At 25.1% G+C, this 144,179-nt stretch overlaps 2 protein-coding genes across 4 annotated transcripts; one reads left to right on the plus strand and one right to left on the minus strand.

Annotated features, from left to right (window-relative positions):
* The first annotated feature begins 32,266 nt into the window (after positions 1–32,266).
* On the plus strand, positions 32,267–71,256 carry LOC145835477 (G protein-activated inward rectifier potassium channel 3-like). Of its 3 annotated transcripts, XM_082943089.1 has the most exons (12): positions 32,267–32,363; positions 33,057–33,135; positions 36,934–37,031; positions 49,119–49,270; positions 51,595–51,853; positions 51,914–52,059; positions 52,950–53,080; positions 56,661–56,807; positions 61,120–61,250; positions 69,773–69,869; positions 69,969–70,171; positions 70,730–71,256. In XM_082943089.1, the coding sequence occupies exons 3-12, from the start codon at positions 36,966–36,968 to the stop codon at positions 71,210–71,212; spliced, it is 1,815 nt and encodes a 604-aa protein (XP_082799215.1). In that variant the 5' UTR covers positions 32,267–32,363; positions 33,057–33,135; positions 36,934–36,965; the 3' UTR covers positions 71,213–71,256. The 3 variants fall into 3 exon arrangements, with proteins under 3 accessions (XP_082799215.1, XP_082799214.1, XP_082799213.1); XM_082943088.1 differs by lacking the exons at positions 32,267–32,363; positions 33,057–33,135 and adding an exon at positions 36,730–36,903; XM_082943087.1 differs by lacking the exons at positions 32,267–32,363; positions 33,057–33,135 and having other exon boundaries at positions 36,730–37,031.
* Positions 71,257–87,024: 15,768 nt separating this feature from the next.
* On the minus strand, positions 87,025–104,872 carry LOC145835995 (ubiquinol-cytochrome-c reductase complex assembly factor 1-like). Its single transcript, XM_082943771.1, has 5 exons — positions 104,595–104,872; positions 99,425–99,550; positions 92,606–92,724; positions 89,653–89,753; positions 87,025–87,818 (listed from the first exon to the last, which is right to left on the minus strand). Exons 1-5 carry the CDS (start codon positions 104,868–104,870, stop codon positions 87,679–87,681), a joined length of 762 nt encoding a protein of 253 aa, XP_082799897.1. The 5' UTR covers positions 104,871–104,872; the 3' UTR covers positions 87,025–87,678.
* Between the last annotated feature and the right edge of the window lie 39,307 nt (positions 104,873–144,179).

A 144,179-nucleotide genomic window follows, 5' to 3' on the forward strand; every position in this document is an offset into this window, starting at 1 on the left:
TTCTAAATGTTTCATAATTTTTAATAAGTTAATTATTGAAAATAGGCTTATAATTCAAACTTTTCAACTTAAAAGAAAAATAATCTGAAAAGTCTAAGTTTAATATTTTTTGAAATAAGTTTTGTAATAAGTTTCAACAAAATAATCGTTAAGATAAATGTTTTCAAGCATATAAATAAAAAGTCTAAAAAGTTAAAGATTTTGTTAAATTTTTTTATTTTCAAATCAGCAAAAAAAATCGTCGTTATAAGTATAAAGCTACAGTTCGTTTTTTCATTAAACCATAGACTTTTGAAATTTGAGGTTTAATTAGGCATAGAACTTTGCGACCCACTTTACCTTATTAAATTTATTCTAAAAAACCTTTAAAGTTTGTATGACAAAATAACAATTTAAACCATAGTTTACTGAGAATTATTATTTTTGCCTGTAAATTATTATAAAAGTGCTTAAAAGTTTTGTTTAGTAAAAAAGTAAGTCACAGGCTACATTAATTTGCTCAACCGTATATTGCCAACCCCTACCACACCAAATAAAATATAGTAAAGATGTTTTTAATCTTTAATTGTTTTTTAAGCAACAGTAGAGCTTATGAAAGTTTTTAAACAAGTCAATGTTTTATATTTACAAAAATAAGTTTGATAAACTATATTCACCTGCAAGCATGCAACAATGTATAGAACTAATAGTCGTTTGGATATCAGTTAACACCCCATCAAAACGTCATCTAGTTTTAAACAATAATATAAGTATTTAAATGTTTTAAAAAATATGTTAGTCGATTTTTTCTTGCTTAACATACTTAGCTACTAACGTTTGAAATAATTCTATTAGTATCAAACTATTTGGTTTTAAATAACAAGTTCCGTTACTTTTCAAGCTTGTTTATTATTTGAAATAAAAAAATTCTTAATTTTAATAAAGCATTAAAGTTAAACTTCACACAGTTTCTTTAGAAATAAATGGTTATTCATAATTGCATTTTGCTGTAAAATAAATTAATTTATTACAATAGTTATTTAAACTTATAGATAGACTACAACCACATTAGTCAGTAACTTTTAAAAGAGTTGTTACTCTTGGCTACTAAAAACGTTCTTAAATTAAAAAGGAAGCTTTTATAATAAATCTGCGTTTGTTTTACTTAAAGTAAAACTTTAATCAAAATAAAACATCTTTTACCTTATGTGACATTTCTAAAAAAAATAATTTTTAAAGTTTTCTTTATTTTTAGTTAAACACTACGCTTGAGTAGTACAAGGTTGTAAATATTGTTATAATCTGTTAATTACCAGTATAACAATAAATATAAATATAATATTACATATTTTGATTTTCAGAAAACAAACAAAGAGATCTCAACTACTAAAAGAGAAATAATAATTTTATTCTTTTAAGATTTTGTTTTTCAAACTAAGTTTCGGTCAAAGACCTCGTCAATGCTTAAATAAAAATCTAAAAAGATATGTAACAATCATGGAAAGTAGTATTTGAACAGTTAAATAAAAACAAATTTTACTTAAAAACAAAAGAAATCAAATTTTTATATTAAGATTGAATATATGGTAAAGTTTAAATTTTTAGTTAAGTTTTAAAATAAATATAACGACAAAAATAATAATAAGAAGCTATATGTAGCTCTCTTTTTTCTTCTAGTTAATTTTCAAAATAAGCATTGCTTAAATAAAAATGTAGTTAATAGTTGTAAGTGAGCTTTAAGTTGAGATAAATTTTAATGTAGCTAATTTATCTCAACTTAAAGCTCACTATTAACTATATTTTTATTTAAGCAATGTTTACTTTGATAATTAACTAGGAGAAAAAAGAAAACTACATAAAGCTTCTTATTATTATTTTTGTCGCTATATTTATTTTGAACCTTGACTAAAAATATAAACTTTACCATCAATTCAATCTTAATATAAAAATTAAATTTGTTTTGTTTTTAAGTAAAAATTTGTTTTTATTTAATTGTTTAAATACTTCTTTCCATAACTGTTACATATCTTTTTAGATGTTTTACTTAAGCACTGACGACGTCTTTGACCAAAAATTAGTTTGCAAAATGAAGTCTTAAAAGAATGAATTTATAAATATAGTATGATATAAAGACTTTGTATACACTGTGGATCTAACTTGCCAAATAAATTATAGTAGTAGGTTTGTTAAAAATGTCAATGTAGATTGTAGATAACTAAATAACTATCAATTTTTTAATTTTGTTTATAAAAAGACTCAAACTAATATGAAATATCAGATAAAAAATTAAAGCCGCTAAGTGTTTATTTTAAGTTATTTTATATTTTAGCTGTTATGAGAAAACAGCTTACAGCAATGCATAATATAATTTCGAAAAGCATTGCTGGTTTACCTTTAGCAGTATATATTTAATGCTTGCAGAAAAGTAAACATTTGATTACGTCTTGTTTGCATAAATTATATAAATGTACTTCAAAACATAGATCTTTTCTGATTAAAAAACACGATGGACTTTAAAAACGCAATACCTTTTTTTTGACAAAAATTACAAACTATTTAGAGTTACTGCTTTTGTTTGCTTACAAAAATTTATAAAAACAGTATAAAAAGACAATTATCTGTAGTGACTACATATAAAGAAAAACTTTAAAAGTTTAAAAACTAGCAATGCCAACGTATCAACTTTAAATAAAAAAACAAATTTATCAGTTCTAAATGCGTAATTTGTGTAAAAGTTAAATTAAAATTTTTGTAAGGTTTTTTATTTTTTTTAATTGGAATTAGTTATTTTAAACTAAGATTGCTAATTGTTTTTTACTCAACTTTTACTAGCTTTAAATTGGTTAATTTTAATACTGTTTGTTTAATCAAAATTTAACGAGTACGTTTATAATACTTCGAACTTTAAAACAATTTAAATAATACGCATTATATTATTCTATGCAAAAGTTTAATTTCGACTTTTAAATAATATTAGTTATAATTATCAACTATAAAAGTTAACTTAGAAAACCTGTTAAACAAAAGTATTTTTGCTCGAATATAGTAGGATTTTTTACGAGTATGAAATTAGCTTGGTAACGTTTATCAAGAATTTTAAAAATATCTAAACTTTATACCCAACTATTTTACTTATCTTAATAGCTAAATAAAAACTTTTTTTTTTTCATTTTAGAGAACGGTCCTTTATCTTTAATTTAAAGAAAAAAATTTATTGGATTGGGGTTTGACTTTTAGTGTAGGGCCCCTTGGAAAAAAATGAGTTTTTTTATCAATTTTTACTTAGCTTGAATTCAATACAAAAATTTTATAAGTTTTTTTTTTTTTTAATATTTATATTTATTTGTAAATAAATTTTACATAACATTTTTTTTTTCCAACTGTTAATATTTTGTACTATTTAGCCTTATTCCGGAATTAGGAATTCTAGAATAAGGCTAAATAGTACAAAATATTAACAGTTGTAAAAAAAAATGTTGTGTATAATTTATTTAGAAATAAATATAATTATCAAATAAATAAAAAAATAGTTTTTTTATATATTTGTTGTATTAAATTTAATCTAAGTAAAAACTGATGAAAAAATTCATTTTTTCCAAGGGGCCCTACACTAAAAGTCAAACCCTAATCCAATATTTTTTTTTCAAATTAAAGAAAAAGGACCGTTCTCTAAAATGAAAAAAAAAAGTTTTTATTTAGCTATTAAGTTAAGGAAAATAATTTGGTCTAAATTTTGGACATTTTTTAGAAATTCTTGAAAAACGTTACCAAGCTAACTTCACACTCGTGATTTTTTTTACTTCTTACAGCTGTATTAGTTTTGTGATGAAATTTAAATTGATACTGTAAAAAAAGATTCTTTTAGGTTTTAATAACGTCTCGTTTAAATAAGTAAATTTTTTAAAGTAAGAAAAAAACATCTTTGACTTTTTATTATTATATGTTTAAATACGCAAATTTATGTATTTTAAAAGTATTTTTAAATGACACTAGTTGAAAGTTAAACGATTTTAAACATGAATAATTTCTGATTATTACTATCATTATTTTATTTAATGATTAAAAACTAAATGTTTTTCTTTTGAAAAAAGTCCAAATATATAAAAATAAACAAATTTAATTAAACATTAATGTAGTCGAATTAAAGTTATGTTATATTTATTAAATACAACTCAAAATAACATCGGCTAAAGTCTAGCAGAGCCGATGTCTGGACTGTTGTTTGCCGTGAGATCTTGGTCTGATGATCTAAGTGGTATGATTTTAACTCTATTGCTAAAATACAAAACAATATAACATTAAATGTCACTGGCATCAACTAAAAAATAAAGCTCGTAACTTAGACTGGAAAGAATATGAGTGGCCAAAGTTCGACAATAACTGATTTTTAATGATACTTTTAAGTTTTAGCACCAAAAAACTGTAGTTATTGATGTAGTATATATTTAAACTATTCATGTAACTTGATTTTAATAAGTTAATTACAATAAGTATTAATGATACAAGCTTTTATAATCTTAAATTAAGCTTAGTCTATTTTGTAGTAATTCTTGAAAAAGAATAGATAAAATAGTAAAAACTAACTTGTTATCGGATGTCCTTACCATTAAATCATCCATTTCATACTCTAAACTCTTTTGTGACATATTTTTATATTCTTATATTCTAAAAATAAGCTATGAATTATTAAAAATAAAATAAAATTTGTTTAGCTCGGTAAAATAATGTTACAAAAACCTTTTTGAAACAATTAATCTAATTTTAATGATGCTTACAAGTTACAACATCGAACATGTTTATTAATTGTCCTTTTAGTTTAAAAGTTAATGTTTAACTGTAAGTTTTTTTCAAAATTAAATAAACTCTTTAAGTTTTACAATTTTTCAAATTACACTATTTTGTAAATTTGGGTTTAATTCCAAAAAAGGGTAAATCATGAATAAAAAGTTAAGAACCGCCGCTTTAAATTAAATACTAAACTTATTAAACAAAAGTAGAGCATTTTAACTTAGTGTTATAGGTGTGACATTTTCTTTTTGTGTTTTTAAGCTTAAGAAAACATTAAATAACTTTGGTTTATTAAACAACAAAAAAAAATCGCTCAAAATTATTAGTCCGAAGACCTGTGTACAAAAAACCTTTCGGTTATCCACTTAGATACAGTTTAATGCCATTGTCCAGGAATAAATAGTATAATAAACTGGTTAGTCGAATAATATTGGTTAACTTTATTTTGTTCTTACAATAACTATATACTTTTTAAGTTATAACTAGTATATACTATTATAATATTATATGAAGTGTTTGAACTTAAAAAAAATATATCTGAAAGTACAACGATAGCTATAATTTGATTAATTTAGCTAAAGCTTGAAAATCATTACTATTACTTCATCAAGCTTTTTTTTGGAACGCTTACAATTAAGCATTATAAAATTATGTCTATAATAAGTACATAATATGCATTAGTAAAAAAACATATAAAACTAATTAAAAAAGCGGTTTGTTTAGTAAGTAAGTATTATGCTTAAACTACAGAATAACCCGAAACAGTAAAATTAAATCAGCAAACTAAAATAAGTAAGTTTACATCATAATGATAAAATAGCGTTTGTAATTTTCAAAATAAAGTATGTTTATTATCTTTATTAAAATAAATATTCTCTATTTTTTTGTTTGTTTTTTTAGTCTCTGACTTCTTAAAAGTAAGTGGAGGTAATAACCTTAAAAACTGTAAATTCTAATGGCTCAGCTATGTTTACTAGAGGATGTTTAAAAATATCTTTAAGATTCATTTAAATTAATTTTAACATAAGAGTTTAAAGTTTTATTTCTAATACCAAAATTTTACATTGTATTTTACATTTAAACCTGTGGAAACTAAGTGTAAACTACAATTAGAATTTTTTTTAATTTTTACGTAATAAAATTTTTGTGAAATTTAAAACTCTTGAAACTAAAATAACTAACTAAAACACTTTTAAAATATAAAACTACCAATTAAAAATTTCATTTTAAGGAACATAGTTTTAGTAAAAAAATTTTTATTATTAATTGTTAAACTAGTTTTATAGAACGTTAAAAAATGTTAATTTTTAACTAAAGTCACGCGAAATAAAGCAAGCAGTGAGATTAGTTGTACATTTTCTCTTTTAGAGTTAAAGACAAATAGATAAACATATATCAATACAATATTAATAACAAAAAAAATAAATCCTAACTACTATGTCGCTTTTTTAAAATGCACAAATGTGATCTTAAAGAAATCATATATTTTTCTAAAATTTTTAGTACAAATGAATGGTTGAAATTTAACGATTTGCATAATGTAATTAAAAATAAATGATTTTTTTAAGTTATCAAAGTTTTATCTTATTATTTTTTATTTAAGCAAGTATACTAAAAATTGAAAAATAGTCTAATGAAATGATTATACTTGTTTATTTTAATTCTTAATTTTATTTTCTTAGTTTAGATTAATATTTTTTGTTGAAATTAAATAAACAAAATTTTATCTATTTTTAGTGCGAATAACATATTGAAAACTTTAAAAATTCTACATACAGGTAGGGTTTAAACAATGTTGATTAAAAGTCCAAAATTTATAAGTGTGAAGTATTGATATCTTACTTACAATAAACAAGTGGTTTTCAATTATATGCACATTGTAAACACCGACCTACTTGTAAGCTTACGATAGACTAGCCAATGTTAATGTATATATAAAACAAAAATATTTGTTTATAAATTAATTAAAAAAGAAGCATATATTCATGCAAAAATTTTGAAAAATATCTGTTTTTATTTTATACAAATTATTTTTCAGAAATTATCTATAAAAATATTTTATTAGTGTACTCTTTTTTCATGATAATAACCTTTATAATTAACAAAATTAAACATATAAAAGCTGTCACAACATCAAAATATGAGTTTAACTTGTCTTATTTAAAAACAAAACAAACCATTTTTGTATACAAAGGTTATAACGCAAAAACATTTTGAAGGTATAAAATACTTTTGTTAGTACAGAATAATATATATTTTACGCAATATTTACCAATTAGTTTATGATAAAAAAAGCTAATAAAAATTTGTATTTTTTGCTTGAAAATTTACTGAACATTTATTATTAAACTAGTTCATTGAAAAAAATACTAATTTAGATTTTGTACCTACATGCAAAAATTATTATTAGATGATAAAAAAAAAACATTTTGCCATATTAACTTTTGATCAAATTTTTAGATTAAAAAACCTTTTTATCTTTGTGGCTGTTTAATAAAGGTGTTAGACATCTAAATTTCATTATCAATTTTCTAAAACTTTACGAGTGTCATTTTATCATGATTTAAATTTATGCATGGTTGACTCTTACTTTAAATCCCCAGCTTTAGACTTAATTTACTCTATACCTATTACCTTTAATTTCTTGTATACAAGGCAAAATTTTGACCTAAATCCGTTTATCTACTTTTGTCTAATTCTTACCTTATATCCTTAAACATAAAAGTCTTTAGAAACCTAAATTAATTATTAAACTGATACTATAAATAAACGTACAGTTTTTGTAACTCCTTTTTTCGAATTTTCAGCTACGTACTTTTAGCTTTAAAAGCCAAAAATTGTGCTCTACTACACTTTAATACTATTTCTTATCACTTTAACCCTTTATTACTTTTAACCATATCAAATATCTACAATTATAAACAATTTATTAAAGCCTTTTAATTTAATATTCTAAATTTGAGTCTTTAAAAATAATACAGTAAGATGCCTTGAGAAAAATGACGTACTGTACAACTCAACGTTTATTGTACAAAAATTTTATCGGTATTAAAGTGACACCGCGTTTAAATGGGGTTATTTAGACAGTACTGAGTTTAAGTAGCAATTGACATACATAAACTATAATAGCTGTATACAGATATACTGCTACTGTTACTTGTTTTAAAGCTTTTGTTGCTTTAACGACAATATTTAAAAAAAAAACAATTTTACGACCATAGGTTTGTTTAAGATACTTAAAATAGTAAAAAATAGGATAATTATGCCTATAAAGCTAAATTACAAGAGTAAAACAATGAGATAAACAGTACCATAAGGATGGTCGGCAATTTAAAATGAATTTCATAATGGTATTTCGGATATTATATATCTGAGTTTCATCTATATATCATTCAAAAAAAATTCTAACGTTAACTAAAAGATAAATATAAATGTTTTAAATAAAGTTATTACTCTAAGTCGGTTTTGATTCTATTTAAAAAGCACTGTTTTTATACTTTTTTATACCATAATGTTAAAAACAAGTAAGAAACTGTTCAAAACTACAAAAAACTTATTTTTAGTAAACTAAATAATATTTTTTTATAAAAAAAATGGACCATCAAATTTTAAGTACTAACGTTGATAACACTTAGATAAAAACAAATATTTAGTTTTGAAATATTCTACTATAATTTATTTTGGTAAAATAATTACTTAATATTTAGCCTTTAAGTAAAGTAGAGTTAGTGATAAATAATAATAACCCACTACAAGCCAAGATACGTGGCGGGCCAACAGGATTTTACAATATATATATTGTTTGTTGAACGATAAAAGAGCGCTCAAAAAGTTTGGTCTAAGGACCTGGTGTACAAAGGAAACTTTGGTTATCGAGTCGTACACCACAAGATATACTTTACAATGCTGAATATATAGAAAATACAGTACACAGTAAATAATGAAAATTAAGTGCAAAATTTATTTAAACTTATAAGTTTTTTTCTAATTTTTTTTATATTACTTTTACATATTTCATTGATGATGGAAAAGCATCAGTTGTCGCAGTCATTACTTAGTTTCTTAAGTTTGACTATCTACATCTTAGCTACTCAGGTCGTGCTTGCAAGCATCCTTGAAACGTAATCATGTCCATCTAACGTTACTTTTGCTAACGGTTCATTAACTTAACTTCAGAGCCTTTGGGAAGCGCTCAAGGCTTGTTTTAAAGATATTGCCAAACCAGCCAAGCATTCATTGACGATCTACACACTTTTTAGAATTGATATATCCCAGCATCTTTTCCTAAACAGTCTTTTGTTGATCTAAAAAAATATTAAATTTGTTTTTTCATTACATCTAAGCTAAAACTTATTTCAATTTGTTGTTATGTATTCCTTAACACAATCTTTTTTTAATTTTTGCCAGAATTTTTCAAGTAAATTTATTATATTCAACACGTTTTATAACAAGTTGAGATTAATAAAAAAAAAGAATGTCCTTAAACAAAACGTAAAAAACTAATAAATAAGATAGTTCTTATAGCATTTTCAGATAAAACATCAAACTTATACTATATGAACGCAAACAAATACAAAAAGCTAATGAAGAATATCATAACGAGCAAATATTCAATTGACCATAAAAATATCATTAACGCTATTAACAGCGAGGCAGCCCAGATTCTAACCAAACAAAAAAGTTTAAACAAAATAGTACCAAAATACGAAATCAACGAAGCTTTCCTTTCTACAAAGATCACGAACCGAGCTTTCCACATGATGTTAGCTGTAGAAAAGTTGATTCATCGAAAACTCACTTAGGTATAATATCCAGAACCATTCTACAAAAACACATCGCAATCATAAGAAACAAGTCCAAGCTTAGGTAACGGAAAAACTCTGACGAAGTATTAGATTAATTCAAAAAAATCAGCGACAAAAACCACAAATGCTTCGTGAACTTCGACAAAAAAACTTCTACCCAACCACAAAAAGAAAAGATCTACTAGATGTCATCAACTTCTGTAATTCTTATTCAAAATTCACACAATTCAAGATAGATACAATTATGCTACATGTAAATCAGCTATGTTCTATGATAAGACTATGTGGAAAAAACCAACAGCAATAACAACTTCGACGTCCCAATGAGCTATAATTCCACGGCGCTGAAGTATGTGACCTCGTAGGTTTAATTGAAAATCAAAGAAGTAAGTAAAGGTTTCACCTGCGTTAATCGTGATATTGAATCGAATGTCTGATAACTTTCTTGTGATATATTTGGTTTTTATCTTGAAAATACTACATCTCTTGTTTACTTGATAATGGCAAGTCCATCATTTCTAAAGAGTCCAATAGACTCGGTATCTATTATCGTAGACAAATGGTTCAAGGGGTATTGAATAAACCTCTACTAATTTCTTGAATATTCAACTAAATCTTCTAACCGATAACTATTGTCCATACATCAAACCAAACGCAAAAACTATTTAGATTAACAAATACTCAAACCACATTAGAAAGACTAAGGAAAATGTTCAAAAAATAATCAAAAAAAGAATTTCCAAGCTTATAAAAACAAGGACTCATTTGATAATTAAACACGTTTACCAAAACGCTTTAAACAAAAGCAAATTCAATAATAAACTCGAATATAATCGAAAAAATGTTAACATAAAACCAAAAAAACAGAAAAAGAAAATGTATAATATTCTATAACCCACCTTTTTGCGAATCGGTAAAAACAAAATTTGGAAGTCTATTCCTAAAACTACTGAAAAAACATTTCCTAAAATCAACTGAGTTCTATAAAATCTTTAATAGAAATTACATTAAAATTTAATATAGTTGTTCCCCAAACATAAAAGCAATCATTAGCGAACAAAACAAAAAATTACTCGAAAAACCGCCAACAGAGTCAGAACTATGTAACTGTTAAAACAAAAGAAAATGTTTAGTCAAGAACAAGCATAAATCTGGAAATGTAATTTATGAAGCAGTTGTCGAAAAAGACGAAAAATACACAATAAAATGGAAAATAATTAGAAAAGTTAACAGAAAATTCAGACCGAACTTCATGTGCTCATTATGCAGCCTAGAAACACTATAAATAGCAAATACTAACAAAATAAAAATCCAAAGTAAGAGAAATGAACTAATTACAGAGTGTCCTCATTAGCCTAGGAAATATTTTTAGTTCATTTCAATGTGTTTTTTTTAAAACTTATCACATTTACTTAGTTTATTTTATTTATTATTTTGTAATATTTATTTTTGTATTGTGTATATGTTTTTGCATTGACTTACAACCTTTTCGTAAAAAACAATTAAAAAAAATCACTAAAAAATCCTAATATATAATATTTTTCAAAGCTTAGTATAAAACTTAATGGCTTAATTTTGTACATACTAACTTAATTTAGTTTTTCTTTATTATCGATATAGATTACATATAATTAAACCATATCTTGATATACAAGTAGCAATAAAAAACAACAAGATCATAACATCAACCTATATGAAACCAACAAGCACGGACGTGCTGATGAACTTTAACTCGTGTGTACCGCAGTCGTGGAAGAGAAACTTAGTTAAAAACCTGTATTACAGAAACAAAAATCTCGTCTCAGAAAATCTACAAAATAACGAGTGGTAAAAAGTTAAAGAAGTTTTGATAAAAAATCTTTCCCGACCAAGTTTATCGATGACCACATACAAAAGAAAAACAACCTTGAATCATAACTAATTGAAATTACAGATGATAACACACATTACATACAATACTATATGTCAAAAAGACGTCGTAGAAATTCTCCGAAAACATAAAAGCTATGTTCGAAGACAATAGAGTAAAAGTACGAATTGCATATAATACAGAAAAAGTAGGGAAATATTTCTCCCTAAAGGACTCAATAAGTCGTTTGTATCAAAGTTGCTAAGTATAAATTTACGTGTCCAGGTGATTTGAACAACCAATATATTGGTGAGACTGAAAAACAAATTTTTGTAAGAACTAAAAAGCATGTGACGCAAACTAATAGTGCGATATTTAAACATATCGAAAATTGTGCGTTTTGAACTAAATGTAACAGTATTTATAATAGTTTTGAAATCATTAAAACGTGCAGTTCTTATAATCATTTATTATCTACTGAAGCTTTACTAATTAAAAGACTTCAACCAAATCTAAATAACTAGCTTGGTCCTGATAAATGATCAAGAGTAACTATTAATATATTTAAGTAATCCATTTTGTTTTAAATTGTTTTTTGTTTAAAAAATTGTCGTTTTAATTAATTGTGTTTTTTACAAATGATTTAATTTGTGAGTGCTTATATTTTTGACAAAGAGTTTGTGATTTCCGAAAGCGCTTAAATTCTTAATAAAAGTTATAATGAAAAAAGTCTTGTGTTATGCAATAAAATGGTATTTAAATACATATAAAGGTCTAACTATATCTAAATTACAGATAATGTATAGTTAACAGAACACTAGTATTTGTACTTGCCTATGTTTAGTTTAATTTTTATCAAAAACATATTAATAGTTAGTCATATTTTAACTTTATTTTAGTTCATCGCTCTGTATTTTTGTTCTACAGCTTTTGTTTGTGTCTGATGAATTGCTCTGCAGGGAAAATGCGTAAGACAATAAAAGTTTAACAATAAATTAGTGTAAGTTATAATTTTATTTATATTTCATCAAATTAGATATCCATATAATAGAGAAAAAAGTCCTATTACTTTTGTAAAGATTAAAGCAAAACATTTTTTTTTAAATTAGGTCTCTGTTTTAAAATAGTTAATTAAGCAAAAATTAAAGTAAATGTTAACTAAAATTTTTAGAGGCAAGTATAGTTTAAAAGACCGTAAAAAATTTATTTTGTGTTTATATTAAGTAACTAAAAAAAAACGTAAAATTAAACATATTTACTAAGTAAGATACTTTTTATTACATCAAACTATAAAAAAACGTAAAACATTGAAGTAGGTTATTACTTCAAACTTGTAAACAAATTTATTAAATTACAGGTTTGCTAATGTTTTTTACTTTATTTTATTAATAAGAAACCTAGTAGCTATTTTGGTCTCAAATTATTACCGAAAATAGAAGACATTTGTTCCTATAACTCAAAATACCAAAAACATTTAAAATTAAGCAACTGAAATTTTTATTTATTTAAAAAATCGAACCTTTATAATCTTATCATATATATAACTTATTTGAAATGAGGTAAAAGTTTAAAAAAATTAGATAAGCTATTAAAGTACTTAAACGTACTCTTTTTTTACAATTTTTGATAGAAATTTTTACTTTACTTAGTTAATATATAACTTTTAAAAAAGTATAGAAATATTGCGTATGCTTAAAAAAAATAAGTGAAATTTTTTAAATCAACCCATATTAAGTAAGTTTACTAGCTTTTTACTTATATGTTAAGTCTTATATGATAAACTATTTATACTTATTTATTTAAAAAGTTAGTTATATTACAAGTTTGTACTATAAAAGTATTTCACAAACGTTACAAACAACGAAACTTAATACTTTCGAATTTTTAAACTCATCCAAAAGATAAAAAACACAAACTTATTTTAATACTAAGTTTTTATCTTTGTTATGAAAGTGTAAACATGACAATCTTTTAAACACTTAGAAAATTAAGAAAAATAAAAAATAAAAATATGATTTTAAAGAGCTATAAAAGTTATATTTTTTCCTACCAAATTTTTGCGGTTTTGTAAAATTCTTGTTTTTCCTAATGATTATCGATCCGAAGCATTTCTTAATGTAAATGATGATTAACTTTCTAACGACTTTTTCGGTATTAGTTTTTATGTTTGTTAAATAATTTTTACTATTTAATTTTTAGTTTGTTTTTTGCATGTCAGTATTATTTAGTCTATATAATACAAACTAGCAAAAGTATAAAAAAATCAACATCATTTACTTTATCTAAACACAATCAATATATTCTTAAGTTCTTTAAATGTAAAGCATCAATGTTTTGGTTGACTTTTTTTTACAGATTTCTCTTGGTTTTATTGGAGTATGAAAAGTTTTTTTGTAGATACTAACAATTAAACTTTTGTATAAATAATTTAGTACACTTGTCAGTTATTTAGAAATGATTTGAAAACAACTGTTAAAAAATTTCATTTTATGTTTAAAACTTTTTTACAAACTTTTAGTTTATGATACCCTTTACCCATCGATTAACTATGTAAAATGAAACTAGAAGTTAAAAATTATAAAGTTGAGTTTCTCATAGTTGTTGAAGAAAAATACTTTGTTTTTTCATTAAGTTTTTCGTTTAAAGTAATTAATTTCAAAAGGTTTATCTTTTAGGTATACAGACAGTTTTTATAAAATCAACAAAAAAAAAAGCTTTTTAAGAGTATCTTAGTTGTAAAATGAAACCCAAAGTTCTTAAAAAAAGGAGATTTATTACTTAAAAATAAGTTTTAGTTGTTATGTTTTACCTATATTTTACCAATAACATTATTGTTATTTATCTTTTATAGTTTTGTTATTATTTAAAAAAAATACTTTTACTACTATAACTATTCAGAAAAAAGTTTAAAAAAGATTGATTTAAGTAATTAGAAAATGCTGCAACAACAAAGGTGAAGTAGCATTTAACAAATTTTTATTATATGATTAAATTTATTTTAGGATAAATGTGATATACTAACTATGTAATTTTAAGTTATTGGTTTTTAGGCTGAACTTTTTGAGTAAAGTTTTCTAAAGTATGTTTTAAATTTAAGCAAAAATGTTCTACATAAACATTTAATTATCATTTTATAAAATAGAAAAGTTTTGTAGTAACTTTTCGTAAATTTAAAACAAGTTAGTTTTTGTATTTATTTTAGTTTGTAAATTTAAGAAACTCTTTTTTTTTGTTACTTTATATTTTAATCTAGTATAGCAGGGGGGTGTCTAGACTTTTTTCAAAGGGGGTTCACAATTTTTTTTTGTTCTTAACTTGCCGCTTAAGTACGCATTTGTTAGGTATGCACTGCAAGTTAAGTACGCAACATTTAGCCGAAAAACTCTGTGTTTAAAATCCCTTTTTTTCTGCTTAGAAATAAAAAAAACATATAAGTTGTAATAGAAAAGTATAATGATTTTTTATTTAACATACTGTATTAAATTTAGATAAATTGAAACGCAAAGAACCAGAAAAAATTTATGAACTTACAAATTCTATATATTAAAATTCAAATCTGTTATTGAAAACAAAAATATTACAAACTTAACTAACTTACTCTATAAAAAATAACTTTTTTATCAGAAAACAATGTTATAAAATAATTAAATCTAGAATAAATTATTTTAAAGAGAATTTCAATTTTGAATTATATGTTTGTATAGATGGAGTTCTTACAAATTTTTCTTTTTAATTTTAAACTTTTTACATCTATATATCTATTTATAATAAAAATTATTTTTTTCAAGTAATTTAATCTATAAAAATTGAAATTTCACTAAAAAAATGTTTAGACTTATACAATTAAATTAAAATATCTATATAAAAAATTATTCTAGTTTTAATTATTTTCTAATATTGTTTCCTGATAAAAAAGTTAATATTTTATAGAGTAAGTTGGTTATGTCTGTAATATTTTTGTTTTAAATAACATATTTGAATTTTGATATACAATTTGTAAGTTCATAACATTTGACTAAAACTTAAAGAGAATTTAGACTTCGATTTAAATATTAGTATAGATGGAGTTCTTACAAACTTTTTTTTTTAATTTTAAACTTTTTAAATTTGTATATCAATTTATAAAAAAAAAATTCAAGTATTTTAATCCATAAAGATAGAAATTTCACTAAAAAAATGTTTAGACTTATACAATTAAATCAGAATACCTTTAAATTTTATTTAAATGTTTGCCTGATGGTGCAGGGATTCTAATGATGGTTTTGAAATCTCTTTGAGTTAAAAGTTTCAAAAAAATCAAGAATCAACTTTGTGGCCAACAGATATACAAAAATAAAACAACTTAAATAAAAATATTAAAATACCTTTAAATGATAAAAGAATAAATTGCCAGGTGGTGTAGTTGTCTAAAGATGATTTTGAAAACTCTTTAAGTTTAACTGTTTAAGGTTTAAACCCAGTTGGTTGACACATAAAAAAACAATATAATGGCTTAAGTACAAACACAACATTATTATATAACAACATAACACAAAAGCTTCACATAACATTATTATATACAATAAACTAAGTAAAATAAAACTTTTGTGATTATATTGGACACTTTTTAAGTAAAATTGTACTTACTAGTTCAAAAACAATACTTTATCAAAAGTTATTTACACTAAGTAACAATTTATAATGGGAACTAAGAGCATCGTAGTAAAAAGTTTCTTAGAAAAAAAGTGCTACTTTTAACTATTATGACGTCACAATCAAAATTTTATCTAAAGTCTATTTCAGCTAGGCAAAAACGAGCATTTTTTGTTACTGAAACTTTTTAATCTTTCAGTGTTATAAACTCAACATTCATTATTAAAAGTTTATCAAACAACCAAAACAAAGTCAATAAGCAAAGTTTTTAGTGATATTCTAAGATTTTTTTTTCAGGGGATTCACAGGAAAGAGGAAAACAGTCAAAACACACCCCTTTAGTATAGTAAAAAGAAAATTTTATTGTTTGTTTTTGTGATACGTTAAACTCATAAAAGGTTTTTTATATTAAACCTATAATAAACTTAGTCAAAAATGTATAAAAAAGTTTTTGTTGTACAACTACCTATTAGTAAAAATTTCTTAGATTAACACAGTTTAATATTATAAATAAAATAAATACTTTAAAAATATATAAGTATCGAAAAAAAGTCTTATTTAAAAACAAAATGAATAAAAATATTATTCAACTTAAGCTGTAGTAACTAGAATACCATGTATATTCAAGTGGAAAAAATATGCTTAATGAATGCTGAATTTAAATAACTAAAATAAAAACGACGGTTTGATAAAAAACATAAAGTACAGTTTTGGATTAACTTTAGTATATTCTAAACACTATGAGTTGTTTTTAATTAAGTTTAATAAATATTTCTACTCTATGTATTTAGAAACCTTTAATATTTGATATAAATTAATATAAATAATAGTTTTTAAATACTAAGTTAAAGTTAGAAAATAGTAATCTAAAACATATCAATAAAATTTTTAACATATAGTCTGCTTTCAAATTTGAACATATTTATTTATTTATAAAACATTTTGGTAAAATAACGAGTTAATTGATTTTCATATTAAGCAAAGGCCAAAATATTATAAATTAAAATACAATTATTTTTTTATTCCGTAGTATATTGCATTAGCCAAATAATGACTTTTAGTTGAATTTATTTTTGTTCTAGATGCCTACAACTTTTATTTTTATAAATCTACTTATTTTTTATAACAATTTTTGCAGCTTTCTGAGCTTTTATAACAGGTTTTCAAGTTTTCTTTTTTTGTATGAATTAAATAACATCCGTCTTAAAACATAAACAGCCTGTTGTTATTGTTTTAAAAGATATGACTTGTTAAAATAATTCAACTGCTTTCTATTTATTGTGTTTTAATAAGTATATGTGCAATATTTTTAACGAAGTTAAGTTTAAAAAATATTTAAAATACCAAGTCAAATCGTAAACAAATTTAGCCAACAACTAGTCAAGTAAAGAATTTGTAAAAATATTGATTTTGACGTAGAACTTTAACCCTAAAAACTTTCAGTTTTGTTTTGAAAAATCAAAGTTTTGTTTTTACGAATTAAACTGAAACTTTTTTTAAACTAGTATTGTGAAGGATATGAACTAGGATAAGTTATATAAATATATTTATTTTTGAAACTAGTAATTTTGTCATCTAAACTATTTCATTATTACCGCTGCAACCACCTCAACTAAAAATGTTAATAAATGAAATAAGTTAAACAAAATGCACTTCCATAAAAACTAATTACTAGCTATATAATGTCTTCTATAGCTACTTATATTAACATTTAGTATCTACAAAAAAATAGTGATATCGGTCTAATAGAATAAAGTTTTTAGTGTTTTGTCATAATTTTTACAAACTAAAAAACATTGTTTAAATTAAATATCATATTTTTTTAAATAACTTAAAAAAAAAAACCTTACGAATTGAACTTATGTTTTAAATCAGATAAATTTGTTAGATTGCTGTAGTAGTTGAAAAACATATTTATTATTAGACTTTTTGTAGCCACAGGAAGTATTACTGTACATAAGCTTAAAATATACAGCTACATAACTAAATACTTTATCTACTGTCAGTGATTTTATCAAAATCAGTCCAACAGTAAATGATATATTTTGCTTGAAAGTAAAAACAATTAAATTAAAAAAAAAACATTAGAGACTTTTTTTGTGAAATGTAAGGCTAATGAAACAACTTAAATTTTAAAAATAATTCTTAACGTTTTAAATTGGTATAAATATATTATTTCAGAAGCAGTTTATCACTTATCATTTTTTGGTACTTAAGATTCCTTATGGTAAGAAAAACAGTATGATTTATTAAAAAATTCACAGTTTATTTGTCAAAATTTAGTTTTGAAAACAAACGATATATTAAAAAATAAACTATGTTTTGTAACACAATAAACTTTGAGAAAAATTTTTAACTAATAATACTAAGAATAACATAATTTTGTTTTTAAAGTTCACCTGATTATTTCAAGAGCTTTCTAAGTTACATGAGCTATAAAACATTACTTAAAATTATGTATTTTATACACATTTTTCAAAAAAAAAAGTTCTAGATTGATTTGAAATAGAATAACTGCTTTTAGGAGTAATACTTATAAATATAATCCATTCGACTGATTTTAGAAATGTATAAATTTAAATTTTCATTAAAAAATGTTGAACGGTTATTAAAAGTATACTTGAATTTATAGGTAGAGTAGAATTAAGCTTAATCTTTACTTGGAGTTGCTGTTTATTTAGTTATATATTTCAACAGTATTGCTACACATCGTTTATAAAGATTAAAAAAGTGATGTCATTATGCCTTCTGTCGGTTTGAGAAATCTACTAGTTATTTGTGCTTAACGTTCTTGAGTTCTGCTTTCTTGTGCGAATACGCTTTTGCTACCAGGGCTTCCTTTTTCTCTTCTCTGTGAAAATATTTTTTATCTTTCCTTTTGTTCTAAGTCTAAATTAATATCGAATGTTGTTTATGGTAATGATAAAAATCAATTTGTATCGTTTTTCGTATATATTATGTTTCTTTCAGAAAGTAAGAGAAATTGTCAAGATTATATATCTCAAACAAAATTTATGTTTTATTAGTTTTAAAAGGTTGCAGTAATATATATTTTCTTCATGACTTTATATAGAAAATGTGTTGAAAAGTGTATAAATAGAGTATATGTTTTTTTTTTCAAAAAATCTAAACGTATATTATTAAAATTATCGATTAATACAGAAACAATAGCTAATGTTATCAGTTAAGCTTTATCTTATTTTTTACATAAAAACTATTTATCTAAATAATTTATTTTATTTTTCCGACAATTAATACTAAGTACAGTATTTGTAAAATATTGAAATAAACGAGCTAAACCTTTAAAACTCAAATATAACTTATACGTATTTTTGTATAGTTTGGTTTTGGTACTGGTTTTAATTAAAAAGTTTAAACATAACTGACTCATATTCGAAAAAAGTTTATTGATTAATTTCGTTTAGCTCTCTTCGGAATAAAATTGCTAAAAACTATGAATATTATAGAGTAATTTTAATTATATATAATGTATTTGAAAAGTCTAACAAAAAATAGTTATGTCATAAAGTATAAAAGTCTGTTTAGAAAAAGTTTGAAAAATAGAATAGAGCTGTACTGAACTAAATTGATTTTTGTATTGACGTAAATAAATGTAAATGTTAAAATAATCAATTAAAAAAGAAACAAAAGTTTTTGTAGTATAATAATATATAAAATAGCAACACACACTGTAATATTTTGTTTTATTAAAGTTACAAAAAGTATTTAAAGGATATATCAAACAATTAAAAGCTGTTTTTAAAAGTAAATACCAAAAACTTAGATTTTGATTGCAGTTTTGCTTAGAAAAGGCAAATTAATTAGAATTTTTTTTTTTGTATAAGTTGAGTTTGAATTTTTTCTAAACAGAGCTGTTACCTTTGTTAGAATAAAATATTTTTTGTATAAAGTATACTTTAGCATAAACTATGACTCTATAGTTTAAGGTTATAAAAAAATTATATATAGCTTAATAAACTTTTTCAAAAGCTTTAGCTACGAACTTCAAGTTATATATTACGTGTAGGTTTTACTTGCGATTATCTAAGTTATTTTTCATTTATTTTGTAGAACTGTTAGTTAAAAATATTAAAAAAAAAACAAATAATTTTTCGAAATTGTATTTTAATAATCATTTAAGTTTTAAAACCCATTACTAATTAGTTACTATGAACCTTTTTACTTTTATTAGTTGTGTAAAAAAGGTATCAAAGAAAAGTTCTTCAACTTCATTACATTAAAATAAATTTTTTTGTTAAAAAACAAGAAGTTTATAATCATAAGTACTTATTAGTTTTCAAGTACTAGAATTATTAAAACTTACTTATTTAAACTAATCATATTATAATTCATCAGAAAATTTTTTCTAAATATAAGTATTTAAAAAAACAAAACGTTATATTAAAGCTTCAAAATGTTATGTTTTTAACTAGTTCTCTAAACGGGCTGACAAGTCAAAGTTTTAATTTTTTTATTTATTATAATTGTATTAAGTTAATTAAAAAAATACTTACTAAGTTAAGATCAGATATGTTTTAAATACAGTTTTTTAGTTATCTATTTCTATTTAAATAAATCAGATAAATTACTAAAACTTGAAAACATGAAACTTTCTAAAAAATGAAAACAAACATAAAATTGTCATGAAAACAATCAATGGAATATTTTATGTTGTTCTATAACATTGATTTTCAATTTTTTTTTGAAGCCCGGTGCCCTTTGAGAGACTTTTTGCTCTTACGCGTAAATTTAGTTTTATATAAAAGCTTACGCGATATGTCCTTAGTTTTTTTAGCCCATAACTACTTATTTGATTGCGCTTAGTTTTGTTTCAGGACAAAATTATTTCTATAGCTTTTAAAAAAATTTTGATTACTGAGTAAATGTTTAATGATTTAAGAGGCTATTTACATAATATGCTTAGTATGAAAAATAAGAGCACAAAAAAAGTCAAACAACGTTGTGTTCACATAAGTTAAATAAAAGCTTTCTTCAAACATTCTCTGTTGTGAACAAACTACACTAGACATTAAGCAAAAAGGTTTTAGTTCTGGAAACAAAACTCCGTTTATTCGATAACTTTTGTATACTTGTTGTATGAAAAATATTATGATTTTTTTTTGTTTTAAAGTTTTAATTTTCTCAAAAGAAGTTAAATTTTTAAAATAAGCTAAAATATAATACATAATTTCATATATATGTTGTGTTTCTCTAATCTAAAACAGGGGTCTTCAAACTGTGGTCTACGGGTTACATCCGGCTGGCCAAGCAAAAACTTCAGGTCCGCGATGTATATTTTAGCTTAAAACTAAATTTTTTGTACAAAAAAGATTTTTTTTTAATTTAATGTAAAACACATTGAAACATTTTTTTCTATTTCAACTTTGAGTAAACAGATAAGTGGTTATTTGGAGATTTTTTGATTGCGATTCAATATTTATGTATGTGATTTTTTGTTTAGTTTTTCTAAACCACATTCCTAACCATCAAGGATTTTGCCGGTCTATGTTCTAGAATTCAGTATTAAACTAGCTCTTTTCAAGTAACTTGTGTATCTTAAGAACTCAATTTCCTTATTTAATAGTAGTCATACCAATAAACTACTAGTTTCAAATTACTATATAGTTTAACACTTGAATCATAAAACAAAAACTTTAATGAAGTTAAATTCATCTTTAAAACTTTAAAATAGTTTACACTTTATGAATATCAACTGTATCAAAAAAGTAGAAATAGATGAAAACTATTCGTTAGTTTGAATAAAGGTATCTTGAAGTACTTTTAAGTATTTTAAAATTTATCGATCTAGATTCCTTTTGTTCATTTGGCTTTCAGTGTATTGAACTTTTAAGAAAATAAAGATAAATAAAACACTTTTTAATGCTAATCCAGTAATATATTTCTTTTGTACGATGTTTGGATTTAGATAGGATGTTTAGGTTTTTTTATAAATTTTTTTGTACTTTTGTTTTTGTGAAATTAAAAAATAAAGATTTTGTACAATAAGTTAAAAAAAATTTAGAAAAACTCAGTATTACAAAACATTAGTTGTTTGCCTTATACGTTAGAACATATGTTTTAAAATTTTTTAGTTAAAAAAATTACTTTTTATTTAAATAAGAATCACTTTTGTTGTAGTTACAACACAAAAAAAAAATTGGTTAAATTTATTATGTTTTGAGTCATTGAGTTTTATTTTTGTGATTTTATTATTAAGGTTTTTTGCAGCTTCTGAGTTTTACTTTTAAAGTTTTTATAAAAAACTTGTGTTCAATATTGAGTTGTTATTAAAGGTTTCATACTGCTAAACTAAGTTTAGCTGTTAAACAATCTTGAAATAAAAATGTAACAGATGAAACCAGCTTATAAGGTTCTGCTTTTTGTATAATGTACATTAATAACTGTTTATATATATTAATAATATATATAATACGTCAAAAACATTTTTTGTTTTTAGTTTAATCTTTTTTAATTAAGTGTTGTTTCAATTACGTTATTTTAAAATTTTATTAGATTTTAAAATTTTAAACCTTTATTAATTTTATATCTATAAAAAAGTTATTAGCATAAAATTCATTTGGTGTAAATTAACAAAAAAAACTTTACAATGTAGAAAGCATATGCATTTGATATTTAGTTAATTAAATAGAGCATTGTTTTTACAGTTAAACTAGAAATATTAAGACAATGTTTAATCTAACTTCAAAGAAATATAAATTTAAGGCTTAGATATTAAAATTAAAGTCGTACAGTTCTGACTTTTTCATAGGTTGCTTGTATTTTATGAAAAGATTAACATAGTTTATTCTTTAAAAAAAATCTCGGTTAGACCTTTTGATCCGAACTGTTGTTAAAATATAAGTTTAAAACTTATTGAGTTTGTTAATATGACGTAGTAAAAAAATTAATGAATCACACATAAGTATGCTAGTATTCAAATGTGCTGGTTTCTTTAATTTGAGTGTTACTAATTTTTGATACGTTACATATATTCTAAAAATCATTCTTATAAAATCAGTATAGAATAAAATTTTGCAAAGTTTATTTAACTTTTATATAGTTCGTTGTCTATTTGTAAGGCGATATAAATAAAAACACAAAGCTTTAAGAACAAACTGAACTTATATAAATTGTATAATTGTGAAAGAAAACTAAATGTTTTTGATATCAAAATAAGATAAAATATCTCATAAAAGCAAAACATGAGTTTTAAGTAAACAACCAACACAATAAAATTATCATGTGTTTTTATAAACTTTTTGGTAAAATTATCTAAAACTATTTTGAAGTCTAGCTATTATGTAAATTAAATTAAAGATTCATGACTTTATATTTAGACTAGTTTTTTTTTTGTGCGTTTCTAGAACTGTTTAAGAATTGTCAATATACTGATGATATTTTTGTTCTTGAACTTTGTCTTATACTTTTGCCTTTTATTTCAATTTTTATACGCATTTTGAAGCATTTTTCTTACAACACTTTTAATCTAGTTTTAGTTAGTTTAATGCAGTTTTTTATAAAGAAGTATAAAAAATAGTATGTTGATTAAATATTTACCATAACAAAAAAAAAGAGTAAATATGTTCCAACCTATTGTTTTCTGAAATTAAGTATTTAATTTTATACATTTTAATTTTTTTAATTCCATGGATTTTGTTATAGTTTATTGGACGACAAAAAAAGACGCCCAAAATATTTGGTCCTAGGACCTGGTGCGTAAAGAACCTTTCGGTTATCGAGTCGCACACCACGGATACTTTTTAACGTCTTGTCCAGGACTTCCTTAACAAATTGCTCTAATTAAAGTGCTGCATGAATTTTATTAGCACCAAATGGTATATATTATTTAATCATAAAAAAATTATTTTTCTGACTTTATTATCTTTATTTAATGCAAAAACAAATAAATAAAACACTCTCTCAAGTTTTCTGTGATAGTTTATACGTATTACACTACTTTTCGTCAGAACTTAACAGTAGAACAATTCTAAAACTATGAATAAGTTTTTAAACAAAAACACAAAAAGTTAAAACTAACAAAGTAATAAGCACAATAAATAATCAGTGTAAAGTAATAAATAATTAAACTTAAATACTACTAACGGATAAAAAATAGATAATTTAACTAAATAAAGACACTTTATAATCAAATTCCTTCTGTTTACACAGTTCTGGTTTCTCCAAAAATATAGAGATAGCCTCCAACTTCACGAGATCAAACACACTATTGCAATGATGGATTATTCTAAATCTGGATATGTCATATTTCCTAGCACAATCTCTATTATTTATTAAATGTTCTGCAACTGAAGATCTTTTTGCTGCGTTTTTTGTTGCTATTGTCTTTATTTCAGGTTCTTGTTCGATGAATTTCAATACACAAGCAGGTAGATGTTCTTTTATCCTGGTTTTTAAGTGCCTAGAGGTCTGCCCGATATAGCTCTTTTCGCAAGAGCAATTAAACTTGTATACTACACAACTTTTGTCTTGGTCTGGTATCGGGTCCTTCAACTACACTTTTAATAAAGATTTTGAAAGAAATATAACTCTTGGAAGCACTTGATTGTAAGATGTTTTTGTTAAGTCTTTTAGTTTGCTCTCAAATACTCGTGATTTTTCTCCAATATAAGGTAGTTTTAATATTGCTGGGAACTTCTCCGGTCCAAATAGTCTAGGTTGATTTATGTTATTGTGGTGTGATTTTATCACCTTCTTAATCAAATCTGGTGGGTAACCATTTTTTATTAAAATTTCTTTTATTCTCTCAACCTCTGAATGAAGTAACTCTTTCGAACAGATTCTGTATGCTCTATGGTACAGCGTTTTGATTAGGTTTACTTTTCGTTTCTTGCTACAAAACGATTGGTAGTGTAAGTATTGCCCAGTGAAAGTTGTTTTTCTATAAACATTCGTTAAGAAGCTTGTTTTATCTTTTATTATTAATATATCCAGAAATGGCAGCTGGTTGTTCTCTTCTACTTCTTTAGTAAAAGAAATCTTTTTATGTAAAGAGTTTAATTTTTGAAAAATATCTTCATTTTCACTTTCTGTTTTGGATATGACCAAACAATCGTCGACGTATCTTATGTAGACAACTTGTGAAGACAAGTTGTCTACATAAGATTTTGTCTACAAGTTGTCTTCACAAGTTGTCTACATAAGATACGTCGACGATTGTTTGGTCATATCCAAAACAGAAAGTGAAAATGAAGATATTTTTCAAAAAAATTAAACTCTTTACATAAAAAGATTTCTTTTACTAAAGAAGTAGAAGATAACAACCAGCTGCCATTTCTGGATATATTAATAATAAAAGATAAAACAAGCTTCTTAACGAATGTTTATAGAAAAACAACTTTCACTGGGCAATACTTACACTACCAATCGTTTTGTAGCAAGAAACGAAAAGTAAACCTAATCAAAACGCTGTACCATAGAGCATACAGAATCTGTTCGAAAGAATTACTTCATTCAGAGGTTGAGAGAATAAAAGAAATTTTAATAAAAAATGGTTACCCACCAGATTTGATTAAGAAGGTGATAAAATCACACCACAATAACATAAATCAACCTAGACTATTTGGACCGGAGAAGTTCCCAGCAATATTAAAACTACCTTATATTGGAGAAAAATCACGAGTATTTGAGAGCAAACTAAAAGACTTAACAAAAACATCTTACAATCAAGTGCTTCCAAGAGTTATATTTCTTTCAAAATCTTTATTAAAAGTGCAGTTGAAGGACCCGATACCAGACCAAGACAAAAGTTGTGTAGTATACAAGTTTAATTGCTCTTGCGAAAAGAGCTATATCGGGCAGACCTCTAGGCACTTAAAAACCAGGATAAAAGAACATCTACCTGCTTGTGTATTGAAATTCATCGAACAAGAACCTGAAATAAAGACAATAGCAACAAAAAACGCAGCAAAAAGATCTTCAGTTGCAGAACATTTAATAAATAATAGAGATTGTGCTAGGAAATATGACATATCCAGATTTAGAATAATCCATCATTGCAATAGTGTGTTTGATCTCGTGAAGTTGGAGGCTATCTCTATATTTTTGGAGAAACCAGAACTGTGTAAACAGAAGGAATTTGATTATAAAGTGTCTTTATTTAGTTAAATTATCTATTTTTTATCCGTTAGTAGTATTTAAGTTTAATTATTTATTACTTTACACTGATTATTTATTGTGCTTATTACTTTGTTAGTTTTAACTTTTTGTGTTTTTGTTTAAAAACTTATTCATAGTTTTAGAATTGTTCTACTGTTAAGTTCTGACGAAAAGTAGTGTAATACGTATAAACTATCACAGAAAACTTGAGAGAGTGTTTTATTTATTTGTTTTTGCATTAAATATGAATTAGCTGATAATGTTTGAAGTATCTTTATTTAGTTAAAAAAACGTAATATAATGAAATATTTGTTATTCGAGTTAAATCATTTTACACTTTTATCAAAACAAAAGAAAAAAAGTGCAGTGAGTTATCTAACTCAACTAATAAATTATTACGTTATAATACTTCTTTTTTGTTTAAATACTGATTTCATGTTTTAGTTTATAAAATTAATAATTTAAAGTAGTTTATTCCAATTTTAGACCTATTAAAGTATTTTAACAAATACAACTTTAATTTTTTATTATAATTAAATTAAACTTTTGCATTATCATTTAACATTAAAAAGAAATAAATGAAATACTAAAAAGGTTGTTTTGGACAATAAGCAGACAGGAAAATCAATTTGTTGATTTCACAAAAGGGGATTACAAATTAAAGAATATGGTCGATTATTCAAAGTTAGCATGCAAGTACTGCCAAGTTCATGAAAGTTTTATTTTCATTGATTTTTTTTTTAATCATCAAAATTTATTTCAATTATCAGGTTTACAGTTCTTTTAAACTTTACTACTTTTTATTAAAAAAAGAAGTTGTTTTTTTTTTGTGACATGTATAAAATGTTAGCTAGGTAAATGTAGCTGGTTGACAAAATCCAAAAAATACTCAACTACAATAAAATAGATAGCGATAGTATTAATTAACTCTTATAATCCTTTTTTGAATTTTAGGTCTTAATTTATTTAGACATCAAAATCAGTTTTCAACATGATGTACTGTAATTAAATGTAAAATGTGAGTATAAGTAAGGTAAAATTTGAAAAGAAACTTGTTTTAGAGGTTTAGTTTTATTTTTTCGTCACAAGAAAACTTAATTGTTTTACGTAACAAAGTGAGAAGACAGTTGAAAAAAAAAGTATAAAATGGATTTTTTTAAATATTATGAACCGGATTTAGATGAGTTGTGAATGACAAGATACTCGCCTTGCAGATGCTCTATAAAATTAAAATAATTCTTTAAAATACAACTTTAGCTTGTGTTTAGTTGAATAAAGTTTTACTTTAGTTTTTCTTGCATTTTAAAACAGTTTTTTTTATGGCAAATAATTATTACATTTAGTTTTTTTTTGAGACTTAGTAAGAATTTTATTACTTTTTTAAAATTTGTAATGGTAGCTTAGATCATTCAATTTTCATAGTTTTGAAAAAAAAAATTGCACAATTAAAAACTGATTAAAAAACTTTTAGAAGTAGGTTCTAATGAATAAATTTGTTTATAAGAAAACTAATACTTTATCGTTTGAAATATTAAAAAAAAATATTGTAACCTGACATAAAATAAGAAAAAAGCTGTTTTTAGTAAATAACTTAACGAATATGCAATTTTATTGTACAATACTAATTGTATTTTCTATTGTTTTCTGAAATATTATAAGTATAGTTATCATCTTTATGGGCACAACAAACCTTTTTAAAAGTTGCTGTGTATTTTGTTTTACAGAAGCAAGAATAATGACTTGTTATTATCAATGCAAACTTTTGCTACTAAAAAATTAATTTTTTTAATGAAACTTAACCAACTTAAGTGAAGTGTTACTTAAACGAAAGTTTGTTTACGGCACAACTAAAACGTTTCTAGCAGTTAAACCTTGATATATTATTCAAGAAAAAACCCAAGTAAATAGTTTCTAAACAACTTTAATGTATATTTTACAGAAAGGTAAAGTAGTTATACTAAAAAAAAATCAAAATATAACATCTATGAAAACTAGGCTATAGAGTTATGCAACAAAGTTTTATAGAAAAAAAAAAGATTTTAATTTGTGGTTGGAGTAACCATTTGTTTGTTGATCTAAAGTTAATTTATACATTTGACGATCTTTAAACATTTAAATGATTAGCAAGTATAAAAGATAAAAAAATTTTTTACAATAAATTGAATTAGCAAAACTTATTTTAATTTTCTACAGTTGTTTAAAAAGATTCAGGTATTCTCCCTAATTCTCCCTATTTTACTTTGTAGTTTATTAAAATTCTTAAGTTTCGATTTTATTGAAAATAAGTATTTAAAACTTAAGAAGATATTCATGTGAGTACTATAAAATATTTTTCATTGTTGAGTTTTATTTATGCAGTATGTTATGAAAATTTTATACAATCTAAGCGTTACGAAAATTTAGATATCTGGGTTTTAGTTGTAAAACAATTAGTTTATCATATATAAAATCAGTTATTACATAAAATACATTATCTATACGAATCTGTTATAAACTTATATGTTTTCTGAGTAGTAAAACACTAAAACTAAGACTTTCAGTTTTGGTAAAAAGGGTTATAAATTAAAGTAATGGTATCCCTAAATTTTAAAAGTTTATAAACATAATACAATTTAAATACTTAAATAAAAAGAAAAATTTGTTATAACAGTTTTAATTTTTATGTTTTGTTTTAAATCATTTTTAAAGAATAAATAACTTTGAATTAGATTAGTAACCACATAATTTTTTTAAATCAAATATTTTATTAGTTATTCTACTGTATCAATAAACTACGAAAAAACAAATATATACATTTTTTTTCTAATAAAATACTTAATGACTTTGTTTTGCTATTGTTAGTTCTTAAAAAACTAGCTAACTAAAATTACTTTAAGAATACTTTTAAAAAAAGTTTAACCTTTTTTTTAAAGTTCTGTTGGTAAACTATTAAAGAAATTAAAAAATATTGCTCAATAAAAATGCTTTACATTTAAAGTTAAAGTTTTATTTTTCGAATAAGTCTTATAAAACTTTTTTTGATTTATTAGTTCTATTACTTTAAATGTAATATTATTCATTTTTATGACATAATGTTTAGTCTTTATAGTTTGAATATAAAAAGACAAGATTTTTTAATTTTTATTGTTTTCCATGTTGAAAAAACAAATTAAATAAAAAATACTCAGCTGTAAAAGTCATGCTTAGCTGAAGGAAATCAATAATAAATTTGAATAAACTTAATAATGTTGCTCAACAACAACAGTAAAAGCATCTAAAATTCTTAAGTTTGAACAATTGTTGTACATAAATACTTATTAACTAAAAGTTATGAAGTTCATTATATATTTATAAAGTTTAAAACTATAGAAAAATTAATAAAAAAAGTTTTTTTTTTTCAAAAGTAATAAAATAAACAGAAGTAAATAAACAGGTTTTATAAAACTATTAGATTACAAATAAGTCTAAATGATTAAAATCAGCAAAATTATAAAGAATGATATATTGTTAGAACGAATAACAATTTTATTTTCTAGTACAAACTGTTAAATATAACACTTGTAAGTTTTTACCTTACCTATCAATAAAAACCTTTATATTTTTAATTAAAAAATATATTTAATATTTAAACTTTTAAATTTAAAATGAATTTTTAATGTCTAATAATTAGACTCTAATTGTTGTTAAAAGAAAACTGTTTTTTTTTAATTTACTTTCAATTTTTCAAAGTGTAAGACGTCTTTTCAAAGAAAATAAATTTATTTGCTTTGAAAAGACGCCTGAAAGTGTTGAAACAACTGTAAGCAAATTGAAAAATAGTTGTTAATTTAGAACTATGCAAATATCGTTCAAACAAATATATAATACTTTTAATATCTGTATGTATTGTGCCCTTAAAAGGTTTAGAAGACTCAGACGTTTTAATAATTTAGCTTTTAAGATTTACTAAAAAGGGTTAAGAAATTTTGCTAAAGTATCTTTACCTTTTGTTGCTATATTGTTTTAGCTAGCTAAGTATTAGTTTTGAAATTTAAATTTTTTGTTATTTTTTATTACTAAGAAATCAGAAACTTGGTACTGAAAAAAAAAATAAAAACGACTGTAACTTTTTTAATATGGAAAAACATGAGATTTTAAAATGGAATCCAATTCTTGCTTTAAATTTAAATAAAGAAATGTTTAATAGTTGTCACACTTTTCTGGATGCTATTAAAGGAAGGTTTTGAACTTTTATTACATACCTTGTAACATAAAAAGTTTTAATTTAGATTACGTTTTTCTTTTCTTTTTTCACAAACGTTTTCAAAATAAAACTAAATTTCTTTATCAAGTGATTAAAAGAATTTAAAATTATTTGATGAATTAAAAGTAAAAAAGGTATGTTGGAAGTATCATGAAGTTTAAATAAAAGAAATATAAAATCTTAACTTGTAAAAAACAAAAATTGAGTAAATATATGTTCATTAGTAAATTGTTGATGATTTTACTTAACCATTTGATTTTTTACTTGAGTGTTTAGCTTAGTCCTTCCTTCCTCGTTTGATATCAATTCCAGACTGTAGAGTTCACTCTTCTTACATCGTTTTTAAATTGTAATGTTTTGTGTGCAGTTAAATAGGTGGTCGAATAATGCGCTGTTTTTGTCTGTCCCACAGTGGTCTGCAATCCCTCGGGTAGCTTGTCCAATGTCTCTCTAATATTGGAGATGTTATGATCTACAGAGCAAGTGTATCTTTAAATGACATTCGTGTCAAATACCTCCGAGTATTTGCTTTCGTTGCTGAATTAGACAGACACTTGTTTGCTGGTGTAATCGAACCGACCTATAACAGCAAAAAAGTTTCTGACTACTTCATGCTTTTTATTGGGACAAGTTTTCTGATGACTGAGTTACCACTGTAGAACAGACAAAAACATCATATTACTTGACCACCTATTAACTGCACACACTGCCAAAACTTTTACATCGTACAAAATTTTAGAATTTTAAAACGATTTAAGGATAGTAAATTTATAGCCTGGAGTTAATATTTATCGAGAAAAAAAAGGCTAAACTAGTAGGGCTAGGCTTGCTTTTGTGGATATAAAAGATTTACATCTACTAGGATTTAATTTTAGGTTTCTTTTTTTAAACCATTTGTAAATATTATCATTTAATTTCGTCAATTAATTTACTAAAAATTTTCGCATCATCTTCAAACAAATTTATTTCACTTTGAATACTAACCTCTTTTGCGATGCCATTAATACGAATCATGAATATAAGTTTTCTGACTACCCCAACCTGTGGTACTCGACTAAAACCAGTTAAAGATTTGATAGTTTTTTGTTAACAAGTATTTGTGTTCTGTTTTTTAGGAACGCTTTAAACCAGTTAACGAAGCTTACATGCAGTTTATATTGATGAAGTTTTAATATATTTTCAGTTAATATACTTGAGTTACTTATTGTTTTAAAAAAAAATTAAAAAAAGAAACATTTACGAGCTCATTCAAAAAAAGTAACACAAGTAAACTGAAAGCTATAAATTTTTTAAGGAATTAATAAAAATATATATAGAAATATATAAATGCCAGTGTTGTTTTTAACTGTATACATGATTAGGTTTTTTGTAATTACTCTTCAATTTATTGTGCGGTAGCCTGCACCGAACAAGCATCTACAACATTTAGAGACATAAGGCAGACAAAATCACGATAAACAATAAGTAGACTAGTTTTTATTTAACGATAGCGTAAAACACATAATAGCTTTACTCAAGTACTCAATAACTGATAAAACTGCCGTAAACTAATTATATATTCACATTAAAACTGACAATATCTTAGACGTTGAGTTGTGAACGATTTAGTTGCGTCAAATTTTTGGATGTATTTACAAACGAACGCTTTAGTACCGAAGTACTTAAACGCGTTTAATTAACACGGCTCATAGTGACTGTATCTGCGTCATGAGTCATTAAAAGGCCAAAACCAAGTCGCAGAATGTCATGTGGATTGTTGTTGATGTTCGTTCGGTCTAATTTAGTACTTACTAAATGATGTCGTAAAAGAGTATTGTTTTTGCTGAAGAGTATAGCCAAAATAACTACTTGTTGATTTAATAAACTGGTTCTAACAGCACTTATAAATTTAAGTAAAAAATCTATTGAATCAAATTTTCACAGTGAAGAGAAGAAAGTTTTATTATATACTATTTTTGGCGTCGGATGCAAGGTAAGCAGAATTAAACAGTTCTAAAAAAACTTTATCAATAAAGTTTACCTGAAATTATAAAATTGTTTTCTGTAGTTTTAACTAATATATAGTACCTACTATTAAAATTTATTTAATTTTGAAAAGTATACAAAACAACATCAAACTAAAAGATAAAAGTTAAGTTTCTCAAAATATTTTCAGGTCTAAATTTTTAGGTTGTTTACAATTCAGCTTAATAAAGACTAAAAAAACATTGTTTATAAAATTTTTGAATTTTTTCTTTAAAGAACTGTATCTATACAATGTATTTTTAAGCTTTTTAAATGTTTTAAGCTAATAGCTCCATATTTTATACCACTTCTCCTAAACTTTCAATGACTTTTTCCTACACATTTAGCTAGCCATTTACAACTAAAAAAATGTATCGTTTTCCTAAGACGATATGAAACAAAAAAAAAGTGCATAGTTGTTTAAAGACTACTAGTCATTAAATAATTTAAAAGCTAAAAAGAAAATGCTTACTTACTTTTTCTTAGCTTTAAAAACTTAAAAGATTAACAACTTTAAAATAAGTAAACACCTTTTTTTTTGTTTCATAAAGGTCTTTGGAAAACATTATTTTTAGGAGAAGTTGTATAAAACCTAGTAGCTTGTAAAAATTAAAATTCTTAAAAAAACTAAAAAACTATGCTTTAAATAATATTTTGCCAGACTTAAAAAGAAGTCTTGTACTTTTTTGTACAAGATCAAAGAAATTTTTCGAATAGAATCTGCCGAAAAGGTTAAGAAAGTGAGTACTGTTTCTTATTTTAATTATGTTTGATTACTGACCTTTTTTTGATTTTGTTGTATATTACATTATTGAGTAACTAAAACAGTTTATAATTTAAACGCTGTTAGCTTTTCATAAATACAGTGTTTAGGTTGTTTAATCTTTTTTAAAATTTTAAACTTTTGCAGCTATTTTGAGGTTTTGTTTTTAATTAGAAGCTTTAAGGACGTTATATATTTTTTAAGCTGAATTTGTTCCAAAATATTTAAAAAATAAGTTAGTAATTTTTCTTATAACATCGAGAGCCTAAACCTTTTGCAAGGGGACATTTTTTGATTATTTGAATAACAACCAACAAATCGAGATGGGTCGTAATTAAAAATTATTAAAATTGGCTAAAATTATACAGCATATTTAATTATGATATTCTACAAATGTAGTTTTTTTAATAAAAGTTTAAAGGTTATGTCTTTTTTAAGTACTTAACTGTAGACAGGCACATGGGTACACACTTTGAGAAACACCAGTTTTGACAATGATTTAGAAAAACTTGGTCTTATAAATCTTAATAATTAAAGATAGTTTTAGTTTTAAAATACATGATATAAAAAAAAAAATTCATCAATAAACTTATTTTGTCCTAATAGAATAAATTAAAACAATGTTACTGTATCAAAAAGTTTTAATGTTACTTTTAAAGTTAAAAAAATAAGTAAATTATTAAGTTAAGATTCAGCTCATTACAAAGATTATAAATAATGTAACATTAAACAGCTTATCGTTGTTGTTTTAAGTCAAAAGAACTTAAATTTTGAACTTATTGATAACTTAGCAACCAAGTATATAGAAATTTATAAGTTTATTCGAAATGTTATCTTCTATAAAACTTGATATTTTATTCAAAACTAATTCACACGAAAATAAATAAACCTTAAAAGAATCTAAGCATTATCTTATCCACTATTTGGTGATCAAGAGTAGATTTACGATAATAACTTTTTATAGAAAACTACTCATTTTGCTGCATAATAAATTAAAAGTATGTCACTGTTATTACATATAGACAATTATTCTTCCTGTGAATTTTTTTATCAGAATTTTTTTAACAATTGATTTTACAGAAGTAAATTAAAATTTGACGCTTAACTATTTGTTTATATTCATAAAACAAGTATTTCTAGTTAGTTAGAGTTTATTAAAACAAATTTAAAAGTTTAACTAATATTTGCAAACTAGATTTACAAAAGAAGTAAATTGAAGATTTTACTTAAAGTAGTATTATTATAAAACTTATTTTTTATGTGTTGAATCGTGTAAAAATATTTTTTTATACATAGTTTTTTGCACCTTTATCCTTCGTCAGTATATTTATTTTTTTAGTATGATAAATGTTGCAAACATTTTTCTAAAGAAATATTTTGATTTTCAGATCAAACTTTATTAGTTTGAAAAGAATGAAAATATAGTAAAAACTTTCAATATTTCAAAGCTTCAGGCTTATTTAAGTAGTTCTATATTGTTTTCGAAATCTTGAAATATGCTTTAACGTAATGTACTAAATTAATAAAGATAAAGTACTCATTATTTGTTTATTATCCAAAACTAAAACTAAATGACCAAAATAAAGTATCAAATATTAAAAACATAATAATAGTTGGCTATTAAAGTTTAAACACCAACTTTTTTACAAATTGAATTAACAGTCTATTTTGCTTGGTTAATTCCCTCGTTGCTGTAACTTGAAAGAATAAAACTTGCTATATTAAATAATATTATTGATAGTCAAAACAAAAAAAAATATTTTACATACAAATGCTAAAGAAGTAGTGTAATTTATGTTTAAATTGATAAAAAGCATTCATGATTTCAACTTAGAAAAAATCATCAAGTATTAAAAAATGCTTATTAGGTTTAAATTAAAAAAATATATAAAAATCATTCTTTTCAGTAAAGGTAAAACAAACTAAGATTATTTTAAATTCAAAATAATTTTGTTAGCGCAAAAGTGCAAAGACTCTAAATTAGAAGAGGAAAACTTTCAAAAATCAATACTCAATGTAGCAAAAACTTTTTTCTAACTTCATCAAAGAATTTGATAAATTTTACAAATCAGCATATTTTAGATACTTTTACTATAGTTCATATATTTATAAGATATATCATGTTGCAAATATTCTATATAGCTTTGTTTTGTAGTAAACTTTTGTTAATAAATTTAGTATTTTCCAAATAAACTATAGCTTTCTTTTCTATAATGTGTGTTTTTTGCCCTTACATTTAATTTGTAAAGAAAAAAAGATTTCAAGTTAGTTCTAGTATAAAAAAAAATATTTTAAAAGTCAGTATTAGTATTCATATTGAAAATTTATAATTAAAATGTGCTAAATTTACATAACTTTTAAAAAAATACTTTATCGTCAATGATTAAGTACTCAACATTACTAAGGATGTGCACAAATTAGAAAAAAGATAATGGAATTTTTGATAAAAACTGTAAAACGTGCTTTTTTTAATTTAAGTATTTCTTTTTATTATCTAGACAGTATAAGCAATTAGAATCTAGTTTAAATTAAAATACATTTATTAAAATGTTTGTGATGACATCAACTACTAAAATAAGAAATACATAATAGCTCGATACACAACAATTAAGTTTATGTACTATTAGTTATTATTGTAATTTTATGTCAATATTGACTGAAATTATTTTACTTCTTATTTTCAGTACATTTTTATTTTGCTTTAATAATTTGTACTGCCATCGCGTTGTATTGACTACCTCATTACTTACCAAAAGAAAACATCAACAAATATCAATACTTTTAATCGTATCACAAATAAAAACTAGACAAGAGTTATATTTTTAATTATTAAGATTTAAAAACTACATTTCGAATTTTTTTTTTGCAGTTTGGTATACTTTGATTTCTTTAAACGTTTAATTTAAAAAGATACATAGTTTCTTTCTAAATAAACAAAAATACTGTAAAAACTTTTTAGTAAACTTTAAAAGTATTAATTTAATATGTTAGGCTAAAGTTATCTATTCTAAGTACTTATTATTAAATCAAAATTAAAAATTAAAATCTAGTAAAAACTAAACTACTCGCACAACAAAACTTTTGAAAGTGCTCTAGTAGTGTAAATTATATTTAGCAAATAAATACTTAATGTCTTTTTTTTAAACAAACTATTCTTAAAATGCCTTGTCTAAAATAAAAGAATATATATAGTTATACGTATTAGTAAACAATATTGGATAAAAAACTTTTTAACGAGTTTAAAAGTTCAGAATAGCTTGATTGCAGAGCTTTAAAACTTATATAAAAGTTTGATTTTGAAGCTAAACAAGCTAGATAAGTATTTTGGTAAAAATATTAACAAAGAATAATCTTAGTAAGATTGTAAATCTCTTATATGTTCTTGAATATTCTAATCAATAAGTTTTTTGCTATCAGAACAATAAATAACAATTTTAAAAAGGTTATTTCTTCACTGTTAACTTATTAGTTTAATGCGTTATGCAAAAAATCAAGATCATGATGTCGAATTAAAAACATCCGAATACTAATGTACTTTAGAAAATACGACTTTGGTATTAGCTAACAAACGGCTATAAAATGGAAAGCGACAAAAAACAGGCACCATGCCAAAATGGAAATAACCATGATCAAAACGAAAATAGGCTAGAAATTCCTATAAACAATAATTTGAACAATTTGCCGCGTAGAAGACGAGCTAGTAGTGCAAAAATAGCTGATCTTAGAGGAGAGAATTTTAGGGATGGTGAATTACCTAATCTAACTTCTATTACAGATATTTGTGAGGAACGAGGAATACAGAGAAAAATGTCATCTAGAAAGCCAAATACAGTAAGGTTCATGAGTAAAAATGGAAGATGCAATATTAGACAGGTTATTTGTGAAATTTTTGCTGCTTTGTTTTAGACAAAAAATGTTAGTTTTTAATAACTTTCATACTATTAAAAAAATTTATTAAAACTGTAATACTGTCTATTATTTGAAAAACTTTAGATATTTTCTAAAAAAACTAAGCATTAACTATTATCCCGTAAATAAATAAACATATATATTTATAATACAAACAAACAACTAACATTCGTATTGTTTACTAAAGTTTTAACGTTTAACACGTTTCATAAGAACAATACAAAGCACATAGCAAAAATTTTTAAAGAATCAAAAAAAAAAAAAGCATTATGATTTTTCAAGTAAAATTGAATAATTTTAGATAGCTTATCTTAAAAACAACTTATGTACAAGTTAACTTATGATTTGTTTTGCTTTGTTTGTTCATGTTTTTGATTTTATTTTGTTGCTATTATTTTTTAATTGATTAGCGTTTTTTGTTCTCAAAAAATAAATATTTTGGTTGTGAAGACAGGGTTGCTGTCTTTGTTTTGTTTTATTAAATGATAACTCTTTTCTAATTTTTTCGATTTCGTTTTTTTCTAGGCTACATAAATGGCATGTTTTGTTGTTTTTCGGTTTTGTTTTAGTTCTGCAGAGTATTTCCCATTTTAAATTATTGTTTATGTGTTTGCGTCTTTTAACTCCCATCTATAGTTCGATAATTTGGCATCGTGTATTTTTAGTTTGATGATACAGCTTACCTTAGGTTGCTATATCTGTTTTTAAATGTTGTGCTTGTTGAACCCACGTAAAATTTTGTCATAAAGTTTGTTTTTGTTGTAGGTCAGTAGATTATATTTTTGCTAGGCAGTTATTGTCTAAAGGGTTTTTTTCCTGCAGTTGCAGGTTTTTTTCTTATTGTTTGAGGTTTAGGTTGTTTAATATTTTGTTATTGTATTTAAGCATTTTTGTTTTGAAATTTTCCATGCAGCTATAAGAAATTTTAAGTGTTTTCCTGTTGAAAATTTTGTGGTATGGGTGGTTTGCGTCAAAGTGTATTTTTATTAAGTTTAAGAATACTTTGCCTATTTTAGTGGCTACAGTCAGGGAAAAAGGTGGGTTAAAAAAATATTTTTTTCTTTTTCGTTGCTTTTTTATTATTCTATTTGCTTTTTGGTATGTTAGATTGAATTCGTGGTTGGCGGAAAGTATGGAAAGAGAGGTTGTATTAGAAAAATATTTTGAAGTTCTCGTATGCGCGGCTTAGTTTTCCTTTGATTTAAAATTTTATTAGGTTTAATTTTGATAAAAAGTAATTTATGGTAATGAATGCGTATATTTTGTCTTTCGCTTTTCTTGTTTAGTGTTTTAGTCTTGTTTGACTTATCAATTTCGGTTTTTTCTAAGATACAAAGTCTGCAGCCGAATTTAGTATTGAATTTTGATTTTGTCTTCTTTAGTATTTCCCATTTAATTTTATAGTCTGTGTTTCACAAATTCTTAAACCAATAACAAAACTAAAAGCAGTGTGTTTATCAAACTTAACTTACTGTACAAAACCTTGGAACGGGTCGGAAAAACACGGGTGACACTTTAGCACAGAGTGACACTTTAGCACAGTGTGACAATTTAGCACGAAGTGACATTTAAGCACAGAATTTAAATTGCTTTTTTTTTTTTGTTTAAATCACATTAGGTACTGTATTGTTTAAAAATATAAAAACTAACTATGCAACATGTAAACTTTAGCACGGTGTGACAATTTAGCACGATGTGACACTTTAGCACGGAGTGACACTTTAGCTCGGAGTGTCATTTTAACATGGCGTCACTTTAGCACGGAGTGACATTTAAGCACATAATTTAAATTGCAATTTTTTTCTTTGTTTAAATCACATTAGGTACTGTATTGTTTAAAAATCTAAAAACGATCTATGCAAAATGTAAAAAAAAAGTTAACAAGCTTTAAATTAGTAACAAGTTTAAGCTTTATTTAAAACTAAAACTAAATTAAATTTAAAAACTTTATTAATTTGTTTTACTATTCAATTTTAGATGAAAATATTTTGATACTTTTACTTTAAAGTTTTGAACATAAAACTATTTTGATAAAGCTAGCAATAAATACAAGCTCTAGGATAATTAATTTTTTTTTTGAAAGCTTTAACTAAATTTAATAAGATTAAACTTTATGCGTAAGTTTTAAATAAAAAGTGAGATATATAAATATTATAAATTTTCATACTTAATTTTAAGCCAATAGTAAAAACTGTATTTATAATTTTTTTAAGACGATATTTTTAAACTGTTCGAACTACTTTTCACAATTATTTGTTTCTTAAGTTAATTATTTTACATAATTTAACATTATTTAAATGAACATTTTAAAAGATTTAAAGTATTACGTGCTAAAATGTCACTCCGTGCTAAAGTGATAGAAATATCTCATATATGAAAAAGCTGAAAAAACTATTGTTTATTGTATAATTAAACAAAAATTTAGCTCCAATTTAACTTGTCGAGCACTATTGACCGAAACTTTTAAAAAACTAAACATATATATTTATTTATAAGATGTAACGTTAAAAGGCGTTAAATCCTAGAGATCCTGATAAGCTAAGCTTATCGGAATATATACCACAAATGTTTTTGTGTCAAAACTTTATTCCGACTAACGGCGTTTCACTGCTCTCAAATAAATTTAAGAACAAATTTACGGAGTCTCAAAAATGCTCTAAGAATAAATTTTATAGAATCGTAGAATTACTCTATAGAATAGAATAATCTATTCTTAGAGCTTTTTTGAGACTCCGTAGATCTGTTCTTAAATTTATTTGAGAGCAGTGAAACGCCGTTAGCCGAGATAAAGTTTTGACACAAAAACATCTGTGGTATGTATTTATTTATTCATTCATAAAGAAAATTTTATTTGTAGATTATTAAAAACAACAGATGTTTCACTTCTATAGTAACCTGTAAGAAATCTTCAGTTATCGAATAAGTCTAATGTTTATTTTTAATAAGTAAATAGAAAATATTGTAAATCAAAATCAATAAACAAAAATGTAGCAAAACAGAATAAACAATATATAAATAGCTGAAAGACTTTTAGGATTAAAAACCAGTGTAAGATTTTATTTTAACTAATTTTAGGATACAAATTAAGTTTAAGAATTATATTGAAATATAGTTACTGGAAAATATAAAATATTAAAACTTAGGTTCTATAAAATTAAACTAAACAATATAACAGTGTCTTGAACTTTAGTTTTAAGTCGAACTTAGGCTAGCTATTTAAATTTATACATATAGAGTTTCTTAAATTTTCAAATCGACTTTTTTGATAAATTATATCTGTGTATATGTATTACAAATTATTATTACAAAGAAAAATTAATGATAATAAAAAACCGAACTCACATAAAGTACTGTTTTATGAAAAGTTTTTAAAAAAAATTGATAAAAGCTTGTAATTAATAAATTTTTTTCTTAGTGTATTAAAAATCAAAAACTTACAAATCAATTAATCTATTATTATGTTGTATTTAGTTTGTGGTATAAATAAGTATAATTTAGTATCAAAAAGAAATTTTTTATTTTGTTTGAACTTATAAGTTTTTGGTTAATTACCTAAGTGGAGACAGTTTTTATATTCTAAGTTTTAAGCTAAAATCATATCTATACTATAAAACGAGTTTTTAGATGTACACTTAACATTTTGACGCTAATTTTAAGCAATGAAAATTTCAGCTTTTTGTATATTCTTTATTTTTGAAAACCTTTTTTTATTTATTCCTCTATTTATTAATTTTTGTTACAATGTTTTCCATTTATTTCTTCAAAAAGTTTTTTCAGATTTTTTAACAAGAGAAGATCTCTTATAGGTTACTATAAGAGTGAAATATTGTATTGTTTTTAATAATCTGCAAAATAAAGTAATTTATCTTTCTTTATGTAAAATGTGGGTGGGTGTCAAATTTGTACGAGCGGACAAAACTACACGATGGCACTAAATTGCACGAAGACAAAAATGCACGAGCAGAAAATTTTGCACGGAGACATTTTTGCACGAGTTGAATTTTAATTTTTATTAATTTTAATTTATTTTCTTTTTTTTTTTACTAAGTTTTTTTTTTATTTTTACTATCACTGTTACCCCTAACCTTTACTCTCGATCATTAACTTTTTTTTTCCTTTTGTTTTTTTTTTATTCCTTTTGTTTTTTTTTAATTTATCGTTTAGTTGCTTTTTCTGTTTTTTATTTATTTTATTTTTCTGTTTTTTTTTTACTCTCGTGCAAAAATGACCCTCCATGCAAAATTGTAACTCGTGCAAAATTGACTCTTGGTGCAAAATTGTATTCGTGCAATTTTGTCTTCTTGCAATTTAGTCCCCTCGTGCAATTTTGACCAGTTCCCGTACAATGTCTGTAATGTAATTGTCCTGGACAAGACATTAAACTGTATCCGTGGTGTATGACTCGATAACCTAAAGATTTTTCGTATACTATGTCCTTAGACCAAATGTTTTGAGCGCATGTACATAGGTTGAACATTTTGTTGTTTAGTCTAAAGTAAATTAGGGTATTAAACTAAACATTTTATCTGTATTGCGATAATTTATTTACTGTATATTTTTGAATTAGTTTTTGTAAGCTAAAGGTATCAGTAAAAATACATTGAAATAGAGTTTTATATGCTGTTTTTCGAGTCTGTGTTAAAGAGTAAACAGCTCATATTGTTTAGAAAGTTGATTTAAGCTTAATTTTATATGAACAAATTAAAAGGTTTTAATATTATTTTGAAGTTAACAAAACTAAATATTTTCATTAAATTAGTGTTTATAAAAAATTTGAAAAAGTATCGCATAGCATTTTGTTGCTGTTTTAATAAGCATAATACATTGACAGCGTCGGAACAATGTTACCTTGTTAAACAATAAATCTTTTAAGACTAGTATAGATTTTCAGGGTTTGTTCTTTATTTTTTTTAACAAAAGGGTTGATTATACCAGTTCGATCATCAGACCACAAGCCTTCGGTAACTGAGACCGGGTTTGTCCTTATTAAGACTCATCAGTCAGTCAATACATATCAGTCAGTAATAAATAAAACAATTTTAGTATTATTCTTAAACTACATGAACTATAACCTGTATAAACTGGTAATTCATAATACGACCTTTATTGAAAAATATTAAATATTTTGAATATTTAACTTATTATTATACATTTTATGCATAGTTGCTATTCTATACATCTATTTCTTAAATTATATTTTTCAAATTGTTTCTCTACATTTATATTTTTATTTATTAAACACATATTTTCTCAATATATTTTATAGTTCTTGAAATACTTGGGTTTTTTAAGATTCCGTAGTACTGAGTTTATAAAAAAACAAAGATAAGCGACGGAAAAATAGTTTAATTATTTTTAATTTGTTGTCAACGTTTCGTTTGGGTCTTTTATTAGATTTGTCTGTATTAACTAACATTTAAAATTGTAATGGCTATAAGTAATATTTACGCTTTTTAGTAATCTAGTAGTTACTTAGTATTAACAACTTGAGTTTTGTTTACTAGATAAATAAATACAATAACTAATAAAACAGTTAAAAAACTTGAATAACTTTGAGAACGAAATAAATATATTGCAAATAAAGTTTAAACACACTTTTCTGATTACATGAATATTATGAATGATACAATTTACCTATTTTAAGGTAATGTTGATTAATTTTATTTTAAAACATAAATACCTATATCAATAAATTGTACCAAATAATTAGAACTATGCCTGAAATGTTATTAAAAAAACTAAGTACGATCAACAAAAATATCGGCCAAAGTCTGCAGAGCAGAAATCCGGACTTCCGTTTGCCGTGAGACCAGCTTAAGTTCAACAAAGGGCTGATCATGCCTATTCAATCATCAGAACATCAGGCAAAGGAAAGTCCGGGCTTCTGTTCTGCAGACTTTCGCCAATGTTCTTGTTGATTGTACTTAATACGAGCGTACCAGGTGTCTTGTCTAGTGAACAATGTCTTAAACGTTGCACGGCAAAAAGACAATGCTGACGTCACTGATCATTGCCAGCAAATGGTTGTTTTACGTGAAAGCATTATAAACCGTTTGTAGAATGACGACTTCAAGTATTTCGGTTGTGACTGATTGTTGAGTCCTAATAAGGACAAAACCGGTCTCAGTCTACCGAAAGCTTGTGGTCTGATGATTGAATTGGCATGATCAACCCTTTGTTAATATAAATAAGTTGTACTTTAAACTCTAATATTAGAAACAAATATGAGATACTCAAATCTACTTATTTATTTCTGTTAGAGTAAACAAACTAATAAAGTATATAAAAACAACTATCAACATATGTTTCTGTGTGTTAACTAATCAACACACTTCAACTGGGTTCTGTAAAAAAATAATTACTGTAATGAGAGAATAGAAGCATAGAATAAAGTAGGTGTATACATGTTTTCTTTAAAATAAGATATTTTCTACAGATAATAGTTAATAATAGGTAAAATACTTAATATTAAATCCGATTGTTTTAAAACTATATAATATTTAAAATTATTAAGTCTAAAATAAGTAAAGTAAGCTAAATTACACAACAAAACAACAAATCATAATATAAACAAACAACTCACCTTAATGGGAAAGATAATTGACTCAAATTTTATCGTTATTAACTAATGAAACAAATACTTTCATTACAACTATTAATTACGTCACAATATAAATGAGGTTATTTAAACTATTTAATTTGTGTTGCAAATTATGTTAGTTTAGTTTTTATGTAATCTATTTTGAACAAAAATAAAACATTAACCATTAGTTAGTGTATTCGTAAAATTTGATAAAACTTAACAACGGTGAAGGCAATCAAAGTCACAGAAACCCGATGTAACATGTATATTATATATTGAATGTTTGTAATGATGAATCAAAGTTATATACAATTAGGAAGCAGATTTAGTTCAAATGTAAAAATCAAAAGTGAAAAAATTAAACTTTAAGAAAACAAGACACACTTTTTTTTTTATTAAGCTTATAATGTACTGACCGATAATTAATTTACAGCGACATACATGAAATCACAATAACTTAAATTAAATACATATTGTATTTAATAATTATTAAAATAATCAATTGGTAAAGTAGCAGCCGGCTGTTTAATTTAAATATCCCATACAGATATTTTAAATATTTAATAAGTAAATTGTGTTATATATGAAAGTTAAAATGTATAACAACAAGGTAGTAATATGCTAAATATAAACCTGCAGTAAAAAACCTACTAGCTCTCTTGGGCGTAGTAGGTAAAAAAGCACGGTTTATCTGTGATTTGAATACAGGCTTCCAATTAAACTTGGAACTTAACATATAAAGGTGTGAAGAATTATAGTCGGAGGGTAAAGTGAATATGTGAAATTTCGGAGAATAGAAAGTGACTTGTGTGAAATAGATGTAAATAATAAATAAATAAAACTATATTTTACTTAGAATATATAATTATATTAATATATGTTAAGTGAATGTGTATGTGGAAGGTGAATGAAAAATATGAAAGGTGAGAATGCGCTAAAGTGTTATTTGAAGAAAAACCGTCAGTTGTGTGCACAGTTGTTTGAAATATCACGTCTTTTATTTAGTAATTGATTACTATCTTCTGCTAAAATTGCAATTCGTTCAAGGTTGCATATTTAGCAGATCTTGCTCGCGCTACTGATGTTATTGTTGGCGTGGTGAAGGATGCCCCATTCAATTACATGGTAACTGCTTAATTAAAAATGTTGTGTATAAGGTGCGTGTTAAATGTAAGCTTAGTGAAGATAATTACAAAAGAAATAATAATGTTAATTAAAATAATAAGGATAAAGTGTATATTGGTTCGACAGGAGGTCACTTTGAAGATAGGTACACCGGGTATAAGTATACTTTTAAGCATGTAAATAAAAATAATGGCATAAAATTGTCAGATTTCGTTTGGCAGTATTTTGATAGGTATGAAACCAAACCAGAAATGGAATGGAGCATCCTTCACCATTATAATAAACTGTAACTTACTGACGATCACATGAAATTTTACATTTCAATGTGTGAAGCAGCTGTTTAAATTGCAGTTTTTATATAAGTAGATAAATATTAATATAATTATATATCCTAAGTAACATATAGTTTTATTCATTTATTATTTACATCTATTTCACACAAGTCACTTTCTATTCTCCGAAATTTCACATATTCACTTTACCCTCCGACTATAATTCTTCACACCTTTATATGTTAAGTTCCAAGTTTAATTGGAAGCCTGTATTCAAATCACAGATAAACCGTGCTTTTTTACCTACTACGCCCAAGAGAGCTAGTAGGTTTTTTACTGCAGGTTTATACTTAGCATATTACTACCTTGTTGTTTTACATTTTAACTTTCATATATAACACAATTTACTTATTAAATATTTAAAATATCTGTATGGGATATTTAAATTAAACAGCCGGCTGCTACTTTAACAATTAATTATTTTAATAATCATTAAATACAATATATATTTAATTTAAGTCATTGTGATTTCATGTATGTCGCTGTAAATTAATTATCGTTCAGTACATTATAAGCTTAATCAAAAAAAACATTGTGTCTTGTTTTCTTAAAGTTTAATTTTTTCACTTTTGACCTTTACATTTGAACTAAATCTGCTTCCTAATTGTATATAACTTTAATTCAATCATTACAAATATTCAATATATAATATACATGTTACATCGAGTTTCTGTGAATTTGATTGCCTTCACCGTTGTTAAGTTTCATCAAATTTTACGAATACACTAACTAATGGTTAATGTTTTATTTTTGTTCAAAATAGACTACATAAAAACTAAAATAACATAAATTGCAATACAAATTAAATAGTTTGAATAACCTCATTTATATTGTGACGTAATTAATAGTTGTAATGAAAGTATTTGTTTCATTAGTTAACAATGATAAAATTTGAATCAGTTATATTTCCCATTAACGTGAGTTGTTTGTTTATATTATGATTTGTTGTTTTATTGTGTAATTAGCTTACTTTACTTATTTTAGACTTAATAATTTTAAATATTATATAGTTTTATAACAGTCGGATTTAATATTAAGTATTTTACCTATTATTAACTATTATCTGTAAAAAATATCTTATTTTAATGAAAACATGTATACACCTACTTTATTCTATGCTTCTATTCTCTCATTACTGTAATTATTTTTTTACAGAACCCAGTTGAAGTGTGTTGATTAGTTAACACACAGAAACATATGTTGGTACAATAAAGGAAGGTTACTGTATAATTTGTTTTTATTTACATTCCAGTGAAGTTACCTCACTAGAATCTTTTGTTAACAAACGATTAAACCTATATTTTTGAACAGACGAAAAGAATTATTTTAATAACTTTTTAAAACTTTACAAATTTTATTATTAAGCTTTTATTAATACAGATAATTTGTTGTATTTTTAGTTACCACATTTGAAATACTATTATTTTATATAAGTTATTTAATAAAGTTATTTATAAATTTTTATGTTTGCAGTAGTAAGACACTCTGTTTCTTTTAATCATAAATGTAATTATATATTCTTCATACTCCATAAAACTCTGCTATTAATTTCTAATGGTATAATGTCGTTAGATTTAATAAACTGTGCTATAGTATTAAAAGATTAAACTAACTTAAAAGATGTAAAACTATACTTAAAGTAAACAACAGGTCATAGGATCAGTTATTTTGAGCAATTATTTGTGGTTCAATGAGCTATAAATTTAAGCAAACCTTCTTTATAATTAAACAAAAAAGGATTTAACAATTTTAATTAAAAAAGTCTAAGTTAGTAATATATAATTAGTGAAGGTTAAAAATTCCTTACATTTTTATGCTTGATTAAAAATGTAGATGATCCTTAAAAAGTCCTGATGTTACAACAAATAGAATTTGAGTCATAGATTTATGTATAAGCCAGTTGTTTATTTTAAACTGTATCTATATTTTATTACCATACAAGGTTTATTCTTACAGTCAAATGTTAATATCTTTTTTTGATGCCAAAATGTTAAGCAGTATAGCTATTTAATAAATAAAAAATTCAACCATTTTTAGTCTTTCGCTTTTGAATTAAAATTAATTTAACTAGTTTTTCTTTGTTTATCTTAATGATACCTAACAGTAAACTTTACTACACATACAACTAGTCAATTAGTAGTCAATTTTTTTTTTCCAAATTAAATTGTTTGCAAACTCTACTATTTAACTTTATATATTTCTTAATCTATGTATATAATTCAAAAAAAAAGTTGTATTCAACCAATAAAAAGGTTATTTGATTTTCACATTTAAAGCTATTGTTAAAAAAACTGAGTAGATTAGACCTTGAGGAACTTAGAAGCAAAAAAATAAGAACATTTACTAAAAAGTTTTCGGAATTATTTTATTAATCAGCCATGACCTGTAACCACTGCAAACTTAAATTCAAGTACAGTAACCTCTCGTCGCATCTTTACGTACTCGTGACGTTACGCACTCTCGTTTAGTTACGCATTTTAGAATTCTAAAAAATTCAAAAAATATTTTTTTTTTTTAGTATTGCACTAGTTAGGTTTGTTGTATATTTTTAATTCAAAATATGTTGTTAAATGCTATCTCACCTCTCTATATCTTTAGAATTAGTAAACTTATGTTCCTAGACTAGTTGATAAACATTTAGATTAATTATGTTAGCAATAAGAGATTAAATATAAATTCTGATAGAAATATGACTGTGTTAAATAATGAAAGTATAATGAAATTATGAGAGTTAAAAACACAAAAAAATAATACAGCACTCTTGCACTATATATGAATAAAGCAACACAAATTTTAATATAGATACCACACCATTTTTTAACTGTAACCAAATGCTTTATTATAAATTGAATTTGCTAAGTAGAATAGAATATGAATGTTAAGCATCAAATAAGTGACATTTAAATATAGATAGAGACAAAATCTACTTATTACTTTAGATATATTTTTATCTTATTTTTTAGTATATGTATAGTTTTATCTTTTGTTTTCATATTTATAAATAAAGTAAACAAATTGTTAAAACTGGGAAAGTTCCCAGTCTGCTTTTAACTAGAAGCAATATCAAAAAACAGCCATTATAGTAAGTATATTTGGTACCTCTCGTATCTTTACGATCTCTCGCATCTTTACGCACTTTTTCTCACCTCTCTCGCATCTTTTGACACAATGTGCGTAAATAATCGAGAGGTTACTGTAATAGATTATATTAAGCTTAATATTATTAAATTTAATTACCCAACCAGTATGTGCAAAGAACTATAGTGAATCAAGTTTTAGTATATTAATAAAATATACTATTGTTTTTAATCTATTAAACAATAATTTCTGATTATTTTTACAAGCCTAGTTAAGCAAGCAATGATATCTAGATTATACTGTTTATTATTTATTCAAGTCAATTTTTATTATTTTTTTTATTTAGAATTTCAAGTTTGTTTTATTGTTTAGTTGTTACACTTGTCTTTACAACAATTATCAATTTGGATTTTATTAAAAAGCCAAATAGGTATAAATTGGTTTGTATAAAAATACAATTAAACACTCATTGGTAAAAACTGTAGAAGTATATTTGTGCTAACACGGTTGTTTAAAATGTCTTATAGTTAAATCTTTATATTTAAACATTCTTTAAACATCATTTTCTTAAAGAATGTATAATTAAAAACATACATCAATTTAATTAATATTTATAACAGTTTTTATATTTTAATGAATTTGTGTACCAAAGCTTACAGTCTAATAAAAACAACCATTCGTTTTGTATTGGTATTGAAAACAGAATACTACTTACATAAACTAAATTAGTTTGAGTTCTTCAGAAATGTTTAATAATTTAAGAAAAACCATCACTAATTCAAAACATTGTCGATGTTGATTAATAAATAACCAGTTTAACTTTATAAATGACATTTAAATAAAACTACTTAGTTGTTAACACTTAAACATTTACTTAAACAAATTACACGAAGACTTTAATACTCGGAGTCGTAACAGTTTTGACTGATACAGAACGCAGAAGAAAAAAGGCAAAGATATATTAATGACATTTTTAATACTCTTATTGATATGTCGTGGAGAAACAACTTGTTGTTTTTTGTTTCAACTTATATTATAACATGGTCATTATGTGGATTCTTATGGTGGGTCATAGCTTTAGTCAGGTATGTTTAATAAAACAAAAATAACCAAATTACATTAAATTTTATACAATAGTTGAACTCTATTAGTTTATAAATAATATAAAACAATTTCTTGTTAAGCTAAAAAAGATACAACTATACAAACTACTACTAGTTAAAAAATTTAAAAAACGACAAAAATTTACATTAAATTATAAAGGAAGTTTGCATTTATTTAAGTTAATACTTTAATTAAATATTTAACTTTTTTGGTCATAACAGTCACATAGTTCTGTTATAGATGTTATTCTTTTTATTTGAACCTTTGGTAAACTTTTTCTTGGGAGTTTTGATTAATTTTTTAAAATTATAAGATTTTTTTTCTAAATTCAGGTTTTAACTTTGTTGTGGTTTTTAAAATTACGTACAACTTTTAAATTCTAAAAACATAAACTAGTTATACTTACTGTTTCTTATGCCGTTTAAAAAATATTAGTGCTTGACAAAGAAAAACAGATTAAACGTAATTTGTTTTAACTTGATAAATATTTTTTTAAACAACAAATTAAGCAGAAAGGGGAAATAGTTACTAATTTTGTAGAATGAAAATATAAGAGCTTTAGTTTTAAAGTAATTCTAACTCAGATTTTGAAGACTTTTTAAATGACATATAAAAACATTAAAAGGTACTAAAAATAAATAACTAAGAAGCCAAAGTAAATCATGTTAGCAAAATGTATTTCACCCTTTTTTTTTAGTTCAACTAACATGTTTTTAAACTTTCATGTTTTTAGGTTAACTGTTTTCTAGTTTTATTTTAGTTTCCGGTACAATAACAAGAATCCATTTTTCGCTCATTTAGGATTTAAAAACTAGAATACTACACCTAATCTGTCTGTTGACTCTAAATTAAATTGAATTAATATTTTATTTTGAAATTAAATAAAATAAAAATTAGATAATTTATAAAAATTGTTTCATTTTTGTGTTGTTTTGATAATGATTAAAAGTAATGAAATGACAAGAAAAGTTGTTGACTGTTTTGTACAGGGTGAGAAGATTTTTTAAAGCAACAGACCAATTTTCACAAAAAAAAAATTCTTGAGGTTCATAGATACTGTATAAAAAAGCCTTCCTCGGGCCAAAGTTTTTTAAACAAATTTTTATTAATGAAAAGAAAATAGTGTGTCAAATCGAGTAAATCAAAAAAAAATCAAAAAACTCTTAATGAAGCATTAGCATGCATGGTTGCTATATTTTAAGAACTATCAATTGTAACAACAAGTACTATTAGGCTTAATACTTTTGACCATTATAAAAACTATGCTAGGAGGTACTAGTTATTAAATTAGTTGTATTATATACTTTATTTTGTTAATTTTTTATAAACTATTTTTAGCTTAAAAGTACATCGCGAGCCGCAGTTTGCTGATTTCTGTTGTAGTATATGTATCATAAAACTAAGAGTTTGTTTTTAATTTAAAGATGCCAAATTTGTATATAGATGACAAATTTCATTAAATAAAGTATTGAAACAATTAACTTTTTTTATATAAAAGTAATGTAAACCTTTACAATCCTGTTTGATAAATGTAACACATTATAACACAAGATGTACTATAAGTGTATATAAAGATATTAAAATTCAAAATATGTATACGTTTTATAGTAATCAGTCATACTACTCAAGAAGTCATAAAAAAAAGTGATGCTATCTTTTTTTTGTATTTATTGAACTAAAAGACTACTTAATTTGTTAATCAGAAGAAGAAGAAATTATTTCGGTTAAAGTTTTAAACTTTTCGTAACGCTCGTATATTGGCAACACAAAGTAAATGACCCAACGTGTGCAAAAAAGTTTAAACTAAATATATTCAATATTATTAAAAGTTGTATTAACATTTTCGATTTAATTAAACTAGAAGCTAATTGTTTTTTATTAAGGATTCTATATTTTTTAAGCAAAATAGTTTTGATTAAAATCTTTCTTAATTCTTTCTACGTTAGATTTTATAAGTTTTGTTATTTTTATTTTACTGACATGACTTTTAAGTTATAGGTTAGTTAGTTGTAATTAAATTTAGTTTGTAACTAAGAAAGTTCTATTAATAATTACTATTTGTTTTATAACTCTTTTTTACTCTCTTAGTTACTTTATGATACCTTTGTTACTATATAAGTTTTAAAACGTTATCTCATTATAGCTCTGAATTTTCACAATATCATTTTGATTAAGTTTATTAAGAGAAAAATATATTACTTATCAACAATTCATCAGTAAATTGTTTGGTTAATTCTGTTCAATTTTTTAAATCAAAAATAAATGATGATATCTCGTTTTTTTATTTATAACTAAACAACAACAGAGGCGACCTTTCTAATATAGAGTCTCCTTTTGGGTTCGGAAAGCGGGTAGCCAGTGATACAAACCCGAATATAAGTGAAAGTATTAATGCTACGATGAGTAATATGACGATTGAGCAGGACGACACTAAGTGTGCAAACAACGTGCATTCTTATTGGTCAGCATTCTTATTTTTTGTGGAAACTGAAACTTCAGTTGGATACGGAAAACGGGCTGTAACAGATAAGTGTCCTGAAGCAGTATTACTCTTTGTAGTTCAGGTTTTTATTAAATATGCTTTTTGTAACTATTTTATATGAACTACCTCTTTTTATTTACAGGCATTGCTTGGTAGCATATTGGACTCGTTTATGGTTGGATGCATCTATATAAAGATTGCCCAACCGAAAAACAGGGCAGAAACTCTTGTGTTTAGTGAAACTTGTACCATTTCACCAAGAGATGGAAAGTTTTGTCTTATGTTCAGGTGCTTTTATATAATAGTTATACACTTTGAGCTTTAAACGTACACTGTTTTTTTCTATAAACTTTTGCCCGTTTTGATGATTAAATAAATAAAAAAAAATTACAAGATACAACTTTGTTTTTCTCGATGAAAATAACTTTTTGTGGTTTTAGATGTAAGAATCTAAAATGTTTATTATTGACAACTTTTAATTTTTATTTTAATGTTATAGATGAAATAAGTCAGCTTTGAAATAATAAAATTTAGTTAGTATGACAAGATACAACTCATTAATACGTAAATTGAGTGAATTGTATTAAACGCATTTGTAAAACATAAATAAAACTTGTTTGGTAAAACTTAAATACATATTAAGCTTTTATAGTCATACGTTTTATGTTAGTAGTTTATAAGGGATATATTTTGTATAGTAGATACTATTTTTTTTTTAATAAAACAGTTTCATTTCTGTAAAACAAACATTAAGTATTCAATGCACAAATACTTTCCAGTTTTGTTTTTAAGTAAATACTAAAATTATAAAATACCAACAAATAAAATCTAAAAATAAAAAAATCTAGTTTAGGGATGGGCAACGTTTGACTCGCAAGGTAGTTTTTATTTTTCCATTTTAATACACATTAGTGCTTGTTAAAGAATTACTTCATTGCAGTTTTACTTTAAAAAAGACATTTTAAGTTTTGTAGTACATTTTTTTCAAAAATACGAAGTTTTTACCAAAAATAGGAACTTTTCTGGTAAATCTGGTCCGGCGATTAGAATGTTGCCAATCCGTATATCCTAAGACCTAGATGAATAAATATTATTATTAAAGTTTTATTTAAAAACTAATTAAAAATCCGTATATTCACAAAAATAAAATCACGGTTTTTTAACTTTTCTTAAAACAGGGTAGCAAACTTGCGAAATTCTTTAATAGTACAGTCAAGAATTCGAGCAAAATTTGTTAAATCTCGAGAAACTCTTGAGGGTGAGTTTATTGGCCTTCATCAAGATGACATAAATGTAGGATTTGATACAGGTTATTTTTAACGTAAAATTTTTAAAACTACTCTTCTAATTATTTAAATACGTTTCTAAAATTAAATATAACTTTAAGTTAGTACCTAAAATTATAGTTTTAAAAGTATCATGTTGTAAAACTTTTTGAATTGTGTTTAATACATTTGTAAATTTTACCAGTTATTTCAAGAGTCGGCGAAAAATCCGCAAGCCGAATCCGACCACAAATTTATTTTAAAGTTAGAATTAGGTCAAAATACTTAAAACCACTAATAATAAAAAAAATTTTAAATTATGTAATAAACAAAATGTTTTTGTACTAACACTTTGGTTAACTTTTTAAAAGGTACATTTTCTACTTAAATTACATTAATAAAAATAATGTATTTAATTATCTAAGTATATAAATTTCTGCTTAAATATGTTGAAATGAACATTTGTAGAAAAAAAATAAAAACAATTTTAGACTATGTAAAGCTTATTTACTGATTGCATGTTAATTTCGTAAAAGTTACGTTATTGTTTTTTTTTTATAGATTTTATTTTCAATATTATTCAAGATGTTTTTTATTTTGAAATTTCTCTGAAGAAGATACTTTATGTTTTTGTTAGATGTTTATAAACTAAAATATAGCATATAATAAACAAAGCCTTTATAGAGATGACGGTCTCGCCATCATAAATAGAAAAAACAGCCGATAGGAAAGATTTAAATAGAACACGATAACTTTTAATGAAATCGGATTTGAAAAACGATTGAGATAGGCGCAACTAAATGTATTTTTTAGATATATCCCTAGATACTTCCGATAATATACTTAAACTATACCAAAAAGAAAATTAAAGCATCAATTATATTAACAATTACTCAAACTACCTATCTATTACCAGAAAACCTCCGAAAAATTACCGAAAAAAGGCTCATTAGGCTATCAAAAAACAATGAAATTTTCAAAGACTCAATAACCGGGTACAAAAACGTATTAATTAAGTTCAATTTCAAATACAATGTTAAATACTGAAATCATCAAGACAACGAAAACAAAAAGAAATCAGTACAAACAATAAAAATGATTTATTTTAACCCGCCCTACTGCCAATCAGTAAAAACCAATATAGGTAAAGCTTTTTTACCACTAATAGACAAAAATTTTTAAAAAGGTCAAAAAAGAAGTAATTGTAAAGTATTTTACAGGTGCATGTTAATATTAAAAAAATAATCGAAAAAAATAACCGAAAATTCTTTAAAAACAAAACAATAAATAATATAAAACGCATTGCAATGGTCGAATATAAAATAAATTTACTTTTAATATCAAATGCTTGGTCGAAAACAATATATATAAAGCAAGAATCAGCTAAACAAACGAATCAAAAAGTTATCTAGGTTGAACAGGTGGCACATTAAAAAACAGGTGGTATAACCATACCAGTGACTTCAAAACTTACAAATAAAACGGTACAGAACTGTCATAATACACCTGAAAACTTAAAAATAAGAATATTATCTTAAATATAAACTAGGAAATAAAATTTTTGATAGCCACTTTCTGATTGAAAAAACTACATTACAATATTTTTCAGCATAGATAAGTTTTTATAAAGTACTATTTATTTATAAAACTTCCAAGAATCTGCAGAAAAAAGGAACATATATTTTTTTACTATTATGTTTTGTTTTATTTTAAATTTCTCTGGCTATTAGTTACTAAGTTTCAACATAATCAAAATTTAAGTTCGCAAAACCACACTATAGCATTAAACTTGTATCAGACTTTTTAGATTTTTATTTTTTTCAGTTAAACAGCTCTTAATCTTTAAACAAACAGTTTAAAGTGAAATGTCTAAACCTCAGGTATAAATGTTTATCAAGAATTAATTATCTTACATTCCTAGTTTTACTAAAAGTTAACATTCCACGGTTCCTTAGTAAACTAGTAACTTAACTTTAACCTTAAGATAGTAATTTGAATTGATTTTGTTTTTAAGTTGAAAGTGTGTTTTGGTTTAAGTTATACTTATGTTTACATACCAGTATTTTTACTAATTCCATTTTCCATGCCTTTCAAATATTTTTTTCAAAATTTTAGTTTACTGATGAGCTCTATGAGTGAAACATTGTTTGCGTGAAAATAAACAGTTTTAACTAGAGTATGACAGTTTTTTTGTATGAATTTGTATTTTATGCCTTTACACAACGGATAGGTGTCAGAAATGCACTGAGGGACACTTTTGCACAAAAAGAGTTTAGAACGGGTTAAAATTCTATTATTATTTTTTTAAATCTATTTAATTCTTTTTTACTTTTTGTACACTTTTTTACCTTTAATTTTATAATTCAAAGAACAACTTAACTCGTATTTAAAAAATAAAATGTGGAATAAAACTATATTCAATTTTTTCAATTTTTTTTCAATTTTTCTTTATTCTTACTATCAATGTTACCCCTAACCGTTAATTTAGCCGGTACCTATTATTATTATTATTACTATTATTATTATTATTATTATTATTATTATTATTATTATTATTATTATTATTATTATTATTATTATCATTATTGTCATTATCATAATACTTATGTATTTAATTTTTTTTTACTATCACTGTTACCCCTAACCGTGACTCTTGGTCAGTAGTTTTCTTATATTATTATTAGTTTTTAGTTTATTATTTTCGTGCAAAATAGATCATTTCTGCAAAATTGATCTTTCGTACGAAAGCAACTTCGTGCAAAGGTGTCTTCCCGCAAAGGGACCCTTATTGCAAAAGTGTCTTTGTGTAAAACTGACCTGTCTTGTTTTACATTAAATAACTAGCTTATTAGTTCAACTTTTAATGCTTTCTACATATTTAAATTTTTTTAAGAGGACTAACGAATGAGTCTTAAATATATAATAAAATTAAATTAAGGATTTTTTTTAAATTTTGTATAAAATAGATTTATAGAATTAGATATACCGGTAAAGGTTATAAACGCATCTAAACGTTCATCTATTTCAGAACATTTAGTTAATAATCCAACTTGTCCAAACAATTATAATATAGATAGATTTAAAATTATTAGTATTTGTAGTAATGTTTTCGATTTGATTAAATTAGAAGCCATTTGTATTTTGTTAAGGAAACCTGTTTTATGTAAGCAAAAAGATGTTGACTATACTGTTTCTTTATTTTTGTAACATTTTATAAGGAATGTTTTCATTTTAGTTTTACTGTTGATCAATTATAACGTAAATGGACTTATTTGACTTTAACTGTTACTAATTGCTTTTGTCTTTGATTAATCTCTTGATTACTTTAAAATTACTTGATAACTTGGTTACTATATAAGTGTGTAAAATCTTGTTATTTGTTAGCATTGTACTCTACTGAAGAGAATTGCACGATATAAATTTAGTGTTTTTGAAATTGTTTGTCTTGTGTAACGTATTGTATATTTACTGGTCACTTGTGTTCCAATATCTAAATTAGATTTAAAAATAAAAACTAATTAAATATTCAAAGCTCTAAGTAATTTAATTCTTATCAAATTTAAGATATATATACCAAAACTTAAGTTTTTTATAAAACTAAAATGAGCAACAATACATTTTCAGGAGCGGATAATTTGTTTTTAGTGACACCTCTTATTATAAGTCATGAAATAAATTCCAAATCTCCATTCTACGATATGGATGCTGAATATATTAAAAACGAACCGTTTGAAATAATTGTTATACTAGAAGGTCTACAAGAAAGTACAGGTAGTTTAAAACTTTTATTTCTTTAGTCTATACATCAAAAATGTTTTTTTAGAGTTTTTGTTATGTATACCTTTGTAAATTTTCTGTAACTAATATTTTATATGTTTAACTTGGTATTTAACTTTTTTTTGCTGAATAGTTTATATCGTTGTTATAAATTGATGAATTTTAATGTAGATTTTTTTAATAAAATAATTTCTACAGTTTTTCAAAGTATATACTTTAAAACTTTTTAGATATTGAGTATTTAAAAAAAAGTATTTGTATACAAGAAACAATTGAAATTTAAGTAGTTGTTTTAGTTTATCTAAGCTTCGTCCTCAGTAATAGGTACTAGTAATTTTTACTACACATTACTTTTTTAACTGAAATAAATATTTAAATAATTTTATACCTTACATTTAAGTATAAGCAATAATTAAACACTATTTATCGCACTTGAATAAGAAAGTTTACGTTTATAAACCATAAAACTACTTTTTTCTAACTGTTTCTTGGATTTCATCAAACAACTATTGAGAATCGCTTCTGTCAGAAGCAGTTTAAGTACAAATAATTAGCGAGTTTCCTAGTAGTCACTAAAAAGACCTTTTTGGCTTCACGTAGTCTGTTTAAACCTGTTGTACTTAGGTGACTTTGAAAATCAATATTAACTTGTTTTTTTTAATTTTTATGAGGTAGAAACTAGTGATCTATCTGGTCCAAATTTTGTTTTAAAACTAGGACCCGCTCGAATCCTATGTAGTTTTCGAAACTTTTCTATAATATCTAGTGTAAGTTTAACACTCACCACAAATACTTCTAAGACATTTTTTTTGCTTTTCAAAATAAATTCCATAATGTCTAGTGTTATTTTCAAGTTTTCCTTTAATATCTAGGTTAAATTTCTACATTTACCGTAATACATAGTATAAGTTTTAGTATTTAATCGTAGTATTTAGTCTATTTGTTTTATATTTATATACTATAGTAATATCTAGTGTAAATTTCAACACTACCCTAAAATATGCTTACGAGCTTTTTATTTTTGATCTTCATCATGAACTCTAGAATATCTGGTGAAAGTTTGAAAATTTCCGATAATATCTAGTCAAATTTTTAAAACTTCCTTCAAGTATTGCTAAAACCTTTTTTATTTCAAGCAGAGACTCTAGAGTTTTCTAAGCAACATAGTAACAACTGGAATAAGCTGAAACGATTAAAGTAAATTCAGTGATCTACCAGATCAATAACATTAAGATCTTTTTTTTTTAACTAGTACGGAAGCTGAATTTGTTATATACTAGTAGCAACATACCAATATCTTCTTAAAATCAGTCTTTGTTGGCATGTGTCTCTATTCCGAAGAACTTAAAATAAATTATTACACATTTTCTTGAACGCTTTGCCAAGAAGTAGAAGCAAAAGTGTCAAAGAGTACTATGATAGATTTTAGTAAGTTTGAGAATATCTTAAGTCAATCCGTATCATGCACATTAGTCAATCGTTATTTTAAACGCTTTTAACTAGTGCTTTTTTAGATAATAACTTTACAGCAATCTAGCGAAGGATCACACACAATTTTTGTGCATAAAAAGGCTATACATACGTCGACCATTTGAATTCATTTACCATACCTAAAGTTTTCCAGACAAAAAGTACAAGGATCATGATCCGGTCCAACCCTCGTATTAAAGTCACCCAGAGTACATGAGGAGTTTGCTAATTATAGTATTTAAGTTATTCATCAAAGCACCTTTTATATGATCATTAGCATACAGCTTGTAAGCCGAGTACATACACTAAGGAGGCTTACTGTACGTTTTTTAGTGTATAAACGAAGAGTACGTTTGTTGCTATCAGATTAGGTTTTCACCAATACTGTAAGATGTAAAATTGACAGCAATGCCTAAACCATCTTTCTTATGTTTATTAGCTATCCTACCATACCAAAAGAACATATAGTCCTTTTTTATAAAGCATGGAGAGTAAGGCTATAATATCTTCTTTAGAGGTGTAAAATCAATCTTTAGATGAAGAAGTTTGTTGTTAATAATGACAGTTTTTCTTGCATAACTAGTATTAAAAATATATTTAGTGTCATTGTACGGATGTTGCAAACAAGACCGTATGGCTTTGAGATGCTCTGGATAAAGTAGACGGTGATTATTCATTGTAGTAAGAAGATTTATCCTACCAACAAAATCAATCCTTTGCGTCCATTCTTCCTTAAAATAGGACTATAATTGTAAACAGTAGCTGTTGTTTATCATATTGTGTATTTTCGAAAGAAAAACTGCGAGGTAGATTTACCTCTCCAAAGAGCATTTTTTTTTCAACAAATAAATAAACCTAGTAAAAACATATCTTTAACTAAATAAAATCAACGAAAACATTGGCGAAAGTCTACAGAGCCTAAGCTTGGACTTTTTTTATGCCGTGAGACAAGCTCAAGCTAACATAAGGTTTGACGAAAGGAAAATAAAATATGTATATAAAAATTAGTAATAAAGTAGTTTAAGTTTGTTATGAACTTACAGAAAACAAATTTAATTTATAAGAAACTAATTGACAATTTTTATTATAAAGACTTAAACTAACTTATAACTAATTGAAGTAAAGTGTTGTACGGTAAAAAGTTAACTAACATTGATATGATAATTGGTAAACGAACAACTTTTTATTCTTAAAATTAGTGATGATTTAAGGAATACAAAAGTCACTAAATAATTTTTGATAATTTTGTTATTTAAGCAGCTGTATCTTTTTCTTTCGCATTGAAAAATTATCTGTTTAGTTTAAAGATTGTTTTTTTTTTATTAATTAGAATAACAGCTTTATTTTTCATTTGAATATTTTTAACATAATTTTTAAATTGATTTTTTTTTCTTAATTATGGCATTTAATCTGTTCACTAACGCAAAAAAGAGTTTAAAACAATATGTTAATAGCTTGTAAGTAGTGATGTACCGGACCCGGATCCGGACTTTTTTTTTTCAAATTAGAATCTGGCCGGAATCGGATCCGGACTTTTTTTTTTCAAATTAGAATCCGGCCGGATCCGGATATCAGACAAAAATAGCAATATCCGGCCGAACCCGGATAGTGAGTCCGGTACATCACTACTTGTAAGTACATAACAAAAAATGTATAACATTTTATATGAATGATTTATATGACACAGTTTTATTTTTAAATAAAAAAACATATTTTAAAGTTTTTTTTTATTTTAAGTCTACATCTAAAGTTAGTGGAACGTGTCAGATATGCCGCTAGTGACATTTTTAAACGAGGTCATTTTTATGCATTTTGGTAAATGGCAGGAGTAATTATACTAAAAATTTAGTTTAGTTACATGTATGCTTTATTGTACTTTAATGTATTTAATATGTTTAACTGTATATTTATTTATGTAGTTACTGTCATCGTTTACCCAAACGTGTAAAACTTATATCGTGCATAAGTTTTACCACTGCAAAAAATAGTTATTTGAAGACTTCCTAAGTCTACTAGAATCTTCTTATTTATGTTTTTATACTTATATTGAAATATTGATAGCGTTTTATTTTGAAAAACAAAAACTTTAGCTTAAGCTATCATTAAGTATAAAGTAGTATAAGCTTAATAATAAGTTTGTTATACAGAACAAACAAAGTAAATGCTTTCCAACCGAAAACATAAAATAAAAATTATGTTTTTTTAATAGTTATATAAAAGCTAATAACTATAATTTTATAAGTGGATAAACAAATTTTTAAACACTTAAATAAGTTTTATTTACGAACTCCATAATATTTGAAAGCTTAGGATCGTTTACGACAATAATAAGTTTGTTTTTAACTTTTTTAAGTTTTTAAGATTTTTCAGCAAAATTATGATACTTTTCACCGAACTTAAACTTTTTATAAGGTTATATTTTTTCAGTAAAAATTTTAAGTTTAATAAAAGTCGTTTAAGATTTTTTTTTTCTATTTCAACTAACACTTAAATATAAAATGAAGTAACATTACGATAAACAAAAATTAGTAAAGTGTATTGTATACGTTTTGGTCTATTTCAAATTAAAAAAATATGTTTAATAATAGTTTTTTAGATTTTAAGTTAAAAAAAATTCACAATTAAGTTTGTTTTTGTAATTTTTATCAATAAATAAGGTTTCAAAAATTATTTACTTTAATATTACACTATTTTTATAAGTTTGTTTTATTCTTTTAAGAAGTTAAAATTTTTGAAAATTTTTGAATTTTTTTTGATAAAATTAATCTCAATAACTGTTAAAACCAGTTCGCAAATAAGGTTTAATAAAACCTGCAAACGAATTTATATTTGATAGGTATGATTTGTCAAGCAAGGACATCTTACTTGTCAAGTGAAGTCCTTTGGGGCCACAGGTTTGTTCCTGTTCTGAGTTATGATGTGAGCCATTTTAGAGTTGATCATGCAGAGTTCCATAAAACTTATGAGGTTTGTAACTGTACAGTTTAGATGTGAAAAATTTTCTTTTATGAAAAGTTATATAAATATAAAAGTTAGTAATGCAAAACTTAACTGCATTTGAACCTTAAGAGTTATTGAAAATTTAACTAAGTCTCAAATTTTTCATGGTAATATGTTGTGTATTTAAAAACTTAGTCTATAAAACAATTATTGAATAGTTGTAAATCAGAACACAAAAAAAAACTCGTACTTTTTTATAGGCTTCTAAAAATTTTCTATCGATTTTTTGATCTTTTAAAATCAAAAATTATAGAACTAAAATACACAAAATGAACTTTTGCTTGGGACAGCTGTTTCTGCGTTTAACACATATATATATATATATATATAATAATATATAATAGTATAATAATATATATATATATATATATATAAGATATAACGTTAAAAGTCGTTAAATCCTGGAGATCCTGATAAGCTAAGCTTATCGGATATATACCACAGATGTTCTTGTGTTAAAACTTTTTTTCAAACTACGGCTTGTGGCTTTCATTTGTAGATCTAAAGTCTCATCTAGGAAGTCTGTTACAAACAGATTGGCTTCAATGGTAACATCAAAGCCAATGTTTTTAAAAACTTTTCTTAGCTGTTTAGCTTTTTTCTCCATATCTGGTCCCGGTAGAATGTCCACCACTGCTATACCATCGTCACGGTATATGCCAAAGTTACCATCACTAAAGATTTTTTCCTTCTTCAATATATCTAAGATATATAAACCAACCAGTTCGCAAATTTCTGCGCCAAGGAAGCTTCCCATTGGTACATCAAAGCTGTTTTTGTTATGTTTTTTTCGACCATGGTTCACCTTCGTGGAACAGTACTAGTTTGCAGCAATGTCTGATTAACTCTTTTTCTTTTTCCGTGATTTAAGTTAGGCCTGCAGCAAAATTAAAGGAATTTTCCAAAAATTTTGCTGAGATATCTAGATAAAAGCTAACTATATCGAACTTAATAAACCTTGAAGTTGATTTATTACTTAAGTTATTGAACTAGTTCAATACCTCATATGTATTTTTCCATTGTCTTAGATTACTATTTAATCTTATAAAATTGTTGATCTTATCTAAATTTGTTTAAGCAGGTTTACCAATAAAAGTTTTTGCCGGATTAGTTATTCTACAGCTTATTTTGTTTGGCAAGTTTGGTTTATGATCTTTTGTAGTAATGTAACACTGTTGTTGAAATAGTTTTAAAATTTTACTTTTTATATTGTTTTTCGTAACTATTTTCTTTGCTTCATTATTAGTTTTTTCGATGAGACTATTTTATATATATATCGATTATTTCAAGATGCAAAAACTTGCGGAACTCGAGTTTCGTACCTATGCACTCCTCAACTGCAAAGCTCAAAATAAAGCACAAAACAAAACACTCATATAAAAGTTTAAAATTTAAGTATAACTAGATTACGACGTAATTTTGAAACTGTCAAAAATCATGCAAAACGGCTTGTGCAAAAACTAACTACCAATTGACAATTAACTGGCACAAATTCATAAAATTTCAGTGAGTGACTACATATCTAAACAGAAAATTGAATTGTATAAAATAAGATAAACATAAGGCAAACAACCAAAATATTTTTAATCAAAACTCAGGAATTCGGAGTCAATGTGGTTGCGCTGGTAGCTGTAAATATAATTTGAAAGGGGGCAATTGCCGTTCGGAGAATATCGTTTACAGGACCACAGTGAACTCTGGCGTTGAGACGAGGTTCTACGTCGGCTTGTGCTCGATTCAGTTAAGATTCAGGTATGCCAATCATAAAAAATCTTTTAAAGGTGGCATATATGAAAATGAAACTGAGCTATCAAAGTATGTTTGTGGCTCAAAGCGCAGCGGCATTGACTTTGAAATATCCTGGGAAGTTATAAAAGAGCACAGCCTATAGCTGACGGTAATAGCCCGATATGTAGGCTGTGTCTCAAAGAAGCAACAGCCGTTGTATATGCACTGAAAGATAAGAGGTGCTTAAAAAGGAGAGAGTTTTTATCGTTTTGTAGACATATAAAAAGTCGCTTTTGAAGTTAAATAAGCTTTAATTTCATCTTATATGAATTTAAATTTCTTTTTTTATTTATCTTTTTATCTTAGTTTTATATAATTCAATTTTCTGTTCAAATATGTAGTTTTTCACTGAAGTTTTATGAATTTGTGCCAGTTAATTGTCGATTGGTAATTTAATTTTTGCACAAGCCGTTTTGCATGATTTTTGACAGTTTCAAAATTACGTCATAATCTAGTTATGCTTAAATTTTAAACTTTTATATGAGTGATTTGTTTTGTGCTTTATTCTGAGCTTTGCAGTTGAGGAGTGCATAGGCACGAAACTCGAGTCCTGCAAGTTTATGCATCTTGAAATAAACTTTTTTTATTAAAAAACCCTTAAGGTGGGCTCAATGTTGAAAAATTTAATTTATTAAGTTGATCAACTTATTCCTGTACATATATATATATATATGTATATTATACGACAAAAAAGACGCTCAAAGTATTTGGTCATAGGATCTGGTGAACGAAGAACTTTTTGGTTATCGTTTCCTACACCACGGATACATTTTATCGTCTTGTCCAGGACATAATGTTTTCTTTTTTTTTTGTAACAATCATGTTAAACATTTTCAAGATTATTCTTAATGATATCTACGTAAAAGTATAGACTTGTATTATAAAATGCTATAGCATACATTAAATTTTCATTATTATTTTTTTATTATACCGAAATAACAATCAAAGCAGTAAATTTTTACCTCTATAACTAATTAACGACTTTACCTGTATGGGAATGGGTCAAAATTGCATGGAGACAAAATTGTACGAAGACAATTTTGCATGGAGGGTCATTTTTGCAGAAGAGAAAAACAAAAACAAAAAAAAATATAAATAAAAATACACAAAAAATAATTAAAACATAAATTTATAAAAAGATAAAGATTAAAACAAATTACCGACAGAGGGTAAGGGTTAGGGGTAAAAATAAAAGTAAAAATAAAACAAAATTAATAAAAATTACTGTTAAGAAAAACAAGAAAAATAACTAAAAATAAATTAATAAAAAAAGAAAAAAAAAAAGCTACCGACCGAGGGTAAGAGTTAGGGGTAACAGTGATAGTAAAACTAAAAAAAACAAATAATAACTAATAAAAAAGAAAAATAGAAAAATAGAAAAAATTAACTAATAAAAAAATAAAAAGAAAGTAATTATTTACCGAAGGAGGGTAAGGGTTAGCGGTAACTATGACAGTAAAAACAAAAATTCTAAATTAATAAAAAATAATTATAATAGAATAATAAAATTACTAAAAAAAAAAAACCGTGCAAAAATTTCTTCGTGCAAGATTGACCCTCCGCGTAAAAGTGTCATCGTGCAATTTTATCTTTGTGCAATTTGTGCCCTCGTGCAATTTTATCTTTGTGCAATTTTGTTCCCTCGTGCAGTTTTGTCCCTTGGTGCAATTTTGTACGCTCGTGCAAATTTGACACCTACCCACCTGTATACCTTAGTAGAACTTATACTAGAATTTTATGGTAGATAATCGACAAATACTTTTTTCGTATAAGACATTTGGACACTTTTATTTTAGGTAATTGAAAATGTATTTAAAGTTATAAAGAACTTTTAAATAAAAAGGGTTGTTACACGAAGCTGTAAAAGCCATAAGTGTATTTTTTGTAGTATTTTAGAATATTTAAATCAACTGAGTATCTCCTTTGAATTATTTTGAACGAGTGAAACATTGTTTTGACAATAAAACTTTAAAAGCTTGTATTGAGTAAAAAACGATAAAATTATTTTAAGTCTAAAATTTAAATTAAAAGTATGCTAAAAATTTATAAAAACAATATTTTAATTATGTTTAGTAGTCTTCACACATGATAATAATAAGTGGTACTTCAACTGTTTAGGTAAAAGAATTTTAGTATATTTTAATTTCTTTAGTACCACCTTTTAATTTTAATAGTTTTAAATATTTTTGGTATAAAACATAGTCTTTTTGAATTTATTTACTCTCTTTTGTACAAGATTATATCAGAGGGTATCTTGTTCTCTATAATTGTTCATCGGTTTAAAAAGTATTTTTGAGTTGACGGCTGATAAAGTAATAATTCAGTTACATATGTTCATTAAATTTTTTTAACAATTTTTTTTTAGAATATCTGAATAACTACATAGATTTAATTTTGTAAGTATCGTTTTGAAAAAAAAAAAAGATTCTTTAACCGTTTTTGATAAAAGCTTTTAGTACTATGTAAGAAATATTCTAACTTTTAATTGTTTTAAGTATTGAAAGGAGTATCTTTTTTAATTTATACTAACGCATATTTTACGGTCCTAAAAATATTTAGTTGACAATTATTTTATTAGGATATTTAAGCTTTATTTACAGAATATTCAAAGTATAAATTAATAAATATCTAATTTTGTCTTGCATTACAGTAACCTCTTGCATCTTTACGCACTCGTGAAGTTACGCATTCTCGTTTAGTTACGCATTTTAGAGTTTTATAAAATTCAAACAATAAAAATGTTATATCCTTGAAATGCTATTTATCACGGTATCCGACATCTGAAAAGCACTGTCTTTTATGATCTTTCTATTGCTCAAAATATATCTTATTGATCCCTTAGTTAAATCATACCTTCTTGCTAGGCTTCTTTATACCTTCTTGCAGTTTAATACAATGCAAGACAAATTTATCCTTATGTGGGCAAAAGTCAAATTAAAAAAAAGTTGTAGTAACATAAACAATTATTTTAAAACTTTTTTCTTATATTTTATATATTTCTGATCAAAAGCAGGAATCCGTTACAGCACCAAATGCATATTTTTGTAAAAGACTTTAGAAAAAAAATTTACTATAGACAGCACACCATTTCTTAATTGTAAACAAATGCTTAGTTTTTTAAATGAATTTGCTAAGTAGAATAGGATATAAATGTCAAGTATCTAATAAATCACATATAAATCACTTATTTTTAAAATTAGTAAAATTTTTCTACAAGTATTATTATTTTATAAAAATTTAAAACCTTTTTTTTCTAATATGTATAGTTTTATCTTTTGTTTTCATATTTATAAGTAAAGTAAACAAATTGTTAAAAGTGCAAGGTTCCCAGTCTGCTTTTAACTAGAAGCAATATCGAAAAACAGTCATTATAGTAAGTATATTTGGTACCTCTCGTATCTTTACGACATCTCGTATCTTTACGCATTTTTTCTGTGGACACAATGTGCGTAAATAAGCGAGAGGTTACTGTTCTTATAGATTAAATCTTATCCAATATTAATTTTTCCAAGTTCCCTTTACATACACGTTTTAGGTCCATTTTAATCAAAGTTTAAGCAAATAAAAATGGCAAAATGCTTATACAAACTATAGTTATTTTTGATCTTTTACGATCAAAGTTTTTAGTTCATTAAAGCACTTACTATACCAAATGTCAGCTATAAACAGTGTTTTGATAGAAATATTGATTTGCAGTTATTTTTCTTTTTTGTTGAAATTAAGCAGTTTTCCAAATGTTTGGTTATAAAACAACTTCTGTTTTGGATGTAATCTAGTACAAATATTATTTAGTAACATGAAAAAAATTAAAAAGTATTATCAAAATCGGGTATTAAAACTTTTCCATTTTGTGTTAACTATTCGTAGGTTCACCAACATATTATTATTTTGTATTCATTTGCTTTATAGTTTTCTCTATTAGTGCTGACCTTCCATTGATATTGAAAAAGTAAACATTTTATATTCTAAATTTTCTTATATGTTTTGAGTGCTTAAAAAAAACAATTTTTACTGTTTATTAATTATTTTATTGAAACTTTTTTAGTCTAAGCTATTTTAACTTCAAAAAACTAACGAGATAAATTTTTATGCTTGAATGATACCTCAGATAACTAATTTTAATTAATTGTTTTCTTTTTCAATCGTTGACTTTATTAAGTCGTACATGTTTTTTTTTTAATTTATAATTACTTTTATTTAAAAAAATTTCTTTTAGTGTTTTTGAAAAACATATATGACTAGAGGGGTAGCTGTCAAATTTAAACGAGCGTACAAAATTGCACGAGAGGACAAAATTGCACGAGTGATCAAAACTGCACGAAGATATTTTTGCACGTAGGGTCACTTTGCAAAAACAGACAATTTTGCACGGTGAAGTTTTTGCACGCAATAAATTTTTATTTATTTATTTTTGTACTTTTTTACTGTTTTTAATTTTTTTTTTCAATTTAGGTTAGTTTTTTTTTTCTATCACTGTTACCCCTAACACCTTACCCTCGGTCGGTAAAATTTACTTTATTTTTTTTTATTTTATTTTTTACTATCACTGTTACCCTTAACCCTCACCTTCGGTCGGTAGCTTTTTTTTATGACATTTTTTCTTTTAATTTAATAAAACTTATTAGTTACTTTTCAATTTTATGTTTACTATCACTGTTACCCCTAACCCTTACCCTCGGTCAGTAACTTTATTTTTATTATTTATTTTTTCTGTATTTTTTACTCTCGTGCAAAAATGTAACTCGTGCAAAATTGTCTTCGTGCATTTTAGTTACCTCGTGCAATTTTGTGCCCTCGTGCAAATTTGGCTTCGTGCAAATTTGGCTTTGTGCATTTGTGTGCACTCGTGCAATTTAGTAACTTCGTGCAATTTTGTCTTCGTGCAATTTAGACCCGTTTCCGGCTAGAGAAATATAAAAATTTGAAGTATGGAATATTCAATTGAATTTCATTTGTATTTTTAATAAAAAATTATTTAGTTGTGTACTGTTAATCTTGTGTACCAAAGGATAAAGTTAGTTATATCTTCATAAACTGTAAAAAAAATAACTGTCATAGTAACTATTTTAAAAGTTTTTTTATTATTATAGTTTATGGTAAATATCTTGCGAATGCTAAAAAAGATTATACAGATAAATTTTTGTATGCTTATTTATATTCGTCTTGTTTTTTGTTCTAATTATTTAAAAGTTTATTTACTGTAGTCAATATTTTGTATAGACTAATGCTACCTTTTACAGATAACTTTTTTTATTAAACATTAAACACTTAATTTCAAACATATCAAATTGTTTTATCTTTAATGCACTTGATTTAATTTTTTTATATACTTCTTATTTTAGTCTAGTAAATTGAATTTTAATTACTTTTTATACCAGCATTGGACTTTTATTCCCATATAATTAAATTCATAAAACACAGCTATTGTTTTATGTACTAGTTTAACTAATTTTAGAAAATTAAATAAAAAGCTGTTCAAACAGTATTCTGCATTGATACTTATGTCAGCTAATTTTTAATTAAAATAGGTATCGACTCTCTTTACTTCAGACACTAGTAATTTAAGCCTATAACTTTAGACATCAGAAATAGATAAGCATCAATTTTGCACGAACCGACACTTATGCACCTTAGTTTAATCAAAACAGTCCCATTTTAAAACAAATTAGCAATTTTTTTTATTAGAAATCAATATTATAAAGAAAAATGTTTAAAACTATAATTTATTTTGATTAGCAAAGTTCAAGCTCAAGCAAAAATAAGACTCGTGCGAAAGTGACGCTCGTGTATTTGGGGTAGCTGTCAAGTTTGCATGAGCGTACAAAATTGCACGAGGGGACAAAATTGCACGAAGATACTTTTGCACGAAGGCTCACTTTTGCACGAAGACACTTTTGCACAAGCAGAAATTTTTGCACGGGTTGAATTTTTTTCAATAATTTTTACTAATTTTATTTTTATTTTTTATTATCACTGTTACCCCTAACCCTTACCCCCGGTAAGTATTTTTTTTTCTTTTTGTTTTTAACTCTCGTGCAAAATTGATCCTTGGTGCAAAATTGTCTTCGTGCAATTTTAGGCTCTCGGGTAAATTTGTCTTCGTCAAAAGTATCTTCGTGCAATTTTGTCCTTTCGTACAATTTTGTTCTCGTGCAATTTAGTTCCCTCATGCAATTTTGTAACCTCGTGCAATTTTGTCTTCGTGCAATTTGACCTGTTCCCGTGTTTTGTGACCCGTTTCCATATTTTTTGTGCGTGTTTTAGTGTGTTTATGACACTATTGCATAAATTTTTCTACTGTTCTAAGCCTAAACAGTAAACAACCTTATTTACTTATTTAGAGAACTGAATAAACTTTACTTGATTGTCACTTTATACTATTTAAAATTTATTCGGAAGAAAAACAACGAGAAAAATTAGCAAACATCAATATTACCGTCCCTAAAAGTTTTTAACTTTAATACATTTAAACAACAAAATGAATTCTTTAACTTTAAATAATTATTTTAATGAAAATTCGTAAGCCTAGTAAACTTTTTTATAGTTTAATTATGTTATCATTTTGCAACTACTTCCTTTGTTTTAGTTTTCCTTTACATTTTATAAGTTTAGGTTACAAGAAAGTTATTCTTAAAAAGTTATAATTTTCTTTAATTAATGACTACTTCATCATTGTATAATTATTTAAACTGTCTTATCAGGTTTCAATGCCAAAAATATCCATGCATGACTACGAGTTAATGGGAACTAGACATGTCCAAGCTTCTTCATCAGTTCTTAGTGTTAGGAGTCTAGCCGGTAATTTTTATTTAAACTATAACAATTATTTTTTTTTTCTGAAGTAAAACTTTGGTTTAATTTATCGTAATTAATTTTACTTATAAAACTAAAAAACAGTTCCAGGTAAGCTTGGTAATGGACACCACCACAATAACCATGGTAACAGAAAGAAAGAGTCTGTAAAAACGCACTCCTCAGTCGGATTAGGCCACCAAAATGTTACTGAAGTTCTCCATAATAAATTCTCACTTCCAAATTCAAACTCCGTTCCAGCTACTCATATTTCACCAACGGTTATAAATTTCGTAAATGAAAACAAAGTTAGTGAGTAAAACATACAATGAAAAGTACATTTAGCTATTGCACTTAGTTTTAGTACTTTTTAGCAAAGTTTCTGTACGCAACTAAAACTTTACTTATAATACTAGAGTTTGTACAATACGAACGTTTTTATGACGTTTAATTAGAAATAAAAATCGTCTTTTTGTTATAAACAAAATAGTTTTGTTGTAACTTCAATTTATTTTCTTACAAAGAACTCTGTTTAATTTCTTCTATAATCAATATGTATCAAAATTAAAACATATTAGTGTAATTATATGTGACAATATGAATTTATACAAAACGAAGTTTATTAATGAGAAATAGATAATAACTTTAGTAGGTTTTGAGTAAAACAAAATAAAATTGTAATTCACTAACAAAGCATTCAAGATTTTAGATTTTTATTGGTAACAAATTTATTATTTAGGTTATTTTTGTAATTTTTTAAGCTGCTATGCTGCATTATTCTTTATAGTGAATATAGTTAAGCTGTAATTTGCAAATCGATTTTTTATAATATGAAAAATTTTTGATCGTATCTTTTTGTTTTCTAGATTCCATCAAAACTATTAGAAAAGTGCGAGCTTGGAACTGGATCAGAGGTTTGGCCAGATACTTCTCTTATAGTAAAAAAACAAAATGATGACATTGGTCACAATAAATACGACGAAAATATTGTGAGCAAAGAAAACTTATTGCTTGAAATTACTCAAGAAGCACATAAAAATAAATTAAGATCAGTCTCGTCCAACTATACTAGATCTAAGATACCTCAGTCAAGGTCTGCGTCTAATCTTTCACTTGCTTCCTCACAAAATTACCTTGAAAACTGTGTTGATGCTGACTCCAGGTTAATGAGAAGAACTGTAAGCGGTGGAAGCTTAAGTAACAAGATAAATTTTCAAAATTCTGCGTTTAGAATGTCTATCCAAGATACAAAATCACATGTTGAAATTCCCTTTTCGCTCCGTCAACCAGACAACGATGACTTAAATACAGCTGTAAAAAAAATCGAAGACGTTGCTTTAGTTTTATAGTTTAGTGACTTTAAAATAATCTAAATGAATGAAACATGTTATTAAAGGAGTCTTTTAAACAATGCAGAGTAAAAGAAAATTTAAAATATTTTATTTAGTTTTTAATTTTTCGTAAACTAACTGCATCAAAAATATATATACAAACTTTCTTTTCATCAAGTGTTTTGACAGAGCTTATTAATTTAGTTTATATAATATTTTACTTAACTTAGTGGTTTTCGTTATTTTCAATCCGAAACCACGTTTTGTCTTCATTAAAAAATGTTATTTAGACGCTCGTTTTTCTTAAGTCATATACTTATTTTTTAACTGAATTGAAATTTTTTCTATTAATTTAACAACTTGCTTATTTAAAATTTTGTAAAACTTTAATTTTTTACATGTTTAGTTTAAAATATTTTAACTTTCAGGTATTTTATGTATTTTTTATAGTTCTTTTTTTACGATTATGTTTTCAGTTAATAGAACGTTAAAAAATTAAATAAAAACTATTTAACAGTAAATGCTTTAAATTTGAAAATTAAACACTTATTTAAATTCTCCATAAATCACAATCCTGAACTTTGAAAAACCATTTGCTAATTAACAATAATAGAACAATGTAATTTTAATGTTGGTCAAAAAATAATCATTTGTATTAAAAAACAAAAACTATATAATTTGTAATGTTGCATCAAAAAAAAACATAAAAATGGTTTTAAAAAATTTTTAAATGCAAAACAAATAATAAAATCAAGTTTCTTTTTTGGTATTAGATCACTCACAAGCCAAATTAAAAATTTTTAAGTAAATACTGACTGCATAATTTATAAAGCTTCTAGCGGACAAATTTAACGTAGTACTATAGTATACGTTTGTTTCGTACTGTTATTATAATATTTTAAACATTTTTCTACTAATAGTTGTAACTTTATTCAACATTCGTAGCTTTTGCAGATTTTTTGTAATGCTGCACATAATTTAACTGCTGAACACGACAAATAAGTGGTTTTGTTTGAAAGTAAATGTAATAAAAGATTTATGATATTATGATTTATTATTAAATTAAACAATGAGAGGCTCTCAACTTATACTTATAGGAGGAGACAAGTCATCAAGATTTACTCAACATATTATCAAAAACTATACAATGTTTCACTTTAAGTGTTCTTGATATCTTGGTTTTTTAGTTAAATCTAAAAAAAGGGTTTAACAATTAAATGAAAGATTTTGCAAAAAAAAATTAATAAAAGTTAAAATATTAAATATAAGATAGAAATTTTTAATATCGTAGTTGAAACCAAATTTAAAAATAAACCTGAATTTGTTTGAATTAACAATCTGTTTTTTTTTTTTTATAAAATGAGTTTTTTAAACTTAAAATATATGAAAAAATTATATACAAATTATACATACTTTATAGTATACACACACATAAAAATAAAACAAAAATATAAAGATAGACTAAAAATCTTATTGGCTTAAATAAAGAGGTTGAAATATTTTAAAATATAACACTAAGTATATAGATTAAAATCTAAGATTTTTATATAAAGACATTATACTGTTTTGGGTATTTTTTTAGAATTTTGTTTAAGTTTAGTTTCATAAATTTAGTTTTTATAAAGCCTAAATGTGCGTGAATATTTTGTAGTAACTATCATTACGACAATAATATCCATTTCTGATGACACTTTTAATCTTAATCTTTAGTTAATGTTTCAGGTATTAGATTTTTATACTTCTCTAAGGATCTCTGGAATGCCTAGAGTGAAACACTGTATTGATTTTGGCAATATGTTGAATAAAATATTGATAAACGATTTTTATCCATAATAAGCATTTGTAGTAACAAAACTAAAAAAAACAAATCATGTGCAATAAAAGTCTAAAACCGTTTCAATATTATTTGAAATTTAAAACTAATAAATTTTCAATAAAGCTTACAACAAGCTGTTATTATTTTTAGTCCTAAGAAAAATGGAAATTTACAAATCATTTTTATGAATAATTTCACTTGGTAAAAAACTTTATAAGTAAATATCAAATTTGTTTTTAAAATATTTTGAAAGTACGATATTCTTAAACAGGATACATAGTTTTAAAATATCATTTTGAAACAACTATTTTCTGTCATAAACTTAATAACAAAACTAATGCAAACATTTAGATAACATAAAGTTTTTGTCGATATATAAACTAATTAAAATATTTTGCAATGCTGTTTTACCTAGGCTAATGGTAGATACATGAAAAAAATTAGCGTTTTGCGCTTTAAAATATTCATAAAAAAATAAGGTACAAAGCAAATGAGGTCAAAACAAAGAGTTTAAAGTAGAAACTATTTTTCTTGGTCTAAAATTTATAGAGCCGTTAAAACTTTTTTTAATTGTTCTATAAAGAGTATAAATATTTAAATAGATTAAGTTACATTTTCAAATGTTTTAATACTCCGAAGGCAAATGCTTCTAGTTAATATGTAATAACTCTACATAAAACTACTTTGCCTTTTCTGATTTAAAAAAGCTATGTCTTATATATTTGCAAAAAAAAAACACAATCTGCAAACTTAAAATCATTAAAAAAAATTATTGCGAAAACTATAACCTTTAGATTTCTAACTATAAAAATACATAACAAAGTTTTAGTTTATAGTGTTATTTTTGTTGTTATCAAATAGTAAAGTACAACTTAACTTTTAATAATAAATCGTTATAATGGGACTTGGAATTTTTTTTAGTCGACGAGCCAGATTTATTATAAAATATCTTTTGCAAGCTGAATTGTTTTTAAACTCTGAGTTGGCCACGTAATTTTAAAATATATAGCATAAAAAATAAAACATTTGTTTTTAACTAAAACATAATGAAACAGTCATTTAATTTGCACTACTATTTACTATAAATTAAATTCAGATCACATTTTAACTATTCAGTATTAAAAAGCTCGATTTAATTTGGTTTGAACAAGACGTTTCAAAGGTTAAAAATACGTCGCAGGCCATATAATGCGTACTCCTAAGTTACAAAAAATTATACTATTAAATTTTAAAAACTTGTAAAATTATGAATTACACAAGGTTTCCTACTTTTTGAAACCTGGTTTACCAAAAAAGACATTTTTAATACATTAAGCTTATTTATAACTTAAATATTCTGCGTTTTAAAATCTTTTAGTTTTAATAATAAAAAACCTAACCATAATAAGGCTATTTCTTTATGCTAACTTCTGTTTTTTTGTCCCTATGCAATTATATTTTTATGAAAACAAAATAGTTTTTAGACGTTTAAAAGATTTTTGATAAAGTTGATAAACCAAAATAGTTTACGATCTTTTTTAATTAAATTAAATATTTTTTGTTTAGTTATTTATATTACATCAACTATGCATTAATAAAAGTTGGACTACTTAAACATAGTTCTAGTAATCTCTGTTATCTCAGGGTGAAGCGTATTATGCAGTTAGATAAAAATAAACCTTTAAATAGGCGATAAGAGTAATTTAGCTAAACAAGTTTGAACACTATGGTATAAAGAGAAAAATGTACTTGTAGTTGGAATCATATCAAGAACTAAAAAAAGTTGGTTTAAATAATTTTGTAATAAATTTGTATCTTAGTGTCAATATTAAATTTAAACTTAAAGTAATTTAAAACTGATTAACTGTTTATCAAATAAAATGAAATAGTAATCAAACAAAAGAGATGCTTTTTCATTCAGTAGAAAAAGAAAATATAAACCTTTTAGAAAGATAGGTAGGACAAATATGAAAAAAATTAAATAGTTATACGTACTTTAGTAGTCTTTAAGTGTCAAAATAGATAGTAATCATTTTTTTACAGAACATGTAGAAACACTAAATACTAGATTATCAAAAACTTTTGGTGTTTTATATAATAATAGGCCGGTATAAGCTGAAATCAGATATGAGTGTTGTGCTTAAAAAGTTAGTTATGTAGAGAATTCAGAACAATAAAAAAAAGTTATAAATACAATAACACATTAAAACGATACATACAATAAAAAAAAATTAACTTGATTCTTATTTCTTCGTCAGGTTCATTTTCTTAAAGTATTTTTTTCTCTCACTTTATCTTTTGTGGTTTCATAACTACTCAAACCACGACAACTCGAAGTCTGGCAATATAAGCTCGTACAAAAAATTAAAAGGGTCACATCTCAAATAGTAGATTAAATTCGAAAAAATAAAAAAAACTTGTAGAGGTCTTAATAAGAATATTTTAATGGTTATTTTTTTGAATAAAATTATTATTAAAAGGTAAAGTTAGGTTAGTAATATAGGAAAACTAGATTAAATTTTAAAACTTCATTTTATCATAGCTAAAAAACTTTTTAAGTTTAACAAAACAAAAATGCTCATGTAAGTATAACTGTTAAGGTATAATACTACAAAAAAAGTAATAAAAAACATAATTCACAATATCTAAGAGCTATTATAGTTGAATTGTCAGTATTTGAATTGTCAGAACTTAAAGTCCGTTCACACATCTTTTATATTTAGAATACAGTAACCTCTCGCATCTTTACGCACTCGTGACGTTACGCACTCACGTTTAGTTACGCATTTTAGAATTCTAAAAAATTCAAAAAATATTTTTTTTTTTTTAGTATTGCACTAGTTAGGTTTGTTGTATATTTTTAATTCAAAATATGTTGTTAAATGCTATCTCACCTCTCTATATCTGTAGAATTAGTAAACTTATGTTCCTTGACTAATTGATAAACATTTAGATTAATTATGTTAGCAATAAGAGATTAAATATAAATTCTGATAGAAATATGACTGTGTTAAATAATGAAAGTATAATGAAATTATGAGAGTTAAAAACACAAAAAAAAATAATACAGCACTCTTGCACTATATATGAATAAAGCAACACAAATTTTAATATAGACACCACACCATTTTTTAACTGTAACCAAATGCTTTATTATAAATTGAATTTGCTAAGTAGAATAGAATATGAATGTTAAGCATCAAATAAGTGACATTTAAATATAGATAGAGACAAAATCTACTTATTATTTTAGACATATTTTTATCTTATTTTTTAGTATATGTATAGTTTTATCTTTTGTTTTCATATTTATAAATAAAGTAAACAAATTGTTAAAACTGGGAAAGTTCCCAGTCTGCTTTTAACTAGAAGCAATATCAAAAAACAGCCATTATAGTAAGTATATTTGGTACCTCTCGTATCTTTACGATCTCTCGCATCTTTACGCACTTTTTCTGTGGACACAATGTGCGTAAATAATCGAGAGGTTACTGTATAGCCATTTGTCGCAGTCATTAGCAATCTCCTCCCCTTCATTAATTCTGACATCCATATTCTGTAGGTCGCGCTTGCAGACATCCTTAAAACGTTATCTTAAACGAAGGCAGTTGCGTTTTCCAACGACCAACTTTCGGTAAAACAGAGGCTTGGTATTCGTTCGTCACCCGTCTATATTAGATGACGATGACAGCAAAGCCTAAGCTGGCTGAGGACAAAGTACATAGTGGTAAGACCAGTATGTCACAGCACTTCATCGTTAGTATTCTTTTGTTGTTATCCAACTCTAAGATACGACGGAGGTGTCGTAGGTTAAAGGTGTTAGTTTTCATTTCTTAAGTTTTAAGAAGGTCAATATTTTGCTACCGTATAGCAGAGTACTGCATACAAAACTACAATAAACGTTAAACTTTGTGTAAGTTCTTAACCTCTGGTTACCTCAAACTCTTGCATTCATACGAGCAAATATGCTTGACGTTTTACCAATTCGACTACTGATTTTCGTCAAATGATGCGTTTGACGCATCTTTCGGGCAAGGGTTTTTTTTTTTTGATATCCTTGCCATCGATCTTTATTGATGGTGGAATATCTGTGTTTGGCTTATGATTTTAGTTTTTTAACAACTAATGTTAAGGCCGAAATCTGAGAATGCTGACGATAACTAACTAAGGAATTTTGAAGATTTTGGTGAGTTTCGAGTGCAGCATCATCAGTAAAGAAAAGATCACGTATTTCAATATTCTTCAGTTTTTCATTTTATCTCACACATGTAACATTGAAAAAGCAACCATCAGTTCTTGTATGGATCTTAACCTCTGTAATGATGAGCCAAAATCGCTCATTAAAAATAATTTGAAAAAAGATTTTGTATAGAGTTGTAGCAAGAACGCTTTCTTGATTTACTCCACTTTTGACTTAAAGTGAATCAGCAACACTGCCATCATATTAGAATTTATATGGTTGCCCTTAAGTTTGTGTTGAAACACTTGACAATATTTAAGAGACTTGGAGTGCATTCAACTTTAAGAATATAACAAACAGTCCTTCCCTACTTACTAAATTAAAAGTTTTAGTAAGGCCAATTAAAACAATACACCAATGAACTTTATGTTCATAGCATTTCTCTTGTAACTGTCGTACAGAGAAAATCACATCAGTTTTTAGACTTAAATCCACACTGCAACTAAGTATATACTCTTTTGGCTAGCTTCTGAAACCAAGTAAAACTACAAAAGCAAAACCTTTACCAGCGACTCCAAGAAAAAAATGTCCCGTTGGTTGAGGGTGTTGGTTGTTGGAATCTGACATAAAATCCTTGTCTTTATATAATGTCATAATTTAGCAACATGTATGTCTTGTGGCAATATATCTTCCCTATAAACTTCAGATAGATAGGGTAATAATCAGGACTTTTAATGACTGAGCAAGTCAGCTGATATACCTTCACTGCCTAGTGCTTTCTAAGGAGCCATCTCAGTAATGGTTTTAACAGTTTTCTTTAATTGTAGATTTTCTGTCTTGATCATACATCGTTGGCATATTGTCAATATTGTCCATAGTAGAATTTGTAACACTACACTGTCTAGAGTAAAGAAGAAAAAAACTGTTTAACCAATATATCTAACTGTTAAACCTACTGTGTAATATTTCTCCAGTTTTTGACAGCAAAAATGATGAAACATATTTTTTTGAATTCAACTACTTTCCTGGTTTCTATAAACTGATTTGGTGTCACCTCTATCAGCAGCAGCTTAAAATCGAGCACTATTCTTTAAATAAAATTTGTTAGTACATTTTGTTGCTGTCCTTCGAAAAGTCGTTTTACTAGGGTTATGTTTAATGGCGTTTTTAAATTGCTATCCCTTGAAAAACGAAGAAAAAAGAATATTTTATGAAATAACGAGAACATTTTTACATAATAAATTTTACATTGTTTAGTATACTTGCTTGTGTTTCTTACTAAATATTTAAATGTTTAATACAAGATATAGATAGCCAAATATCATAAAAACTTGTATACATATGAAAATTTTACATTTGTGCTTTGGTGCGTTACTTTGAAACAGCTTGAAGTAGTTTAAAAATTTTAATTAGTTAAATTTTTCATGATACCTTAATAGTTTATAATTTTAGAGAGCCTGTTTATAAAAAGTGAACTCTTAATTACAGGGGCAAATTTAAAAGTTTTTGTATTAGGGAATAAAATAAATTTGTGCACTTTTTTTATTTATAGCAATTGAAAAATGAATTAATTTAAAGCTGATTCTCGGATGTCTTTTAGCTTAATATATTTTATTAAATATTAGTTTTTTTGCAATTTTTGATTTTAATAGTTTTTTAAAAACTGATCATGTCATTTCAACTATTCGACCAGAACATCGATATAGTGGAGTTTTTACATTTACAACTTCTTTTAGTTAGCAATGAAGTCAATTTTTTTTCGTTACTTCATATTTTAAAAATACTTAAATAATGCTAATGCTAAAACATTAATTTTTCGATATTGACTTTTCAGTTTTAACAGTTTTTTTTTTTACTGAACAATTCAAGTTTCTAAATTTTATCCAAAAAGTAATTGTATATCATTTTTTTTTTCTTGTTTCAAACTTATAACTTGCTTTTACTTTAAGGTTTTAACAACAGTTAATTTCTATTAACACTTTTTGAGATTTTAAAAATACAAGTGGTTTAGTTATTTATTAAAACTCTTTAATACAATTCTCTAAGATCTGATGTGTTATATTTGGGAGCCGATCATTTCTAACTCACAATCATTTCAAACTTCATTATTTTAAACTTTTACTTTTCTAACTCGATAATTTTAAACTTGATCGTATTAAACTCGATCATATTAAACTTGATCATATAAATTCAATCATATAAACTCAATCATATCAAACTTGACCATTTCATACATGATCATATTGAATTCGATTATAATAAACTAATTAAAACTCTAAACTTTTTTTAAGTCGATCAAATTAAACTAAAACTTTGTAATTTTTTGAATTTTAATTATTATCTCAATCAAAACTATTCAGATACAAAAATATTTGCTTCTACTTTTTTACTAACTTTTGAGATTTTAACATTTAAAATTTCAAGATACAAACGAGTAGATTTTTTTGTTTTAGATTTACATAAAAAAGATGTAATTAAAAAGTGGTTATAAAACATTTAGTAACAGAAACAATTAAAGCTGAAGATTCTTATACTGATATATATTTATTACAAATATAGACAGTTTATAAGTTTCACCGCTGAACAGATAATTAAAATGAGTTTCTGTTATAAAAAATTATTAAAATCACCAACTACAGTGCTTATTCACTTATCCTGACACGCTGGGCAAGATTTTTCTGTAAACATGTCCGGATAACCAAAAGTTCGGATAAGTACTAAAAATCAATTTTTCATATAACAAAATTGTCGCTAACGGGGTTCTACTTATACAATGTTAGGGGCCTAATTTATAACGCAACGTGCGCTTTAACTTGTGTAAAAGATGTCCCCAATATAACTAGTAAACTATAATTGATTTAAATAAACTAATATGACTTACTTACTTACTAAAGGTTTAATAAATAAGTTACTTATACTAATTTAAACGTAGTTCGAGTCTGTGGTAATGATTATATTTACAATGAAATTGCGAAACAAAAAGGTGATAAAAATACTATACAACATAAAGCCCATGAATTGAGTTATTAATTATTTTAAAAGACTAAAATACATGAATAAAAGAAACTGAAAACTAAGTTTTTGTTTAAATTAACTCATAAAGCAATCTAAAAGCGAACTATACTTCAATAAACAAGATCGAAACCATTCATAAGTTAAGTGCAGCGAAAAGTCGCAATGACTTAAAGTTGGCTGCTACGCATCCAAAACTTAAATCCGATTTTACACGCGATTTTTCAATTTATACTCCGCTTGAGAGAAAAGAAGAAAATAAATAAGAGACAATTACCGCGAGAGCAGCACTAAATAATTGCTGCATATAATGCAATGCATAATAAAAGTGTTTTGGTAAAAACAAATACATAGTAACTGTGAGTAATTTAAAAAACAATTATAAATAATAAAAGCTAAAATTAAGGTTAATTAATAAGTAAGAAAAAAGGTAGAAAAATATCAGACTTATTAACCCTCTGCAACTGTATACGTTTTTTGAGGGTCAAGCAAGTAAAATTCATCATTTGCAATTCCACCTGCCCTAACTATTAATTTAAAAAAAAAGATTATTTTTTGTTTCAGAGGATATATAAATCAAACTTATCTTTATAAAATAACAATGTAAACGTATCTCTTAAACAAAAAAAAAACTTTTAAACAAAAAAACAGACATAAAGAAAAACGAGAAACTTTGACTAAGTTTAAAGTCATTTTAATGGAAACATATCACTCCTAACAAAATAGTTTTTATTGGAAGTTTTACTAAAATAAGAAAGAGTTGACGTTTGTTTTATAGGTTTTTCACGTTTTCAGCAGAAAGATTATTGAATTTAAAAAGTTGTGAAATTTTTTGAATGATTGTGTTTACTATTGAAATTTTTTTAATTTTTTTCTGACCGAAACTGTCCGGATAAGTGAAGTCCGAATAAGTGAATAGGCACTGTATTAACAAAATTTATAAAAATACTACTTAATATTATGAAAAAAAATTATAAAAAATACGTTATATAATTTTCAAATACTGTAAAAATTTTAATTAGGTTATTGTACATTACTAATATTATAAGAAAACAATAAGTAAAGTTAAATTAATTTTTTTTTAATTAAACAAGTAAAGCAAAGTTTGTTATATGTTTTTTTACAAATTAAGTTGTTGCGGTTAAGCTTATAATTATATTACTATGCAGTATAAAATGCCTACAAATAAAAAAGGCTTAATTCAAAAACTATAGTGTTATATTAAACATAAGCATATGACTTTGAGTAAATTTAATGTATAGAAAATTAAAACACTAGAAATTCATTATGAACTATTATTAATAAAACAACAAAAAAAATCTAGAGATAATAAAAAATTGATACAGAATTAAAATATTTAAATACTGAAGATGGATACAACTCAACTTTAATTTAGAGAAGTAAATATGATTGTAAAATGTGAACCTATAAAAATAATGAGGACATTAGTTAGTGAGTTCATTTCTTTTATCTTATAGAACAATACTAAGCATTTTCAGGTCGCATAAGGTACACATACTAATACGGTAAGTGTTGTTTTTCGCAGTCTCAATACTACTCCAATCTAATAATACGTCCTAGACAAGACGCTAAAAAGTATCCAAGTGGTGTATGACTCGATAACCGAAAGGTTTTTACGTGCACCAGGTTCTACGAATAAATGTTTTGAGCGCTTTTTTTGTCGTACAATGAACAATAATATTTATCTTTTTTTTTGTTTAAGTTCCACAAGTGGTTTGTTATTTGCGTACAGTTTTTGGGCTTATTTTTATCAGCTCTAGGGAAAGAAACTTTTTGCTCATAGTATCTTGCTTTTAAATTTATTTTGTTTGATTCTAAATATGATTTATAATCAGTTTAAAATGTATAAACTTTTGCTTGTTAGAATAGTAACACTTTTTGCTGATCGGGCAGTTTTTTTTTTTTTTTTGAATTTGTAATTAAACAAACTTTTATCTTATTTTTCATTTTTATATTTTTATTTTGATAATGAGATTTTATTTTTCTGTTTATTATGACTATTAAATCTTATATGCAATAATATAATATCTTTACACAATATCTGTTAATTATTTTTCGATATATGCTGTCTTTATTAAAATGTAAGTATTTTTTTTTTAAACTGCTTTAAACTAATTCAGAAAATAGAAGTTGCAGTATTTTTTTTTCTATGTTTATTATTAATCCTATTATAAAATAATTAAACACTTAAGTTATAATTAAAATCACTCTAGTTTATTGAATTTCGGTACAAACTCTATATGTTCTTAAATACATTTAACATTTTTATAGTTTGCCTAGTCTTTTTTTCATTATTTTTGGTATATTATTACGTATGTTTTTTCAGGTTTTTTGGCAACCCTGCAAAGTCTATATGCAGATGGTGTTTTAACCATACTTTGATCTTTTATTTGATTAGTTGTTATTTTTAACAAAATGGTTATATTACAATATCAGTTAAGCATGAAAAATATATTTTTGACCGCGTTGCAATAAATATCTTAAGTCTAAAGTAAAGCAAAATCAAAGCTAAATAGCATCAGATAGATCTGTTTAAAGACTAATCTCCGATAATTTAGAAAAAAAAGGTAAGGTTTCATAAGATTTTAAAAAGAATATATTCCCTGAACAATACATTTAAAGGTATCCGTGGTGTGCTACTCGATAACCGAAAAGTTTTTATGTGCGCCAGGTACTAAGACCAAATATTTTGAAAGTCGTTTTTTGTCGTTCAACAAACTATAATAATATATAGCTTCATCAGAATATAATATATAAAAAAGCTTATAGTTAGTCTTCAACATGACGTCACCACTAGTTTAATTTATTTAATGACTAATTTTAATATCTTTACTATAGAACTGTTCAAAAAGTTAGCCGAGTTTGTAGGAATGCTTGATATGCATACTTTTTTTTTCCAGTACGCTTAAATACTTTTTGGTATGCCTGTTAGAGTTAGACTGTGGGTTAGGGTTAGAGTACGCACTCGGGTAAGGATTAAAAAAATAGTAAATAATTAAATTACAATAAATGATAACAAATATAAAATGACTCAAAAACATAGTTAACAAATGCATGTATTTTAAGCAATTCTACAAATTAGGCCAACTATTTAATACATCTGGTGGGATTGGGTCACTTTAGCACGAGCGTCACTTTTGCACGAGTGGCCAATTTTGCACGGCGACTCTTTTGCACACTTTTTCAATATTAACGTAATTAGGTTTAAGTTAAGCAGACGCTTTTATTTAATAAGTTCTAGTTTTTAACTGTAAGAAAAACAAATTAAGTGCTTAATTAAAATGGAAAAAGTTACCATAACTTTAATTATTATATATATTTTTTTAAAGATACTACATTAATATCTATGATCTTTTTTTCTAATATCTGTAAAAAAATAATAATGATAAAAATAATATTAATACTTATATAACTTTGTCGTATTTAAAGCAAGTTAAAACTTAAAAAATACACTTTTACCGGTTTTTAATACATTAAAAATTTAAATATAGTAAATCAGTTTTTTTTAATTTTTTTTTTAACATATATTTACTGTCGCCGTTCAAATAAAACGGCGTGCAAAAGTGAACCTTCGTGCAAAATATACGTTTTGCAAAAGTGTTCCCTTGTGCTAAATAGATGCTCGTGCAAAAAAGTCATTCGTGCAAAAGTGTCTCCTCGTTTAAAAAATGACACTCACTCACATCTTGCATGTACTGTTATGCTAAGTACAGTAACCTGCCACTTAGGTACGGACTTGAACACTGCCCAAAAGTGCGTACCTATAAAACTTTTGTCATTAATTACCTACATTAAGCCTTATACAAACATGTTAAAAGTTACTAAAGTTTAAAAACGACTATCAAAGCTAAATCCGCAAATACAAAAACGTATTTGTTGAAATTATATTAGAAGAAGAAATTTTTAATGTATGTATTTGTATGTATGTTTATATTCAACCCATAAAATTTTTTTAATTTATTTTGTATTTCCTTGTACCTTTAAAATATACATAATACAAAAAATTAATTGCTAATATTTAAAGATTAAAGATTTATTACAACGTCGATCATATTTTATAAAAATGTCTGACCCAACTTATATTAAATTGTATAATCATTAAATAAAGAAGAGAATATTACGTCAATTAAGAATGAGCCAACGGATTTTTGTTTATAGTGCCAAAGATATCAGGCGGATAATAATACTTGATAAAACTTACACAAAGTCTGTCTTTCTAGAAGGAGAGCTGTCTCCAACAGAAACGAAAGTAGCTGCTGATTAACACTCTGGAAAGCTACAATTAACTTTTTTTCCGAAAATAACTAGCGAGCAACAAAAAGTGTCTGCTAAACCCAAACGACAAGCTACACTAACAGACATGTTTTCAAAAGCATCTAGTTCTAAACAAATCTCAATAGCAATTTTTTTTATTTTCATTCATATCGCTTTTTAAAGTTGTATTTCTAATGGTATGTAAGTGTCAATTGCAATGTTCTCTATTTTCGTTAACTTCGCTTTTATATTTACGTTACAATCACGGGGTATGTAAAAATAAATTGCACTGTACATTATTTTTGTTTATCTAAATTTAGTTTTAGATTTTCATACCTTTTTAAAATTTATGTTTCAGGCGTTGGGTATATAAATGTTAATTGCACTGTTAATTATTTTCGTTTAACAAAATTTATTTTTAGTTCCTTTATTTTAATTATTGTGTATGTAAATTTAAATTGCAGTGTTCGTTGTTTTCCTTAAACAAATAAGCTGTAATATATTTGTTTTAAACATTTAATTTAATATACAACTTGTAAGCTTATATCTTATTTTCTGATTCCTTTAGGTTTTAATTTACTTAATACAGTATAACTTTTTTAATGTAATACTTTTGTATCACTAATTTTAGCAGGGTTGCCACTATTTAAGTCAAGAAAACTGTTTTAATTTTTTTTAATTCATAAAAAGATTTTTGCCTCTGGGGCAAACTACTTATACCTCACGTTCATTTTTTTCTTAATAATTACAGGAAAGGTTGATGTGTATGCTTCTAGATTAGATGTTATTCCACAAAAAGTACCTACTTGCATGAACAAACTTAAATACTAATTTCATGTTTGAAACATAAACTACTATGTTATTTATTAGTACAGTGAAGAACTAGCCACAAGGTTAAAAATTTTTGAATAAGCATTTTAAAATCAATAAAAATCATGTTATTGAACAAAATTGGTTACAAAAAGTAACAAAATATTGAAAATATATCAACTAAATTTCAATTTAGATCTAGAAAAAATCTGTCCTGAGATTTTTTTTTAATCTTAAAACTATACGGAGATTTTTATAAAAAATCAAAACTGCCTAAGTAATCCTGAGTTTAAAAAAAGTCTAAATGTCCTGAGTTTCCCTGAGTGTGTGGTAATCCTGGTTGAAGTTTTTTATTTCAAAGGCAAAAAAAAAACACTTTGAACTTAATTTTATTTAATAAAAAGTGTGTTCTAAACCGGCAGTTCGTACCTATAAAGTGCGTAACTAGTTGGCAGGTTACTGTATATGCAAAATGTTTCAATAAACACGCTATTAAAAAATTATAAAACAATGATTAAAAATTAAACTTGTTTTATAATTTTAATTTTTAAATTGTTGTCTTACCTAACTTAGTGTTGCCACTCAACCTAAGCTAGTTCGAAGCTTCTTAAAAACTCCTCATTTAAGCTAGTTTGTACATTCTTGGTTTTTTTTTAAATCAAGCTATTTTAACTTTCTTTGTCAAACTTATACTGAATTTTTTTTTTTTTGGCTAGTTTAAATTCTACTACTTAGTTTTTAATATTTGTTAAGTTATGAAGAATAAATATGGGAAGGCTTCTATGTGTTTGCTGAATTAGTAGCACTGCTAAATATAAATGCAGTTTTTTACCGATATGTTTGATACAGGGTTCGTGCGCGAATTTTTTTTCATTTAGCCTGACTGAGACCAATTTAGCCTGACATTTTTTCAAAGTAAGGAAAATCCCATTTAGAAGTCATTGTAGGTATTGGGAGGTCTTGATTAGTACTATTGTAGTCTCCGACTTCAACCAGCTTTATCTCAAAAATATTTCAACCAACTAAGCTCTGAAAAACATAGCTAATGTAAACAAATTCAAACAAACAGCTAAGTTTTTGAACTAAACTGTAATGTTTAAACTGTACTTTTTATGAATTTTCATATTTATGACGTATATAATCTACTCAAAACAAAATAGTGAAGATTCTTAAATCTTTTTTAAAGATTCAACAAAAGGTTTTAAGCATATATTATTTACAAATACTGACTGATTTTGTCTTCAATAACTAAATCTTTATTTAGAAATAAATTCACATCTCAATTTGATGTTAAAAAGATTTCTCAATTTTTTTAATCAAAAATTTTCAAGCATTTGAACTGAGAAAAGCTGAGATTCTCAAATTTTTAAATAAAAAAACTGATTTAGCCTGACGATTTTCAACTTTTTTCAAAAAAACTGATTTAACCTGACTTAGCCTGACGTGCACGAACCCTGTTCAATGATTTTTAGGTAACTTTTTTTAATTAAGATTTAGGGTTAGAATACGAGTTTAGTTAAGGGACAAAAAATATAAAATTACCAAAAATAATTTGATTTATTCAACGTATCGGCAAAAAAAGCTGAATGTATATAAGGCAGCGCTACGACCAACACTTAGAAGTCTCCCAAATTATGAACTAAAGGTTTTACTTTATAAACAACTATTTTGTAAATATTTTGTAAATAAAAAAAAGGCTAGTTTTGCTTCAAAAATACCTATATTAAAGATACTTTTACGATTAAACTTACAACATAATGATAGAGTTAAACTTTTATTGAAAGAAAATACTTGTAACAAAGGAATATATATTTTTTAAATTAAATTAACAATACAAAATTACAAACAAAAATAAAGCGTTAATAAGACTAACATCATAGAAATGTTGGCTTAAGAGTATATGGTTTTAAGTGTCTGTCTCAGAAAAATTAATGTTTTGCAGTTTATTGAATAGAAGTAGTGTTTAATCAGTTTTTAAAATCAACTTATACCTTAACGGAGTTACTTTTAAATATTAAAATCATTCAAGTTATAAAATTATGCTACGAAAAAAAACAAAATACGAAAATAGTTTGGGCTATTAAAAAATATCTATTCACTAACATAATCTTATACATTAACTTTTATCTACTATTAAGTGTGTTTACTAAAACTATTCAGTAATATTCAGCAAATACATAAAATCAATACACTTGTGTTATATCTTTTACTTTCAATAAATAAGCATCAAAAATAAGCATTTCAACTAGTTTTTTAAAATTTATAGAATTGTTCTTTTTTTTTTATTGAGTTTTAAACTCCAGATTATTAAGTTATTCAAAGACTTTCTTTAAGAAGTGTACAAAACTAACAATATTATAAAATAAAAACTATAAGCAGCTGTTGTTATTTTAGATTCATAAAACTCGCATTTCAATCTAAATCATGATTTGGAAATTGAAAACTTATTAAACTAGGATTTTTTAAAATTTCATCAAAATCAAGTCTATCAAGTGTATAGGTAGTGCATCGTATGTAGTGAACCAACATTTCTAAATGCCAAGCTTTTATATCTGAAAAATTATGAAATACTAAACATAAGACAAACGACAAATTGTATTTTATTCCAACTTAATGCTTACAAAAAATATTCAGATTCTTATAACACCCCTTATTTATAACTAATCATTATAAATGAATATTGCTTTATTATTCTATGACATATAGAAAAAATATTTAAAGTTACTTTACTAAAAACTTATTATTTTATACATATGATTAGAGTTTTTACGTCTTTAACTATAATCAAAATAATTTACTTTTTTATTTTTAAACAGCAAATCCTTTAGCGGAAGTTTTTGGTAGAAAAAGACTTTACTAATTTTTATTTAAGTGGTCAGCTAATTTTAGAATTTCCAGTTATTTTAAATAATATAATAAGATTATATTAAAACCGAACTTTATTTTAATAGAAATAAATAAAAAGTTTCAGAGTATAATAAGTTATTGGTTATAATAATCTACGTGAATAATATTAGTTATGTCAAATAGTAGAAATAAAACATGAGCAAAAATTCTAATAACATTCAATTTTAATACTAACATTTTTATAAAAATAACTAATAGTTTTAAGGTCTTGGTATAATTAAGCTAACGTATAAATAGCCTTTTTTTTATTATAGCACAAACAAATATTATAAATTCTTTGAATCAAAATTTTTATTAATTTATTATTATTATACATCAAACTTTACAATCTGAACTATTTAATAAGTTGTTATCATTTTACTTATAACAACTTTAATATTTTTAATTACCTAAAAACATATTAGAGTAAAAATTATTTTGGTTAATTAAAGGGTTCAAAAATTCTTTACGATTTCTAGTTTCTGTCTACCTTAGACTTTATAAATTTAAAGTTTTGATGTTTCACGTACATTTGTATTAGATTTTATAAAATATTATTTAATATAAACTGTACAATATATATTAAGCAGCATTAAAGTGTAAATAAACAGTAATAATTGTGCATTTTTTTCGTAAAAATATGAAAATAAGTATTCTAAAAAAATAAATTCTCATGTTGAAACTTTGGGACACTTTAATTTACCACATTTATATCTATACAATCTAAACAACATTTTATAAATTTTTTGTGCTTTGTTTTTTTTTATTTATCTCTATATATATACATAAATAAAACTGTATATAAATATATACAGTATATATATATATACATATAATTTATTCAAATGGCGATTTTAAAAATTCTGGAACATATGTTTCACAAAGCTTTAATTTTTCATAAAGCTTTGATCATCAGCCAGTTAAATTCAGATTTTGAATTCTATTCAAAATTTCTATTCTTAGAGCTTTTTGAGACTCCGTAGATCTGTTCTTAAATTTATTTGAGAGCAGTGAAACGCCGTTAGTTGAAATAAAGTTTTAGCACAAGAACATCTGTGATATACATTCCGATAAGCTTAGCTTATCAGGATCTCCAGGATTTAACGCCTTATAACGTTACATCTTATATATGTATATATATATAAAATAAAGTGGTTTAGTTGTTCTGAAGAGAGGCCTTTAAGCGTTGAAATAGGTGAAAGCAAGTTGAAAAATAGTCGTTTTTTTAATAAAAATATTTTTATTTATATCTGCAGTTTGCATAGAGAACTTTGAAAATAGTTGATTAAAAAAAATTCCTAATATACTGTTTATAAATATTGTTTATTTCAGTTAGTAATGATAATAATAGTCTAGACTTATTCGTAATCATGTTATTCCAGATAAAACATGATTATAAAGTTTGTCAATAAACACAAAAGTTATATATAAAAGTGGGTCAACATAAATTTAAATAATAATGTTTAATGCCATTTGTTTATTGTTTTGTTTAAAACAAACCTTGATCTTTAAACTTGAGTATGGTCCATAGAGAGTTTGCTAGTTCAGAATCACTTCCTAGTAATCCCTCGTCTAGAAGATGAAAGTTCAAATTCACTTCTCTGTTTGGAGATCAGAGTTTAATTTAAAACTAGCTTTAAAGACACAACTGAGATTATTAATACTTTTATTTATCGTTAGTAGTGTTCTACGAGCTCAGGGTTGCCACAGATTGATCTGAAAAAAAATCCTGAATTTGCCTGACTTTTTAATCAAATTCTTAATAAAAACCGATTCAAAAACAAATAAACAAAGACTTAAAATTATGTAAAGTTTTCAATCCTAATTTTATACAGGCTGAAATTTAAACAACAGTTTTTTTGCTGGATTCAATCATATAACTTCCATTGCACCATTTGATCCATCTGTGTATGATTGATGAATATGCAATAAAAAGCTCTTGTTGAGCATTAAAATACTTTTATCTCTACCACATGATCATTAAAATACTTGTATCTCTACCACATAGTAAATATACACGTGAGATCATAAAATATTTTAATTTATTTCAAAAATTCAATTAGAACCTGATAAAAAAGATGAGTTGCAAAAGAAAAAACTTTTAATAATAACATTAGCGAAAAGCAGCTTTTAGTAAAGATAAACCACGTTTTTATTAAATTTCCTGACTTTTTTTCCAACCCCTATTTTTCCTGACTTATGTCTTTTTCTTTTTTTTTCGACTTTTTCTGACTTTCCTGACAACCCTGCAAGCCTCCCTTAAAGGGTATAAAACATATTGTATTTTACAAGTTGTTTTACTTTTGTTCTATTTTGGCTATTAGACACTTTTTATTGCATAAAAAATTTAAAGTAACTTTTGAGATATAAGCAATCTAAATCGGCAAGTTTCTATGGAGGACCCAAGTCGAAATAGGCTATTATAACAGCCTAGGGGTATAACATTTTTTGTTACAAAAATTAACAATGGCTATTATTTTAAACCTTAGAGAATATACTATGACTATGACATACTTTTTATAGAATAATAAAATTTCAATTTATTATTTAGACATAATCAGTAATTAAAAAAAAACGATATTTATAAACTCAGAATTTTTAAAATTTCACTAAATATCTATCTCCTCCTTTATTTACAAAGCAATTTACTTGAAATTTTCAGGAAATGCTCTTTTCAACATTATAAACAACTTGTAGGAAGCAGATTTTGGAAAAAAATATTACATAGAAAAAAATTTTGTCCGAAATTAAAAAAATATATTTCATGTTTTTTTTGTTTATTATAATTTTTTTTTAATTCAAGTATTTTTTCCAACAAGTTGTTAAAAATTTACTAAAGATTAATCTCAATAATTCTTATAACTATTGCTCAAAAACTGAAAGATGAGATAGATTTTTAGTAAAATTGTCTGTTTTTGTTTTTTTAGTTTGTGCTTTCCATAAAGAACCTAATAAACTATCTAACTTTGATTGCTTATATCTTAAAAGTTACAATGAATTTAAGAAGCGATAAAAAGTAACTGGTAGTTTAATTAACTATCTAAAAAATAAGACTTAAATTTTTAAAAGTGTTCAATTAAATTAATCAAGATGAAGCATAAGTCAATGTCAACTACATAATATGCTGGGTCGTTTCAAATTTTTGAAATTCAAAAACTCCAATCTCCTGAAGTAAAGTATTTAAAAATGTAATATATTTTTGTCAAAGACAGTAATAAAAATTTGAATTTGGTAAACTTGAATTTATTCATAAATATTAGAGTATAGTTTATTAAGGTTTAAAATAGTTTTATAAGATAGACATAAATTAATTATAAAACCTAATCATAAAAATTATAACTAGAAGAGTATAAATTTTCTAAACTTTTTTAATGAAAAAGTTTTGCAGAATGTACCACTTTTAAAACATTAAAACAAAATATTCTCTTTTAAGTTAATAGAATTTTAAAATCACAAGTTCACTCGATTATATTAAGAATTTGATAACAATTCTTTGATATATTATCAATACCTTAGAAACTTATGTGTAACATTCAAATTAAGGTCATAAGGGAGTCCAACACTTTTTTTATAAAAAATTAACTTTGGCTTTTATATAAAAGCTTCAAGTACAAACTACGAGCCAGTTTTTATAGAATTCAAAAATATCACTTAACTTATGAGATACTTTATTTTTTGTAAAAAGATTCCTATACAAACGCATCGATCGCAAATTTTTCAGGGTCAATTTTCTTGGAAATTTAAAAAATCACTAAAAATATATCTCCTCATTCATTTTTCAAGCAATCTTCTACAAATTTTCAGGAAATATTCCTTAAATTAAAATAAAAAATATTACTTATGAATTTTAATTATTTGAAAAAATATAAATTTCACCACAAAAATTAAAAAAAAAAATTTACTTCAGAAAAAAGTTTTTTTACTTACAATAAAGTCCAAAGTAATGTTTTTTTTTTGTTATTGTATAACGATTAGACTGAAAGTTTGAAGAAGATTGCTTGAAAATGTAGAAGGAGATAGATTTTGAATAAAATATTATTTTTTCGCTGTTTTAGTTTTCCCTTCCCATAGTGAACCTATTATGCGGCCCGACTTTGACTGGTCATATCTCAAAAAATAACTTAAATTTTTTGAAACGATAAAAGCATCTTGAAGCTTAGGAAAAACTCTATAAAGATCAACTTGTAAAAAACAAGGCTTACCCCCCCTATGGCCTTAAACTGATAATATTTAAGTACAGGTTAAAATTAGTGATCTACTGGATCCATTAATTAGGATTAGGCCGGATCCAGATCTTTTTTTAATAAAGATCCGGCCGGATTCAAGCCAAAAACGGCCAGATTTGAATCTAGATGTGGACTACTAGTTGAAAGAAATTGAAAGTTACAACTATAAAACTACTTTATAAACTTATTATCTCTATGAAAAATAAATAAACCATAGTCTTGTAAACCTGTAATACTTTTTCAATCTTTTTTTAACTTCAAAATTTCTTTTAAGGAGACCTTCAAATTTTTTTAATCTTTCTTCCACATCTTCCCACAACATTGCCAGCATAGACTCAAATAAAATCTAAATTTATACTTTATTTTAATTTTTAAGTATTTTTTTTCTTTGTTTCTAGTATAAAATTTTCATTTTACAAAATAGTAGTATAGCCACAATCGTTTCTTTAAATAATACCAAGCGTTTGAGTCTACATTTAATTAAATAAATTTAAGACAAAATATATACAGTTTAATATTTAAAAATACATATAAAGGTTTAATTTAATGATTCTAAACTATTAATAAATTTGATAAAAACTAACTGTAAACAATTTAAGAAAACTGCTCAAAAATTATAGTAAACGTATATTTTTTCAATAGATTGTTTTGTCTTCTTAGCTTGCACCTTTAATAATATGCTCACCAACTTTGATGTCAAACAACATAAAGTTTATCTAAACAGTAAAAACGTTCTTATAGCTAAAATAAAAATCTACAAGTTATGATCAACTTGTACAAAGCAAGGTGGAAATCTATATCTATAAACATCTGTTAAGTTTTTAGCTCTTTTCTTAAGTCTATATAGTAGATTGGTAACCACCAATTTTAGAAACGAAAGTATAAATTTAGCAGCTAAAATTTAAGATTATTATCTCTTTTTAAGATTTATTTTTTTTTTTTTTCCAAACTGTTATACTCATAGCAGGGTTGCCACTGGTTTTTGGAAAATTTTCTCCAGGTTTTAAAAATTTTCTTCCAGGTTTTTGAAATTACATCTTTACTTGACCATTTTTAGTAGTAAATTAATCTTAAGGTAAAAAAGTTTTTTTTTATAAATTTAAACTACTTAAACGAAGAACGGGACAAATATGCATGAAGGAACATTTTTGCACAAAGATACTTTTGTCAAAAGGGTCATTTTTGCACGAGAGTTAAAAAAATAATAATTTAATATGAAAAAAATATAAATAAAAAGAAATAAGTTCAAATTATATAAATTTAAAACAATAATGAAGATAAAAGTTACCGACCGAAATTAAGGGTTATGGGTAACAGTGATGGTAAAAATAAACAAAATGATTTAAAAAAAAATTAAAAAATATAAAATAGTAAATAAAACAAACAATGTTTAAAGTTAATGAAAAAAAACTTTACCGACCAAGGGTAAGTATTAGGGGTATCAGTAATAATAAAAATAAATAAATAAAAAAGTAAATAACATACAAATATTAATAATTAAAATAAACAAGAAAAAATATAAGTAAATCTGATTAAATCTTTAAAAAAAATAGAAGAAAAAAAGTTTCTTGAAATACCCTAATGCGGTTAGCAGTATAGTGTCGTCATCTTTCATTCTCTTCTCTCGAATTATTTCATGTTTATAAGCACTCGGTTCGTTTGAACGAGGTTGCTGTTGCTTTTGCTTTAACTTATTTTGTTTTTTATGAGCAACCATGCATATTTGTTAAACATTTTTACTAGCGTAACAATGTCGATTGTTTTTAACTTAGGCTGTTAACCCGGAGTATCTTATTTTTATTATTTTTCTAGTACAGCTTGTTGTATTTTTTAGCACATTTATTCATTGTCGAATACATTCTCAACTTACAGACTCAATTTCAGTAACATAAGTAGTATAAGTAATCAACACTTTATAAACCTACTATACTAATTGGCTAAGTCAGACTAAACCAGGGTTTCCCAAAGTGGGCGATATCGCCTACCTGGGAGCGATTTTAGTAAGTCGGGGGGCGATAACTAGTAAAGGGGTGAAAGGGTGGGCGATAACTGATAAAGAGGCGAAAAGGGGGACGATTTTAAATTTTGTGCAATAATAACTTTTTTATCTTTTAGCTTGCTATTTTACTAATTTTAGCTTGCTATTAAATATTTGACCCTGAGGTAAAACTTAAACAAAAAAGTCCGTTTTGTTTATGTAAAATATAGAAAAAAACAGTGCTTAGGGCTCCTATTTTCAAATAAATCACATATCTTTATTCATATCTTTTCTCATTTACATAGGTCATAGAGTATGTTATGTATGAGTATTTACGAATGGAATCCCTCTCACCATTTCATAACCTGACATATATGCTATTTGGGATCATAAAAAGTTTGTAAAAATCTATTTAATCTATTATAAACTATCACCTAATGATATTTCCAATAGTTTTTTGAAAAGTCACTTAGTTAGACTAAAAATTAAACTATACTAAAGTCAATTTTTCGGTAAATAAAAAAATTGTTGTAATTAATTAAAATATATTTTGTAAGTTATGTTTTGAAATCAATATATTGTTTTTGAACTTGCACTGCTAAATAAATAAAAGTAACTTTTGAATATCATGTACTCACATATCTGTTATTCATATTTGATAATGCATACAGAAGTGAGATGGTTATCAAAAAGAAACTGTTTAAAAAGCTTTTTGGCTATTTTTAATTCAGGTATTGATTTTTTTTTCTGAAAAGGATAAGGTATTGGCAGACAATCTTGTTAAAAGAAAAATAGACAATGCTTATATGTCAGAATTATATTTTAACCAATTGAACAAAACTTTGCGAGGTAAAACCTTCAACCTTGTGAAAGTCAAAAGTAAGATAACCAGTTTCAGAAACCAACTTGAACTGTATGGAAGAAATTCTAAAAATAATCAGTTTTCACAGTTTGCAAGTTTGGAAAACTTAAAACTTCAAATAATGAAAGTGAAGTATAAGTGTTTTCATCTCATCTGGAACAGCTTAAAGAGTATATTGGTAAACAGTTTAATGACATTTTTCAATTAAACGTCCCGAAAAGGATTATGGATTACTTTGAAGCAGATCTTTTTGAAGTAAACGTTGACTTACAGGAAACCTTCTCAGACTTACAAACTGACCTTGAACTAAAAGTAAATTCTTCTAAAGAACGATATAAAAGCTTTTGGACTCAATTAAAACTAAGGCAAAAGTTTCCCATCATTTAGGAGAAAGTTAGATTGTGGTTTATAGCTTTTCCTTCTAGCTATGTTGTTGAGAAAGCTTTCAGTTCAGTTATCAACATCTTGAGCAAAAGATCTAATCTAGATATTTGTAAAGGAGGTGATTTGAGGCTTTATTTGACTGATTTAGAACCAGATATATAAAAACTTGCAAGTAGTCATGAAGCTCATCCTTAACATTAGATTAGACTTCAGTAGCAGACATTATTTTCTGTAAGTTTTTCTATTTTATTTGATTTTTTTTAATATTTTATATTTAACCTAGTTTGTATTGTATTTAAGTAGTCTTTTTATAATAAAAAAATTATTAAGTTATTTATTCTACAACAGGTTTGCTTAATGCCTAATGAATATTAATTACTGTAGAATTCCTCTTGAGTTCGAACTTTTTACCCAAAAAAAATGTGCAAATTTATATTTTCTTAAATTTAACTTAAATAAAGTCTGTAAATAAATAAGTATTAATAAAACAACTTTTTTTTTAATATTTAATAGCTTATATAGGTCTATTGTTTTTAATGAATGTTAATTTTATTTTTTAGTAGATTTTTTGTTTATTCTTAACATTATTGCATTATAACATATTGAAATTTGCCATTTTGTAAAAAAAATGATCATGATTTCTTGAGTTCGCACTTTTTGGTTATGTTCAAAGTGTGAACTCAAGCGGAAGTCTACTGTACTTATTAAGTGGTTTATATTTTAAAGTTAATAACAGTTTTGTTTTGACCTGGTTAATTTTGTAGTTTATGTTTGTCGTTTTACATTATACAAAAAGTTTTTATAAGATAGTGATTAAAATATTTGTTTGAAATATTTTTAATTAACAGAATTTTTATTACTTGTTTAATCTGTATATATAAAAAAGTATTGATAACCATTATTTTTTTTATTTCAAAAAAGATTATAAAGGCTTTAAAAGAGTATAGATTTGAGGTCTCTATTTGAAAAGACTTCAAATTTTTCACTTAAAAGATTTTAAAGTTATTTTTTTTAAGCTGAATTATTATTGTTAAAAAGTATATTTATTAAGGTAATTTAAACTATTACTACAACTGTTTTTTTGTTTTATTATAATTGAAAATATTTTGAAAATTTAAATGTGTTGTTTATTTTAATAGTTTAACCCTAGATTTCAATTTTTCACTATTTTCCTCTGTTAAATTATTATAGGCTGATAGCTAGATTAAAAATTCGTTTTTGAACAGAATTAAATAAGCTATCAAAAAGACTGCTACAATTACAAAACAAAATTTTAACTTAATTAAAAGTTTTTTTTGAATTGATTACTTTCTATTCACAAAATTAACTGTAAAACCTATTTTTTTAATTTTTTTTAGTTTAAATAAAGAAATAAAAATGTTGTTAGAATTAAGGTTTATTTTTTAAAGGTTATTCCAAATAAAACACTATTTCATGGTATTCTACTACGAAACATATAATTTAAAAAGTTTAAAATTAAATTTTAATTTTAAAACTAACTTGCTTATAATATCTCTTAGCATCGAAGTTAATAATTTTACTGCATTAACAGAAGCTATTGATAAAACCAGTTTTTATGTGAGATAATCAACCAGTCGGTCAATCTTCTTCAAACTAGATCAGTAATGATGTTTTAATATTTATTCCATTATGTGTAAAATAAACTGTTAATTCTTTTGTAGTTTTTTTTAACCTCTGGTATAGTAATTTTAGAATATGCCTATTTATATAACAATTTAAGTATATTGTGCGGATTAAATATGTTACTTAAATTTCCGAAATTTGTTATATGAGAGATTATTATAATGTCAGGTTTTACTTAACATTTTAGATGGGTAACGTACGGTCCAGATCCAGTCAAATTTCGGCCCGCTAAGTAACTTCAAAACCACTTGTGCGAAACAAATAAAATTTAGTTTTTTGATACTTAATATTTTGAAACACGCTTTCAACTTGGTTTTAAGTTTACAATAGTACTTCCTAGATTACAATAACACTAAATCATTTTATTACAACTTTGCTAAGGTTTTTTAATTTTCTTTTATCTTAATTTTTTAAATTACGCAGCACGCAGGTACATATTTTTAACAAGTCGACACTAGAAAGGACTTTTAGTAAATATGACTTACTGACTACAAAAGTTGTCCACCACTAACCTAAGGGTTCATTAGTTTCAAAACAATTCATATTTAAACAGAATTCATTACAGAATACATAAGGCTTTTTAATAATTAAGTATTTTAATACACTTTACTCGGCTTATAAGAAAATAACTGTAAATTATTTTATCAATCCCTGTAAATTACTTTGAACACAGCCCAAAAGTGCGTGCATAAGAAGTACCAGACTAAATTACATTTCGAACACAACTTTTTTGACTAAAATGTGCGTACCATGAGAAAAATTACTTTATAAATTCCTGAAGAGCGATTTTTTTTTTCTGAAAAGGGGGCGATTTAGTAAATGTTTTTGGGAAACCCTGATCTAAACACTAGCTTAGGATATCACGTTATATTAGCGTGTTATTGTCAGTTAACCACCAGGCCCGCATTATATGTATAACAAAGCACATATCTTAATTTGTTTATACCAACCGAGGTTAAGGGCCAGGGGTAACAGTGATAGTTTAAATAAAAAAGAAAAAAATTATAATTAATGAAAAAAAATAAAAATTTCAATCTGTGCAAAAGTGTCTTCGTGCAAAAGTGACCCTTCGTGCAAAAGTGTCCCTTTGTGCAAAAGTATCCCCTTGTGCATATTTAACACTTAAAACAATACATTATTACTTAGATATTATTTAATTTTTGTGTTATTCCTTTGCAACCTTTACCATTATTTTGAATCTATTTTTTTAAAGCTCTTCTCATACATTTAATCAAAAGCGTTTATGTTGATATATAACTTTAAAATCCATACTCATATTAGAATACTCAATTTAAAAAAAACTTAATCTAAATCCAAACTATTTACCATAATTAAAAAAATATTAAATATAATTAAATAACGCTTATTATACTTATAACTTATACCAAAGGTCTTAAAAATGCGCACCAATATACACAAAATTTATTTTGGGGTGCATGAATCGTAACTTGAAAAATATCTCAAATTTTGAAATTTACACTAGGTATTCTAGAGTTGATGATGAAGAGCAAAAATAAATAAGAAAAAAAAAGGGTCTCTCAGGCGGTTTATGGTCGTTTTTAGAGAAATCTTTGGGAAGCCGTGCACTAGATATTGCAGGAATTTGAAACTTATACTAGATATTCGCACATTAGGGTACACGGAATTTTAAATTTGAAATTTAGGGTGCACAGATTTTGATTAGCTTAAAGACCACTGATTAATTCTATGAAATAAAGATTTATTTTGGTTGCTATAAATACATTGGGCATATAACATTGCATCAGACATTTTCATTTGGCTCTGCTGTTATTTTGCTCTTGCTCTTAGTTTCCTCTTAATCTAAAGCTAAACTCTATCAAATTGCTTCAGTCAGAAATAGGTTCTTGTTGACTGACTTTACATTAAATTCACAACAATGGAAAAAGAAGTTAAAAAAAAGATTCATTAATTAAAGTAATATTTTAACTAACAATTTATCAATTACTAATTAAATACTAGTAGTTTACATTTTTTGTCTAAAAATAATAAAGTTTACAATTTTTATACACAAAATTGTTAAAAAACTAAAAATAAAACTAATTTTAAGTTTTTTCACAACTTTTGTACAAAATTCCAGGTTTTTTTTTTGCCTAAATTTTCAAACTCCAGGTTTTTCCAGGTTTTGTGACCACCCTATAATATGTCTTTAGAAGTAACCTTTCCATCATTTCCTTCCCGACCAATTCTTACACCAACCATCCAAACATGGATAGTAACCATACTAAACCATATGACAAAACTGTCTTCAAGTCCACAATGCTCACGTAATTCTTTTTGTGGAGCCTAAAAATAAAAAATGCTTTTGGGTTATCATATAAAAAACTAAAGAATATATAAGCATTTATGATATACCCAATTAACTATTACTTTAAAAATATTATTTAATTAGCAGGGGACAGTAAATAACAAAAGTGAAATAGCTATGATAAAAACATACTGTAGCATGTATATATGCATTGATTCAAAATAAAAAACCGAATATATGAATTATCATAAAGTGTGATTCTGCTTTTTAATGGTGTATTTTTGTTAAACAAAAGAATTTTTTTTTAACTAAAACTGCATTTAAACAAAAAAAGTTATATTTGTATATCAATAAAACACAACAATATAAAAACAAAAATTATGTTTTATAAAAGCGTTGTTTGCTTACAAGTCACACTGCAAAGCAGATCTTAAAAGCATTAAACTGTATTCAAAAAGCAGCAAATAACGTTTTTGTAAAGAACCTTGTAATGTATATTTGTATACTCTTATAAATTAATACACTTGCTGACTCTGCTTAGTAAAAAAATAAAATAAAAACAAATTATACTATAAATAATACTACTTATCAAATTAAAACTTTAAATTACTCTTTTGAGAGGCTAATTTTGTAACAATTCATGTACTCTAAAAAGATTTATTACTCTATTTTTTTCTTTAATTGTTGTCAAAATTATTTTTGGCAAAACTTAAGTTGTAAAGTATGACTTCATTAACTTAAGTTAATTATTTTTCAAATAATAATTAAGTACATACCATAACAATAATTTAAGGTTTCAAATACAATTAAATAAGTAATATGTTTTGTAAAAGTTATTTCATGTACCTACAGTTATACTACATGTACCTACAGTTATACTCTATATAGTTATAACATTTGGGGGAAAACATTTTGATCTTTAAACATTTGATGGTCTGCTTGTAATTGTTTTTAAACTTAAAAGCAAAATTTATTTATAATCACTGTAAAAGTTCTTATTATTTAATATTTAAAACAAAAAAGTTCTAACAAGGACAATTTGTAAACAAGACTACCAAAAGCATAAAACTTTATGCAAATATTAATGGGAACGGGTCAAAATTGCACAACGTTACTAAATTGCACAAAGACAAATTTGCACGAGGGGACAAAATTGCACAAAGACAATTTTTTCCCAAGGGTCAATTTTGAACGAGTAACAACTTTGCAAGGAGGGTGATTTTTGCACAAGAGTAAAAAAACAGAAAAAAAAACTAAATGATAAATTAAAAAAAACAAAAAGAAAAAAGAAGTTACTGACCAAGGGTAAGGGGTAACAGTGATTGTAAAGAAAAAAAATTATAAAAATAAAAATAAGTTATCGATTGAGGGTAAGGGTTAGGGGTAACAGTGATAGTAAAAAAAAGAGAGAAATAAACCCATGCAAACAAGTCATTGTGCAAAATTGTCTGCTAGTGAAAAAGTGTCTTCGTAAAAAATTGACCCTTTGTGCAAAAGTGTCTTTGTGTGATTTTATCTCCTTATTTAAAAGTGTCTTTGTGCAATTTTGTGCCCTTGTGCAATTTGTTTCTCATGCAATTTTGTACGCTTGTGCAATTTTGACAGCTAGCCAATATTAATATATAAAAGTATGTTTCCACATACTATGCTGAACTAAATGACTTCCAGTACTTTTTATCTGATGCATCCTTCAACTCTTTTTTTATTACGGTCATAGGAGAGTCCAACATTTTTTTTTATAAAAAATAACATAGGCTCTTATACTAAAACTTTCAGTATAAACTACAAGCCAGTTTTTATAAAACAAAAAAAAATAAACTTTTTGAGATACTAAAATTTTTGTAAAATGACCCACAATTTATTAAGAATTGATTTTTTTTTAATAACTAAAAATCTATCTTCTTCCTCATTTTTTGAACTAGAGACTTCTAACTTTAATAAAACTTTTTATAGCTTAAAAGACTTTTTATTTTGAGATTTAAAAAATATTAAAATAATAATTTTAGATTAAAAAAAACAAAAAAAGTAGATTTCAAAAACAATTAGATTTCAAATTAAAAATTTACTAATTTTTAACCAATTGATTTAAATATTAGTAATAGCAGGGTTTGTGCGCTAAATATTTTTCATTTAGCCTGACTGAGACCAATTTAGCCTGACATTTTTTCAAAGTAAGGAAAATCTCTTTTAAAATTCATTTTAGGTATTGGGGGGTCTTGATTAGTACTATTGTAGTCTCCGACTTCAACCAGCTTTATCTCAGCTTTAATTTTGAGCTTTAGAAATCTGCATAAAGCAACTCATAGCTTAGTTACAACTTAATAAAATAAGACTATATTGTGAACAAGGTGATTGACCCCCCTTCCCCCCCTATGCCCTTAACAAAACAAATTCAATGATAAGTTTTAAACATAAGTCTTATATCTAATCTATTACTAGTGTAAAAGTTCTATATATATTACTAAACACAATTGTTCAATTTAATTAAGCATTAAGTATATACATTATAACCAGAAGATTTATGATAAAATGACTGCATTGTCGTGTTTTATTAAAATTTAAAATGAAACGCTCACACGAGTATAAAAATAAGTAAAAAATGTTTATTATAGTATTTTGACTAATACTTTAATTTGATAAACAATTATAAATCCTAAACTCTAAATAAAAACAGTGATTGTTGATGTCATATCAGAATTAAAAAGCTTACACTTAAATTAAAAAAAAACCTTTTATATTTTGTTCTTGAAAAGAATAATTAATTGTCCCTAAAATTTGTACTCCCACAAAACTTAGAGCTTATATTTTAAAGCTAAGTTTTAGTGTTGTGAATATCTGTAATAACTTTAAACAAACAGTAAAATCTAAAAAGTACTTGGTATAAAGCCTTTAAATTAGAAACTAAAACAGTTCAACCAACTAAGCTCTGAAAAACATTGCTGATGTAAACAAATTCAAACAAACAGCTAAGTTCAGGGTTCGTGCGCAAAATTTTTTACATTTAGCCTGACTGAGAACAATTTAGCCTGACATTTTTTCAAAGTAAGGAAAAACCCCTTTAGAAGTCAAATTAGGTATTGGGGGTCCTTGATTAGTACTATTGTAGTCTCTGACTTCAACCAGCTTTATCTCAAAATCATTTAATCTGCAAAAAGCAACTCATAGTTTAGTTACAACTCAATAAAGTAAGACTAAATTGTGGAAAAGGTGATTGACATTCACCTATGACTTTAATATAAGAAATTCAGTGATAAGTTTTAAAATAAGTGTTGTATTTAATATATTACTAGTGAACAAACTTTATATATTTTACTAAACACAATTGTTCAATTTAATTAAGCACTAAGTAAAAACATTATAACCAGAAGATTTATAATAATTGACGTGCATTGTCGTGTTTTATTAAAATTTAAAATGAAACGCTTACACGAGTATTAAGTATTAAAATAAGCAAAAATGTTTGACTAATACTTAAATTTGAAACATAATTATAAATCCTAAACTCTAAATAAATACAGTGATTGTTGACGTTGTATCAGATTTAAAAAGCTTACATTTAAATAGAAAAAAACCTTAAATGTTTTGTTCTTGTAAAGAAAAATGAATTGTAACTAAAATTTGTACTCCCACAAAACTTAGTACTTATATCTTAAAGCTAAGTTTTAGTGTTGTGAATATCTCTAATAACTTTAAACAAACAGTAAAATATATGAATAAACTGCTAAGAGTTTTAATCTAAAAAGTATTTGGTATAAAGCCTTTAAATTAGAAAATAAAACAGTTCAACTAACTAAGCTCTGAAAAACATAGCTGATGTAAACAAATTCAAACAAACAGCTAAGTTGTTGAACTAAACTGTAATGTTTAAACTGTATTTTTTTATGAAGTTTTATAATTATGACGTATATAATCTACTCAAAACAAAATAATGAAAATTCTTAAATTTTTCTTAGAGATTCAACAAAAGGTCTTAAGCATTTATATTTACAAATACTGACTGATTTTGTCTTTAATAACTAAATCTTTATTTAGAAATAAATTCACATTTCAATTTGATCTTAAAAATATTTCTCAATTTTTTTTTTATCAAAAACTTTCAAGCATTTGAACTGAGAAAAACTGAAATTCTCAAACTTTTAAATAAAAAACTGATTTAGCCTGACTTAGCCTGATTTAGCCTGACGCGCACGAACCCTGTAAGTTGTTGAAATAAACTGTAATTTTTAAACTGTATTTTTTTATGAATTTTCAAAATCATGACGTAAATAATCTACTTAAAACAAAATAATGAAGATTATCAAAAAAATTTAGAAATTAAAGAAAAGATTTTGAACATTTATTTTTACAAATACTGACTGATTTTGTCTTTAACAACTAAATTTTATTAATAAATAAATTCACATCTCAATTTAATCTTAAAAATATTTCTCAATTTTTTTTTAATCAAAAATTTTCAAGCATTTGATCTGAGAAAAACTGAAAATCTCAAATTTTTAAATATAAAAACTGATTTAGCCTGACGTTTTTCAACTTTTTTCAAAAAAACTAATTTAGCCTGATTTAGTCTGACGCGCACGAACCATGAATAGACTTTCTGTGAAAATTTAAAGAATATTGGTTGAAAACAAAGGAGTAGATAGATTTTTAAGAAATATTCTTTTTTTGCGTTTCTAGTCTGTGCCTTCCATTAGGAACTGGAGCTCACTGACTTTGATCACTTATATCTCAAAGTTTCTCTGAACTTTTTCAATTGGTTAAAAATTTATGATAGCTCAGATAAAACTCTAGAAAATAAGATCAACTTGTAAAAATCAAGAAGGTCCCCCTGTGTCTTTAATAACAACTTCTAGAAGATTTAGTCTCAATTTCATTTTTTTAAGACAAAATAAAGAAACTCAAACAGTTGAAAATCTAAAAAAAATTAAGTAAATTTTATGTTCAAAAAATTAAAATTGTTAAAATTTGTAAATACTTTTTAACATATGTTAATTACTTTTTATAGGAATATTTTAAAAACATGATTTTAACCCAAAAAGATTTTTTATTTATGAAAAAAATATTTTAGTATATCATAAAATATACCTTCATGTAGATCTCATTTAATGTACTTAAAGCAGCTAAGTTTAATTCAGATCGATTTTTTCCTTTTCTAAAAATTCCAAAAAAAGTAGTTTTTTCAGCATAGTTTCTTATAGATTGTACAGTATTACTTCCATATTTTTTTTGGCTTGAATTAGTTTGTTTATAATGTACAAACTTTAATGAGTTTACATTTTGTAGACTTGCAAACAGTTTTAATGACTTGGTATAATTATTAAAATTCTTTAAACTAAGTGTTCTATTTGCAAACAAAGCCATCATAATCTAAAAAATATATATATTTATTTCATTTTAATAATTTTGTATATCTAATTTCTCATATAATTATTAAGTGGTAATTTTAATTAATTAAAAATTATAAATAATAGCTATACTTTTAACAAAAAAATTATCTATAACAATAAAGTTATTAAAACTTAATAAGCAATCCATTTAAACGATTTAGTGCTCAATGAAATATTTTTATACTTAAATTAGAAAAACAACACTGATAAAAAATTTAAAAAGTACCTTAACATAAGTTTTTTGATTATTTTTCAGAGTTCAAAAGATATTAAAAAGTTTTAATTACAAGGCTAGTTAATAGCTAAACCCTTTTTAATTGCAACCAAATTTCAAATAAAATTGTACTTTTAGCACTATTCATTTGCAAGATTTAGTTAAAAATTCTAAAATTTAAATCTTAGCAACATAATTTAGTCAAAAGAACCTTGAAAACTTTATTCTATTTATTGTTGTTACTGATGTATTATTATTATTAACCACAAACAGTACAAATTTCACAATTAATATGTGTTTACAAGAAAATAAGCATGAGTTAAATCTAACTCTATCTTATGTTGAAAACATCTATGTTTTAAAAATAGAATGTTTCTAAAATACTTAAAAAGCTACTCTTTATCTGATAACTATTGCTATTCAAGTAGAAAATTCTAATATTATATAAATTACTTTTTTTGACTACTGAACCTTAAATTCTTTCTAATACAGTGTGGCTAATGGTTTTTGGCAAATTTTCTTCCAGGTTTTTGAATGTAGAATTTTTTTTGACTATTTTGAGTAGCAAATAAATCTTAAGTTAAGGCCATAGGGAACTTAACACCTTTTTTTACAAAAATTAACTACCACTTTAATGTGAAAGCTTTAAGTATACAAAGCTACAAACCAGTTTTTATAGAATTCAAAAATAGCACTTAACTTAAGAGATACTTTATTTTTTGTAAAAAGTTTCCAATACAAACGTATCGATTGCAAATTTTTTGGGGTCAATTTTCTTGGAAATTTTAAAAATCACTAAAAATATATCTCCTCCTTCATTTTTCAAGCAATCTTCTTCAACTTTTAAGGAAAAGTTTCTTATATTAAAATAAAAATAATTACTAATGAATTTAAATATCTTGAAAAATAAAATTTTTATCATAAAAATTAATAAAAACAGTCTATTATTTAAAAATTTTAAAGTTCTAAGTAACGATTTTTTGTTATTGTATAAAAATTAGACTGTGAAAGTTTGAAGAAGATTGCTTGAAAAATGTAGGAGGAGATAGATTTTGAATAAAATATTCTTTTTTTGCTGTTTTTGTTTTCCCTTCCCATAGTGAACCTATTATGCGGCTCGACTTTGACTGGTCATATCTCAAAAAAAATTTGAATTTTTTTAAATGATAAAAATCATCATGAAGCTTAGAAAAAACTCTGTAAAATAAGATCAACTTGAAAAAACATGGCTTACTCCTCCTATGGCCTTAAAAAGGGTGCTTTTTGATATACGGATAGGGAGTACTTGGGTGAAGTTTGCTGGACATATGAATCGGATGTATTTAAGATTCATTAAGAAGAATTAATTTAAAAAGACAAAACTTTGCCTCAAAAATTGTTGCCCAAAAATCACATATTTTCATGAGTTTTAACGGGTGCACGACTATTCAAGTTCTGACAATTAAAATTCCGACAATTCAAATTTGGACAATTCAAATTCAGACAACTCAAATTCCGACAATTAAAATTCCGACAATTCAAACTACGACAATTCAAACTCGGAGAATTAAATTTGGACAATTTAAATTCGGACAATTCAAATTCCAACAACTCAAATTCGGACAATTCAAAATATGACAACTCGAATTTGGACAACACAAACTACGACGATTGAACTATTTAAATAAAACGACTAAAATATACACATATGTTACAATAAATTATGTACTGAGAATTATAAATCTTATCAAATGTTGCTTTTTAGATTTGATATTTTAAAGTTTTTATAGAATTATTATTTTACTCATTAAAAAAAATTTAAGTTTTACTAAAAAATAAATAAACAAATTATTAGATATAAAATTATGCAATAGAAATAAACAACTATATAGATAATATTTAAAAAATTTTGAATAATTTTAGACACAAAAATTAAGTAATTTTAAAAAATATGTATAGTTTTTTTTGTAAGTAAATAAATTATCATTATTAATTGTGCATTTAATGACTAATTTAGCAAACATGTGCTTAATTCAATGATAGATTACACCCTCTATAAAAAAGTAAAAATTTAAAACGCTGAAATACTTAAACGTTTAATTTTATCAGTACTTTGTGCTAAAAGTGTAATTTTTATTTTACTTAATAATTTTACTTAACGATAAAAAAAAGCTTTACATTTTAATAGATAATTAAACTATTGTATAGTTTTATAATAATTTTAAAGAAGTAAATTCTACCATAACTAAACTTAACTTTTATAAATAAAAATATATAGAAAACTACAGTAAAATTTTAGCTTTTGATAAGCATAAATAATAAATAAAAACAATAATAACGTTAACAACATTAGCATAAACCGATTACAAAAACATTAACAAGTTTTTATGTAATAACATAAAGTAAATGTACTATTTGTAAAGAGTAGTTCTATTAACTAATTTATTTAGATTAGATATAATTAAAAGAGAAATTGGTTATCACTGTTTTATAATAAGCTAATTTTTTTAAATTATATTGAAATCATAAAAACATTATTTAACAAGAAACTGCTTAACAAAACTTCTTTTCAAATACATATATAATATAAATAAGAAACAAACTTTATTTTATATACCTACTCTATTATTTAAGTAGTTTAATCTAAAAAGTAGCGTAGAACTACCTAAGGATATCATTTTAATAGCGCGTTATAGTCAGTAACCGCCAGGACCAAGTATTCATAAGCAAGCATGTCTCTTAGATTGGTTTAATATAAGAAAAGATATTACCTCTGTATTTGAACTAAACAAAATATTACGACGAAAAAGGTGTTTTTATCACTATCATAAAATAAAATTCAATTTTTAAAATATGTTTGTCTCAAGTCAAATTCTTAGTTTTTTTTTTTTGTGTAAAACTATGATACAAAGTGTAATAAAAAACTTGTAATATTGACTTTAGTGGGCCGGTCAGCGGGCCATACGTTGCCAAACCCTACTATGTAAGAAAAGAAGATTAAAGGCCAACATAACATCTTGAAGACTTAAAAACAAAACTTAACAAATTTAAAAACACATCAATTAAAAATTAAAAACGACAAGTATGGAGATATACAATCAAAAGTTAAGATAAAAATAAATTCTTATTGTTAAACTTTTTATAAAATATAATTTTACTTTGATTATCTTTTGTATTTATTTTAAAATTAGAATTTATTATTTAAAATAATAATAAATTAAACAATCAATGCTGTCAATGCTTAAATAGCAAAAACTGAAACGAGGTTACTTGCTATAAAAATAAATAATTCTTGAAACTTCATTTTATGCTGTTGGTTTTATTTATTGGAGTTTTAGTTGACAGCATTTGAATTGTCAAAATTAAAATTGTCAGGTTTGAAATGTCGGAGTTTAAGTTGCTGGAATTTAAATTGTTTGCATTTTAATTGTTCGAATTTTAATTGTCCAAATTTAAGTTATCAAAATATAAATTGCCACAATTTGAGTTTAAAATTTGAAATGTTAGAGTTTAGATGGTAAGAATTCGAATTATCAGAATTTAAGTTGTCCGAATTTGAGTTGTTGTAGTTTGAATTGTCCAAGTTTGAGTTGTGACAGTTTGAATTGTCCAAGTTTGAGTTGTCGTAGTTTGAATTGTCCAAATTTGAGTTGTCGGAATTTGAATTGTCCAAATTTGAGTTGTCGGAATTTGAATAGTCCAAATTTAAATTGTCCGAATTTGAATTGTCCAAATTTAAATTGTCCGAATTTTAATTGTCCAAATTTGAATTGTTGTAGTTTGAATTGTTGGAATTTGAGTTGTCAGAATTTAAATTGTCCAAATTTGAGTTGTTGGAGTTTGAATTGTCAAAATTTGAGTTGTTGGAATTTGAATTGTCCCAATTCGAATTGTCCCAATTTGAATTGTCCAAATTTGAATTGTCCGAATTTGAATTGTCAGAATTTGAATAGTCATGTAACCATTTTTAACTTAAGTAGTAATAAAGTCACTTATACATATTCGAGACTTATAATCTATATCTTAAATGAAAGCTTATTATTATGGGCATATTTATAGATATTTTAACTGCTTTTGATGTTTTTTTACGTCATTATTACACAAAATATGCAAACTTTGTTTCTACAATTGTACTTTTTTTGTATTATAAAAAGCAAATTCTTCTGCTGTTTTTATTTTTAGTTTCTTTGATTTTGAATGTTAAATGTGTAAGGTCAGTTAGCCAGAAAGATATTACTAATGTAATGTAAAGTCATTTCTATTATTACTAAAATTAATATTACTAATGTAATGTCAATATCAGAAAGATATTACTAATGTAATGTCACCTGACTAAGGGTAAAAGAATTAGACCTGTATATCATAAAAACAAGTTTATCAAACTTAATTTATTCTATGGTCTAAATATAAAGAGTTTATATTTAATTAAACAGTAATTACTGATTTGCATTAAGTTTTTTTGTGTAAGCTTTAAGCATGTTACTGTTTTCACATTACTATTAAGGTTTTTAAAGTATTTGTTTTACTTTGATTTTTGATAATACTGTTATATAATACAGGGTTGCCACTCGTTTTTTTTTTTTTTCCAGGTTTTTCAAATTTCTTCCATGTTTTTGAAAGTACACATTTTTGGGTCTATTTTTAGTTTCAAGTTAATTTCTAATTAAGAAACTGTGTTAAATCGTGTAAAAATATTGAAAAAATACTGTTAAGTTACTTTAATTATGTTTTTTGCTAAAAAAAATTTTTGATGATGACAAAATATCTTAATTATATGATAGATTTTTTGTGCAGAATCAAAATTTTACAATTGAAAATGTTAAAATTATTCAAAATTAGAGGTTTTTCTAGGTTTTTTAATCAAAATTGCAGGTTTTTCCAGTTTTTTTTCCTAAAATTTCTTAAATTCTAGGTTTTTCCAGGTTATTTTAGCCTAAATTGTCAAATTCCAGGTTTTTCAAGGTTTTTCCAGGTTTCCAGGTAAAGTAGCAACCCTGATAATATTATAACATATCCTTCACCAAATGCTTTGGTTCAATGTAAATTCAGGGCTTCTGAATATGCAGAAACACAGTCTTACATCTTTTTCTATTTTGGCTTACAACAAGTCTAAAGATACTAATAGCAAAGTGGACATAAGCATTTGGTGAAGGATATGTTCTATCAAAAACCAAAGTAAAACAAAACTTGTTAGTAGTAGTAAATGATTATACTCTAGTTCAGCAACATAGCTTGGTACGTTTCTGCAAATCTACAGAAACGCATACTTATGTGCGAAAAAACTTCTTTATTTCATCTTGAAAAGACTCTGCTTCCTTGCTTATAGTTAACATTTATATTTAGTTATGCACTCCTGAGAGATAATTTTGACATATATGTACTTCCTTAGCACTTTTAGTGTTGTAAAAATTAAACAAATTAAATACATCCAAATTGTAACATTTAGCGTGTTAAATCTTTAATTTGTCAAAAAGCTGCATTGCAAAATTGATTCTAATGGGAAGCTGTAGCTTCAATAATCAAAACCATACAACTTTATGTTACAAAAATTTGCATAACTTGTTGTTACTATTGACTAAGTTAAATGTTTGATATTGAAAACAATATAAATGTTTTCGAGTTAAATTTTGATTTTTTAATGAATGGTTTCTGGGTTTACACATCTGGCATGACATAAAGAGTCATAGGGGGTGTGGAGCAAAATAAATTGCCTCGTATTAGGGGGGTTTGTTATTTTTGATTTTTTTGAGTACAACTTTGGTTACCTCCTAAAACGGTTCCAAATTGTGTTTAAAGCTCACAAAAAAAATTTAGTTGGGTTGCCTCACTACAAAAGCTAGTCACCAAAGATTTTGGATTGAAGAATTGTCAAAAATTTTTGGGTCAAAATTTTCTGAGTCAGCAAAACTTTTTTTTTATTATATTTTTAGGTAAGGTGGGTTAAGGATAAGGGCACACATAAAAAAAATTTTTATGTTTTTCTATTATCTTTTTTAAATTTTGCTGAATCAGCACTTAAGAGGTTTATTTGCAGATTTTCCAAGCTACCCCGAATACCAGCTGTAGTAACTGTATTTTATTTCCATTCTTCAAAGAATTTTCGAATGGAAAACTTACTCTTTGTATTGTAAATTGTGTTTAAAAGTCACAAAAAAAAGTTTGGTTAGGTTGACTTACTTCAAAAGCTAGCAACCAGGGGTCCTTTATTGGGCAAAAAATGTCTGAAGTGCGCAATATATACAGAAAATTGAGGTAACAAATTAACAATAATAAAGGTTTTTTAAATGTTTATGTTAATGTCTATATTCTTTTTTTTTTTCAAATGCTGTGTTTAAGCTTGTAATGGTTTCATTATTTATACAGCATTTTTTTCAACTAGAACAAAAGTATGAAACATCAATGCTTTCAATAATGATCTGATACTTGTCTATCAGTATTTTAATAACCTCAGACATTTCAGGATATATCCAAAATTACCTTATTTACTGTGATTAATCTTTTTTAAATATGATAGTAGAAAGGTGTCACTACCGCAAATTTCTATCACATTAGCTAAATACCAATCATACTTATCTATCAATACAAAATACAGCAACATAACCACCTGGCCTGAAACACGTTCAATTTGTTTGCATTTTAGATAAATTTTCCTAATTTAATACTGTAAGAACTTTTTGTAAGTCTGTAATTGTAATTGATATTTTTGAATGTAAGTTATCTAAGTCTGAGATTAGGTTTGTATGAAACTCATCAGATGTCAAGTTTCTTCCTGTGCTTTTAACCCTGAAAATTGAAGAGCTTGGTTTTTATGTTAGAATGCTTTATGGGCAGTACTATCAGTCATTACAGAATTAACCTTTTCAACTATGACTTTTGCGAAATATTTGTAGCCTGTGGCAGTTGATAATATTTTTATTTTTGATTTCTCAAACTCAGCTAAGCTTTCACAAGACTCTGTAAAAAATCTCATGGTTAGTAAAGTTTGTTGCTTTCCATTAATTGTGACAGATTGAGTTACATAATTGCCAACTCCACTCATTCCAAATCTATCATTGAAGTATACAATAGTTGAGTTCTTACTTATAATCATTTGTTTAGTAATTGAGCAAATAACTATTACTTCTACATATGAATCTAGTCTCTTAGTATTACAAGATTCTGGCAAAGTGTTCATATCATATGGTTTTGTAGATTTTTAAACTTTCCTTTTCTTTTGATATTTTCCATTTTCTATGAACAAATAATGAGCAATATTTGTGGAAACTGACATTTTTTTTTAAATTATAAGTCTTCATCAACCATTTTTACACCCTACAGGTTTCCCAAGTATTTCACATTAACTATGACGCCAAAAAGAGTATGCACTGATTCTCAAAAAACATTCAGGTATTATATATTTCAACTCTTTTCTTGTAAGAAAACTTTACGAATGCTCTGTAGGACTCACAAATAGATTCAAGTTTTATCTTTACTGAATTTAATGACTTTGTGTACACAGAGCAAAACACCCAATGAAAAACTAAGTTATTAACTGCAATGTTTTTCCAGACTATTGGTATTGACTAACCTCTTTTTGCTTAATATTCACTTAAAATAACAGTTGAAACATATCATTACAGAAAATAAGTTTTATATTAGAAATTTCTTTAAAGAATAGAAACAAAATACAATTACTATAATGGGTATTAGGGGTAGCTTGAAAAACCTGCAAGAAAAGTTTTGCAGCCAACTTGCAAAATGCTGAGTTTGCAAAGTTTAAAAAAAAACAAAAATCATTATTTTTAAGTTTTTTGAAATCTACACCCGTATCCCTATCCCTTACCCAAAAGTATAACAAAAAATAAGTTTTAGTGTTAAAAGTCAAAAAAAACATAAAAAAATCATTAAAAAATTTGCTGACTCAGCAAATTTTGGCCCAAAAATTTTTGACAATTCTCTAATGCAAAATTTTTGGTGGCTAGCTTTTGGAGCGAGACAACTCAACCAAAAAATTTTTGTGAGGTTTAACACAATTTGGAACTGTTTTAGAAGTTGATGAAAAAAAATCAAAAATAACATACCCCCCCCCCCTACTTGTATACAGTTATCACTTGTACTTCAACATCCATTTTTGATGTATTAACATAACTGCAAATTTTCAGATTAATTTCAATAACATTAGAGGTTGTTTAAATTGCTGTGTTCCCGCTAGAACGTGTTATTTCAGATGTTTTATTTTTGTAGATTCATAACTTTTTTCAGCTAGCTACGTCCCTACTCTAGTTTAATATTTTATTCTGCTTGAAGAGGTCGCAATTTTTTGCCACCAAAACCGGTTGTAAATAAAATATTTAATTTGCACAAATCTATTTAATCAATTAAAGTAATAATTTTATTAATAGTTTAACATTTACTAATTTTTATACAGTTTTTTTAAATCAAAAAAGTATAAAATTTACTGTTCATATTATATAAAAACTTTTAAAAAAAATAAAAACTAAAAAAATTTAAGGTCTTCCAGTTTTTTTTTTTTGCCCAATTTGTCAAATTCCAGGTTTTTCAAGGTTTCCAGGTTTTGTGGCCACCAAGGTAATATTTTTAAATGTTAATTTTCTATAAAAAAATTTATTTTTAAATTCCCTACTTTTAGTTTGATGCCACTTGGGTCTACTTTGCTACAAGATACGTTTATACCTAAACAGAAATTTTAGCAATATAAGCAATCAAAGTTACTGATACCAACAGGTTCTGTATGGAAAGTGGAAATTAAAATAGGTCTGCAAACTGCAGCCAACAAGCATATTTTTAATAAAAATACTATGTGACCCACAAAATAAATTGTGGACCTCTAAAGAAACTTTCAAATTTTACACAAAAAATAAAATGTGGACCTCTAAAGAAACTTTCAAATTTTACACAAAAAATTTTGGAGTTTAAACTAAGAGTTAGAATATGTCTTAGGTTATACCTAACAGTAGATTTAAAATTTATTCTAGTGACTAGATTTTCTGGGGCTGAACTTATAAAAATTTACACTTGATATTCTGGAGCTGTTATGAAAAGCCACATTGTAACCAGAACTAAGACTGCAGCCAACAAAGATTTTTATTTTCACATTTTTTTCCTACAGCAATCAAACTATTACCTGCTGGACAAGTAAGTTAAAAGGTATATGTATGTGCAACCCAATAATCAAAAGGTTCTTTGTGCACCAGGCTCTAGGACCAAATATTTGAAGCGTCTTTTTTTGTAGTACAATAAACTTTAATAATGCTGACTCGGCTATTAAGGTAGTAAATTTTTTTTTCTTGTTAAGGCCTTTAGGGGTTTTTTACAATATGATCTTAATTTATAGTTTCAAGGGCATAGGTTATAGGGGGGGGTGGTAAACACCTTTTTTTGGTTTTTGATCTTATTTTATATAGCTTTTACTAAGCTACAAGATGCTTTTTATAGATTTAAAAAATTCAAAACAATTTTTGAGATATAGCCGGTCAAAGTCAGAGGCAACAATAGGATCCTTATGGGAGGCGCAAACTAGGACAGCAAATAACTAGAAATCACAAAAATCTATCTCCTCCTACGTTTTTTGAGATAACTACCTCAAATTTTCAGGAAATGTTCCTTGATATATTTGAAAATTTATTTTGGAAAGAGTTTTAAAAAAATTAAAATTCTATATAAAAAATAAACAAAAAAAACAGTTTTTTATTTTTCAATTCTTTAAAAATTCTTTCTGACAGAATTTTTTAAATATATAAGGAACATTTCCTGAAAATTTGAGGTAGTTATCTCAAACAACGTAGGAGAAGATAGATTTTTAGTGATTTCTAGTTACAGTAACCTCTTGCTTATTTACGCACATTGTGTCCACAGAAAAAGTGTGTAAAGATACAAGAGATTGTAAAGATACAAGAGATCGTAAAGATACGAGAGGTACCAAATATACTCACTATAATGGCCGTTTTTTGATATTGCTTCTAGTTAAAAGCAGACTGAGATCTTTCCCACTTTTAATAATTTGTTTACTTAGTTTTTAAATATGTAAACAAAAGATAAAACTTTACATAAAAAAAAGAAGGATTTAATTTTATAAAAAATAATAATATTTGTGGAAAAATTTCAATAATTTTTATAATAAGTAGATGTTATCTTTACTTATATCTGACTTATTTGATACTTAACATTTATATTCTATTCCACTTAGCAAATTGCTGTGTAAAGCAAGACTTACAGAAGAAGAACTTAAACTAAAAAAAACATCAAATGAAAATTAGTGATATGTTTACTAAAATAACAATTGAGATTTGTTTTAAGTGTGAGCTTTAAATTTATTAAGTATCACTGCTACTTTTTGCTAGGATGTTTCATTAAATTTATTTTTTAGATGTTTATTCATATATAGGGTAAGAGTACTGTATTATTTATTTGTGTTACAAACTCTCATTATTTCATCATACTTTCATTATTTAACACAATCATATTTCTTTCAGAATTTTAATCTAATCTCTTATTGCTAACAAAATTTCTGATAAACTGAGGTATAACTAAATGTTTATTAATTAGTCAAGGAACATAAGTTTACAAAGTATAAAGATATAGAGAGGTGAGTTAGTATTTAACAACATATTTTATATTAAAATTCTACAATAAACCTAATTTGTGCATTCAAAAAAAATAAAATTTTCATTGTTTGAATTTTTAAGAATTCTAAAATGCGTAACTAAACAAGAGTGCGTAGCGTCACAAGTGCGTAAAGATGCGAGAGGTTACTGTATTTGCCGTTTTAGTTTGCAACTCCCATAAGGATCCTATTGTTGCCTCTGACTTTGACTGGCTATATCTCAAAAATTATTTTGAATTTTTAAATCTGTAAAAATCATTTTGTAGCTTAGTAAAACTTCATAAAATAAGATCAAAAACCAAAAAGGGGTGTTTACCCTTCCCTATTCCCTTAACTGAGCAAATAATTACTTTTCACAGCTTTTAAATATGTTATTCTAACTATTTTAAGATATATAGCTTATTAAAGTGAAGAGTAGAATAGTTTTTTTGTTTTAGAAAACTTAAAATGTAAATAAATATAAATCAGAAAAATCTAAATTCTCCTATGTATTTTGTCCTGTCCTGGACAAGACGTTAAAAGGTATCCGTGGTGTGCAACTCGATGACCAAAAGTTTATAGTGCACCATGTCCTAAGACCAAATATTTTGAGCTTTTTTTGTTGCTCAATAAACTATATATATAAAGATTTTTTTTTTTTTGAGGTAAACACCTCGAATTTCCAGGAAAAAACTTTAAGAAAAATATATATTAAAAAAAATTTTAACTTTCAAAAATAAAATATTATTTTTGTTAATAAAACTTTTAGGTAATTACCTAGGATGATGTCACACCAATACCGAGCTGACATTATATTATATATTTAATGTCATTTAAAACCATTATATTGGGCTAAAAATTTATTATAAACTAATAAAACTAAAACATTTAATTGCTTCTATTTAATAATATAAAATAACTATTTCAAATAATAACTCATGTTGATTATATTATTGTAAAATCAAATTAAATAAATATTTTAGTTCATATTAATTAAATTTAATTCTTTCTATGTGTTTATAAAGCTATTTTAAAACAAAGTATCATATTAGACTAAACATATTAAGCTTAAAACATTAATTTTAAGCCTAAATTGTTGTTAAAATAGATCAAATATAATATAATTTTAGCTTAATGTTAGTGCGACATCATCCTGGGTAATTACCAACTTTTATTCATATATATCTCTTAATTTTTTACATAAAACTTTTTTAAATTATGCTAGAAACACTTCTTAAAAACTTGAAATATTTCAAAAACATAGGAGATAAATTTATAAAGATATGTGATGCTAAATTCTAAAGTATTTATAGTTACTAGTTAATTTAAATGAGTTTCAAAATAGTATTTTTGTTATTTAAATAAGTTTTCAATAAGTATTGCAACTACTAAGTTGTAATGTAAGATGTGAGGTACTTTCACGTTCTACTGAGTACAAAAAAGACTACTTTAAAAAGGGAAGGATTTCAAACCTCTAAACAATTTTTAGTTTTGTTCCTTGTTTTATCTATAACAAAAATGTAAACAATATAGTTGTAAATAAGCTAAATGAACCTAGATTAAATAATTTTTAAAACTGTAATAGAAACTATTTATTATTTTTGATATTATTTTTGTAAAAACAGTTTTTTCCATTGTATGTTTAAACTCGGTAAGCTAAGAGTGAGAAATGTGGTGTACGACTCAATAACAGAAAGGTTCATTCACCAGGTCCTTAGAACAAACTTTTTGAGCGCTGTAATTTTATCGTTCAATAAATAATAGATATATACATTTATTTAAATATGTATATTTACGATAATAAAACAATGAAAAAAAATTGTTTTGTTTTAAACGTGGCAAATTACTTAGTAAACAAACTATTTAGAATTTTTTGCAATTACATTGCTTTTAGAGAAAATAATGAATGTAAAACTGGTAAATTGTACTGTACTGAGATCTAGAATCTAGATTCTATATCCATCCTTGTTAATGTTCTAATTTTGTTGAAACTATTTATTTGTGCTATTTTATTAAATTTTACTTAAATAGTATTTTAATAGTTTATTTTATACTAATATTTAAGTATAGTATCGGCAAATTATATACTTTAATTAGACATAAAAAAAATTCAAAAAATAACGTTTATACCATTAGTTATAAAAACTTCTTTAGTTTAAATAATTAATATCAAATAACTAAAAAAAGATGGTTTCAATTTATATAAAATATAAAACATTTTTCTTGTATGTATTTGATTCTTGTAGTAAACACATAGTTAGAAAAAAAACAAAAGATATAAATAAGTCATAAATCAGGTGAAAAACAGTTATAAAAACTCACAATAATCAATCTACTAAAACTTTGAATAAGTTTATGCAAGGCTTGACAAAAATTAAATTTTTATAAACTTATCTGTTTAAGAGATTGATTTATACTTGTCTTAAAAAATTGGTAGCCCTCGTATATAAGTTAAAGAAAATTATGTAAAAGATTAAAGCAATCAAAAATTAAAAAAAAAATTACAAACTATTTGCTTTATAATAACCAAGTTTCTTTGTGATAAACTTGTGACGCAGTTCTACGGAAAGGAGTTCTGAATAACATAACTATTTCAAATTTTTATTCTAAATAATAGAATATAAAGTAGTAGATGAATGTATTTATTAGCTAAACATAAATCATAAGTTTAAGCAAACAAAATAATAACTACTAACAAATATAATTTTTATTACATAATGGTAACACAATAATTAAACCTCTGTTTGATTGTTAAAACTCAAAAAAAAAAATTTATAAGTAACCAAATTTCAAAATATAACTAATTTTTTGTAAAATCTAAAAATCCTTATTAAGGTCTAAATCAGGTATTAGCAAATTATGGCTCGAGGGTCAAATGCAGCTCTCAAAGCCAAAATCTGCGGCCCGCTAAAAATGTACTTTTTATAAACAGTAGAAAAAGTTTTTGTGGTGAAAACTTACAACTAGGCTCTAGTTGAAGTAAAAACTCATTACTAGTTCTCTTTTAAAGCTTATTTTGTCAAATTTTTGGATTAAATGATTAATTTTGTGCTAAATATTACAATAATTTTGTAAAAACTACGGCCAACAAGCAATTTTTTATAAGAAAACTTGCCTGCAATTTAAAAAAAACTGCCGATCACTGGTTTAATTTAATAAATAAAATTTTCATGTTAAAAAAAGAAAGAAATAATTTACTAAAAATGAGAGTTTAAAATTACTCGGGTGCTTATAAAGCGAACCGCTCACTTCGAACCCGCATAACTCCGACCCGATCAAATACGAGAACCGCTAACCGACCAAAGGTAGGGCCGTAGGGGTAACAGTGATAGTAAAAAATAGATTAAAAATATATTTAAAAAATATTAAAAAAAGACAAAATAATTAAAAAATAAAGAAGTAAATAATAAAAATTAAATGTAGGTTGGTAGTTGTGCGCGGTTGGGAATTGATCACGGGTTGGAATCGTAAGTATACCCTTATAAATACGGCGACCTTTGAGTTTTCAGCTGAAAACTTTTTATACTGAGCAAATATTACAAAAACAACCTTGCAAAATTTTAGATGGTTTGAAGAAAATTTTCCTTTGACGGAATTCGATTTTCTGATAACCGCCCTAATGCAAACTGTATGGGGTAAATGACAACTCAAATTTTGACAATTCATATTCCAACAATTCAAACTCTTAAAAAAAAATCTAAAAAACCATTTCTTAAATAGTTATATGTTTTTAAAGAAAATAAAAAATACTTATATAGGTTTTATTAATATCTACAAGATTTTTTTTGTCTTTTAACAAATAAAAAAAAAATTTCAGACAATTTAAGATCAGAAAAAATAACCGTATTCTAAAACTTACTTTGGCCATATCTTAAAAAAACTTTTTTAAGTTTTGTAAAAAATACAAAAAAGGCTTGCAGATACAAATGACCTAACAAATGTATTTTTAATAAATATACATTACTTTTTGATTTGTGGCCCCTTAAACATTTTTTCAGAATTTTTTCAGTTTATTTTTTGAATTTGAATTGTCATAAATTGGATAGTCGTGCACCCAACTGTATGGGACCCGAAAAATGCAAACTTAAAGTTTTTACCTGGATTTTTTTTTACATATGGTAATTATTAAATAAACACATTGTGCATAAGTAATTTAAAACGATTTAAAGAAAGTTTTATGGAGGCATTTTAATTTTATTAAAAGAAAATCTGGAAATTTAAGGAAGTTTCCAAATATCGACATAAGGTCAAAAATTTCTTATTAGTCTGATTACAGACATTAAGATGATAAATAAATACTTGGATTTTTTATTATTAGAATATATAATTTAAAACTTTTTAAATGTACCATTATAGAAAAGTTTTTAAACGTAGTTATGTACCATTTGTAAATAAGTATGTAGAGATTACTCATTTTTATCTTTATTTATTACACGATCGTTTCAAAAATTATAATATTTTCATTTTCAAGTATAAAGTGCTGAAAAAACTGAAAATATTTCGTTAGTAAAACTTTTTTTAAACAAGCTTAAATTATGACGATAAATCAAATTATTGAGTAAGAACGGCCTAAGTTAAATATACAAATAGCAACAAACAGAAAAGAAAAACTATTAACAATTTATTAATTAACACACCTTAACTTAAGTTTTACTTGCAAAACTCTAAAATTTGTATTTGTTTAAATTTAATCATACGTCATAATTTAAATTTATTTTTAAACTTTTTTACTAACTAAATATTTTCATTTTAATTTAAGTTTTGTCACTTGAAAACGAAACTAGTACAGTTTTGAAAACGTTCATGTAACAAATAAAAAAAAAATCAGTAATCTCTAAATACTTAGTTTGAAATTGAACATAAAACAGTTTAAAGTTATTATATTTTGAATTAGAGGAGTTTTAATTGTTAGAACGTTAATAATCGTACATTAAATACAAACAGTATTAATTTAGTATTATTAATTCATAGCTAATACAGATTTTACGGTTGTAGTGTGACATCTGTAGCTTTAAGAAATAGTTTTAACGTTCCACATAAAAAACTTCACTCTACGGCAGGATTTCTTAAACTTTTTTCATAAAGCCCACTTTGAAAGAAATTAAGAAGCTATCCCCCCTCCAGTAAAAATTTTCGAAAAACTTATTTTAATACGTCTAAGACCTTTTGTTTAGCTTTTCATCATCAACTCCCGAAAATCTAGTGGTGTAAGTTTCAAATCATAGCCTTATCTCCCTTTGCAGCTTATAGCCCCCTAACTTTCTAAAATTGTTCACTTTAGAAAGCCCTGGTCTAGCGTAAGTTTTAAGTTTTTTTGTAAAATCTAGTGTAAGTTTTAAAACCATACTTAAACACGCTTTTTTCATCATACAAAAACTTTTTTAATCATAAACTTTAGACTATCTTGTGGAAGTTTCAAATTATGGCCTTCTGTCTCCCCTATGACCCTTTTACTGCTAGCATCTCTCCCCTTTTGCTCCTTTGCAGCTTATATCCCCTAAGGGGCCATATTACTTACTTAAGAAATCCTGGTCTACGGCAGAGGTGTATTTTTTCCCTAACTTTGAAATAAAGTTTGTTTTATTTTTGTAGTAGGTCTGTTATTTCTGAAAATTCCTTGAAACTAGTGGTCTGGTTCTACTGTTACTTTTTAACATTAAAAACACCATATATACAACGAATTAAGTAAAGGAAACCGTAACATTTACAATTTTTCATCTAGTTTAACAAAACTAAAACTATGGCAACCATGTTTTACAGAACGAGTTATTTTTAGTTCTTTTAGGCGTTTTTGTTAATTTTTCTTATAATAGAGACGTTTTAAATGAAGTTCCACTAAATCTAGCTATTTTAATTACTCTTTTGATGTTGATTTGTCAAAAAAAGACACTTGACAATCTAAGTTTAAGAACCATTACGGTAAGAATATCGATAAAGTACTTACTTTGAACCCAGGCAATATTAGTACTTTACGTGAGATGCATACCTAACACATTTGAGACAAATTATACTTTTTTTACCCCACTTATAGCTAATATTAACTTTTTTAATAGAAGTACGGTCTGCATTAGTTTATTTTGGAGCTACCAGATTTTTTTCCAAAATAATTGTGTTATTTTTATACTAACCATATTTTAATCATACTTTCATTCATTTAGTTGACTTTCATTCATTTAGTTGACTTTAATTGAATAAATATCAAGATTTTTTACAAAAATAATTCTATACATTTTCGAGGTTTAATGCATACCTCTTAAAAAAACGTACTTTATCGATGTCTTTACTGCACGTGCTAAAGGTGGAAATTATTCTTAATTGTTCAAGTAAAATAGTTTTACAAATAAAATAGAGTTTTATACAACAAACGCATTAGTCAAAAATGTAATAGGTTTTTATATATATAAATAATAAAATTTAACTCGTTTTTCTTACACAAATATATGTAAAATATATAATAAAACACATTTCTTTTTTTTTCTTAAAAACCGTTTTAGGTGTTGAGTTTAGATTTGATGTTAAAATGTACAAACAGATAGATGGGGTTGCAATGGGTTCACCTTTAGGTCCTATCTTGGCTAATATTTTTGTTGGTTACCTAGAAAGTGAGTTGTTTTGAACTGTAAAAGTCCTCTTTTTTATCTTGTATACGTAGATGACACTTTTGTCGTGTTTGAAAATAGATAAGAAAGTTTCAGTTTTCCAAATTACCTAAATAATCTTCACAAAAATCTTAATTTTACAAAAGAAGAAGAACACAACAACTCATTAAACTTTTTAGCCGTTTGTGTCCAACGATCAGTTGATGGGGAACTTTTAACTAAAATCCATCGTAAATTAAATTCAGAAGCATTATACGTTCCGTGGGCATCTTTTGATCCAGTCAAGCAGGAGTTAGGAGTTAAAACATTGAGTGTTTTAATGGGTATGGTGAAGCGGTTCACCAGACTTTGTTTTCCTTGCTATCTTGAAGGCGAGTTGAAAATATTTCGAAATACTTTCCTTTCCCTTGGTTATCCAGGTAACTTAGTTTCGAATTTATAACAAGAGCAAAAAGTTCATCACTTTAAAAATGTTTGGCCCTCAGAGGTGTCCAGTATACTTAAAACTTTCTTACCTTGGAAATATTTCTGAGAATTTTGTATGAAAATTTTTGAGGAAATAAGCCAGGTTTTCAGTTCTGTTCGTTTTAAAACAATTTTGTATACTGATCGACCTCTAAGTGGAATTTACAAAAATGTTTCTCCCACCCAAGAAAAAAGTAACATCGTCTATAAATTAAGTTGTCACTGTGGTAGTGACTACGTGGGAAAAACACTCAAAGGTTTCATGTAAGAATCGATCAGCATGTTCCGAAAATCTTGAAAAGCTGGTTTGATGGTCGTTCAGAGAAACCAACAAAAAATACTTCACGGCAATTGGGCAACATTTGTTGGACAGTCATGAATGTGCAAAAAATTATAAAAAAAAGAAATTTTCAGTTTTAGTAAGAGCGAAGAAGTCTTTTCGTCTACATATTCTGGAAGCCTTATGCATTTAATCTTTAAGGCCCAGTTTATGTAAGCAGAAAAAGTTCGTATACCTTACTAGATAATTAAATCCTTATATTAAGTAATTTTAAAGTAACTAGTTTTTCGTAATTTTTTTTTGTTTTTAAAGTCAAGCTTTATGTTCATTTTTATCGCTAGTTTATTTTAGTTTGATTTTAATCTAACGAGTTTTAGTAGTACAACAAAGTTCTACAGTATAAGCATTTAGTTATTTTTTGCATTCGATTATTACTTCATTTTATATTTTAAAACTTTAAACTACATTATATTTTTATTTCGATTCAGTTTAATTTTGTAAGATATAATTTTTGATAAGACTTACTACGAAAGATCTCAAATAAATTTAAGGAAAAAATGAAATGTATTTTAAATAAGTTATGCACCGGAAAAAACTGTAAAAATATATGTAAAATATATGAATTTAAATAAAACTAAGCGCTTAATAAAACAACTGATTGTTTTACTTTTAATTAAGACTTATCTGGATTTAATTTTTTTTTTCCATTATGTACATGTTATATTTTAAGACTGTAACTCAAAATAACAACTTAAATTGAAATACCATACTAAATAAAAAAATAATTTACAACTTTTTTACTTTGAGCTTTTTTTAATGCAGGGTGGAGTAATTGGACCACTTCTATACAATAACTTATATTAATGACACCGCAAGAGAGGTTGGTATACATAGTGAAATAAATTTGTTCATAAATGTTGCAAAAGTATTCAGCGAGTTTAATGATGATTTACAATTATTTCTTGATTATGTTTACCAATGGTTAAACAAAATAAAACTTAATTTAAGTCCTAATAAATGTCAAATTCTTAACATCCACAAAAGCAAACCTAACTGTATTGATCTCCTAAATAAAAAAAAATTACCCTCAGCTACAATGTTCAAAGATTTAGGAATCTATATATCTGAAATTTTTAAGTGAAACGATCACATTGATTATATATGCCTAATTGCATTGAATTATCCTTTCAAGTTCAAATATCAATTAAAAATGTTGTATTTACTTCAATTACTATTATAAATAAATTGTTTACATGATGTGTTCGCCCTAAGCTTGAGCTTATCTTAAAAAAGACATCAGCAACATTTTTAAAATATAAAGGAATTTCACTCGTTTAATATTACAACTAACCATATTAAGAAAGATTATTTGAACTTGGCTTGAAGTTTCCAGAGTATAAAAGGTGGGAGTGTGATTTAATAAATCTTTTAAAAATTCTAAATGGTACACATTACAGACAAAGAGTATTTTGGACGATAACTGTGATTGAAACTGCCCAAAAATACAAAAAAAAAACTATACACTATTGTTGGCAAATATTTTTTATTTTGTTAAGATATAAGGTTTTTAAAATATATTAGTTTGTATTTCTGAGGAGAGCGAAACTTATCTTAATCTTTTAAGATTTACCAAGTTATAGAAAAAAAGTGCAAAAATACATTTTCAAAAATTTTGAGTATATGATTTAAATTTTTTTGCCTGTTAAACTTAAAAAAAATTGTTATACCTTTCTTAAAACTAAAAAAAAATGAAATACTTTAATAAGAGTGCACGACTTATTAAATTCTTTAAAAATTTTTAAGAGGCCATATCTCAAAAAGTAATTTATATTTGAAAAAAAAAAGCGGTTATGACTTTATTAATCAACTACAAACGCTTTTTTTATTTAAAAGTTTTTTTGAGGTATAACAAAAAGTTTTAAAATATAGTAATTTTTAAAAATCTTTTTAAGTAAATACTTGTTTGCATTTTTGTACCATCAACTATTAATTACGTCTACAACTTGTTTTTTAAACATATAATACTTTTTGAGATATGGCCTAGAAAATATTATTTTTTAAATTTTAATTGTCATGTTATCCTTTATTATCAAAGTAGTTACCTTAAGTTTTTTTTAAGGTTGATTTTAAAGTTATAAGATAATCATAATTCGTTTTAAGCAAAAACCCTTTAAATTATTAAGCGCCAACTGACATGTTTTCTGTTCTTAACAGAGTTTTTGACTTAAAGCTTTAAATGCGTTAGAATCTTAGCTTTATAGTAATTAATTAATATTTATTATTTTCTAACTGGAGTTGCGGGTCAACTATTGTGCTTCTAATACAAATTATTTGAAAATTTTTAGTGTCACACAAATAAAAACTATAAGATACTTAAAAGAAATTTAATTGAAAATATTGTTGTAAGAGTAGTTTAATATTTTATTGATACTTTTACAATCTCTCATACAGATTATCCAATCTTATCAAAAAATACTAAATCCAATAAAACTGCTACGACAGACTTACATGTCACTTGCAGCTTGATTGATTTTTGAGGTCTTTAACTTAATTTGTAGTAAAGTTATAAAATAGGGATTAAAAACAACTTAATTAAATTCAATGTATAAAATGTAAAAGAAATGTAAACAAAAAGTTTTTACATGTCCATCAACCAAAGTACTACTAGGAAAATTATTATTTAATTAATAGTTTATTGAATGAAAAAAAAGCGATCAAAATAGTTGGTCCAAAGACCTTATGTACGAAGGAACCTTCCGATTATTGAGCCGTACACCACTTGGATACAGTTTAACGTCTTGTCCAGGATCATCTAGCATTTAACTTTATTATACTTCCAATACTGTTTATTTACAAATATAGGTTATCAAATCTTTTAATATTATATTATTTAAAAAAAATCATTTTGCAATTTTTTTTTGTTAAATTAAGATTTTTCAATCTACGCTTATCAAAAGTTCATGTAGATAACTCAATATATTTGTGTAAAACAGTAAACTTATTAAAATTGTAAGATTCTGCGTCATAATAGGTAAATAAAGTTATATGTACAATGCATGAATTATATCGGTAAAGTGTTTGTTTTTATACGCATTTCATTTCAATTTACTTTTACGTACAAAAATATCATTACAATGTAAAAATCGTCTAGCTTTTAAAACTTTAGTTTTATACACAGTTTTGAAGTACTACGTCATAATATACTTTTTAACTTTTATTTATTTTGTTGCATGAATGTGTTTAGTTCTACTAGTTTTAAAGTTCACTGATGAAGGACTGTTGTCCGAAATTAATTTGAACAAAATGTTACAATAAACTGGTAGATTTTTAAACCATCGTTTGTTTATTTTTTGTAAAGTAATTTAACAAAATTAAAAGTATACAACTAAAGTACTAGATATTGAAAGCATTAGTAGCAATTTTAATAAGAGGAAACAAGCTTATCTAAACTTTCTTTGAAGATAAAATTAAACAACAAAAAAAAGACGAAAATTAGTAACGAAACTACAATAATTTAAACAAATTAGAATTATAAACAAGTTTTTGTTTGCATAAACTTGGCTTATTAGTTTTTATAGATAAAGATTCTTAAAAACACTAAAATAATACGTATTACGTCCTTTACAAACAATTAAAAACCTATTGCCGATTGACTTTTTATTTGCTTGTTTGTCCCATAGGTTATCCAGTTTCTTAAGGCGTTGGTAAAAAGCTAGTCCCTTCTTATGTGGAATCGTCGCGAAGTTCTCCCAATATACACACTATACATGGCATTTGTACTTTTAAACTATGTTGCATATTTTTGGATCAGGAGTGAGATCTTTAACAATCCCATTAAGGGGTTTTCTTAAACTTACTGGCCCAAAAGTGTTATTTACGGTTTCTCTAATTTGGTTTTCAAAAAGCTTAGCTTGCTTTCCCTAAATATGGAAGTCTTAAGTATACTGAACAAATACCCAAATAAATGTTTATTATATTTAGGACTTCCATATTTAGGATAGAAAGATAAGCTTTTGGAAAACCAAATTAGAGAAACCGTAAATAACACTTTTGGGCCAGTAAATTTAAGAATAACTCATTCCACTAGAAAACCCCTTAATGGGACTGTTATTAAATGAATCTATTCCAAAAACTCAATTAGACCCTGAAAAAATAAGAATTTCAATAGCAATATAATTTGAAAATAACATTAGCAAAAAGAAGTTTATAGTGATGATAAACTTTTTTTATTAAGAGCATAATTATATCAAATTTCCTGACTTTTCCTGACACTTTTACAAAAATCCCCATTTTTTCCTGAATTTTTTTTTCCTGACTTTGTGGCAACCCTGAGTCTATGAAAATGAGTCTAGGAAAAATTGTTCTAGAACGACAGACTTTTTGTAAACATTATCATGAATATTAGTAGCTTGTAAACTTTGACTATTGCTACTAACATCTATTGACTCATCCTCATCTGATGTAATATTCTCTTCTTCATTTACTACTTTATACCTCATTTACAAAACCAATTTAAAAACTATTTGATTATAAACAAATAATACAATCTATCAAGACTTCTAATCACTTCAAAAAAAGTGTTTTAATTTTATGGTTGAAGTTTCTGTTTTCTTTTTATGTTTCAAGGAACTTTTGAGTAAAAGTACTTTGTAAAGTCTAGTGGCTTTTAAAATGTTTGTGTTAGACCTAATATGGGTAAATAAAGACCAGGACTTATTGAATACGCATTGCCGTTTTAGTACAAACTTTTGCGCTGTGTTCAAAGTGCGTACTCAAATAATAGGTTACTGTATTAGTAAAAAATCTGAAACGGATCAATGTTCGTACTTAACAACGTTCTACTTAAAGAAACTGTACGTTAAAACATCAGAAAAGAATATGAATAGTTTTTGAAAAACAAATATTAGATATAATACTAACATAAACCATTAAACAATTATCTGAAAACTTCAATTATAAAAGAAAGTTTTCAGAAATATTTGACGCAATGTCATATACAGGTATACCTGCTCTGTACTCCAGAACATCTCCTACATAGGAGCGACATAGCGTCAGATGTTTTGAAGAGTTGACGATCACAAATAAAAAAAAGACAAACGTAGTGGTATTTTTGATCACTTGCATGAATAAATACGGTGTCAAAGCTCAAACATTGAGAATAACATAAGTTCTTAAAAAGAGTGCTTAAGGTTAGCTTTATAGCTTATTAATCGAAAAAAAAAACTGAGGTTAAACAAAAAAGTAGCTGAAAATAGAAAGCTAACCAAAACTTACTTTCGTTCTTAATTTCAGTTTAAATGCTTGCTTTTTTATAACTTTGTATAATTACATCATGATCTAATTAAAACTAAGTTTAAACATTTTTGTTTACAGTTTTACTTTTTTTCAACTTTTGATAATGAATTTTGTACAATTTGAAATGTTTAGTGTACATGAATTTATTAAATAAGAAATATAGTGATTTTAAGCGGCAAATGGTGTTTTCTGTTTTTATTTTGAATGTCGACCAACGTCATTTTAAAAATTTTTCAATAAAGAAGTAAATATTAAAAAAGCTTTAAGAAAAGTATAAATACTTTTTTGCTTTCTTCTTTTATTCATTTTTTTTTTAATTGATGAAGTTTAAGGTTTAAAATAGTACCATCATTTAGTTTAACACTTGACAAATATTTCTAAAGAAGTATTTTGAAAAAATTAAGTTATTTTCAGAGTTTTTTTGTAAGCACTGTCTATAAATGTTTCAATTACACCATAGTTTCTATTAACTATTTTTTATTATTTGAAGTACATTGTAGACATTTGGACGTGGTAGTAAATAATAATAAGTATTAATACAAAAGTTGTGGTGAAAAGTACAGTTACAAGTTTGCAAAAATTGTTCCTCTATTTGAATCTATACCTTTAATTTGACTTTCACTTTAAATTTGAGTCAATCTTTATTTTACTTGTATATTTACATTATACTTAGCTATTATTTTAATTAGAATACAGTCTTACTTTAATTTCTTATTTAACTGAAACTATTTTTACTTAAATTCTTCATAAATGATCCGTGCAAAAAGTACGCTCCGCACATACTTGACACGTACCAAAGTCCTAAAGATCCAAACAAGGAAAGACCGTCAAAAAATTAAATCTTATGAAGGTAAATAGTTTTTAGACTGACGACGCACAATTTAGAAATAATATCTATCCGTAAAGCTGTTCGTATACTATGGGAAAAACAGTTAAACGTCGTCAGCCTAATAGTCTATCTAGGTATAAAAACAGTTGTTAAAAGCTAGTAAATTTATTTCCAGGACTCTACGCAAAATTTTAGACTAACATTCCACAATTTATTACGATTTAGACTGACATTTTTCCAAACCTTTGTTGGTTAGCTTTAAGTCTTGCTCATAACAAGATGAAACGATATTATTTGGATTAAATAAATGTTAGATTAAATAAATGCCTAACCTATAAGTAGTAGACCATTTTAGCAAAGCTATTATTTTCAAAATATGCACTTGTTAAGATATTGCAAACAAAGTATAAGTTTTAGTTTTCAATTTAGTTCGAATTTCACAATGTAATAATCAACTCAAAAAAAGAAACTTTCAAACATTCTAACCAACAAAATCTGATATTTTGCCACTTAATAAAAAGATTTAGCCTGGAGTGCACGAGCCCTGGTGCTAGCTCATCCATTCTTAATTTTTTTGAATAGTTTGGTTTTAACTAAAATATTTAAACATAAATCACTCATTTAAAAAAAGTTTATTAATTAGTTTCATTTAGCGCAGGGGTCGGCAAACTGCGGCCCGCGGGCCAAATGAGGCCCGCGAAGGGTAAATCTGCGGCCCGCGAGCACATTGTTTTTTTGAATGGAATGCGGCCCGCGAGAGAAATTTCTGCGGCCCGCGAGCTACTAAATGTGGCCCGCTGAGCAAAAATAAATTTTGGTGAATTTTTTTTCGGGAATTTGGTTTAGATTGATTAATATCGTTTTAAGTCCCTGAATAACATTTTAAAACAACTAAAAAACTATATTGCTTTGACTTGAAATTGTTAAAAAGACAGATTAGCATTTGACAAGTGTTTTTCTATCAGTTTCACAATAACTTTCTTACTGCATCTTTAATTTTTTAGCTGAAAAAAGAAGTGCTTGGATGCAGTAGGTTGTTTATATAACATTTATTTAGTTATTTATATAACAAACTAAACGCAAATGCTTTCCATGTAATGCACAGTACTTAACTAAAATTTCTTTCTGTATAGTTCAGATATTTTGTTTAACATGTAATTAGTACCTAAATTCTTTTATAAATGTTTTATTACAGTAATTTATATCTAATTGTGCACAAAAACATTTGAAATAGCATAATAATAAATAGGTTTATTTTATTTTCCATTTAAAACATATTAAATTTTACAAGGATTGTCTGCAATTTAAATTAATTGCTATAAACACCAATGTACACAGATGTTTAGAACCATTTTTTAAACAACTTTTTAAATACTTAAGTTAGATTAAGTAAAGTTTAATCATATATATAATTTCTTTTTCTACTTGAAAATCTTAGTGTTTACAAACACTTTTAAAACAGTATATATGCAGAAATAAAAATTTATTTGTTATGTAAATTGGTAGGTATACAGTTTCATTTTTCAAACAAAAGTTTTTGGTAGATCGAATTTATTTCTTTGCTTTCCACCCTAATATACACATATGCTATTTTTTGTAACTACGTATTTAAGATATATTATATTTAGTGATGGTAAATTTAATAAATTTAAAAGTTGTTAATCAAAATAGTTCAAATTCAAGCAATTAAGCAACTTAGCTTTGCCACAATATTGGACTAAGTCAGTCATTGAATATTTTTCAAATTTCAGGCTAATTTAGACATTTTTTTTGTATTTACCTTGAATTGCGTTTTTTGTTCTAAAATTTTAATCTAAGTTATCAGGCTAGTTTTTGGCACTCATTCAAAACTTTTTTGCTTTGAAGAGTGGCAAACAAATTTATGATTTGTTATACTCACAGTTGTGGTTATGGTTATAATATATTTTAAGTCTTGCAGCTGCTATACTTTGAATATTATTTATATTAATTTATAAGTGTGAACAATCAGTGTTGACGTAATACCTTGAATTTGACATTTTGCTTACAAAAACCTGGAAGTTTAGATTAAAAAAAGAGAGTTTTAAATGTTTTTTTCTTTTAAAGCTACAGATGCAGAAATGAACAATATAGTTTTTTCGTATGTGATTCAAATGATCCTTCCCTTCATTAATTTCATTATTAATTCTTTTGACTTTTTTTGCGTTATTTGATAACTTAGGATACAACTTAATTTACAAAAAAAAATAACAACTTCAATCAAGCTATTGCACGCAGAAAACTTTGATTGTAAATGTGCGTTAGACTTTAACTTAATTTTTTTGTGTGTAAGTTTTTTAGAATCTAAATTTAATTTATAACTATTGAAGGTCAAAAAGTTGTAGAAAAAAAAATTGTGTGTGGGTTTTATTTGCATCTAAAAAGTCAAAATCTGTTATTAGTTTTATGTTTCAAAGGTTCGTTTATCTGAAACTCCAAAAGTTTTGACTTTGTTTTAAGTGTCATTATATGGCACCACATTTCATAGATAACTTGTTTTTTTTTGTAGCACCAAGTTAAGTTGCTAAGACAAATGTTTTAAAATGTTTTTAGTTCAAACGGTATCTCCTTTTTATTAATTACTTTTGCTACTTTATAAATGCCTTGAATAAATTTTCTGATCAGTCTGTAGTTACTGAAGATAATCATGCGCTTTGTTAAAACCGACGTAAACATTTTTTTTGTTTCTTGCAATAACTCCTAACCAACGTTTTTATATTTTTATAGTTCGTCTTATATTTCACATTTACTATTTATAAATGCAAAATTTTTATTGCGATAAAGATTTGTTATAGTGCTGAAAAAAAAAACTTCTTTTTATTAAAGGGTTAATAATTTTTCATTTTTTCGTTATAAATATTTAAAAAACTTAAATATACATTCAAGCTGACTTATAACGTTTATTTTTTTGTTTACATTTAATCTGTTAATAAACTTCGTTTTTTTTGTAAACTTTGTTATAAACAGGATTGCAAAAAAAAATGCCTAGTTTAGAAGTTTGTGTACTCAGACTAAATTAAACCTGTTTAAGACATTGTTGAAAACTCAGGTCTGTGTGAAATTTATTTTTCAAATACTTTAAGTAAATCTATCAATACTCATAATAGTTTTATGATTGTAGTTTAATTTATTTATTGTAATTTATTCTAGGCTACGTACATATTTTGTACTTTTTAATAATGATAATATTTTAGTTAGTTATTTAAGCTTGATTAAGAGCAATTTTTAAGCTTTTTTAACTTTTAGTAAACTTAGACTGGTTTTATGTTACTCAAACATTTTTAGTTGTTAAAGTGACAACTATGTAAAAGACTAGTTAATTAGTAATAAAGAATTCGAGCAATAATTATGTAAAAAAAGTTTTAGGTTTCTTCAATACAAATAGGTTTTATTTTTATGTAAACTAATTACTGAATTTGTAAAAGAGTGCAAATTTTTAAAAACTTAAAATTTATTTTCAATAATTAACAGTTTTTTATTTGAAAAATTAGTTGATAACATAAAACAATGTATAAAAGTTACTCATAAAGTAATTCAAGCTTGGTTTTTATAAAAAGTTAAGTAAATATTAAGTTAAACTATTAACTGAAAAAAATAGTACATAGTTTATTAAGAATTAAATATATTAGTCAATGTAAATGTAAATCCTTTTTTTTTAATAAACAGTCTATGTAAAAATAAAAGCAAATCAAAATAATAAACTTAATAAAAGTTAACTAAAAGTGTGACTAAAACTAAAACCAGAAGATTATTTAAATGTAACTAAAACTAAAACTGCGGCCCGCGAAGTTTTTTGAAACTTGAAATTTGGCCCGCGAGCACCAACTGCCTGCCGACCCCTGATTTAGCGCGTCACCGGAATAATCTTGCTAAAAATTGATAAGAATATATTGTAAATTAAGTTATATACAATGATTTTGAAATGTTTAGCTAATAATAATTACGTCATAAAGAGTTAAGTGTAAAAGTCTGTTTAAAAGGTTTAGATTAAAGTTAAATTATACTTTGCTGATTTGAAGTTATAAGACAAAATTTTGTGATAATAAAAAAAAAAGTGACTTATGTTTAAATTTTTTACTTAAATTTTTTTTAAGAACTTTAACAACAACGACACTAATACACTCACTTTATGATATAGCCCTCGTACAACTAATGGTTTCAAGAATTTCTTGCAAAGAGGTGAGTATATTTATCAGAAAATTAAATTGCTGGTATGAAATTAGAAGGGTAGGTGTTTAACATGCACGAAGGATACCTTTTGCAATGATACACTTTTGCACGGATCAACTTTTTAAATTTTTTTTACTATCACTTATACCCTTGGTCGGTAACTATTTTCTTCTCGTTTTTTTTAACTATGACTATTATCCCTAACTCTTGGTCGTTAACTGTGTTTTCTTATTGTTGCTATTTATTTTATTTTAATTACTCTCGTGCAAAAATGACCTTTTGTGAATATTTGACCCTTCCCACCCGAAACTAAAATTCTAAAATTTATTTTAGAATTTTACTGTAATGAAAGAATAGAAGCATAGAATAAAGTAAGTGTATACATGTTTTCATTAAAGTGAAATATTTTCTACAGATAATACTTAATAATAAGTAAAATACTTAATATTAAATCCGACTGTTATAAAACTATATAATATTTGTGATTATTATGTCTAAAATAAGTAAAGTAAACTAAAATACACAACGAAACAACAAATCATAATATTAACAACTCACGTTGATGGAAAGAAAATCTGATTCAAATTTTACTGTTGTTAATAAATGAACAAAATACTTTCATTACATCTAATAATTACGTCACGATATAAATGAGGTTATTTCAACTATTTAATTAGTATTGCAAAGTATGTTAATTTAGTTTTTATGTTTGTAATCTATTTTGAATAAAATAAAATATTAATCATTAGTTAATGTATCAATAAGATTTAATAAAACTTAACAACGGTGATGACAATAAAAATCACAGAAACTCGATGTAACATGTATATTAAATTTTAAATGTTTGTAATGATTAAATCAAAGTTATATACAATTAGGAAGCAGATTTAGTTCAAAGGTAAAAATAAAAATTAAAAAAACTTATAATTTACGAAAACAAATCACAAAAAAAAACAAATTTGTAATTGAGCTTACAAAGTACTGACCGATAATTAAGTTACAGCGACATACATAAAACCACAATGACTTAAATAACATATATATTCCTTTCACATACACACACATATTCACTTAAAACATATATTAATATATTTAATAGTTTTAAGTAATATATAGTTTTAATCATTTATTATTTATATCATACATGATACTTTCTAATCTCCGACATTTCATATATTTACTTTACCCTCGGACTATTATTCTTCACACCTTTATATGTTAAGTTCCAAGTTTAATTGGAAGCCTGTATTCAAATCACAGATAAACCGTGCTTTTTACCTACTACGCCCAAGAGAGCTAGTAGGTTTTTTACTGCAGGTTTATACTTAGCATATGACCACCTCAGTGTTTTACATTTTAACTTTTATATATAACACAGTTTACTTATAAATATTTAAAATATATGTATGGGATATTTATTTTAAACACCCGACTGCTACTTTATCAATCAATTATTTTAATAATTATTAAATACAATATATATGTAATTTAAGTCATTGTAATTTATGTATGTTGCTGTAACTTAATTATCGGTCAGTACTTTGTAAGCTCAATAACAAGTTTAGTTTTTTTTTGTGATTTGTTATCTTAAATTTTTTCTATTTTGATTTTTACATTTGAACTAAATCTGCTTCCTAATTGTATATAACTTTGATTTAATCATTACAAACATTTAATATATAATATACATGTTATATCGAGTTTCTGTGATTTTTATTGTCATCACCGTTGTTAAGTTTTATTAAATCTTATTGATACATTAACTAATGATTAATATTTTATTTTGTTCAAAAAAGATTACAAACATAAAAACTAAACTAACATGCTTTGCAATACTAATTAAATAGTTGAAATAACCTCATTTATATCGTGACGTAATTATTAGATGTAATGAATGTATTTTCTTCATTTATTAACAACAGTAAAATTTGAATCAGATTTTCTTTCTATCAACGTGAGTTGTTTGTTAATATTATGATTTGTTGTTTCGTTGTGTATTTTAGTTTACTTTACTTATTTTAGACTTAATAATCACAAGTATTATATAGTTTTATAACAGTCGGATTTAATATTAAGTATTTTACCTATTATTAACTATTATCTGAAGAAAATATTTTACTTTAATGAAAACATGTATACACTTACTTTATTCTATGCTTCTATTCTTTCATTACAGTAATTATTATTTTACAGATTCCAGTTGAAGTGTGTTGATTCATTAACACAAAGAAATATATGTTGGTACAATAAAAGAAGATTACTGTACAATTTGTTTTTATTTATATTCCAGTGAAGTTACTTCACTAGGATCTTTTGTTAGCAAACGATTAAACCTATATTTTTGAACAGTTTTAGAAATTTAGAAACTTTCAAGATGTTTCACTTACATATTGCTAATGTTGCATTTTAGTAAAATTAAGGCTACAAAAACCCAAATATATTTTTAAAAAGAAATTTACAACTTATAACTTAGTAAAAAGAAAGATTCCCAAATTTTCAAGAATTTAAAGTGACAAAAACTGAAAAAAAAATTTTGAAAGCATTTGAATTAATAAAAACTAAAACTTTGGAAATTTTCTTTAAAAAAAAAATTTAATATGGTCCGTTAAAACCCTGAAGTATCTAATCTAGTAAAAGAAAAAGTCTTCGTTAAGTTTATATTTAAAAATAAAAGTTTTTGAAAATAAACTTTAAATTAACAAATAGTGCAAACTAATAAACTTATTATTTTGTTTAAATACGAAACTTTTAATTCCTTATATAAAAACATCTTTAAACTAAAAATTAAGTCAAGAAAATGAGAAAATTTTTAACTAGCAGAATGAAAAAAATAATTTACTAGTTTGTACGTTCTTAAAGGTGTTTCTTTGTAATAACTTTATTTATACAAAAACGGTCAATAAATTAATTAATAGCACAGAAGCACAACAACTTGACAGTTCCCAACATTTAGTTTAAACCTTACAACAAATAAGTAGTAAATTTCTGCGTGCTTTTTACTCACTTGATGTAAAATTTTACAACAGTACAAATAATTACTCAATATCAGCGTAAAATTGTTAGGCCATGAACAAAAAACAAATAATTAAAAAAAGAGCTAAACCACTTAAGTCTATGTATTATACAAAAAATTAACATACTTAAAAACTTAGTATGTAATATTTTTTAAGTACAAGATTTTACAAAACACTGCTTTTTTACTTATTGAAGTAGCATAATTTACGCACACTACATTAGGATCTTTAATCCTCTACTATAAAGAATATTTATATTTGAAGTTTCTTTTTTTATACACTATGGATTTAAGCAAAATTTTTTTTGAATATTTAACCTTGAAGTTATAACATCTCTCGTTTAAACTAAACATCTATCAATTCAGTTAAAAAAAACCGCTATATGTTACATAAAAATATAACCATTAAGTTACCTATATTAGCTTACATAATAAATTGGTTACTAGATTTTGAGTAATGATGTTAATTCTATAAACAATAACTAAAATTTAATACACTTAGTTGAAAGCCTTGCTGTTTAATAAAGCAGCTGACAGAAATACTATTATAAAATTCAATAACTATTCTGAAAGTATACTGAATATCACTTTAAAATTTACAGTTAGTACTAATAATTTTAGGCATGAATTGACATAATTAACCAAAAAACTTATGTCTACTACAGTAAATTAATATTAAAGTATGCAGTTTTAAAACCGAATTAAATACGCAGTATTATAGCATAGTCATGTTTATTGTAACTTCAATTTCCTAAAATTGTTTTTAAATATAGTGGTAGAAAAAAATTTAATACTTTAAAGCATAAATGCAACATCAGGACAAACATACTAAACTACTTTTAACTATTTAAAACAGCAGCAGTACAAGTGCCTCTTTGCAACATAAGTGACAATTCACATCACAAATTGCGCGCCAAAAACTAAACAATAAACGTGTACATTTCGTTTTGGGTCAATCCTTTTGCAACGGTTCAATGGATCTGTTGATGACGTAAACTAGAGCGTCAGCATATCTTAATAATATGAAATAAATTGAAGCTCTAATTATAGACAAACTTTTAAAAACATTATTTGTTTTTATACAAATGCAAGTACACAAAATAGAGTTATGTTAAAATTTTGTTATATAAACTATAACTGTCAATGTCAAAGTTTTTTTACTTTGAAGTTATAAACGCTAGTAGAAATATAGTAAAATTTAATTTCGTTTGAAGTCAAATATATCATTTTCAATATTATTACATAAACTAAATTGAAGATAAGCCCGAAAAAAAACAGGTATCATTATGTTCCATGCCAAAGTTTTCAGAGGCATGGCGCGTAATGGTACTCATTTTTATCGAAATTTTTATTGTGATTAAATTATCATCAACATTAGTTACAAACATTTTTTAAACTTGTTAAATTTAGAAAACAACTGGTAATTAAAAAATGAAACAAAAAAAAAATTATAAAACAATTTTTTATTTCTATTTTTAAGTACTAATAATTAATTTTATGAAGATTAAATTGAGTAACGCTACTAAAACTACTTTTTAGAAAAAAAAAATTATACTAAAGTTTTTTAATTAAAAAACACTAATTGAAGAAGCTGTGTGCAGTCTGGCGTTGAAAAGTAAATTTTTTTATGAAAAAGTTCATACTTAGTTAGTAAAAGGTGCATTATTAAAAAAATTTAAGCACCTAACATCTAATTACAATCTTATTGAATTTAAATTTAAACTATTTTTTAAATTGTAAAACTACTTCTTTGCATTACCATAAAAGCATATAAAAACAAAACTTATCATTTAATTTAAAATAAAAATTGCTGTGGTTGTAAAACCCACTGCATGTACTAATGAATCAGTGGTGCATAAAATAAACACCACGGAGTCATATAGTACTTGCAGGAGGTTTAAATATATTGTTTATTGAAAAAAAAAGTAAAACAACTTTAGATAAGGTATACATGTAGTAAAATATGTTTAAATACCATTACTAAAGTAGCACTTTACTAACACTACTGTACTTTGAATAAATACTGTTTGACCGAAAGGCTTTTCTATACATCAGGACCTTTGACCATATTTTTGAGCGTCAGTTTCATTATAGATTTCAACAAAATAACTATTTAAAGCTGTAATCTAAAATTTGTTCTGTAATTTAAAACATCATCTGCTTTTATACTTTCATAAAAACTAAAATGTTCGAATGATGCTAAAAACAAAGTTAATTGAGAGAATTAAAAAAGGGAGAGAAGGTTCTCGAATGTTGCGTAATTTCAACTGAGCGCGAAACTGGTCTAATATTAATTTTTTTTAAGTTTTAAAACAAATTTAATTTTTACTAAACTATACTTTATAGTGAAAAGAAGCATCTTTATACCATATTACAATAATTAAAGAGTGTATAAGAAATAATAGTATTTATGAAATATTTCATTTATCTTTAAGAGTTTTACTTATAAGTTATTAAATAGTAAAAACATCACTAAACTGAAGTTATATAAACTTAAACAAAAAAATTGTAAAATGAAGCAAATTTAAGAAGTTTTATATAAGAAAAAAACTCACTAAGCTCAAAAAAGGCTTTTTACAAATTTTAAGCACTGAAAAGACAAACTTTTAATTTTTAACATAAATTACCTTTATAAAAATAACTGTTACTTATAATTCTTCAGGTTTGACACTTCTACTAAGATTTTAAAACGAATTTAACTACAAAATTAAAAATTACTAAGCGATCAAATAATGAATAATGATCAAAATCAAGCCTGATACGAAAATTTGTAAATAAAATAGAAAATCTAGAGATTCAAAACTCGATTAAGAATTAGTAGCTACAAATTGATAAGTTTAACTTTTAAGTTCTAAAATAAAAAAGATAATAGGATTTCAATGAAAAAAAAACCAAAAGCATAATTTTCATGAGGATATAACTTAAATTTGTATGTTAAAAACTAGCCTGAGACATATAAAAAATCAATATTACAAAAAATACTGTTCTGACAAATTTATACACTTCAAACTACCTTAAAGTACACTGAATATAACCATGTATGCACTTAAACTATAATTTAAGAAGCAACATAAATTAAACTTATTTACCGATAAAATTGTAAAAATAAATTACCGTAGTTCAATATTAAAACAGATAAGCTTGATTTTACTATGAGTCAGATAAAATTTTGATGATTATAACAATACGGGTTAGAATAGAAAGTAGCCTAAATTTTATGGTTAATGCATTTACTGGCTAAGAATAATTTGAACAGTCATACTTTTAGCTGGGTCTAGGTATAGAAAACTTTACTCCTTTGTTAGTAGCTCAATCTAATAACAAAAAGTAATTAAGTATCTACGCTTTAAAATGAATGAGTAATCATAAAAATTATTCATATACACAAATTTTTAGATCCTTTATATTTTGATTAACATAAGTTCATGCAAGCATTAATATATAGTATTCTTTGAAGCAGGCATCTCAGTTAAATATGAAATTTGGTTAAATTAGTTTCCTTTCTATAATACTGTAAACGGAAAACTTGCAGAGGCGTTATAGGAGAGTTAATTAAAATTAAATATCTTATAAAGATATTAAGAAATTTAAACAAAATCTAAATAACAAAATATATATAATAATATATATTAATAATGATAATAACCTAGTAAAAAATTCTATTTGAAAAAGTTTTATTAGGAACTGATGATCTCTTTTTTGAATGAAACATTGTTTAGAAAATAAAATCTTAAAATATTTGAAGTTATTACCTGGTAAAAGTTAGAACTAAGTAGAAGAAGAGGACGAAACCGGTCCTAGGTAGTCTCGGATGCTGTTGTTGTTGATGGCTGTAATAAATACTGGTAGAAGTTAAAATCTTATTATCAATATGGTAGTAATGTATAAGTAAAACATAAGTTATAAACTTTTTGAATAATAACGTAACCATTTTCAAAAACTACTAATAATAAACGTAGAACTACAGTACTAAATTATTAAAAATATAAAAAAGCTACAAGATAAATATTTCAAACATTTCGTGGTTTTAATTTAGTAAAAATGCATTTTACCTAATAAATAAAATTAGTTATCAATATATATTATAAAACCAGGTTTCAACACAGGGGTTGGAAACTTTTCTTAAGTAATAGGCTAATTTTTCCATGAAAAACTGCTCGCGGGACGCACTGTACAGGAAAAAGTCTTCAGCAGGCCACCATTGTTCAAAATAATTTTAGTATCAAGAAAAAACTATTTTAAACCAAAATGATGATAAATTATGCACGTATGTAATAAGACAATGGTAATTACTGGATATTAAATAAAGAGCCTAATAGTAAGTTTACACCAAATAATTACTGTATTTAGTATAGAAGAACAATGATGCTAATAGTTGCAAAGTACATCGCGGGCAAAAAATTCTTGCTTTGCGGGCTGTCCCGCAGGCCGCAGTTTGCCTACCCTTGTTTTAATATTTTATTTTTATTTTAACTATTTAAAATAATTTTTTTAACATTGTTTTCATAACAACTTAAAGTCTACGTAAAAAAAAGCATCAGTATAATACATTTTTATTCAGGCAATTTATATAACTTTAAAAAAAAAATTATTGTAAAATGTTTTCAACTTAATATGTTTTCAAATATTAAAAAAGTTTTAAGCGCATTTAAGTTTATCATACTTATTTAACAGACGTTAGGTAAGTTTAATTTCTATTTTACAAGTCAGTTGAAAATTAAGGTACCTAGTCTTTACAGTTCACGTTAAGACTTATACTTAAAATTTTTGTATGTTCAAGTATAGCTTTAAATATTAACAGCACCTTGATGTATTTTAAAGCGAAGCCTTTGATTAAACGCAACACAATTGAAAAATTCAGTGAAGCTCACTAAGTAGAAACGAACATATATATTACAGTTTTACTTTCATATTAACCGTCTTTAAGAATAATAATGAGTATTCTACAATAGGTCAGCATACTGCGGTCCTCAAAGCAAAAGTTTTTGGCCACTGACGTGCCTTTTAACTTAAAATCAGCTATAGAAAACAAGCAAGTTTAAATATATTTGTAAAAAAAAAGTTTGCAACAGTTATCTTTATTTGTTTGTGATTAAAATGCTGCCTATTTTATGTTTATTTCAGTAAAGATTTTTCAGAATATACTTTAAAGTAAGGTTTTTTTTTTAATTTACTGTGACTAGTAGCGACTTTTTTCTTTTAATAGGCCGTAAAGAACTTTATTCTGTAAATTTAGTTCTTTTTTCATAAAAGTATGTCGAATCTTGTTGTACTAAAAGGTAAAATTTTATTCAAATTTATTAATGCTTAAACCACTTCAGTATTTAGCGTAAGCTTTATGTTACAGCAAGCAATAAAACAGAAAAAAAAAGAGAACACTAAACAAACTTTTCAGCGTTGTTTAAATTATCAACAACAACAACTTTGTGATTTTAACAAATGTTGTAGTCTAGAGTTTAGATATTTTGCAACATTAAGACTATAAGAAACTCACTTATTTTTTTAAAATAAGTACTCTTTTTTTCTTGTTATTTAAAAAATAAGATTAAATTTTGTACGTTATCTTGATTACACAAACTTTTTCTTTGGTTATGGTTTTCAAAAAGAAAAAACAGAGGAATTGATTTTGATTCTTTGTGTAAAAGCTAAACAAACTAATATTTACAGAATACTTAATTAAAAATATATAATAAAAATAAACTGGTGTATTCTTAAGTAACTATAAAAAATATTGATTTTGTAAAATTACTTATTATCTATAACAAAATGTTTTATTCAAAAAAATTCTTCAGTTATATAAAATCTCTAAAAAGTATAGATGAGTAAAATAGAGGAATTCACAAAATTTAAATAAAAAAGCTTTAGTACCTGAAATATAGAGAAAATTTGACTTTTTGTGTTTTTTCTTATTTTTTTTGCATTTCAAAGTTATTTAAAATTAAAGCATAGGCTTTTTAGTTTTGTTAAAATTCAGCTTAAAGTGTTTTTTTTAGAATATATAGCATAAAACTTTGTTTTAGATAAAATACTTTGTTAAAATTGGAAATTTTGAGAAAATTGAGAATTGATGACTGTGACGTCATATTAGCTAGATTGAGACGTTTTTAGATTCCAGGTAAGCTTAAAGTGTTAGTATATATTTATTTTATGTTTTATACTATATATATATAAATTTTTTTATTAAAACTATATGTTTAGGTTTATGTTATATTATACGGTCTGTTTTGGTTGCTTCTGAACATTTGTCTCCAACATCCCTTAATACTACCGCTTATAAAAAAAAAGTACTCAAAATTTTTAAAATCTGAAAACAGCATCTGGCAGATTATGAAATTTGCTAAAAATTAAGTCCTTATGTTATTTTTGACCAAAAAAAGTTCCTACTCCCCCACCTATGCCCTTAATAGTTATAAAAGATGTGTGTAAGTTTTAAATTTAATGTGAAACACTTGTTAAAAATTAATTTTTTATAAACATAAACAAATGATATACTTTAGTTAAGATTATTGCATTATATGGCGCAGAAAAACTACTAGCATTCTAAATGTACTTAAACAGTCTTTAAAATTGGAAATTTAGTCTGAAAGGTATAAAAAAGAAAACAAAATGCATAATTAAACAAGTAAAATGAAAAAAATAGACAGTAAATTAATATGCTAAGGACCAAGATATCTATTTGAGGTTCTTTTAAAGAAGTTAGTTAGAAAAAATTCAAATATTTGTAGGGCTTAAGTTTTTAATAACTTTTTTGGTTTACATAATTTCTATAATACAATAGCTAAATACACTTTTTTTAATTTTAGCCTCCTGGAGTGGTGAATGATGTTCCTGCATACTTTTCTCAGGGTTGCTACTCATTTTTTCAATTTTTTTTTTAGGTTTTCCAAATTCTTCCAGGTTTTTAAAAGTACACATTTTTGGGTCTATTTTTAGTTTAAAGTTAAGTTTAAGGTATAAAACTGTGTTAAATAGTATGAAACCATTGAAAAGATACTGTAAAGCTACTTTAAATATGTTTTTCAATAAAAAAAATTTTTGATGATGACAATTTTTTTTTATTTGTATGATAGATTTTTTGAGTCAAATCGAAATTTTACTACTGAACATGTGAAAATTGTTGAAATTCTAGATTTTTTAGTGATTTTTGTTCAACATTCCAGAATTTTTCAAAATTTCCCAAATTCCAGGTTTTTTTTTGCCTAAATTGTCAAATTCTAGGATTCCAAGTAAGGTGGCAGCCCTGCTTTCTTTTTTAAGATTCCAAATGTACTTTCAAAGCTCAATTCCCTTACCACTATTATTTTTGATGTCACCAAGGTCATACTATCTACTTTTAAATGATTTGCAGAAGAAATAATGTAGCTTTTTTATTCGTACTTTTTAATGATTTTTAACTTAACTTCAACTATACTTTTTAGAGGTTTTCTGTAACTGATGAGCTCTTTAGGAAATTATCTTTGTTTCATACAATTAAACTCTCTTTTGTGACACTTATTAAGCTACTTAATTCATATCTTTTTTTTTGGGACTTAAAAGCGGACCTTAGTTTATCAAAAAACTTTAAACAAAAATGGTGAGAGCAAGATACTGAATATAGTACTTTAGTTCAAATATGTTTTCAAACTTGAGCACTTAAAAAATTTAGTAAATAAAAGAATAATTAAATACATAGAAGAAGTTTAAGAAAAACAAATAAGTCATGAAAACTAGCCTGAATCAAGTTTAAGTTTTTAAAAGGTCATTTAAGGATTATTGTGTGTGTGTGAGTGTGGAAACCTTAATTATTTTAACTTACTTGTACTTTTTGGTTTAGTAAACAACAATTATAGTAATTTTTAA

This window comes from Thalia democratica, chromosome 5 (genome assembly GCF_965202585.1).
Source record: "Thalia democratica chromosome 5, ktThaDemo2.hap1.1, whole genome shotgun sequence".
Taxonomy (NCBI): Eukaryota; Metazoa; Chordata; class Thaliacea; order Salpida; family Salpidae; genus Thalia; species Thalia democratica.

What these genes read in the sequence shown, in the direction of transcription:
- LOC145835477 (XM_082943087.1), top strand. Translation starts at nt 36,738, where the DNA reads ATGGAAAGCGACAAAAAACAGGCACCATGCCAAAATGGAAATAACCAT. An exon ending in GAAGATGCAATATTAGACAG is followed by an intron (nt 37,032 to 49,118) that starts GTTATTTGTGAA and finishes TGACTGATACAG; the next exon opens with AACGCAGAAGAAAAAAGGCA. An exon ending in TGGGTCATAGCTTTAGTCAG is followed by an intron (nt 49,271 to 51,594) that starts GTATGTTTAATA and finishes AAACAACAACAG; the next exon opens with AGGCGACCTTTCTAATATAG.
- LOC145835995 (XM_082943771.1), bottom strand. Translation starts at nt 104,870, where the DNA reads ATGGCTTTGTTTGCAAATAGAACACTTAGTTTAAAGAATTTTAATAAT. An exon ending in TAAATGAGATCTACATGAAG is followed by an intron (nt 99,551 to 104,594) that starts GTATATTTTATG and finishes TTTTATTTTTAG; the next exon opens with GCTCCACAAAAAGAATTACG. An exon ending in AGATTGAAAAAGTATTACAG is followed by an intron (nt 89,754 to 92,605) that starts GTTTACAAGACT and finishes ATCTCCAAACAG; the next exon opens with AGAAGTGAATTTGAACTTTC.